Here is a 144179-nt window from a genome sequence, read left to right as displayed (position 1 = left end):
CTGTCAGATACTGTACTAAGCCAGCTCTCAGCAGGGAAACTACATGCAGACAACGATGTACAAACAAGATAAATACAGGATGAATTGGAGATTATCTCAGAGGGAAAACAAAAAGGTTAAAGAGACCTTAGAAAGGCTCCACCTTCCCTGCAGCCTGTTTTCTTAGAGAATTGAGATTAAGTTGCCTAGGGTCACATAACTAGGAGTAAACAGAAAAGCCATGAGCCAAATTTATACCTTCTGAAGTCAAACCCAACTGTTTCCACTCTGGGGCACCATACATATTTATTAAGTTGAAGAGGAGGATTTTTCTAGCAGGTCCCACATAGACTGGTTATTGTTAGGGCCAAACCTTCCTGGATTGCAGGGAGAGGGACCCTTCTTGCATACTATTAGTACTAGATAACTTTGACCATCCCCTTAAAGTCAATTGGTGGTTTTGTTCTTGACCAGATTCTTCTCTTAGAATTCCCTGGATCCATCCACCAATCTTAGTCTTATCCCAATAGCACTTCCAAGTCCAGCCTTGACCCTCTTGTCTTTATTAGTGAGGAAACTGAAGCAAATGGTACCAAAATAATGTACTTAAAGGCTTCCTGGTTAGTAAGGGGTAGAATTCTGGTTCTCAGTCCATACCTAATTTGTATCAAAATTCTTATTAATAATTACTATTAAAAGCTAATAACATTTTAAAAAGGTGAGCTATAATTCATTAAATAATTTATTAATTAGATATTTTTAATAGTGATATTTTAGTGAAAACAATGTGACTGAACAGCTTTATTTTTTTAAGTCTTAGTTTTAACATTTTGTGAGACAGTAATTCAAAGATTTGGCTCAAAGTTCAATTTATTCTAATCCTTGGTCTTAATGGCAGTCACAGTGAGTAAACAGACCTCACAAAGATTTCTTGATCCAAATGGAAAACGTATGGCGTTGTTGATGTTTACAAAATCATGATACACATTTTTCAGTCTCAACTACCAATTAGGCTAAAATTTTTGTTGAATTTTGACTAGTAAATTCTACCTTCTCTGGTGTGAGTTGTTCTTAGAACTAATCAAAAGTATTGTGTGTTTAGATTTTTAACAAATGAAGCCATTTAGTCCTTTGAAATGCTTCACTTGTGATGGAGACCTCAGTTAGCTGGCCAGTTAGATGGAGAAGCCCTCAGATCTTTAAGTTTAGGTTTTGAACCAATTCTTCTGTTTCACCTACCACTTTACCCTTCCCCCACACAAAGTTAGTACCTTCCTTGTGTGTGTATATATATGCATACATACATAAACACGTGTATATATGTATGTGTGTGTACGTGTATATTATATATATATGTATGAGAGACAGAAACAGAGAAGAAAAAGAGATGGGGATAGAGAGAAAGAGAGAGAGAGAGAGAAAAGAGAGAGAGAAAGAAATACCTTCTGTGTATATGAGGAGGGGGAGAGAGCAGCAATTAAGTGTGTGCATGCATATATGTATAGATCTATATCTATATATCTTCCTTTATTCTAAGAATTCATCATCAATATCTATCTATCTATCTACATATAGAGGATACCAACTTTATAGATATCCACAAAGGTGCAACCTTCGCTATAAACATGTATACATGTAGATATAGATGTAATTATATATACACTCATATAAAGTGAAATATTGTAGTAAATAAATTACACCAACCTTCCTCTCTCTTCCAAGTTATTGCTCTCTCTATAGAGAAGGCAGCAACTTTGCATTTATTTATTTGTTTAGCTAGCTTTCCATACAGTTATATTCTCTAGGTGTACTTATTATAGGGTTCCACAAAATCACAGGCCCTTCAAGTTTTAGTTGGAGCTGAAGATTTGTCTCATGTACTCTCTGTGACTGGTTGTGGAACCATCCAGGTTCTACCAAGGACTTTTTCCTCCTCCATTAATAGAATGGATAAGTCCATAATAAGAGAAGCCTTGGTGCACTCATTGCAAAGAGGAAAGAGGCAGAAGAGAAATGTGAGCTCTCGGGGTTGTTCTAAGAGGCACAGGAAGTGGTTGGGGAAGGAAAGAGACAAAGCACAGAAGGCTGCTCACAAGCTATTTTGGGGTAAGAAAACATCTGCTAGACTCGAAGTCAGTAACAGCCTCCAACAAGAAGAGAAAGAAAATGGCAACAGCAATTTCTTTGGGTGATGCTGGAGAGAGAAATCCTCTCTATCCCATAAGAGTCCACACTACATTTTAATTTGTAAAATAGAAAAATCAGTTAGCATCTGTTTTCTTGTGAGTTAAATGGATGCGTATGGAAATAATAGTATGAATGGGAAAAGTATGGATCTGAAATTTTATTAGGATAGAGAGATCTCTCTACAACCTTCGATTCAACCATAATTTATAGTCTGAGGAATCAAGAGGGGGAGAAAGAAGAGGATTATAAAAGAATTTAAAAGAAATTTTGGAAAGCATTTTTTAAAAAATGGGGGTTGGGAGGAGAAATCAAGGAAGACTCCCCCAGGACATTGTGGGGCAAACTTTTGGAAGAACATGGACAAGATTCACATAGAATGGGCAGACAAGAATAGGCTGTGTTCTATACATCTTCTCAGGGAACTCCCATTTGCTGCTGTCACAAAGCCATCTGAATATTTGGAAGAGAATTGTAACTAGCCATGCTTACATAAGACAAGGGTCATGAAGCACACATTCTCATGTTAAGTTTTTACAGTGATCTCAGTTGGAGAGGGAGGTCAGCCCTCAGGAGTGGAGACTCTGGGAACATGGGGAGTCTGTTGTTGGGACAGCCATTGCCATGAATTAGGTGGAACAGCAGGACCAGCAATCAGGTCGAAGGGGACATGATTTGGAGATATTGTGATTAAGGGAGAAATAAGCAAAACCCACTGGATAGCTTCTACTTTTATTTGTTGGTTTGTTTGTTTATTTTCACTAACTAGGTCCTAAATGCAAGTGCTCTCAGTGTCCCCTGGGACCAATTACTTGGCACAGTGGTTAGAACAACAAGCCTGGAGTCAGGAGGACCTGAGTTCAAATAGGACCTCAGACATATTACCTGAGTGACCCTGGCTAAGTCACTTAACTGTGATTGCTTATTTTAAAAAAATAATAAAAAGAAAGAAAAAAGAAAAAAAAAGAAGAGAAAAGAAAAGGAAGGGAAAGGAAAGAGAAGAGAAGAGAAGAGGAGAGGAGAGGAGAGGAGAGAAGAGAAGAGGAGAGGAAAGGAGAAGGGAAAGAAGAAGAAAAGAAAAAAAATTCAGCACTCTTCAGGAAAACCCAGCTTTCCACATCCTTGTTACAACTCCGTTGCTGTCTGATTTAGGATCACAAATCTCTCCAGCAGATTTAAGACTCACTGGAAGGTCATGGAAAGACCATTGTTAGGAAGCCAGAAGACAATAGCTCTGGAGCTGTAAGGCACCTCACCTCCAGCACATCCAGTCTAACATGCTCAAGTCAGATCCAGAAACTGAGGCTGGGGCTTGCTTGAGTTCACTTCAGAGCTCATGATGCAGGAGCATGGGCATTTTGATGGGGGTGAAAAATATTTGGGAGAAAAAACTTGCTTGGGTTTCATATTCTACCAGTGACGCTGACCACCAAGTAACTTTGGCCAAGACCCTGTAGCCTCTCAAGCCTCCATTTCCTCATTTGTAAAATGAAGAGTTTGGTTTAGATGGCCTCTGAAGTCCCATTTCTCTACTGAAATTTTTCAGTTAAACCCTGAGACAATAGAAATTCAGTTAGACCATAGTGCCCAAGTGGACATTAAGGTTTGGACCACAATCTCTGAAGGACCCTTCAGTTCTCAAGCCTAGAATTCAGCAAATGTTTTGTGCCCTCATGGACATAAATATCCATCAACCTTGGTCCAAGGCTAGTAGATTTTAGCCTTATTTGGGAATTCTTTGAGTGGGAAGGGCTGTCCTAAACTTTTATTAATTTTCCATTGTGTTGCCCCTTATAGAATCCTGGGACAATCAGGGAATGACGTCTACTCCCCAATAGGGCTAATTAAAGCAGAAATTTCCACTGGCCGCTTCCCAAGCCTATTTCTCTTGGAAAAACTGAGATTCTCTAATTGTTCAATTTGATTTGGGGACTGAGGGCCTAGATTCATGATGGGAATTATGACATTGAGGGAAAAAGCATCTGGCAGATGAAGTTTGGGCAACTAGGTAGTTTAGTGGATAGAGCGCCAGCTGGAGTCAGAGAAACTCCTTTTCCTAAAATCAAATCTAACTTCAGACTCTTACTAGCTGTGTGATCCTGTGTGACACTTAACTCTGCCTCAGTTTCCTCATCTGTAAAATAAGTTGGAGAAGGGAATGGCAAACCATTCTGGTATCTTTGCCCGGCAAACCTCCATGGGGACAAAGAATCAGATACAACTGAAAAATGACTGAACAACAACAGATGATATTTATCCTCAGACCCAGATGAGCCAGAATTACAAAAATCTGGGTTTGACATTTACACTTACTAGCTATGTGGACACAGGCAACTCTTTGGGGTGAAATGTGTAAAATGGAGATAACCATTACTATGGTATAGACTCCACGAGATAGATGGGAAGCTCAAATCAGTTAATTTTGGTAAAGTGCTTTGTAATCTTCTGAGTGCCATCTAAGTCATAGTTATTACTATTATTATTAATCCCAAAAGAAGTTCAGTCCCCACTGGGACAGTTTTGTACAGTGGAAATAACACTGGTTTGGGATTCAGGAAAACTGGATTCTTAGCTCAACCCTAACACGTATGAGCCAGATGATTATAAGCAAGTCTATAGCTAAATCCTGATTCACTGGGGATACAAATCCGAGGACGTGACCACATGAATTGAAATTTGCTCTATTCATAGTTGAAATTATGTAAAATATAATCATTGGTTTCAGTCCAATGGAAAGTGTGAATTCAAATAATGTGACCACTCTATAGGATTCCTTTTTCACACTAATAGGGATTTCACCTTCATTTAAAGAAAACTATATAGCAAATTGTCAAGAGCACTGTGTCTGAAGTCAGAAAGGGTTCAAATCTGACCCCAGATATCACTTGCTTTGTGATCCTGGACAAGTCATTTATTTGCTGACTGCCTTATTTTCCTCAAATGTAAAATGAGGAAAATAAAAGCACCTTTAACTCAGGGATCAAATGAGATTAAATCTGCAAAGTATCTGGCATAGAGTAGACACTTAATAAATGCTTTTCCCCTTCTTTAGTTGTTAAACAGCTACAATGTAAAGAAATTGCACTGCCAGGCTCACTTGTTCTGTGAGTGTCAGTTGGTGGGGATAGATGGCCCCTCTTTCCCCAAATGACAGCTGAAAGCAGGACCATTGGTCCCAGGGTTCTTGTGTTTATCAAGGATATTAGTTATCCTCACCTTACGGGCCAAGAAATTGAATCTCAGAAAGGCTTAATAACTTAATCAATGTCAAACAGGTAGTAAATACTGAGGACGAGATACAGACCCAAGTATTTCTGATTCTTAAGTACAGAATGGGTTCCCCTGTATCCCTCTTGTCCTTTGTAAGGTCTTTCCTGATTCTCCCTCTCTGAAGAGTTCTCTTCCTCCTCAAATTTTTAAGGAGCATTTTGTTTGATTATATAATTTACCCCTTCACTCTCTGCCTTGTATTAAACTCATTTGTGGACACATATTCTTCCCTTTCCCCTATATAGATTATAAACTTCTCAAGAGCAGGGATTATTTTTATCCTTTTTTTTTCATCTTGGAATCTTCAGTGTAGTATAGTCTTACAAATAGTTGGTGCAAAATAAATGTTTGCTGAATCAGACTGAGTGAAGGGGATAAGATATATGATTGATATAATCTTCTGAGTGGAAAAGAGCAATCATTGATTAAGTAAAGATTCATCAAGTGTCTTAAGCAAGGGGGGCAAAAATAAACACCAAACAGGCCCTGCCTTCAAAGACCTTACATTCTACTGAAAGGACTGGGAAGAGCACATTTCATATGTGAGGAATGACTTCTGCAAAAGTCTAGAGGTGGGAGTTTGAATCTTTTTAAGCTTTTATTTCAAATCCGGTGCTTTTCCCACAATTCCACAGCTGCCTTTATATTCTTAAGTTGGAAAACACTTTATTGATTATCTAGTCCAAGTCCATTTTCAATCTGGAGTCTGTGGATTTGGCTTTTAAATATAATTGATCTTCAAGATTTATCATTTTAACTTTAGCACACAAGTTTTTGGTCATTTTGTTGGTAACTTTAGTTTCACTTTCAGGATGGCAACCCTGCAGTGACTAAGCACAGTAGAGAAAAAAAATGCCCAATGCCCACAATTTTAGGGAACAGCTGTTATCCTACTGGTGCTCCATTGGTTTTGTTCACCTTACCATTATAAAAAACTTCCTGTGAATTCATTGCCCATTTCCCTTGTTTTCCTATAAAAGTCCAAGTTTTGTGCTTTAATTATGCCCTCAAAGTATAATGCAAATCCTTTGGGCTCCAAACCCAAGGGTGCAAAGTCAGGGATGAGCCTTGGTGAGAAAATAAAGGTGTTAAATAAACTTTGTGCTGGAATGACCGCAGCTCTGTTCTGTTTGGTGTTAACAAATTGATGATTTGTTATATCTGTAAAAAGGAGGAAAGTATTTCTAAAAAGTGTTCATGAATCAGCATCATGTTATTATTAAATAATATTATTATCATATTATCAGAATTACTGTTTTGTTATGAAGAATTGTATGTTGAAAAATCTATTTTCAACATTAGAGAAAGATTACATGTTTTGGTGGGGGTGGGAACCTCTGTATCATTTTCTTTGACTATTACTCCCATGAAAGCATTGTATTTTCACAACTAATTTCAATATAAATAATTTTCTTTGTGATCCTATGTGTTCTATGTTATACATTTAAAAAAGAGAAGGGGTTGATAGATCTCACCAGATTACCAAAGGATCCAAGGTACAAATTGAGTTCACTTATTTCATTTTACATGAGGAAACAGACCTAGACACTGTAAGTGATTTACCAGAGATCACATAGCAAGTTAACTATACACATATACATATATTCACATGTGTGCAATATGCACACACATAATATACACATTCCTGTGCATGCACGTACACATACTCTCTTGTACCTATGTACACATGCTATATACACATACACACATATATTATAAATGTATGTGTGTAGATAAGTAGATAGACACAATATATACACATAATATACTCATGTATGTATATAATGTACATATTCACATATACACATCCCTATACACATATGTACATACACAAACCTATATACACACACAGTACACAGTTATAAACATAAACATATAAGTTATATACATGTATTGTGTAGATAGGGACATACACACAATACACACACACATAATACACTCATATATGTACACAATGCAATATACATCTACACATCCATATACACACATATACACACACAAACCTATATACACATACAATGCACACTTATACAATAACATATGTGTATTATACATGTATTGTGTAGATGGGTAGATATACACAATATTTACACACATACTCATATATGTACACAATGCACATATACATATACACAATGCACACATCCCTATACACTCATGTACATACACAAACCTATATACCCACAATGCACACATATACACATAAATATATATGTATACATGTATGTGTGTGGATGCATACATATATACAAATACATGCAAGTGTAAGTAATCAAAATTGCCCAGCTTAAAACTTGGAAGAAGGACCCAAATCTAGGTTCCCTGGCTCTAAGAGGAGAGAACTTTGACTATACTGCACAGGCTTTCTGAATAAAATGAATCAGATAAATGCAGGAAAGGGCTGAACAGGCTAGAAATTCTTCTAGCTCTAACATTCTAGGACAGGTCCCCTGCATATAACATGGTCATTCCTACTTCCACCCTTTTGCCCATGCTGTTCCTCCTGCCTATGACATCCTTTCCTCTCTCCTCTCAATTTGTCAAAGCCTTCATGCCATAGGGAGCCAACATCAATGCTATTTGCTCCGTGAAGACTTCCAGGCTCTTCTTACTAGTCTTTACTACACATTAGTGCGAAATGAGCCAATTGGGCAAAGATTTAAAGCTACAAGAGACCTCAGGGAGCATTTAGTCCAGCTTCTCTATTTCACAGAGGAAGACTCCAAGGAGTCGCACAAGATAAGAGGTCAAGCCAGAATATGATCTCAAGTCCCCTCACGCCAGAGCTAAGTGACACTCCATTACTCCTCTTCTAAACTCCTTTCCACTGATGTGCTGGATTTGGAATCCTCTCTCTGCAGATACCTTATGCCTTCCCCGTGCCGTTATTCTCATCAGTCCAGCTTCAATTGTCTCCAGTCTCTTAATTCTAAATACTAGTGAGTCTGTGATGGATTTGTCTCCTCAACTAGACTGGAAGTGTCCTGGAGACAGGGCATCCTTCTTTTCCCCTACCACACGGACTAACATACAAAAGGCACTTAGCAAGCACTCATTGGTTGCTTTACCAGAAATATAATTTTTCTTTGCGCCCTCACTGATAAGCTCAAAGTCCTTTCTTTGGTTATTCACTGGGAGAACTCCCAGTGGCCTCCTCTCAAGTGAGGGCAGCCGTGGTTGTCACTCATTCATCTCAGAACCAACTAGAGAATCAATCTTGGTCCAGTTGCTAGGAAACCCCATCTTTGAAGTGGGAATTCAGGATCAATCTCCTCCCGCTTTAGAGAACAAGTATTTAAGTAAATGACTTCCTCAGAAATATTGATTCATTCCAAAGACATTTAAACAATATGGAAAATGACCGGATTTCGGTGTGTGAACCATGTCTATCCAGTAGTGTTTGAAAAGAATAACACCCTTACAAATATGTATTTACACAGAAAAGCCAGATTTTGTTTGGCCGGGTAAATAGCAGGCTTAAATACAGTCTAAAGTTCTATTTATATAATGAACTCTCATGGTCTGTTGCATAAATAATGTCTTCAGAACTGTGTAAATATGCATTTATGTGTAGTTGCCTTTGTGAACTTTCATAAGAATTTTGGTTTTATAATTACACCAAGGCTGGGTTTATATTGGTAAATAAAGCGTTGGGAAGAGAGGAACTTATTTCCTAGCAGAGCGGCATCTTAACCACAACATGTCCTTTATTTTTTTTTTTTTAATTTTGCTGAGAACACATTTTGAAAATGCTCAAGCTGTCTTAACAGCCTCAGAGTTTTGCAAATGGCTCCCTCCGCTAGCCGGCCACTGGCTTCCCAAGTGGTCCTGGACAATGGGAAAGCTCACGGCAGAGGAGGGATGCTCGCCAGCTTGTGAAAATTTTTCTGCAAGAACTTTTGGCTGCCTTAACTGCCTAAAGCAAATGTTTGTTTTCTGCGGCACTCCAATCAAATGCTTTTGTGTGAAAACACTTGCTAGGGAAACAAATGTTTGTTTTGGTAATCTCCATTTGGACAGTTGGAACATTCCCACTTAAGATATTGGTTCTCCGAGATAGATGTTTTCTTTGGAAAATGAGACTTCGGCTCAAGAATGTGACTTAAATCTAGCCAGCAAGGAAATGAGGTGAAGGCGGTCTCATCCATTCTCTGCACCCCCTCCTCTGAATTGCTACAACTAGTGAAAGGGGGAATTATTTTCCATTCTATCCTGTAATGTTGAGACTTAAAAACAAAATCTGAGAAGTTGAAAAATTGCATTTCTTCCTAGAAGTGTATGGGGCTCAAAATTGTCCAAAAGCAGCCCTGAGAGGTTATTTAATCTGATATGAATAATTAAATGCTCTTTTCTGATCGAACAGCCCATGTGTTGTGAATTACACTCTCAGTCAGGCTTAGTACAAACTGATCTCTGTTCGATAAAGATTCCTTCTTAGGAACCACTCTTGTCTGTCCAGGCTAATAGAAAAGAGGAATGATGTGGATAATGCAAAAGCTATGCTGGCCTGGGAAAGTTCTCACTGGGGGCAGCCAATTTTAGCATCCTTGTTATAGGAAAAATAAAGAACTGGAAGAAAACTCAGAGGCTAGGTACTTCATCGGCCATTTCTAGAGAAGGACAACTTAGACAAAGGGGAAGTGATGAGCTCAGCACCGGCTAATGAGTTAGGGGCAGAAATGGGGCAAAAACTTGGGTTTCTTGGATTCGGGGCCTGGATTCATCGAGACAACTATACTAGAGTTTCTAACCAACTTTGTCTCTTTTGCTTCACATCAAATGAAGAGGTGGGATGCAGGTGGGATGGAGACAGTAAAGGGGATAAATTTGAGCTCCACCATTTTATCATCAATGAGCCTGCATCTAGAAAAACAAAGTGTAATAGATATGTATCTAAGTCAGGCCTAAAGTCAGAAGGAAAAATAATAAAAGTGAAAAATTTTAAATAAATAAATTTGATAAATTTGACAAATAAATGTTCTTGTGGTATATTCATTGTCCAGTCTGTTATTTAAAAAGAAAAAAAAAAAAGCACTTTGTCTTTTTTAAAGGCTTTAGTACCCAGGAATATATTTGAATTTCCTACTGGTATGTTTGATTTTGACTTACTGCATTTTTTACCAGGCTCAGCCAATATTTTCATGTGTTAACACTCGTTATTAAACATAAGATTTTTGTGATGGATTTAATTTAATTTTCTTATTGTCCTTAGAAGCCACAGACACTATGACATCTTCAGCTATTGTAGCACTCCTTCCAGAATCTAGTGTTTTACTTGTTCTCATATTTACATTTTGTGTTCTTCAGAGGGTAATAACTTCTCCTTCAGGCTCAAAGGTATTCTTTGGGTACATATTTGTTCCCAAAACTATAGTTCATAAGCCCCCATCAGTGTATTTACCCTAAATAGCTAGTCGATAGATATAATTAGCTCAAAGCAAAAGCATTTCCTAAGATAGAATAATACAAAAAGAAGCAACAAATTATTTCCCCAAAAAATCTCTCTCATAAAAACTTGTAGTATTGATGGGAAGTAGGGGCACCCTGGGCATCAATTATATACAGAGTGCAAATGTGGCCAAGAAGACTTATTCCTCTAGTACAAAAAATTGCTGATGGCCTTTCTCTTTTCATGGAAGGAACTGCTTCCCCTTGAGAATGGACTCTCCACTTGGTGAGCTCTTCAGAGAGCTCCTTGTGCCTGCTTCTTTCCAGCTATTCTCTCTGTTGCCAAAGATCAAAGGCCATAATGCTTAAAACTGCTCCCCCCCCTTTCTCTCTCTCTCTCTCTCTCTCTCTCTCTCTCTCTCTCTCTCTCTCTCTGACTCTGTCTCTCTGTCTCTATCTTTCTCTGTCTCTGTGTGTGTGTGTGTGTGTCTCTGTCTCTGTCTCTCTCTCCCTCTCCCTCTCCCTTTTCTGTTTTTCTTTTTTTTTTCTGTCTGTGGTTCCTATAGGATACAGTAATTACATGAACAGCTTCACTATAAGATACCACGACTAATGGGGAGAAAGGAAGAGACAAAGGGGTAATTACACAAAGTTCTTTTAGGGCTGCTAAATCTGCTTTTCAGAGACATCAGATATGATGTCAATTTTCAGGCCTCCAATGACAAACAATTTGTCTAATTCTCATAGGGGAAACATCATCACACTTTGTAAGGGACCATAGGGCCCAGATACATCTTTGCACTTTCCATTTTACATATTAACACTTCTCTTTGTTACCTCTTCCCTTATGTCATTTCATCAATGAGGCTGGTGGGGGAGGGGATCTCCCAAACCGTGGACTCTACTTTGAAATTCAAAACCAAACCTATGTCAGATAAGGGTAGCTTTGTGTTTCACTGAAAATCAAGAGATTGGAAAATCAAGATGGAGGTTCAGTGTTTGGGGAAGGCACCAGATTTAGAGTAAAAAGCTTTGGGTCTGTGTTCTAGCTCTAGTACACTTAGCTTGTGTGACCCTAAGTACCAATCAACCCCTCTGGACCTTAGGTTCCTCTGTAAAAAGAAGGTGTCAGACAATGATTTTTAAGGTCCCTTCCTGAACATCTAATAATTTTATCTTTTTGGGCCTTGGTTTTCTTGTTTATAAAATGAAGTGAACTGGATGTCCTATATGCTTTCTCCTAGCTTGAAATTAATTTTCTCCTAGTCTAAATATTATTTATATTAAAAAACATGAGAGATTTTTTTCATATTAGTAGATCAGACAATATTTGAGGGTTTTTAAAAAATTTATCCTGCTAAGATCTGGGTTTTCGATGCCAAAGCGCATGTATCCAAACCTCTCTTTACTCCCCAACACACATTTATTCTGTCCACAAATTAGTTGAACTGGAAATGTCCAAACCATCCAGATGTAAATTACCAAAAGAAATATTTTCATGAATATGAGCAATGTTTTTCCTAATGGTGGCTTGACCCTGGCAAGTCTCAAACTCTACCTGATCCCATTATCATTTGGGAATGAAAAATCATTTCCCTTTCATGCAGGAAGAAATAAACTTTTAAGTAAATAAACAGATAAGTAAAAGCAAAAATATATATGAAGCAATGGGGGAAGGATGGGAATCTCTAAGGCCTAGAAAAATCAGAAAAAACATCATTTTAAGAATAGCGCCTACAAGAATAGCACTCATAAGTTGTGCCGTGGATGTCCTGAGTTTAAATCTAGCCTTAGACATTATGTGACCATGAGCAAATCACTTAACCTGTATTTGCCAAAGTTCCTCATCTGTAAAATGGGAACATACTGGAAAAGGAAATGGCCAATCACTCCAATACTTTTGCCAAGAAAGCCTCATGGACAACAACGTGGGATCGCATAAAGTCAAATATGAAAACATAAAGCTGCGTGACTGAACAACAACTTGCTTATAAATAAGTATGCTGAGCCAGGAACACAACTTACATGAAGATTCCAAAAATATAGGGGAAAACTATTTTGAAAGACAGCAGGATTCTGTTGCCATGATCAATCACTTCTTCAAAAGATTGATGATGATATATGACTCCTAGCTCTTGACAGAGAAGTGACAGACTTGAGATAAAAAATGAGATGTGCATTTTTCAGACATGGCCCACAGTCTGATTGGTTCTGTTTGAATGTGGACATATGTTATAATGAGGAGCTCTATTTGGGGGGCAAGTGAATTAATGGCTAAGGTTAGAGATTGAAAAAAAGAATTTAAAGAAAATGTTTTAAAAATACACTAAAGAAAATAAGAGACCATTTAAAAGATGACATGAACCGACAATTTTGTTACTACCATGCTAAATTTTGTGTGAATTTTAAAAGAATATTTCCATATCAAAAGGTCATTTTCCTTCTTTTTTTATTCTTCTTTGTATATTGAAATGTTCATTTTATAAATAATTGCCAACAATTTTATAAATTAAAAAAATAAACTGGGAATGTTAATTGTAGAAAAGATTTAAGTAGTTTGGAATCACTGTCTTCCAGGATTTACAGGATTTTCATGTTGAAATTTGCTTTGCTTTGTCCCAGAGGGGAAAATCAAAACTTGAGAACAATGGAGGGAAGGTCCATTTAAGTTTGGATCAGTACAAGGAAGACTTCCTAATCCTTAGGAATAGGAATGGAATGGACTGGTGATGGAATGGAATAGGATGGGAACAGCGATGATAAGGCAGTGAACTTCATTCCTGGAAGAGTTCAGGCAGAACTGTTAAGGATATTATAGAAAGCACTGGAGAGCATATTGAGCTCCAAGGAGCCTTCTCCCTGACTCCACAAAACCTTCTTTTATTGTTCTTTCCACTCTTGTTATGAACTCTTCCTTTTTAAATCACGTTATGTTTAATTATCTTTTTTTTATGCTGCATTAACAGAATGGGAGAGCCTTGAGTGCCATGAAAATGTAGTTCCATGCTTTGCACATAGTAGGTGCTTAATACATGCTTTTTTTTTTACACTGAATTACATTGAAGAAGCAAATTTTCTAAGCAAGATTAAATTCCTTGAGATTATTTTTCCCTGCATTTCTACTCCTTCTTACCTATTCTGAACCAACCAACAGAATAACTGCTGAGTGTCTTTTATGATTAGAGCACAGCGGAAGAATTGTGAATGGATAATTTTCAATTTTCACTCTTATAAAACCTTGTGTTCTAAATTTTTTTTCCTCCTTCCCCCACCTCTTTCCCTAAATGGCAAGTGATTCAATATATATTAAACATGTGCAATTCCTCTACACATATTTCCACAAATATCTTGGTGCACAAGAAAAATTAGATCAAAAATGAGAATAAAAACAAAATGCAAGCAAACAATAACAAAAAAGAGTGAAAATGCTATTTTGTGATCCACACTCAGTTCCCATAGTCTTCTCTCTGGGTGCAGATGGCTCTCTCCATCCCAAGATCATTGAAACTGGAATCAATCATCTCATTGTCGAAGACAGCCACGTCCATCATTGATCATCGTATAATCTTGTTGCTGTGTACGATGATCTCCTGGTTCTGCTCACTTCATTCAGCATCAGTTCATGTCTCTCCAAGCTTCTTTGAAATCCTCCTCCTGATCATTTCTTATAGAACAATAATATCCATAACATTCATATACCACAATTTATTCAGCCATTCTCCAATTGATGGGCATCCACTCAGTGTCCAATTTCTTGCCACTACAAAGAGGGCTGCCACAAACATTTTTGCACATGTGGGTCCCTTTCCCTCCTTTGTGATCTTTTTTTTTCAATCTTACATTTCTTAGTAGACATCCTTTATCCCAATTCTCTCATATCATTCTTTGTACTGTGTTACTACCACTCACGCTTATGATGGGCCTTTCCATTTCCCTTTGAGTGATCATTAACTTCTATTCTTTAGAGACTGTCATGTTGGGTGACTTACAGCCATACATCACCTGAAATCTACTGCTATAGGTAGAAAGATGAGTTTGTTTCAGGAAGAGGTTTGGGGGTTTCCTGAAAGAACGTTGCAATTCTTCAAAGGCAATCCAACCTGTCGTTGTTCAATTCTGGGTCCCTGCCTGTGTTCTTCTAATTTCTCTGTCCTGATGTCTTCGCATTGTATTTAAACTATTAACATTAAAATGTTATGTTGATGGGAAATAAGGCCTATGTTTTGGCAGTCACTGGTGCTCTCTTGGTCATCTATTTTGGTAATAATAAAGTCTGAGATTTTTCACACATTTTGCTAACTTTTCCTCCTTCAGGTACCTTGAAAATCAATCCCTTCATGCTTTCAAAATTGTTTTGCCTCCAGCAGATATACTCAGTCTAGTCCATCTGCTTTTCCCATCTTCCTTTTCTCCAGTGTCATTTTCCTTTACTCAAGAAGCATAACAGGGTCTGTGATGTTAAGAATGCAAATGGAATTCCACTGTGATAATTAATGAAAAGAATATTATGAAAATCTTTACAGATTCCTTTTCTATCTTTTGTCTAATTGTTTTCTTCCACTTTCATTCTTAAATACCCTTTTGATAACATAGCATATAGTTGGGTCTCTTGCCAAACTTTCTTTATTCTGTTTTTTTCCTTCCAAAGCTTCCGTTTTATGAGGTAATACTGTTTACAATTTACTGCACTCTTCCATGCGAGTTTGCAAATGAGTTTATATTCTAAATTGGCATTACATTGGCTGCCATATCTTTGTTTGACAAGCAGATCAAGTTTTGTTGACTAAGGAAACTTTTAGGGTCTTTTGGTTCTCTCATTAAGGCAATGGTTTATATCAGTTAAACTTCTGTTCAATGTGCTTTCTTCTGTCTATTTTCCATTTTCCAGAATCAATAATATGTTAAGTAGGACAGGTAGGGATTGTTTTAATTGCATGTCATATTCTTTTCTCATTTTTATTCTTTCTTTGTTTCATTTTATTCTTTCTTTTAGTTTCGTGCTAATCTGATCCCCGCCCTAACAGGTGGGTGGTCTGTCATAGTTTCCCATCTCAATAACAAGCCATTTCCTTTTTGTTCAACCATAATCTGCTTCATTTTTAAATGCTATTTGTGCTCATGATGTCTGGAAGCTCCAGATTCTTTTCTCAAAGTTTTAATGACATAAAGGCATAAGGTTTTTATGGGGTGTACAGATCTTTGGCGTCTCGCATTCCCTTCTCATCATAAACCATATTTTCCAGCATATTTTCACTATGCCAACCTTTGCATTAAAGTCACCATAGTATATATTGATTTAATTTGTATGGTTTTTATTGAATTTTTCATTGGATTTCACTACCTCTTCATCTTCCGCAACAGATGTTGGAGCAGAAGATGAAATTATTTTCATGTCAGTCCTTTTGTAAAAGTTCATCACGAGCACTGCAGTACGAGATGGTCCAAATGCCCTATGAAATGATGTTGCTGCTTGTTGCCTTTGGATGCAGGCTAAAACCAATTCTCTCCATCTGTTCACCTTTCCAAGGAGAACCTGTAAGCTCTCCTTCCACTGAACTGCCATTTTCCCCCCTCTAGTTGCATTTATAGCAAGAGTTTTGCTCACATTTAGAGCCCCCAAAGCTAAACTAATGTTTCCAAACTGTACGTGACCTTGGGAATCCTTAGCACCCTCTGCCCCCTTTTCTAAACCTTTGCTACTGTCAGTGCAGAAGGAGACGGGGACCATAGAGGAGCAAGGATCATTTTGTAGTCTTCTTTCTTTTACGAGTTGCCATGGCCATGGAATTACTAAACAACAGTCAGCATGCTGGCAATGAGCTAGCTTCTCCATACTTCACTAGGATGGGCCGCAGAAAACAGACAGTCTGTCTGCACCATATTTGAAGTCTTTCCAGCCTGGTAAAATCTGTCAGAGCTTGCTTTCCTCTGGTGTAGCCTTTGAGAGCTCTATAATATGAGAAAGCAGCAGAGGAGGACTTTGTGAGCAGAGTGACCCAATGTTCCATGGGGGCTGGACAGGTATATTAGCCAATGCCTGGGAAGTGAAGGCTCGGACATGACAGATATATTAGGACATGCCCTACAGCATCCTTGCAATTAGTAATTTACCCAGGGCTCAGACTAAATGATGATTCAGTGCCTCTGATCTCTGTTCTTTTGTAGAGTACTTTCTTCCTTTCTTTGTATAGCTAACTCTATTGGTTTTTGATCCCCTGTGCATCAAGTCTCAAAACTTACACACACACACACACACACACACACACACACACACACATATACACATGAAAAATATTACAGAGAGTTCCCCTAAATAGGCACAGTTTGAGGGATGGAGAAGAGGAAGATCTGATTTGAGAAGAGAATTAGAATAAGAGGAGAGACACAGAGAAGTAAGAAAGGAACAAAAATGGAGGAGATGAGCTGGAAAAGAATACATAAAATTGTCCCATTCTCTTCCTATCTCCTCCCAGCCTTCTAATCCTATATGAACAGAAGATTTAGAAAAGAAAATATCCTTCTAATCTAGAATCAGAGAACATCAGAATGAAAGGGGACTTTAGCAATCATTTAGACCAGGGCTTCTTAAACTTCTCCCACTCACAACCCTTTTTGCTTGATATATATATAGGTATATAAAGTATGCAATTTAAATATTTACTGATGAAAAAAACTATAAAGAAATTTTAAAACAATTCATTTGTATATACAGAATTTTTACCATTTGTTAAAGACTAAAGCAAATTTGCAAACAGAGATGGATGCGCTTGTTTATTTTTCCATAAAGAATTAAATCCTGGTCAAATATTTGATACCTTTTACTGTTGTCAAATTTCTCACAATCCCCACACTCATACGTGACCCCATATAGGGTCATGAATGGCAGTTTAAGAAGCTTTCATCTAGATCAATTCTGATGGATGTGGCTCTCTTCAACAGTGAGATGATTCAAACTAGTTCCAATTGTTCAGTATTGAAGAGAATCAGCTACACCCAGAGAGAGAACTATGGGAAATGACTATGGACCACAACATAGTATTTCTACTCTTTCTGTTATTTTTTGCTTGCATTTTTGTTTTCCTTCTCAGGTTTTTCTACCTTCTTTCTAGATCCAATTTTTCTTGTACAGTAAGACAACTGTATAAATATGTACATATATATTGCATTTAAAATATACTTTAACATACTTAACATGCATGGGACTGCCAGCCATATAGGGGAGGGGGTGGGGGGAAGGAGGGGAAAAGTTGGAACAGAAGTTTTGCAAGGGTCAGTGTTGAAAAATTACCCATGCATATGTTTTGTCAATAAAAAGCTATAATAAAAAAGAAGCTTTCATCTAGAGCAACTCCATTATTTAAAAGACGAAGCAGCTGGAGCTCAAGATGGAGAGATAGATGCATATCATTTCAGAGACAATGAGTGGCAGGGCCACTTTGAGAACCCAGATCTCTTGACTCTAATTCAGCCTCTTTGCCATTTAAAATGGGAAAGAGGGAAGCAGAGAAGGCACCCAGATTTCTACATTATGTTGTCAAATTTCAATAAAAGTTAAATGCAATGAAACTTCCCAGACACACTTTAGAGTTCAATTGATTTCAATTAAAATCAATCATCAACCATCATAACTGAATACTATGGGTAGAGACCTAGGAAAGAGCTGGATTGACTATTTGCTCAGTAGGGTTGTGCTGGTCAATTTCCTGTTGGCCTTTCTCTTTAGGAAACAGTCTTTATTTGGAAGCTTTAATGTGTCAAATATCACATTTTAAAAAACAATTAATTAATATTTATTGACCAACTTAAGTTCAGTTCCAAACCTTCTCTAACCAGCCCTCATTTGACTCATTTCTTACTTTTGTGCAGGTTTTTGTGCAGGACATTTATTTCTCCTTTGAATTCTTATGACACTCCTGTCTCCTGACTTGTTTGACCATTTCTTGGTATCCTTTGCTGGATGTCTCCTACCCTTAGATACTTCTGTCTCCTGATTCACTTGACCATTTCTCGGTCTCCTTTGCTGGATGTCTCCTACCTTAGATACTCCTGTCTCCTGACTTGTTTGACCATTTCTCGGTCTCCTTTGCCGGATGTCTCCTACCCTTAGATGTTCCCAAAGCTCTGACCTCTTTCCTCTCTCCTTCTCTCTTCTTTTAGCAAACTCCTAAGCTGGATGGATTCAATTATCATCTTTATGAGATGACTCCAGGCTCTCGTGGCCAAATGCCTGCCTGATATCATCTGACTCTCCCACTGGTTCTGAATCTAAGCATGTCTAAAACAAAACGGATTATTCCCCCACAAAATAAGAATCTTTTCCTATTCCAAACTGCCCTATTTCTGTTGAGAAATGCCATCCTTCTATTTATTCAGAATCATCCTCAAACTGACTTCTACTAACCCTGAGGCATTCTCCCCCCACCTCGTTTCTGGTCTGAAGGTGCGGATCTAGGAAGGAAAGAGTGAAATAGTGAGGACAGATGGCAACATGGTCGGGGTGTTTGGCTGGCTGGATCTGTCTGGTATTTAAAGCCTTTCACAAAATGTGTCTAACCGGTGGGATTGGTCCCACGTCATGGCCCCTTTCCATACTTTCTGTGTTCCAGACTAACTGGTGCATTTGTGGCTCTCCATACATAAGACTCCATCTCTCCACTTTATCTTTGCCTCATCTCTGACTTGTAGAATTCATCATTTCCTCATGGTGTCACCTCCTATAGGAATCCTCCAGGATTTCTCCAGCTTCCACATCATTGCTCTTATAATTTTATCTATTTCTTTGCCCTCTATGTATTGTAGATAAGCTTATCTTCATAAAAATTTCCCTCTCCCAATACAACATAAAGGGCTGGGACTATTTTGTTTTCATCCCTGTGTCCCCAGGACCAATAGTGAGGGGGTCAGTGTCAAAGTGATGAATACTATGAAGCACAAGATAATTCCCTGCCCTTGATGGACCATAGGATCTACTTGAATGAACTTCTTCTCATTCTTTTTTTCTGAGTCAATTGGGGTTAAGTTGTGATGACTGCGTTAGCACCCTGGATATCTTAGAATCATCCAGAGTCAGGATAAGCAAAAGTCCTTGTTCTTTATTCTTGTCTTTAGGGGTAGAAGTGAACAGGATGGATGCAGGACCTTCCTTCTCTTCCTCCATTGCCAAAGTGACCCTGGCTTGTCTTACTCCACCCCCTAATCTTTCCCACAATTCTCTGCATACACCAAAAGAACGAGCCAGCACAGAATAGTGGGAAGAGCCATTTTCCAAGCATATGCTAATAGAGTATTGTCCAATCGGTAGTTAACCTTAAGTGCTCGATTGTCCGACCTCAGTGCATCAACTCAGAGTTTCAGCCCTTTACATTAAGTGACTTGCCCAGGTCACACAGCTGGAAAGTGTTAAGTGATTTGAACTCAGGTCCTCTTGACTTCAGGGCTGGTGCTCTAACTACTACACCAACTAGCTGCCCTTGAATGAATTTCTTTTGAGTAACCCCACTTGTTTCTCTGTTTTATCCTCTCTTGGTAGAGAGTGAAATCAGGGACCTACCAGATCTTACTCCCTAACACTTTAGTCTCTTTCAAGAGACAGAAATTACAAAACCAAGTATTAAGAAATCTGGATTGTTTTGCACCATCTCCTACTAATTAGTGTAATCTGGGCAAGTTAAATTACACTTCCTCTCTTTTGGCCTTGGTTTACATAAAGTAATTAAACTAGATGACCTCTAAGGTTCCTTCCAACTCCAGTACACTCTGACTCTCTAACTTCCAAATATTGGCTTTCACTATGGCCAACAGAAAAGTTATCTGAAGGAGTACAAGTACTTAATTAAGACAGATTTGCTAATGGAATAATATTCTATTATCTATATTCTAATAATATTCTATTCACTAAAAGCTTTCACATTTATTTTCATTTTAAAAATTGATTTTATGAATTTTATATAAACTTATGGACATGCTGAATGAACAATTAGAGAAGTATGAATTGTAACTATATATAGGTTAGATAGGGTTAGGGTTAGAGTCAGATGCATTTAGGGTTAGAATTAGCACAAATTTCGGATTAGGGTGAGAAGTTGGGAGTAATTTCAAGTCTTTATGACAATTCACTATCTATTTTGATGAAAATATTTGTAATTAGTTTGTTCATTTGGGTTGTTTTTTTTTCTAGAACTAGTAAGGACAGAATAAAACATTTCCAATGGCTGGAAGAATAGACAATTGTGAGATAGTATTGTGCCCAAATAATGTGTTATAATATAGATCTTTTTCCTAATCCTCACAGCTGAGGTACCTTAGAACAATTTTCAGCTCAGGCTCCTTTTAGTTTGAGGCTTGGTGGGGATTCATGGGAAGAATACTGTGATTGGACTCGGGCATTTTGCATTGAACTCTTGTCTCTGACACTTTCTAGCTGTGACCCCAGCCACACATTTTAGTTCAGTTGCCTTGTCATCTGTCAAATAACAATTTCATTACCATTCTCACAGTGTACAAAGAAATGCTTTGTAAACCTTCAGGGATTGAAAAACATGTTTATAAGTATTATTATTTTTTTTAAGTCTCAGGTGTGGACATGAAATAGAACAAGATTTAAAGAAACACAAGTAGGTGGAAGCATATTACAAATTGTGACTTGCATATATGAAACGGCATATAAACCATCATCGGTGAACTACGAGCCCTTTGAGAACAGAGGTTATTTTTGGTTTTTTCTTTGTAGTTGCAGGATCTTGCAAAGTGCCTGGCAGTTTTCTTGTTGTTATTTTGATGAAGAATGTAGTGGTCCAGACTTGTGATTTAATTGATTTAGAGAATGTCCAGGGAGGAAATTCCCTCTACCAAGGTGGATCAGCAAATGTTCTGTCATTAATAGTTTTAAGAGTTGCCTGGAGGGGACTGTGGATTGAAATGGCTTGCCAGGATCATTCAGCTAGTATATAAATAATCAAATAATCCAATAATTCAAGGAAGCATTGTCTTTTGAACAGTTTTGAAAGTAAGCAAGTATTTCCAGAAGGCAGCTGGGTAGTCTGGTGGGTAGAGCTCAGAGTCTGGAGTCAGGACGACTGGAGATACTAATTGTGTGATCTTGGGCAAATAACTTAATCCTGTTTGCCTCAGTTTCCTCTATCTGTAAATGGGATGGAGAAGGATATAGTAAATCACTCCAGCACCTATACTAAGAAGATCCCAAATGGGGTCATTGAACGTTGGACATGATTGAAAGGACTGGACAACAAAAAGCATTGTTACCATTTACTAACAGAAAGGTGTTATGGGAAAGGCTTTGACATTAACAGGCTTATTTGTAAGGTTAGCTCCATTGAGAAGGATGTATTTTGCTTAGAGTTGACTTCAAAAACTTGTGCCTTCCCCAGGAAATCCTATCGGAAGCTCAATATCACTGAGATGGGTCCAGTTTCCTCAGCACCTTCAGTGGCTTCTTTACAGCTTTCTTTTGTATTGTCTTCCCCTGTTAGATTATAAACCCCTGGAGGACAGGGATTGTCTTTCTTATTTGCATTTTCAGCACCTAGCACAGTACCTGGCACACCATAGATATAATAAATGTTTATTGACTGACTCTCGGGGTCTTGGGTATGGTTACATCATTCCAAGGTTAAATTCCATGGGGAGGAAGCAGAAAACAAATTCAATTCAGCAAGTCTTTATTAAATGTCTACCTTGAAAAAAAGGGCCATGACACTAATCAGATGATGAGAGCTTGCACCAAAGGAGAATCTGTGTCATCAGGGAGAAAGGAAACTGTATGAGGGGTGTATGGGAAGTAATATTCCTAGAATATATAATATATTATGTATAATATATAATATGTATATGTAGTATATGTTATATATATATAATATATAATTATATAATAATATGTTAGACTGAACAGAGATATTATTGATTTATATTTTTATAGCTTCTCAAGAGCAGAAAGAACATGTGAATCCAGACCAATATGTAGATACAATACACAAAACAGTCCTGGAGGGGTCATAATGTTTGTAAATTGGCTAATGTTAGATTTTCTAGGGCTATAACATCAGGTAAGTGCCCTTTCCATTGTTGCTTCTAGGCAGATTTGAAAGAAAACCTATACACCTAAAGAACTGAGGTGTCAGTCCTGAAGAGTTGAGCTTAAAAAAATCGGTGTCACTCACAATAAGGTAATATTATATATAATTTAAACATAATTTAAGTTAAGAGGTAGTAACTCGCTCTCCTTTTCAGGCAAACACCTTCATCTCCAGCCCCTTCTAGGGTTATATAAATGTTAGTTACAGTGCACCTAATAAAGCACCTGAAGTAATCCCATTATTTAAATTTGTACTGCACACTTCCATTTCCATTAATCTGGAGCTAGTTACTGTATTTTACCTAATGATAAGTTCAAACAGTTCAAATTCAAATAATTTTGACCACTTCAAGGGATTTCTTATTTAACTTTATCTTTATACCTATTATTCCTAGTAAAAGAATTGGCATACAGTAGGTGTTTAATGCATGCTTATTAGATTGAGTCAAATGAAACTGGTGGAAAGAGCACTAGTTTTGGTATCAGTGAACCTAGACTCAATTGTTGGCTCCGTTTCCCCACCATAAAATGAAAGCATTGAGATACATAATCTCTGAAGTCCCTTCCATGGGAGGATTCTGGAAAGATGGCAGAGTAGATTAGAAAATTCCAAGTTCTCTAAATTTCCCCGGCAAATAGAACAAATTGCACCTCAGGGAGAACATAGACCAGTGGAAAACAAAGATTTGGGGCAGAACAGGGATCCTTTTGGGACAAATGAAGAAGGCCCAAAGGAAGATCCCAGGACTGGGGTTAATCCCAAGAGAAGTGTAAACAGCTCCAGATGAACTCCTCAGAAACACCAAGTGGGAGCCCTGAGGCTATCTGGGTTTGGCAGGAACCTTAGCCAGAAACACAGAAACTTTCAACTTCTGGGAGTGGAGGGGGTCTCAGTTCAGGAAGACTGGGGGAACCTTTGCTGATAGGAACACCCTGCCCAGCTGCACTACAAAAACTTGACCGTGGGTGAGAAGGAACCAGCACATGGGGAGTGCAGTAGCAGTGGGGCAGGGAGGCTGCGGGCACTTTCAGGAGGAAGGGCGGTCTTGGTTTGGGCTTCTAGGTCAGAAGGGAGGGATGAAGTCAGAGCTACCTTGCCCCTCTAGGATTAGAGGTACTTACATTAATAGTTCTCACTTTTTAAAAAATGAACAGGAAAAGAAGAAAAAACTCAACCATAGAAACTTACTATGGGAATAAGGAAGACCAGAGTTCATCTTCAGAAGAGGATGATGATTAAAAAAAGCCTCTTCCTCCCCAAAGAATAATGTTAAATGGCTACTTGCCCAGAAAGAATTTATAGAAGAACTAAAAGAATACTTTAAAAATCAAATACAAGATTGAGGAAAAACTCAAAAAAACAAAAAAACTAAACTAAGCTAAAATAAGAACCATCCAAGAAAAATAAGAAGATGATGAAAAAAAGTTAAACAATTAGAAAAGGCAATACAGAGTCTTAAGGAAGAAAAATAATTCTTCTTTGAAAATTAGAATTGGGTGAGACTATCAATATATATGTATATAACAAAATATGATAAACCCAAAGATTCCAGCTTCTGGGATAAGAACTCACTATTTGACAAAAATTGCTGGGAAAACTAGAAAATAGTATGGTAGAAACTAGGCACTGACTCACACTTAACACTCTATACCAAAATAAGGTTGAAATGGGTTCATGATTTAGACATAAAGAATGCTATTATAAGCAAATTAGAAAAATAAAGAATAGTTTACCTTTCAGAGCTGTGAAGAAGGAAGGAATTTGTGGCCAAAGAAGAAATGGAATACATTATGGAATGCAAAATGGATAACTTTGGTTATATTGTTAAAAAGTTTTTTTTTCCTTTTTTTTTCTTTCTTTCTTTCTTTCTTTCTTTCTTTCTTTCTTTCTTTTTTGCTGAGGCAATTGGAGTTAAGTGACTTGCCCAGGGTCACACAGCCAGGAAGTATTAAGTATCTGAGGCCAGATTTGAACTCAAGTCCTCCTGACTTCAGGGCTGGTGCTCTATTTACTACACCAACTAGCTATCCCAAACAAGTTTTTATACGAACAAAACCAAAGCAGACAAAATTAGAAGGGAAGCACTAAACTGGGAAATTTTTTTTTTTTTTACATTCAAGGATTCTAATAAAGGCCTCATTTCTAAAACATTTACAGAATTGACTCAAATTTATAAGAATTCAAGCTATTTTCCAGTTGCTAAATGGTCAAAGGATATGAACAATTTTCTGATAAAGAAATTGAAACTATTTATATTCATATAAAAATGCTCTAAATCACTATAGATCAAAGAAATGTACATTAAGACAACTCTGAGATACCACTACACACCTGTCAGATTGGCTAGAATGACAGGGAAAGATAATGCTGAATGTTGGAGGGGATGTGGGAAAACTGGGACATTGATACATTGTTGGTGGAATTGTGAACAGATCAACCATTCTGGAGAGCAATTTGGAACTATACTCAAAAAATTATCAAACTGTACATACCCTTTGACCCAGCAGTGTTTCTATTGGGCTTATATCCTAAAGAGATACTAAAGAAGGGAAAGGGACCCACATGTGCAAAGATGTTTGTGGCAGCCCTGTTTGTAGTAACCAGAAATTGGAAAATGAATGGATGCCCATCAATTGGAGAATAGATGAACAAGTTATATAATATGGATATTATGGGATATTATTGCTCTATAAGAAATGATCAGCAGGATCAGCCTGAAGAGAGTACATGAACTGATGCTAAATGAAGTGAGTAGAACCAAAAGAACATTGTACACAGCAACAGCAAGATTATACGATGGTCAATTCTGATGAACGTGGCTCTAACAATGAAGTGATTCAGGCCAATTCTAATAGACTTGTTATGTAGAGAGCCATCTGCACTCAGAGAGAGGACTATGGGGACTGAGCATTGATAATAATATAGCATTTTCACTCTTTTTGTTGTTGTCTTCTTGCTTTTTGGGTTCTTTCTCATTTTTTCCTTTTTGATCTGGTTTTTCTTATGCAGCAAGATAATCATGGAAATATGTATAGAAGAACTGCACATATTTACCACATATTGGATTACTTGCTGTCTAGGGGAGAGGGTGGGGGGAAGAGAGAGAAAAAATTTGGAACACAAGTTTTGCAAGGATGAATGTTGGAAATTATTCATGCACAAGTTTTGAAAATAAAAAGCTTTAATAATAAATAAAAAACAAAATACAGAGAATTTAAAAAATAAAACAGAATGTGAAACATAAGAAAAATAGCAGATTTGAAGAACAGATCAAGAAGAGAAAATAGAAGAAGAATTGGACTACCTGAAAGCTGTGACCAAAAAAAAAAAAAAAGAACCTTCATATAACAATGCAAGAAATAATCACATAAAATTGTTCTGACATGGTAGGACAAGAGGGGAAAGTAGAAATAGAAAAATTCCACCACGCTCCACCTAAAGAGATCCTACATGAAAAACGCATAGGAATATTATCACTAAATTTTGAAACCCTCAGATCAAAAAGAAAATTCTACAAGAAAAAGAAAAATTCAAATATGCTGAAGACAATTAGAATTATACAGAATTTATCAGCAGCTCCAATAAAAGGTCACACGTCCTGGAATAATATATATTAACAATCAAAAAAACTAGATCTGTGGCCAAAAATATCATATCCAGCAAAACTAACCATAATATTGAATGGAAAAAAAGGACATTCAACAAACTTGCAGATTTTTAGGACTTTATCTCAACCAAACCTGAACTCAATAGAAAATTTAACATATAAGAGCCACTTTCGAAGATTAATTTCAAGGGACTCAACAAGGAAAAACTGTTTATGTTTTTTACATGGAAAATGTTTAAGATTGACATCAGTGATTGGGCAGCTCAAAAGAAAGATTGGGGTAGAGCTGAATATTATCTGGCTCTAAAAAGCAAAACTGGCCAGGAAAAGGTAAAAATAGGAATTATGCTATATGAATGAGGGGCAGAGGAAGAACAGCCACAGAGGCATTGGATGGGGAAGGAGGGCTGGCAGTTCTGAAAGCCTACTCATATTGGGAATGGGTCAAATAGGGAACACCATGCATATGTATGTGCATATATCGTGGAAGATATAGCCCCTCCAAAATTTATAGAGATATAAATGAGAGGGGGAAGGAAATAGGATAAGATGGAGCATATAAGGGTGTGTAACTTTATGGCAGTGGAACAAAGCCTATAAATTAATGGGAAAGAAAGAGTGGTATAGGATAAGGTGGGCACAGAAAGGTGTTCGGATTAAGGGGAGTGGGATAAAGAGGGAGGGGAAAGGTTGGGGGAGAAGATAACAGAGGGGCTCATGGGAAGATTAAGGAATAGCAAGGCAAGTTAAGGACTAGAATGAAAGTGAATGAGTTAGCAGGGACGGGAACAAAGAGATAAACACAAATACTGTAACAAAGATAGGAATAGAATGCACTAGAAAAATAAAGGAAGGCTAGTAATCATTAATGTCAGACAAAGTCAAACTTGAAGATAAAACTGAGAGAAATCTACATTATTTGTCAGTCATATTAATATTGTTTTAGCTGTATGTCGACACCTGGGCAAATGCATATGTACACATACACATGTGTATATGCTAGCCATGTATCCTGGGGAAATTACTGAAATTGTTTGCCTCAGTTTCCCTCTCTGTAAAAAGGAGATAATAATAGCACTTACCTGCCAGGGGTAATATTTGTAAAGCGCTTTGTGAACCTTAAAGGGCTATGTAAATGCTAGCTATTGTAATTTTGCCCTGTAAAACTATTACTTCATTATGTATGCACACATATATGTGAGTGCATATTTTTATGTATATGTGTATATATGTATGTATATATGAATATATATATATGTGTGTGTGTGTACACACACACACACACACACACACACACACACTTGTGCTTAACTGTAGCTTTATTGGGGCAGGTAGGGAGAAAGGAATAACCTATAAGGAAGCAAAGAAAATATCAACAGTCATGAATATACAATCTCTTCTGCTATATATGTTTTCTTGAAATGGAAATTTAGGGCTAATTATTTTGAAACTTCCCGGCTATTCTGCTGGGCACATGACAATGTTTTGTTTTGTCTTTAAAATTTTCCTTTTCTTTCTTTTTCTATTTTGTTTTTTCTTAGTTTGTGTTATTTTAAATAAAAAATCAAGTCCCTTCTAGACATAAATACATGAAGTATACATGATCTTAGGGGCCTGAAGACCATGCCATATGGCAACCAGTTGAAATGGAGATTTGGGGCCTGCGTAAGAGAAGCCTTGGGCATCAGGCATGGGGAAGGTATATTAGCTTTCTCAGCCTGGAGGAACTAGATTTCATTATCGTGGTAACACCCAGAGGGAAGATCTAGGAGCAGCTTGATATGAGGATTTGATATAAAGAAAAACCTCCTAATGAACTGAAATGAGCTCGGCCTAGGCAGTGGTGGATTCTCACTAGAGGTCTTTAAAAGAGGCCGGGAAAACGTGGAACACAAGGTTTTGCCAGGGTGAGTGTTGAAAACTATCTTTGCATGTATTTGGAAAAATAAAAAGCTATAATTATAAAAAATAATAATAATAAACGAGGCCGGGACTGTGACATCGGTGGCAGACATATAGCTGCTCAGGTACCGTCTGTCTAGGTGGCTCCTGAGGTTTTAACTAATGTTGAGATTCTGTGATTCTGTGAAAAGGAAATAATCTGTTAAGTAAGTGCAGAAATACAGGAGAAATAAAAATGCCTCATGAGACCCAAGAGGGAAAGACACTGCACAGAATGGAGCCAAATATACTTTCCTATATGAAAACCTTTTCGCTAAAATAATGAGCTCGATTATTTATTTACTCTGTACTTTTTGCCTTTTGGACAACTACCTCAAGGTATGATTTAAAGTAAAATTTAAAGAAATATAAATACCTTGGTATTTTTGTAACTAACATAAATCATTTCTATTGCACCAAAATATGTTAAGAGAGAGAGCTCAGAGTAAGTAATATAGTTTCCAAAAGCCTTAGACCCTTGGGTGGAATCTTCCCAAGAGCCATCTGAAATGAGGCAGCTAGCTGGCTCGGTGGCTAGAGTGTTGGCTCTGTAATTGAGAAGACCTGAGTTCAAATTTAGCCTCCAACGCTGCCGTGTAGCCTGGGCAAATGACTGAAATTGTTTGCCTCAGTTTCCCTCTCTGTAAAAAAGGAAATAATAATAGCATTTACCTGCCAGGGGTAATATTTGTAAAGCGCTTTGTGAACCTTAAAAGGCTATGTAAATGTTAGCTATTGTAATTTTGCCCTGTAAAACCATTACTTCTTTTATGAGGAGACTCCAACCTTAGGAATGTACGCTTATAAAAGTATCTGCTTTTCCCAGAGGCAAAAGCTGCCTTTCCCCCTCCCTAGATACTTCGGAGGTCCGGTTAGTAGCTTCCTTCTTCCCCTTCCAATCTGGAGTTCCAGTCCAGGGCTAGGCAGTCAGGCAGACCAGTTCAGTGTCCTCCTGTCCTGCCTCTGAAGACTCCATTAAAAATGGCCTCCAGCTTAAAGGTAGGAGAGACTTCCATATTGTTCATTCGCTTCTCTGGTTGCTCTTATGAATCTCACGTTTTGACCATTTCTCTTAAGTCTAAAAAGAAAACCTTTCCTTCCAACTATCCTGTCTATACTCTCAACTCCTTCTAACTCAGAAAGAGATGGAGCAAAAGCTATATTCCAACTTTCCTCTGGGTACTTATTGCTTGTCTTTTCCAACGAGTATCATAGGTTCAGATCCAGAAAAGCTCTTTGATATATATATATATATATATATATATATATATATATATGTTATATATATTGTATAAACGTGTATATATATGGGTATATGTGTATTTGCACATGTGTAGACATACATCTAAAACAATATTAATGTCTGACATATAATGTAGATTTACATTATATTATATATAAGAATATATATATATATATATAATTCTACATAATACTTGAGAACTCTAATGTTCTCACTTTTGTCCTCATGAGGAAACTGGCTGAGAAAGCTTAAATGGCTTATTCCCAGTTCAATATAGCTAAGATCTGAGGCAGTTTGAGAACATCTGCTTGATTCTACCTGCTAAGTATCATCTTGAAGCTTGTTCGGTCATTTCAGTCCCGTCCAACTCTTTGTGATCCCATTTAGGATTTTCTTGGCAAAGATACTGGAATGGTTTTCTATTTCCTTCTCCAGCTCATTTTACAGATGAGGAAACTGAGGCAGCATTAAGTGATAAAGTCATACAGCTGGGAAGTCTGAAGCTATATTTGATCTCAGGAAGATGAGTCTTTTACGACTCTAAGCTTGGCACTCTTCTCCACTGAACCATTTAGCTGCTTCCCTCTCTCCCCGCCTCATCTTGCAGCAGCTATGTTCTATTTAATAAAGCCCATTCTAGATGATCTATCACTAACACATCATTGATTCTTTTGCAACATGGCTAATACGGAAATGTTTTGCATGACCGCACATGTATAATCTATAGCAAATTACTTGTCTTCTCAAGGAAGAGAGATGAGAGAGAAGGGAGAGAATTTGGAACTCAGAATTTTCAAAAACAAATGTTAACATTTTTTACATGTAATTGAGGAAAAAATGAAATCTTTTTTTTTTTTTTTTAATTTGCAGCGGGTGTTCCTCCAAGTCTTTCCCTTAAAAATGTCAGATAAGTGGGTACAATGTTCAAGGCCCCTTATTTTGGTAAGAGTGATCTCGTGAAGAGAAAATATTATCACAAACTCTCATGGCATTCATCGTTGGTATTTCAGTTACTCAACGAATCCACCCACAGAGACAGTGAACTTTGAATTAACTGCTTTGAAGAGCACGGTGAAGTAAATCTTGATAAAAATCAAAGGCTGAAGAAATCTTGTTTGACAGAAGGCACGAACAGAAATGCTCGAAGTGCATACGGCTCGGGGAGAAACACTCCTTCCCTGACAGACTAAATGAATAATAACAGTTCAAGCATCTTGAAATGCCGTACGATCAAAAGGCAGAGACTTTTTTTTTTTTTTTTAAACACAGCCTTTTAGTACCCTGGGAGATCTTGAGCCCGGCCCCGATGTTGGGCCTCTCAGAATGTCTGAACACGTTCTTGTGTCCGGCCTCCAGCTTCCGGTGGTGGGTGGAGAAAGGTTCCAGTATCATGTATAGGAGGAGGCAGGGAAAGCAGAGAAGGAGACCATTGGAGCGATGGAAAATGAGAATCCCGGAATCCACCTGGAGGAGTCTCTGTGACTCCCTAATGTTGCAAGGGATTGTGATTGCATGGGTAGATGGGCTCTCTCTCCAGAGAAGATTATGGGTCTCAAGTCCTCCATTCCTTGGCAGCCTTTGGGAGTGAGAGAGGGAGCAAGTATCATAATTTTGCAATTGAGAATGGCTGACATTTCCTAGCCATTGAGGGGTTTGCTGAGGGCTTCCCATAGAAGGTCCCATTAGGCCTCCCAACTAGATGGAGAGAGGTGCTATAGATGACAAATTGGAAAATCCAAATGGCCTTTTTAAGCTAAAGTCTTCATCAGGGCTTATGTTTGAAGAAAACCCATTCAGTGATTAAAGTTAGGTAAGGGAGAAATTGTGGGATCGGAATTCAGTCCTCTCCTGGCTCCTGACCCCTGGCTCTAACATTTTTCCTACCATGCAGCACTTAACTAGGCAGGTCCTTGGACAATAAAAATATGGTTCATTCCTGGGCTCATATTCAAGACTCTTCCTGTTTGGGAAGACCTGACACCGATGGAGGAGGGCCCGAAATCAGGAAGTTTCATCTTCCATGTTCAAATCTGGCCTTAAACTTCTTAGCTATGTGTGACTCTAGGCAAGTCACTTACCCCTTTACCTCAGTTTCCTCATCTGTAAAATAAGCCGGAGAAGGAAATGGCAAATCATTCCAGTATCTTTGCCAAGAAAATAAAAAAATATAAGCTGCCGGCATAGATTCAAGAACTCCTGATCAATTAAACACCATAAAGAGGCATTGGCAAGACTTTAATGGAGGCTGCCTTGCTTATTAAATAAATGGTACTTGATTTGTGGAGGGCTACAAAGCAAAGGAAATAATACAAGCAAAATGTTGTATTCCCCTTTGAGGACCCACACAAATAAGTTCACGCATTTGACAGGTTTGGAATATAGGGGGGAAAAACATTAGTGAGAGGCAAAAGTTTCTCCTCAGTGAGCCAGAAAAGTTTTCTGGGCAAGGAACATTTTCACTTTTTTTTTTTAATTTTCAGAGCTTAGAACAGTGCTTGGCACACAAGAAATAATAAATATTTATTGACAGACTTGATTGGGAGTCGTGAATTTATAGCTGTGAATTGACTTTCAGAAAAAGACACAGCTCTAGGAAGCAACAAGAGTGCTTTGTTTTTTTAAATTTAATTAGTTTCCTCATTGGAAAAATGGAAGCATTGTGCTAGAAATCTAAATTTATGGTCTTTATGGAAGAATAAGCTCATTTAAGAAACATCCCGATCAATATTATCTCAGTATAAGTACTGATTCAAGAAACAGCTAGGGGTTCCATAGAGTACCAAGCACTGGACCAGGAAGATTCGTCTGCTTGAGTTCAAATGTGGCCTCTGAACTTACTAGCTGTGTAACTCTGGGCAAGTCATTTAACCTTATTTACCTCAGTTTCCTCACCTATCAAATGATCTGGAGGAGGAAATCATTTTAGTATCTTGGCCAAGGAAACCCCAGCTGGGATGATGAAGCATCAGACATGACCGAACACCACTTGATCAGTCAGATCACAAACCATTTTTGTCCACCTCATGCAACTGCCCTCTATAAATTCACCCCTCAGTGTTCTAGGGGCCCTCCTTGGAGAGCTTTGCAAGCTGTCCACTCTTAGTCCTTTCTCTTTCTACATGACCGATCTTTCATTTTTTCCTGGTCATATGTTTGTGGGCAATATCTTTTCTACTGTTTCTATATTAATTCCTTCTCAACAGGTATTATAACCAGTTCACATACAACAAGATGCTTCTTTTCCACTGCCCTTTGGATAATCAATTTCTATTCTTGGGAGAATCTAGGCTTCCAAAGCATCCTAAATTGGCAGTGTTGAATGACTCCAATTAGCAGTGGCCACTGGCTCCCAAGATGCATTATGGCAAAATATGGTGCCTGGTCTTTCCAAGATCATCTTTACTTTAATAATCTTTTATTCAATACAATCAAAATGTGCTAATTGTCTAATGTTCCAAGATGCAAGAGTTGTTGCTCACTGCATCCAGGGCCATTTCCAGTTGTCCCGATTATATTTTACCACTGGATCCAGATAGTTCTGGAGGAGAAAGTGAAGCTCTCAAACTTTGCACAGCCCTACCTCACTTAAATCCAATTTACTTGCAAGTCCTTCCTAATGTCATGATCCTCTCTGAGAACAAAGGACAAAGAATATGGTGGGAATATATAATTGATTTCCTTGGTAAGGGAAATACTGGTGTGAAAAGTCTCTCCATCAATGCAAGTCTGCATCTCCTCAACAATTTAGTCTTTAAGAGAGTGGCTGAGAGCTGAGGAACGCTAAATGAATTGGTTAAAATGAAAGAGCTATTTATTAAGTAGCAGAAGCAGCATTTGAACATGTCAAGCCTCTGCCCATTAGACCTTGAGGACTTTCACTAGGGGAGCTATAAATATAGAAAATAAGATTGTCCCCGCCTTCAGGAAGTAGCCATATACGTCAATATGATATTGGATAGAATTGGGTAAGGAAGAAAGAAATTCAGACAGAAGAATGGAGGAGATGGGAGGAAGCAAAGATCAGTTTCAGCTTGGGGAATCAGATGTATATTGCTTTCTGGAAAGAAGGCATTTTGCAAAGAAACAAGATTTTCAGTTGTTGGAGATGCACAGAGTGTTTATGACTGAGGAATCTGGAGTTAACAGTAACAAGACTGGAGGGGGGGACCAGATAGAATTAATAGCTAATAGTCCAGTCTGCCTGAAATGGAGAATTTGCCATCTGTGTCTGTACAAGCTGAAAGCCGGCATATGACAAGAGTCTTTTTGACTATAAGGCTCACCTTCCACTTTGTCAGACGGCCCCATGGGAGAGAACTGAGCTCCGTCTGCTCTGTTCTGATCCAGATCTTCGGCTCTTCTTCCACCCTTGGTCGTTCCAGATTTTCTCTCTCATTCAACATGGCACTTAGAGGCCCTGTTTCACTCATTTTCCACACCATCTAACTCACAAGGTATTGTTGGTAACATACCAAATAGTGTATCTCTCTGTTGCCCACTGGATCATTTGTAATTCAGTAAGTTCTATTTTTTCCCTTTGTTAAAATTGCATGAAGAAACATATGGAACATATTTTGATTAAGAACCCTCAGTGATATATGGAGCCAGTAATGAATTTTCATTAGAGAGAGAACATGTACACATGACCACATACCCTTTATGACTACTTCTGAAAATGCAGTTTCTACAATATTAAGTTGGCAATATTTGGTTTGTGCTTTTGAAAAAACCCTATTTTTTATGATGAAAATTTACCCAACTTATTGACTTGCCTTCACTTTCTTTCAGATGCAGCTTCATTATTACCCTCTTACGCGAAAGCCTTTAGTAAATGTCTAGTAATTTTATATTTCTGCAACATATTTTATGTGTGTCTTCATTAGGATGTAAATTCAATGAGAAGAGGGGTCTTTTCATTCTTTGCCCACAGCAGGTGATGAATCACAATCTACTTTAGTGGTCTTAGTGCATCCTTCCTTCAGTTAGTAAATGTTTCTCCACGGAGAAAGCAAACTCATTCGCACAAGAAGCGACAGGTTTTTAGCATGGTGGTTATGCTATAGGTTTGGAAAATCAAGTATAGACTTAACATTAGTAATTGAGTTAGTGGCCACTTTATTGCTCTTTTCTCTTCCTATCCCCATCTCTTAAGTTGTTCCCTGGAAGTAAATTAGGTGCTAAGGGAGGTAGCATTCAAATAAGTGGTCTCTTAGTGGCAAGGAGAGACAGTTTCTCTCAAGTGTCTAATTTACTATCAGATTCCCATTGGGGAAATTCTCCATCACCAAGTTATGAGAAAGCTTTGAGTTGCTATTTCCTAGTCTGTGGATAGTACCGAGGATGAAAAGAGGAAGTCTAGAATTCAAGGAAAGGTTATATGTAAAGAGTGTAGGATGTTAAATACATCCAATTCTGCATCTGACAAACGTTAGCTCCATCCAGACAAGACCATAAGGATATTGGTTTTACAATTAGCACGAGCGCCTGGCCTGTCTGTCCATTTGACTGAACTCGGGTCGCTATACTGTTTATTATTGTCAGTGTTAACCCAAAGGGAAAGTTCTTTGAGAGAAGCAAAAAAAAATGTACTCATGAATTGGTTCTTTGAATTTATAGTTGCCATGAACACATGGCTTCTAGTTGCTTAAGGAAATATAAGTCCTTGGTATAAAAGATCCCTTTAATTCAGAAATTCACTTTAACATAGATTTTAAGACAGGAGGGACATACAGAATACAAATTATACTATTACTTCGCAAAAATAACATTCAACAATTTCATGTCAGTTGAAAAGATTTTTATTTTTTTAAATAAAAAACAACAAAGTAGGTACTTCCTAGTTGTTAAGGCTAAAAAGTATTAACTGCAAAGTTAGACCATCCAGAACAAACCTTTGCTTATGATTAGTACCCATAAAGCAATTAAAAGTAAATATGTAAACATTTAACTACGGCAATGCCTTTGAAATGTAAGCGTAAAAAGACATCGCCATCTACATTACGGTTTAAGACTAATGGAACGTTTAAGATGTACCAGGAAATTAAACTGTCATCAGTTAAAGTTTAATTAGTGTTTTAATATTTCACTCTTAAAAATACAATTTGTGTTTTGCTAAATTCCTACCATATCGAAAAAAATATTCTGGGCGCGATGGCATTTCTCTGCCAGTTCTATCTCTACTACCTCTGCTCTCCAACCCCCGCATTACAGGTGATTGCTTTCTAAAATGCCATTTCACATAAATTGTGCCACACTGCCCTATAATTCCATTTGGGGCTGAACTAATTAACTTCTCAGCAGGTGGCTGAGGTGCTTGAATCCATGCCTGAAGAAATACTTGACTGCTTATACAATACAAACATGTCTAAGTGACCTTACATGGGTTGTCTCTAAATCATCACAATTTCCATTTTTAATAGTACCAGGTAAAATACATTTAATAGAACCCTAAAGGGCAAAGATAAGGCATTTATAAATGGATTTCACTTTCCACATACATTTGAATCCACTTAAAAAAGGCGCTCTCCCAGGTCAGGGGGGTACTTGAGAAAGTTAAAATGGATTTTGCAAAACTCACCGGAGAATTGGCCTGTCTGATATTTTCTGCAAAGCTGTTTACCTTAGGAGGTGTAAATTATATGCTAACCAAATGCCTTCTAGATTTACATCTCTGTCCCCACTCTGTGATTCTATTATTTTTGTATTTAACCACACTGTGACTGTCGATGCTTAAAAATACACTAATGCTTATTATAGGGAATTCACATAGCAGGATATAAAAAGCAAATTTGCAACCAGTCATTTCAGAGCATCAGAATATCATCACAGAATTGCCATATATCTCTTAGCTCTCTGGAGTTCCACCAATTAGGTTATCATTAACAAGGCCGGGTTTAAGTTTCCAGTCAAAAAAGGCTTTGTTTCAAGTTTACGTCTGTCTACACAAAGAGACAATTTAAAAGAGCAAACAAGGAATTTGAAAGGACAGCCCATTAAAGCTGAGCCAGCTTTTTTTTTCATTTTTTCATTTTTTTTTTTTTTTTACAACTCAGCATACATTATTCTGTGTCATAAACTGCTAATATTTATTGGAAATGAGATAAAATGAACAGGTCCTTGATGAACTTCATCATGGATTTAACTCAGTCCCTTCAAAAAAAAATCTTTATGAAGAGAATAGAGAGAGGGATGGAAGCTTTTTGCATAACAACAATGTCTTTCAAGGGGTATGTATGTGAGAGACAAAGGGAAGACAAATCCTATTCCAGAAAACATTCAATTCATTGTGTTTGTCTAGGGGAAAAAATAGCATCTTTCTAGTCTATACCATTGGTAAATTTAAAATCTTGGAGATAAAAAAATATTTAGGATTAAAATAGAAAAATTACTTTGGGTTAGGAAATGCTTTAGTTGACTGACCAAAACTATCAATTGACAAATAAACTATTCTTAAAATAGGAAGATTTGGGGGAGCCATTAATGTAGTCCTATTCTAGCATTTTCTATGTTTTTGTACTATTTATATGTTATGTATATTACATATAATCTGTTTAGAGGCATATTTCCTTAGAAGTTGTTTCTAGGAAGCATATTACTTTATGGAGATATCTTTTCACTTTAACATCTAGAGTGATGACATTTATTAGGCCACGGTATAGCTATGAGACAGTGAAGTCCCTGTTCTATTACAACAGCTTTGGAAAGAAGTTTCATTAATTTATCCTAGATTTTTTTTTAAACTAACATAGATATCCTAATGGTAATTATGTAGTTGTCTACACCAGAGCATAATGGAAAAATGTACAACTTAAAATACTTTTTACTATACTCCAGGCTCTCATGTTACTTAATCTAATAAACTGTAAGCAAATAGGGCCCAGATCTCACCAAGAGCAAGAGAGGAAACTGCCTGGTTTTGTCTTTTTGGGGGCAATTTAACTCTTTCCAGACATTATGGTAACAATAATAAGTTATTTCCTTCAGTGCACAAATGTGTACTGGAGATACCTCAGAGTCAGTGAAACTTAAAGGGCAGACAATTTACTTGGGATTCAGAAGTAGTTTCAGATTACTCTAGGCTAAGTCTTTATTGCATCTCATGTTGGGTATTCTGCTTAATGATTATTCAGTTTGTATACATTTCTATTAAATTATCAATATAAATTTTCCTTTGTATACTATTTATATTCCATCTACACTTGCCCATTTAGGATCTATTCACATAATCTGTCTATGATCACTCTGCACACCTTAAAGTGCTATACAAATGAGAATTATTACTATTCCTTTTATTTACAAAAGAAGTTATGATCCAAGATGTACAATTAGATAGTCATTGTTGAATATGAACATGCTTCACTTGATTGCATATTTGTTAAAAAGCCTTTTCTTTTTTTCTCTTTCATGAAAGGGGACAGTGAGAGGCAGAGAAAAGATACTTATTAGCTGAAAAAATAAAATAAAAATTCTAAAATAAAGAGAACCTGTTATTCTTGGTCTCAGTCCATCAGTAAACAAGAGGTCATTAGGAGGACTGTTAAAGGGCTCCAATTCATCCATGTCCAATGGCATAGAAACAGATATCCAACTCTGAGACCTTCAAAGTCGTCCACTGAGGAGAGGTACGACTGGTGTGTAAATTATTTTTGTAGCCAGGAACTTTTAACTCACATCAAACTAAAATCTCTCCCTGCTGTAATTTACATGAGAAATGAGAAGGATGGAATTCAAAAGTTTCAAGAGAGGTTAGACATAAAGTGATTCCAACTATGAAAGAGAGAATGGCCCATTCCAGTGACACAAGCCATTTTGCCTCTGGCGTAGTCTAGATATACAATTAAGTAGAAACAGATGACACAAAATACTATCTAAAACAGTCCTATTTAAAAAAAAAAAGAATTATTTTACATGAATTATTTTACATTTTAATACCAGTATTTTCCTTTTTGACTTTCAATGTCATCTGTTAAAAGGGCAATCAAAACTGCAACTAATATAAACTTCTTTCACTAGAGAAAGGAAGTTAGTTTTATTTCTAGGATTTCACAAGCAGAATCTTCCATAAATTACCCTAGCTAGCCATTCAGATTTGCCTGCACGCTAAGGATCTTGTCTCTCCTTGTTCTTCCAGGGATTGGGAAATTCTCCCTCATTCTTTGTATACATCTTGACCACACACACACACACACACACACACACACATATAGTACATGTCCTGCTACCAACAAAATGGCATCACTCTACGTGTTCACCTATACACAAATTAGACATCTACATACATATATGTACATATATAAGCACACACATTCCAGACATAAATATTACATATGTGGCAATAGATATTATCGGGAAAAAAAAATAAAGGCTCCAATTAAATTAACAGAGACCCTTTTGGCCAAGTACTTATTCTACATTGTAATAATGCAGTCCTGATCCAAGATTTGGAGCTTTTAATAGCTTTAAAAAGATCCCCAGAGATTAGAGAACAGGGCAGTAATTTAATCCTTGTATTTTTATTTCCTTCTTCCAACAACATTTAGAATTCAGCAGGATTTGAGATGGTTAGTGTTGCTACTGACACCTTATGGAAAATGCTTTGTCTGGAAATTTGGATTAGATATTTTTAAGAACCAATCCTCTGTTCTAGCTTACAAGAAACATTATAACAAGAAAAGGATTTTTTGTTCCTTTTAAGGTGTTCATCTGTTCCTGCTGTTTATTCTTCTCCTTGAATTCATAATCCCATTTCTGTCACCATGATTAGTTGCTATGGAAATTACCACCTATGGAAATTATGTCACTGTTGTAAGAATCTGACTTTAGGTAGATAACAGAGACAACAGATTATAAACCTTTAACTAAGAAAGAAAGATCAGATTTAATATGAATGCTATTTATTTGTGTTTAATATGGAAAATTAATACCATACTCAACTTTTCTGAGAATTCCTAATCTGCCATCTCCTTTGAACACAGCTACTAATTAAATGTTAAAATGTTGGCCAAGCACTCAATTACAAACCAAAGTTTGAAAATCCAATGTTACACAATAGGAAATTAGCACTGGATAGAAAGCGTATTTCTTGTTCAATAATGCATAGAACATGTTGTCGTGTATCATTTCTATAGGCCAAAATTGGATGTATTTGACTTTCAGGGATTAATGGTAAAACATAGCTACGGGTCTCATCAAGGAAACAATTTTAAATAGTGCATTAAAAATTCCTTTTAAAGATGAAGAATTCAATCTGATTCCAGAATTTATCCCAAGAATTTAAAAGGTCAAGTCTATAAACTGGTGACTAATACTGAATTGGAGCCAGTGAAATGTCAGATGAAAATTCCAGAATATTAAAGAAACTTTCTTGGGTGGATTCGGCAATTTGTGGTTTGAATAAAACTTTTGAAATATGAATTAAAACAAACTTTGATTCCCATTAAAATTCACAGGATGAATATATGACACATATTTAATAACATAACTAGGAATTCTCTCCCCAACAACCCTCAATTTTTTCACTCTGTTTTCCCTGGGGGCAAAGTTTATACCCTGGTGTTGAGGTGGGAGCAAGTTAACTCTTCCAGACTGTAAGACTACATTTAGAATCTGACTCATTCATTCTATTATGGAAACTGAATGGAGACAGTTAAGCATGGAAAATGGTCCCCCCCCCCAAAAAAAAAAAAAAAAACTACAAAAAACAAAAAAAATTTTAAAAAAACCCCTATTTTCTTCCCTAACTATAATATTTAGTTACACTATTATAAACCATTGATGCAAATCACTATCTATTGCAATATGAATAATTACCACAGTCATTAAGTAGCAACACATCTCAATGACTCTGAAGGAACAAGTCCCAATGACAAATAGGAACCAACACCGGCTTTGGCTAAGCCATGTATTCATTAAGAGTTACATTTGGGATTGCAACAATTCAAAGACAATCTTGAAGAACCCGGAATTATTCTTGAAGAATGTCTTTGGTAGATTTCTGTCCTGGCCCTGGCCCCAGTTTGGCCTCTACATTGTACCTCAAGAGGCTGAGATCTCATCACCCTAAATTATCATCTCTACTGGGAAGCAGCAACAAGGCGCACTTGTAGCTTATATGAGGGATGGATCCAAAGAGGAGGCCCGAGAGTCAAAGTCCTTTTCCCAGTTCTCCTTGTCCAATTGGTCCGATGTCGCCGGTCCTTTCATGCTACATGGTGGCTTATCGGAAGGAGGCAGAGGTGCTCGCCTTTTTTTCCCTTTCCCATCATTAGTATTTAAAGGGTCTTTTACTGGAGACAACACAACCTTTTTTTGCAAGACTATTTGATGAGTCCCGTCAAAGAACGCCCCCCATCGGGAAGATGAGTCTTTTTCAATGAGGAACTGCCCATGAGTATCTTCAATTTTCTTCTTTATGATGTCAGTTAAACTCTCAAGTTTCACTGGGGAATCAATGCCTATAATGATTTTAAGGGGGGAAAAACTGGTGATAAAATTCCAAAGTTTCAATCATTTATTCATTTCCTAACATTAAGAGCTAGTAAGGATCTTAGATCAACACCTTAGACAAAGCTAAATCATTTTAGAATGTTTGTGATTAAATATCAAGTTTAAAAAAAAAAAGTTAAACTAAAACAATTCCATTTATATTGCCAAACATCTGAGCCATTGCTTCCTCATCTGCAAAAAGACAGGGTTGGATCAGAGATACTCTATGAAGATACTCTATGATCCCTTTCAGCTCAAGGTCTAAAAGGTGATAATTCTATATTTCTTAGTCAATACAATTCTCCTGCAAGAATTTGCTCACGGGAACAGCTAGGTGGTATAGTGGATAGAATACCAGCCCTGAAATCAGGAGGACCTGAGTTCAAATATGGCCTCAGACACAATACTTCCTGTTACCTGTGTGATCTGGGCAAGTCACTTAACCCCAATTGCCTCAGCCAAAATTTTTTTAAAAAAGAATTTGTTCAGAAGTGGTCTTACTCAAAGGCAAAGAATGCTGCCATGGAATATAATGCCCCAAATTAATACTGCTGCTTCTAAAGTTTTTTCTCCAATCTGGAAGTCTTTGTCATATAGGATATATATTTACATGTTAAATATATACATTTTATTATATATATTTTTAGAGAGTATATTTTTAAAATGGAGCTATGTAACATAAACACACATATAGATTTACATATATATATAGATTTACATATATATATATAGATTTACATATATACATCATTAACTCTAGATGGAAAACTACACTTCACATCCAAGTAAAGGTAAAGCTTTCTTTCCTTTTCAGCAGTTTGCATTGCAAAATTTCAGACTCTTGTGACTGAATAAACATTTGGCCCCTAGACTGCCACAGACTTTGCCAGAGGGGGAAAAGATCAGAGACACTCATCTCTATTCTCTTTGGTAAGGAAAGTGTCCTGAGCATAAATAGCTAGTTGAATATTTACTCTTAAATAAAATTGTACTTTCAAACATTCTGCCCAGCTTGAGGAGTATGAGTTTGGCTATATGGGGATGATGACAGATGAAAAGAGAATGTAGTTGTGATTTCCTATCTATTCACAATATGGCTGCAAAGTCACACAGTTCAGATCTTAAATACTCTTTAAAATATGGGAGATTGGAATATCAATGAGACTAGAAGTTTCAAACTTTTCCAAGTAACAAACACTGCAATTTTCTTTGGCCAAAGATGAAAGCTTTCCATGCATTAATATTCATTTTCCAAAACCACTTAAAAATGAATTTAATAAAAGAGAAAAAAAATTACAGTACATGACTATAATTTGGAATATTGTAAGCTTTCATTTTCAAAATTTTCATCAGCTACTCAGTTAATGTTTATTTCCCCTGTACCTTTATTCATACTGAAGCCTTAAAATTGTGTTTGATCTTAAGCATTCAAGCTATGAAAAATGTGTATTCATTAATTTTGTATTAATTCATATATTAAACATGAACTCCTTAGGATGTAATCATAGTCTTTTTTCATTCATTCTGACGGCCCCTAAAAAATTCAGCATTTTAATGTCAATAGAACAAGCTGTTTGAATACAGACAATGTTGTTTTTGTTACCCTGCAGCTTGGAAAAGACAAATCCCACTTACTCATATCATGGTAGACTGAGGTCGCCTCTTTTGTCAAGAACAAAGGTGGTTTCCGTGGTGACATAATCTCAATTTTCATAAGTTCTTCACAACAATGCTTCCATTGGCCTGAGAAAGAAAAGACAGACTAGGCTAAAATATAAATGCAAATCCATATATTTTATTTTTAACAGATGCCAGTAAATTTAATTTGATTTGTGAGTAAACCTGAAAAACATCACCTTTAAATAAACTTGCACAAAAACCCATAACTTTCTTTACTGTGGGTTAAAAAACCCACATCTTGATATAATAATAAAAAAATTTTAATAGCAAAAATAACAAAAAGTGTTTTGTTTTTTTTAAAGAGAAAAAAAATAAAAAGAAGAAAAGTTTCTTGTGCAGATATTAAGCTACACTTTAATAGGATGATAATTTTTACTTCTTCACTAAAAGGACAGTAATCAAGTAATCACTCCTTTGTGATTCCCACTCAAAGTTAAACTACAGCAATGTTAATTTACATAATAAATATAAGCATTCAGTGTTTCAGACAAAATCAAAAGTAAAAACTACCTGAAAGCTGAAACCGTGTTTTAAGGCACAATTTTAATTTGGGAGAACATAACTAAGAATTGCCAATTTAATAAACAATTGTTCTATTATCTAAAATGATGATTATTCTTTTGACAACCATCTAATGTCGGAAAATCGTTCTTTTTTCTTTAAGTGAAACCAGTTATTACTAAAATATTGGACAGATATCACACAATCTATTTCTAACTCAAGCAAATTTGTTTTAGGAGCGACATTTTAAAATGAGTAGGCATTGGAATCGGAAAACAATCTAATCTTGGAGAAAATTAAAGAGCTTGGGAAAGATGAACTGTTCTCTCAAAACTTTTATTTTAAAATCTAATCCTCAGACTGACTTCCCTTGGAGGGGCTTCTCTAACATACGTTCATTCATCTGTTCATTCCTTGGTTCCAGGACTTAGTGAGCACCTACTATGCACAGACAACATCCCTGCCCGTCACTGTACTCGCTACTAATTACCCAACTGGAAGACATATAGTCCTCGGGCATAAGGTTTATGCCCTCCACACGACCAGGAAAACGACTGTAGTACAAATGCCTGCAACTTTTTAAGACTGATTTATGGCCTACAGTTCCCTGCATTTTATTATGTTCTCAATATCCACGCTCATGATCCAGTCTGACTGGTTTTCCTGGCTTTAAGAAATTAAAGACATCTCATTTTCGGTCAAGTTATCTGCACAGTTTTCTGAGTTTTCCTCTAAAATACTAGCCGGTTAATTAATACAGTTATAACTTCTTAATCCATTCACCTCAAGTAAATAAGGAAAATAAAAAACCTTTCAGTATGTTTTATTACAGCCTGTTAAGTACGGTATATGGTAAAGATATGGAAACAAGCAAGACAGCAATTTATGAAAGGAATAAAATTCCAAGGATAAACCTTCAAGAGTGCTCTAAGCCAAGTTTAAATCTCTGGGGATCTGGGCCCGGTATTTTCCCCCTCTTTTAAATAAAGACATAAAAGCTAGCTGCTGCCCTCCCTCCCCTTCCCCCCTGCAAATCAACCTCTAGTCTAATGAGAAAATAATGAAACAGATTGTGGACAAGCCAAGCAGGATGTCTCTGCTGCCATTCTCGACAAATTCTCAAGTGCGGCGTTTTTACTGCGCCCGATTAGCTGAAGGAGTCTCATTGTTAAACTGCTGGCTGAATTTTGTAAAAGATACTAATCTTGTTCGAAATTGGAACATAATACCACCTTCCCCACTGTACCCTTCACAACAGCAAATTCTACTCAAGTCAGAGAAGCCTAGATTTAGGGGAAACGTTGAGCGGCTCCATCTTCGCCAGGGAAGGCAGGTCTCCTGGCAAGGAGACCCAACGGGTCCCTCCGGCTGCGGGTGGCTGCATCTTATGGCCATAAGAAATAGTCGGGACAAAGCGGGCCTGGCCAGACGCAGCCTGGCTGGCGGAGGGAGCGGCCGCCGCGGCCCTCATCCCTTGGCTGGCTGATGGGAGAGCGGGGGCCGCCAGGAAGGAAGGCCTGTCTCCACGCTGGGCAACTCTTCCTGGGCACGCCGGGGTCCTGCTCAGCCCCTGCCCCAACTTCCCCCTCCCCCAATCTCTGCTGCCTCTGCCGCCATCCACTCATGTCCTAGCCTCCAGAATCCCGCTTCTTGGCAGAGATCCCGGAGGGGCTTGCATTTCTTTCTTTCTCCGGCTCATTTTACAGATGAGGAACCTGAGGTAGCCAGGGCAAGGTGACTTCTCCAGGGTCCCACAGCCGGTAAGGGAATGAAGTCCCATTTAAATTTGCACTACGGCGCCCCCTAGCGGCGCTCCTGGGGTCACACAATCCTCAGCCTCTGGGAATGGCCAATAGTCCGGGTCCAAGATGGTGCTGGAGGAGGACAGCCGCAGGTTTTGGATCTGGGAAGCTGCAGAGCTTCCAGCGGCTCCGCTTCCTGTATTCCAGCCAAACAGCCTGACTATACCCCCAACTTCTCCCAGGAGTCTCCTCCTCTGCATTCTAACAGGCTGGATTTTCCCATGGGACTCCATTCTTCAACTGCCTGTTGAAATACTGTTTACCTCCTATTACAATGTATTTTGTTTTCAGGGGGAAGGCCTTTGCCCTGGAATCTCTGGATATTAAGATGTCGATTTAACTTTGGAAGTCTTATCAAATTCTTGGAAGAATTTCTGTGTCCTCATCTTCTACAACAGATGTTGGCACAAAAGTTTCTATTACTTCATGTTTTTTGGAAAATGCTCATCCTGCCCCCTGCAAGACAAGATAGCTCTATCTCCCATGAAATCTTTTTTTTTTTAAATTGCCTTGGGACATAGGCGATTACAACATCTTTATTTGCCCTTCTCAGAAGGATCTGTAAGAACTGTTTCCATTAAGCTGCAATCTCCTTGTTAATATTGATAGGATTCAGTTGCTCCAGCCACCCGACCGTCCAGTCACTGGAGAATGCCCCATTTGGAGCACCAAGCAGCATTAATGCTGCTCTCAGAACCCGGGATTAGAACGTCTCTCTCCCTTTCACAGAAAGGCCTGGTTTCTTCTGTTAACTTTATCTCATGATATGAGATGACCAAGGTATGGCCAAAGAGTTTCTGTAAGAACTGATTTCCTTTAAAAGAAGGTGAGTTCATAGCTTAACAAATATAACACTTATAAACATCACACACACACACACACGCACACACACACACACAGTGGCAACCTTATCATAACAGCAATTCTTTAGTAACTGGGGGAAAGGGAGAATGTAGGAAGGTAAAAAGATCAAAGATGATCAATTATAAATGCAGGTTTTTGATCATGGCTCCTAGGTATTATAATGTGTTACATCTTGTTTGCTTGAATCTCACTATAAAGTTGTTCTTGGATCCTTAGCCACAAGATGGTGGACTTTTCTGTCCAAGGCCAAGCCCACCAAATTTGCACTCACTACTTCCTCAAGGTCTGCAACATCTCCTCTCCTTGTCTCTCATCAAACCCTCTTTCTATTGGCTCCTTCCTTGCCTGCCACAAATGTGCCAAAGCCTCTTCTAGCTGAGATTCAAGCCACTTTCCCATGTCTACACCAATATTTTCACTTTTCACAGCTTCTGACCCTTTTGCAGTCTAGCTTTTCACCTCAGTCAGTTCCAGATGATGAAAGTCACCAATGAGCCCTCTCCACTGATGGCCTTCTCAGCCTCCTTCAAGCTTTTCATCCTGTTGACCAACTTCGGCTCCCAGATCCTGACTTGTTTCCTGGTTCCCTACGTGTGGGTTTGATGGCTCCTTTACTGCCCATTTACCACAGAACAACCTTGAACTCCAGATACTCCCTTCATTGCTGGGTCGTCCTCTCTCTATCCCCTCTTGGAGACTGTACCAGCTCCTACAGATGCAAGGATCACCATCTCTAGGCTGATGACTCCCAAGCCTGCATGTGTCTCTCCTGAGCTCTGCCTGGATGCCCACAGGCCCCTGAATTCTCCCAGGACCTCCCCCAGTCACAGGTTTCCTTCCACTATTCTTTTCATCCCACAGCTTGGATTATTACACTTGGCTACTGTCTCTTCCTCACCCACATAGCCAATCCATCAACAATCTCCCTCCACAATCTCTCCAAGATGATCCCTTCTCTCCACTCCCATGATCACCACCTCCTTCAGATTCTTATCCCCACCTGCATCCACTCCATTAGTCTTCCCATCTCAGCTTTCCCATCCATTCTCCAAACAGCTAATAAAGTAACTACCAACATATGGGTCTTACCAAGTCACTCTCCTATGATATATTTCAACAGCTCCCTTTGCCTCTCAAATTAGTTTTCATTGTTGCCCTAATCTGTCCCACCTACATTTCCAGCCTTTTAAATATATTACTTAACTACATTATCCAGTTTATCCAAACTGGTCTTTTTACTGTTCCTCACATGATGTTCCATCTCTCACCTCCATGCATTTGCACAGGTTGTCCTCCATGTATAGGCTATCATTCTACTACAGCTCTGCCCCTTAGCACTCCTTTGTTTTCTTCTAAAGTGTTCAACACACATCATCTCCACAAGGCCTTTCTTACTCTTTCCAGAAGGCCCTTTCTCCAACTTACTTCTCATTTATTTTGTACAGCTTTTGTACATATTTATTTGGATAGACTTCTTCAATAAAATCCACTCTTCATTACCTACCTGTATCCTCAATCCCTAGCACAATGCATGGTACACAGTAGGTAACAAATGGTTGTTCAATGGCTAATTAAAAGATCTTAGGATTTCTGAGAAGATATGGTCAATGAATCTTGAGAGGGAAGGAATAAGCATCTACTGAGTAACAATCATGTGCCAGGCACTGTAACAAATACTATTTGATCCTCACAACAATGCTGCAAGTAGTTATTACTATTACTATTAGTAATAATCCTCCTTCTTCTCCTCCTCCTCCCATATTGCAAACAAAGTGAAGCAGACTTGTCTAGTCATACAAGTAGCTTGGATTTTCCTGATTCCCTTACCTCCCCACCCAGAGCTCTGTATATCATGACACCCCCAAGGGGCAGTATTATATATACCTTTATATTATAAATATAGAACTATACCCCTAGAAAACCCCAAATGTTTACTTACTGAGGTCAAAAATATGCTGCCTGAAGGCGTCCATCCACTCCTGAAGCTCTTCCAGACTATCTGCTGCAAATGTCTCTGTGATGGCCTTATCATCTATAATGTTGATCACGAAGAAGCGATGGGCTTTTTTCTTGGGATCTTTATCCATCGCACGGATTCTGGTTTCCTAAAAGTTTGGATAAAACGCCAATTCAACAATTCATCCAAAGACTGGAGGCTTTTGGTACAGTTGCCTAGCACACAGCGATAAATCTGACATCAGTCCTGGCCTAAAAGGAGTTGTTCCTAGGACTGATTTTCAATATTCAAACTTCAAACATATAAAAAATTCGGGAATTTTCAAATGAGTAACAGTGACTCTTTATAGTGACTGAGATTAAAAGCTAGTCGCTATTTGAATCTCCCATGGAGTGAGGGGGATATGAGGGGGAGACTTTTATTTGCAGCTCTTAACTTGAGCAATGAAACAAGAACTGAATATGATAACTGTAATACAGAGTATACATTATCTCTATTTCCAAGAGTAATAAGATGGAAAAGAATCCGTCAAATGCTCCTCATTCTGACATTCGAGCCAGGAACTAGAAGTATCAGCTGAGGTAGGGAAAGGACAATAGAGTTTCTACTGTAGTGAGACATTGTGAGGGCTTCCTCATTAACATTTATTTTATATCTACCATTCATTTATAAAGCTCATAGCTAAAGGTCTATAAAGTGATATTACTCCCATAAAATGTTCAAATTCAATTTTTTGGTTGCAGGAAAGCATTAAAAAAAAAAAAAAAACCAGATCCAGGTCCCTGAAAAGGCAATCATCCTGTTGGGCTGGATTTGCCCACAGAAAGAAGACAGAAAAAAAGTCATAGTTTCACAAAAGATTAGACAAGGTGTTTCTGAATAGCAAGTGGGAAGAGGCTGGGGGAACACACCCTGCCCCATTTTAGGGGATAATAATGTAATTAGGCAGATTCACAAATGGTTAAGGAAGCAGACCTCAGACAGCAGTGATTTGAAAAGCCACACTTAGGGAGTCACAAGTGGGATGAAAGGGGGATGTGCCCCGTATGCTTTTCAATTAAAAAAAATTAGTGATATCTTCAGTTTTACATCACCTGCCCAAATTTCCCATTTCTTTTCCCCTGACTCCTCCCAGATAATCATTGAATAATTGAAAAAAAATTAAAACATAACCCTCCCTAAAAAAAAAATACTGATTAATATATATATTTTTTTAAATCTGATATGTGTTATGTTCTATAGCCTTGAATCCCTACCTCTGTCCTTCCCCACCTCTGCAAAGGAGGGGCAGGGATGCCTTCTACTTTTTCTTTGGTACTGGCTTCTTGAGCATTTTGCAGCATTTTCTCCACCAATCTCTCTAACTTCAAATGCCTTCCCCTCCCAATTTCTATTTTTCTTATATACAGCTCACTTTGTATTTTTTTATATCTTGTCTTCTCAGACTAAATTCCTTGAGAGCAGAAATTGATTTTTACCATGTTTTATGTCTCTAGTACATAGTAGGGACTAATCAACTGATTATTTTATGGTTTTGCTTCTCTCCATTCACTAAGTTGAAGTCATTGTGGGTAGAAGGGTATTTTGCTATGGTTATTTTACCTTGTCCTTCCACACTTCTGTGTTCCATCATAGATGTTTCTTCCTAAAATAGTTATATTCTTTTAATTTACATACTGCAATTCCTATATCCCTTTTCCTAATGAGCATCTACTTTGTTCCAAGTTTTTTGCTATTTCACAAAGTGATGCTATAAATACATTGGTATAATATAGGACCTTGGATTCTCAGTTTCAAAGGACATGTAGATTTCCGTCACTGTAGAATTCCAAATTGCTTTCCAAAGTGGTCAACTAATTCACTGCTCCAAGAAAATATCAGCATATCTTTATTTCTCCATATCCCCTCCAGCATTGACTAGCCCACCTTAGCTGGGTGTGAAACTCCAGAGCTATTGCATTGCATTTCTCTCTGAAGTTTTCTTTCAAGTTTCCTCCTACTAGGAAATGGCTTCTTGTTAGTTAGTTGTCTATAAATTTTTGGATATCAAACTCTTATCTAAGAATTTAATGCAAACATTTTCTTCCCCATTTGACTGAATCTCTTCTTTACCTAGATCTGTTTATTTCCTTTGTGCAGAAGCTTTAAAAAAAAACAACCTCTTTTTATTAAAATTATTTGTGTTATCTTTTATAATTGACTCCATCCCTTACCCGATTAGGAATATTCTTAACCATAACTGTGAAAGATATAGTATCTATTTGTCTTCTAATTTTTTTTTAATGTACAGTCTTAATATCCAGATCAGGAATGATTGTAAAAAATGGTTTAAGATGTTAGAATAACTTTGGTCAGATTGCTTTATAGTTAAATATTGGTCTTTATCAAATAGGGAGTTCTTTTCTAAATGTTTTTAGATTTACTATACATTTGGTGATTGTTTTCCATTATTTCCAATTCTCCATTGCTTACTCCCTATCATTGATTTGTTCTTTTGTAATTTAAAAGAATACCAAATGGTTGTGATGACTACCTGCTTTGTAATACAGTTTGAAATATGGAAGTGCTATTCATTTCCCCTTTTTTTCATTATTTCCTTTAATAGTCTGAATCTTTTGTTCCCTTAAACAAAATTTTTATGGGGCTTGATAGTTTGATAGTTTCTCTTGATAGAGAAGTTTGATAGTTTGACTGCCATAGCATTAAAACTGTAAATTAACTTTTTATTATATTGGCATGGCCTATCCATGAGCACTGAATATATTTTCAATCATTTATGTTCTTTATTTTCCTAAGGAGCTTTTCTATGTGTACAACTTTGCTTCTACTTTTTATCAATATTGCTGATAAAAGCCAATGTGGCAAGTCTTTTAAATTTCTGCAAGTCTGATGAGGACTGAAAGAACATCTTGGATAAGAGAATCAAGATTTATTTTTGTTCTTCTACAGGGCAATAATGCCTTGACTAATTTGTGAATTGGATTTAAGAGAGGTGGAGTTTACACTCTTCTCCAGAACCAAGATAAAACCAAAAATCCAACTGTGAAGGTGAGCAGGTTTTACTAAAACACAGCCAGGAAAAAGATTGGCTGGAATCAGTTTAAAATGCCAATTAAAGTAGTTTGTATTCTATCCTAGGGACAATAGGAATGCTGAAGGATGACAAAATCTGAAATGTGCTCTACTTGAACCCTAATTATTTCTCCCTTTTCCTGCAGAGTAAATAATTCTTTTTCATACCAGAAAAGAAAAAAAAAATTATCTACAATTCATATGGAAACTTTTTTAAAAATAAGAAATTATATAACAGATTAAGTTAGAAGTAAATATAAAACTAATGCAAGTAGGCTAAAAGAGAACAGACAGGTTTGTATCAAATCCATAATCAACAAATATTAAGGGCCTACTATATCTCATGGCAACCTGGGGACACAAAGCAGCAAAAGCAACCCCTGTCCTCAAGGGGCTGATAGGATATCAAGATCTGATAAGGTCCTGGGTAAAGATAAGTAAGAAATATGTGATAAAAAGCAATTTTCCCGTAGATATGGGGACAGGATATGGAGAAACAACACTCAAAAAAACTGTATTCACAACCAGATGAAAGAATGTTCCAAATCAATAAGAATAAGAGAAATACAAATGAATATAACTCCTAGTTTTATCTCATAGCCAGAAAACCAGTAAAGCTGACAAATGGAAACAATTAACCGAAGGAGGGGTGGCAAAAATAAAAGCACACTAATGCAGTGTCAACCACTCTGCAATGCAATTTGAGATAATGCAAATAAAGAGATTCCATTGTAAAGCATATACTTTACTCAGAGAAGTAAATGGAAGATCAAAAGAAAAGGGATTTAAATGAATACTACCAAACAGGTAAAGATCAATTCCAACATTAAATAGATAATGTGAAATAATTATTATACATATACATTATAATTATAAGGCAAAGAAACAATTTTTATAAAACAATTATGATGCTAATACCTAAACCAGAAAGAGCAAAAATGGAAATAAAATTAAAGATCAATTTCATTAACACATATGGATGCAAAATCCTAGCTAAAATGCTAGCTAGGAGATTACAACAATATATCAAAGATTATACCTTTTGATCATGTGGGATTTATACCAGAAATACAGAAATAGTTTAACATAAGGGAAAATTACATCAAAAATAAAAATAACAAAAATTATGATTATATGAAAAGATGCAGAAAAAGCTTTGACAAAATAACTTCAAAGCATAGGTATAAATGGATTTTTCCTTAAAATGATAAGAAGCATCTATTTAAAACCATCAGTAAGTATTATGGGAATATGGTAGAAGCCTTTCTAATAAGATCAGGAGTGAAACAAGGATGTCCATAATCACCAATATTGTTAATATGGGTGATATAATATAATAATTGGTTAATTGGTTAATATTGGTGATATAGTATTGTTCTTGAAATACTAGCTATAGCAATAAGACATGAAAAAGAAACCAAAGGCATCAAAATAAGCAATGAAGAAACCAAAGTTTCCCTGTGAAGATGATTTGATGGTATACTAGATATACTTGGAAAATCTAGCTGAAACAATTTTAGCAAAAGTAGCAGAATATAACATAAACCCACATAAATCATCACCATTTCTATATATCACCAACAAAACCCTTCAAGAAGAGATAGTAAAAGATATTCCATTTAAAATAACAATAGGCAGCATAAAATATATGTGCCAAGACAAACTCATGAACTAAACATATATAAAATATATTTTACACAAAAAAAGTCAGATTTAAATAATTGGAGAAATTATAATGATCATGGGTAGGTAGAGCCAATATAATAAAAATGGCAGTTTTACCTAAACTAACCTACTTACTGTCAAAAATTATTTTTTTGCTAGAAAAGAAATAAAACAATTTTGGAACAAAAAGTTAAAAACATCAAAGGAATTAGTGGGGGGAAAAGGGAAGAAGATCTAAATCCAATTATTTATAATAAAACAGTCATTCTCAAAACTATCTAGGTACTGGCTAAGAAAAAGAAAGTTGTTCTTTTTGATCTTTCTGTTTTACTTTTTGATCCTCTATTTTTGAGGATCAGTGGATGAACAATAAAATATTCTTTAGATTATACAAATATCCAGTTTAATGGGTGTAGGTTTCCCTGCTTATTGAATGGTAATGAGGCCAGTAAGATTTCTCCTAAAAAGATAAGCTCTGACAAAGAAAGGAGAGAATGGAATCAGCTTTCACCATTTTATGACAACATTTTAGTAAATAAGATGTATAAGGAAGGCTTCCAACACAACAGAATTTCACATCTGGGGGCAGAAGTGAAATTGATTAACTCAGAAGTGATCAAATGCAGAGTCTTTTTTAGAACCTTTTTTTTTTTTTTCTCCTTACTCACTGAAGGGAATCATATTTTACCTTGTTAAAAGGCACTACCAAAGTGGGTTCTATTTTAGCTTCAATTTCTTCTGGGCTGTAATAGCAGAAGAGTTGGCCGCTTCTCAACACAGAATAGAACCTTGTCCAGATAATTAGGCCTTCAACCGTTTGCTGAGGAAGAGATAATCAACAAATTAACAACTTTCTCAGTTTTGCTAATTTTAAGAAAATTTTGAAATTCTCCAAGTTTACACTGTTTTTATAATTTAAAACTAATAAGCAACTTCCTTTTTAATTCCCTGTGAAATAAATCAATTGCCTGAGATCAAAAAGCAAGTTAGCTTCAGGGAATTAAAGTCCCAAATTCACAAAGAATTTAGACTAAAGAAGAAATAAAAAAATACCACAGAGCTACTCCCCACACGAAATCATAATCAATACATTGTTCTAGGAGATCTTTCACCGGATGAAGCAAATCTATTAAAAATTAGTGTTTCAAACACAGTGGCAATCCATCAAATGACCCAGCAAAATTAGAAAAATAACTTTCAAAATCTTGTTTTTGCCACACTTTGCTGGGAATACTGAAAATGTCAACTACTCAGTAAGAATGCAAATTTTCTTTTCTTCTAATAATGGAATCTCTCTCGGAAAAAAGCTATTGATTCACTATAGTCCATAATGAATTATTTACTGGATGGAAATAACTATTTATGGTTATAAATAAATCAGTAGTAGGTGGCACAGAAGCAGATTTGGAAGCCCAGAGGCCTCAAGAGTGCCAAATCCCATCTCTGCCAGAAATTGCCGTATGTGAAAGATGTCAAGCATTTCCCCCTCCCCAAATCAGGACTCCACAAAAAAGGGGCCTTCTGTTACTGAACATCTAGCACAGCAAGAGCTGGGATGAGGAAAAATAGGGCAGATTTCCTTATGCAACAAGCAGACATCAGGCCTCCCTCTGGTCAAATCCTATCCCCTCTTCTTATAAACAAGCAAAGACACCAGTTTTTGACTGTGTGTCTTGGACCTTTTGGTCTGGTCAGGATAAAATTTATAAATTCATTAAATAAAATATATAGGATTAGTATGGAAAGAAGAATTGTATATGTATAACCTATATTAGATTGTTTGCTGCTTGGGAAGGGAGGAAAAATCTGAAACACAAAATCTTGCAAAAGTGGATGTTGAAAATTATCTTTACACATATTTGGAAAAATAAAATACTATTGAAAAAAATACATGGGATTACATAGGGAACCAATTATACTGAAATTGTTATCAAAAAAACTTTTAAGCCCATGGACCCAGGACACATACATGTGCATGCTTTGTGCACGCACACACACACACACACACACACATGTGCCCTGCATCCCTGACAATCACATGTCCCGGTACTTAAGAGGAGCAGAAATGGGTACTCTCTTGATACTGCTCATCCCTCTTCCCTTCTAAAAGTCTGGGGCAGCTGAGCACCTTCCAATCTCCCCTTCCCAAGCAGTAATCTCTTAGCTTCCACTGTGTTTTGGACTTTCCCCTTAGAAGCCCATCTCCAACAAAGATCTTCTCAGTTTATAATGAGTACATAAGCACACTAACATTGGTCTAATGATTGATCAAATTTAGACATAACACTTTAATAACCCCATAAAGTCTTATGTTCTACAATAGACTTTTCCCTATTGGAAGAAGGCCAGAAAGCAACATCAGTATATACAGATTTAATTGGGTATAATATTCTCTATTACTTCAAACAGACATTCACTGCTGCTACAGGATATGTAAAAGCATTCTAACCTGCTGATTAAGAAATCCTTTGAATGCATCTTCAGCCATGCAAGCTGGCTGAGCAACTAATCGGCAGCACATGTTGCCATACAAGGGAAGCCAAAATGATGACTCTTCTGTTTAAAAGAAAAAAAATCAGGAGGAGAAAAATCACAACCATTGTGCAATGATAGAAACTCATTTAAGTCAGTTACAAAATCCATTTTAATTTTGTGATATTTTATCTTTGTACAACAATAGATTTTAAAATTCATCTCTTAGCATTATAAGCTATTCGAATGTTTATTATACCAGTGCTGTCTGATGCTCACTCTACACAGAATACAAATGTCATGATCAGAAAGAAACAAATGCTTAGAATAGATCCAAGAGATCAGGATGAAGTTTGTGGGCTTGGCCAGTAGGGTTACAAGAAAGAAGTAGGATTAATAGCATTTATCCTGTATTTCTTCTGTTTAAATAAACAGAAGCCTTTTGATAGGTTACCTTTTTGTTTATGTTCCTAAAAAGTCAATAAAAAGGAGTATTGGTATGTCACATTTTAGTAGACGTATCCTAAGAAGTGTCTAGGAATAAATCAAATATCAAATACTATTTTTCTAACTGGTTTACGTTATGAAAATCAGTCACTTTTTTTAAAAGACTAGAGTAAAATATTAATTTTAAAAGAAAAACTGTTCATTGTTAGAATATTAGCAATATTCTAAATATGAATGCTCAGTAACCAGAATTCTTGTTTGGTTGGGTGGCTTGTAGGGTTTAAAGGAAAAAAGAATAATGACTTAGCTTAACCAAATGACTTAGCTTAACTAAACAGAACAGTCAATGGAAAAACCATGGTGCCTTTTGATCAAAGCTCTTTTCCAACATGACACAGCAGGATAAGCACACCACCACTTTTCATGGACTTCTGAGAGATTTAGTTTCTCAGCAGCTTGTGGAAACTGCTGCCAGGTTTGCAGAACAAATAGGAACCTCATACCCATCATTATGGAAAAAATGATTAAAAACAACTAAAGGCAATGCCAGTGGCATTGTGGAGAAACAAATAAACTTACTTCATTGCTGGTTCAAACAGGTTCAAATAAGTTACTAAGCATATGCTAATGTGAGACAATATGGTGGTTAAGAAGACCTAGGATAAAGTCTTTCCTTCTATCCCTCCTGGATGGGGGCAAGTTATTAAACCTCTCAGTGGCCCAGAAAGAAACTCTAAACATCTAATTAGAAGTGAGTTGACAGCGTGGACTGGTAACTTTCCATATTGGGTGTCCTTTATGTGGATGAAATCACAGGTTTTAATCAAAGACCTACATCTAACTTCTCAAAAAAAAAAATTATGTAGGACAATAGGGTTAGGCAACAGTGATTGAAAAAAAAAAAATTATCTTTACCCTTAAGATTCTATTGTCCTGGAATAACCTGGCATTATACAAAGTTACAAAAAGAATCATACCCTTTGAACTAATGATGCAATTTTGAGGAATATACTCCTGATTCAAATTTATAAGAATACATGCCATTCCCCAATTGATAAATGGTCAAAAGATATGACCAAACAATTGAAATAAAGTCATTTCTAGTAACATGAAAAAATGTTCTAAATCACTATTAGAGAAATGCAGATTAAAACACTAAGGTACCACTACATATCTCTCAGACTGAGAGGAGATGACAGGAAAAGAGAGTGAATATATTGGAGAAACCGAGACACAAATGTATTGCTGGTAGAGTTGTGAAATGATCCAACCAGTCTGGAGAACAATTTGGAACCATGCATATAGGGCTATCAAACTGTGCATACCCATATTCAGCCATGTCTCCACTGGGTCTATATCCTAAAAAGATCATAACGGAGGGGAAAAGACTCACATGTGTAAAAATGTTGAATATGTTATGGTACATGAAGGTAATGGAATATTATTGTTCTATACGAAATAATGAGCAGGCTGATTGCAAAAAAAGCCTAGAAAGGATAGAATTTCACTGTTTTTGTTGTTTTTGTTTACTCTTTTTTTCCTTTATCATATTTTTTTCCCTTTTGATCTGATTTTTCTTACACAGCATGAGGAATATACAAATATGTTTGCTGTCTAGGCAAGGGGTAGGAGAGAAGAGGGAGAAAAGTTTGGAATACAAGGTTTTGCAAAGGTGAATGTTGAAAATATTTGCATGTATTTAGAAAAATAAAATAGTATTTAAAATACACATGAAAAGAAAATACTCTAAAAGGATTATCAAAAATAGAATTATCAGTTTAAAGATTTTTCATAGAAGCACTGTCATTGTAAAAAATGGGAAATGATCCAAGTTCAGCAGCAGGGGAATATTTTTAAAACTACTAACCAAATAATCAGTAATAATTGATTAATTCCTTAATATGTGCCAGGCACTGAACTTGGTGACAGAAACTTTGCTTGGACTGGAAAGGGTGTTAAAAACTGATCGCAGGGAGAACAAACATGCTAAATCGTGACTTGTTTTATTTCTCTGCCAAGAAGAATCACTACTGCACTGGAAACAGAACACAAATGACTAAAATGGGGTTAAAGGCCAAGATAAGAAGAGAATGAGAGAGCATCCAGCTGCCCTGGATGAAGTCAATTCACTTGTCACAGATGAACTCTATGTTCAGATCCTGGGAGGACTGGCCAATGTGATGGCCAAGACAATGAGTGATGAAGGAGGGATCGTGGAGAACAGCAGAGGTGCCACAAGGCTGGCCCAATTTCCAGTCTGCAAACTGAAGCCCAGAAGCTTGACTTTTGGGAAAATTCCAAAAAAGCATCATTAAGGTGATAGCTGATCATTATCTAGAAAGAGAAGCCATAATTACAAAGAAAAGGCAAGATGGTTTCATCAAGAACAGATGAGATACTAATCTCATTTCCTTTTTTTGGACATGACTACAAGACTAGGAGATGAAGCAAATGCTGCGGATGCAACTTACCTAGATTTTAGCAAAGCTTTTTGTAAAGCTGCCATTATGATGAAGACACAGATATAGAAAAGATGATAATATTATCAGATGAACTCAGGAAATGTACAGAAATCAAGTAATTGTTCCACATCAACCTCCACGGCAGGAGGTCGCCAGTGCAGGGCTCTAGGTACCTGTGTCTGACCTTTTGTGGTTGAACATTTCTGCCAGTGACTTGCATAAAGGCATAGATGGCAGGCTTATCCAATTTGTAGAGGACACAAAAATGGGAGGAACTGCCAAAACGATGGTTCTGGATCCAAAAGGTTCTTGACAGGCTTGCCAGTGGACAACATTAGGGAGGAATTGAGATGAAGTTTTCTACAAGTGTAAGATGGGAGAGGAACAGTTGGGCAGTGAGAAGATCTGGGGGCTGATTAAACAACAAGCTTAATGAAGTCTTCAGGGATAGAGCAGCCAAAGAGTCTGAGGTAATGCTGGCCTGCAATGAGAGAAATAACTTCCAGGAAGAAGGAAGCAATGGACCCCTTGTCAGACCACACATGGCCATGTTCAGTTCTTGGCACCAAAGTTGAATGAGAACACAGATTAGAAACTAAAGAGTATCCAGAACAATTCCAAAAGACTCATAATGGAAAATGCTCTTCGCATCCAGAGAAAGAACGATAGAGTCTGAGTGCAGAGAAAAGCGTACTATTTTCCTTTTCTTCTTGGTTTTTCTTTCTCTTGGTCTTTCACGATATGACTAATGTGGAAATGTGTTTAATATGATTGTACATGTACAACTTCTATCAGATCATTTGCCATCTCAGGGAGGGGAGAAGGAGAAAAATTCTGAGCTCCAACTCTTATGAAAATGAATGTTGAAGACTGAAGCGAAAGAAGTGTGCATAGGAGGGCACAAAGGTTGACAAAGTGCCTCAAGTCCGTGATATAGAAAGACTGTTTGAAGGAACTGCGTCTGGCCTGGAGAAAAGTCTCCCAGGGAACATGCCGAGATTGGTTTTGGTTGGCCACAAAAGGCCAGTCAAGAATAACTGATGGTAGATGCAAAGGAGACCACATCCCTAACAATCTGAGCTAAACAACTAGAGGGCTTGAAGCAGAGGCTGGATGGCCACTGGGGGATATGTTAGATGGGGAATCTCATTCATGAGTGGGTTAGAGCTCCTAGATCCCCAGTTTTGTGATTCAATGATTCCAAGAAAAAGCCAAGAAATAGTGTCTGCTGTCAAGGAGCTTACATTCTAATGAATAGGATGGAACACTATATAAACATAAATGAGAAATAAAGCTAGAAAGACCTTTGGAAAATAATGCAAATCAACAAAAGAAAACAGAACAGGGCATACAATAATTGTACTTGCAAAAGAATGAAAATAAAGGAGAATGAATAGACAAAGAAGTCATTCTGATAAACTGAGAAGGAGTGAAGGGGTCAAGGTAATTGGACCATCCAACTGGAGCAACAATTCCCAGAAATGCCAGTGACATTAAAGGAGTTATGCACAATCATATGTGACATGGAGAATGCCTACTTTTAGATTCTGAGCTGCCATGGCCTTGAAGCCAAAAAGGTCTGGAATATAATCCAACCTAACTTCTCAGTGCCCTTAGCCAGTGCTGTCAAACCTCAACAGAGACAGGAGGCCACTAATCTGAACATAAGCATCCCTGCAGGGTGCAAAATGACTTAATTTTAAAATGTAATGTTAACTATGTTTTACTGTATTTTTAGTTATTTTGTTAAACATTCCCCAGTTACATTTTAATCTCCTTCAGGCTGCACTTGAGGGTTGTTAGCAGTTCTGTTCTAGGCAACTCTAGGCAAGTCTCTAAGACTGAAAGTTGTAGACAATGTGTCACTTGCATTGATAAGAGTCTGTTCACCGGGAATTGCTCCCATTACCAACCAATGAAATAACAGGTCTTGTCTGTATCCTTATCTAGTTTCCTACAAACACTGGACACCACATTTAATGGCTAAAACCGGTCCCCTTATAAGTTTAGAAGGAGTATTTTTATTCTTTATATACTTTAAAATACTTTGTTATTGTAAATTTATTAAGAATTTGCTAAAAGGTGACAGTTCAAAAAATCTTGAAATGTATCATGGCATATTTAAAATACAAAGAACAATACCCTTGATCCAGCAGTGTTTCTACTGGGTCTGTATCCCAAAGATATCATGAAAAAACAGACAAGGACCCCCTTTTGTGTTGGCAAAGAACTGGAAACTGAGTGGATGCCCATCAGTTGGAGAATGGCTGAATAAGTTTTGGTTTATGAATGTAATGGGATATTATTGTTCTGTAAGAAATGATCAGCAAGATGACTTCAGAAAGGCCTGGAGAGACCTGTGTGAACTGATAAATGAAGTGACTAGAACCAGGAGAACATTATACACAGCAACAAGAATATGTGATAATCAACTGGGATGGACTTGGAGCTTTTCAACAAAAAGCTTATGATGGAGAGAGCCACTGAATCCAGAGAGAGGACTATGGGTACTGAAGGTAGATCATCACTTACTATTTTCACCTTTTCTGTCGTTTGTTTGCTTTTTTTTAATTTTTTGTTCCTTTTTGATCTGATGTTTAACTTATATTGGATTATTTGCTGTTTGTTTAGGGAAGGAAGGGAGACAAATTTGGAACACAAAGGTGAATGTTGAAAATTATCTTTGCATGTGTTTTGAAAATAAAAAGTTGTTATTAAAAATAAAATACAAAGCACAAAACAGATCATTATTCTTTCTCATTATTAGTTATTTTAGACTTTTACTGAATTAACTGAACTGAACTTTGATAAATTCCCTGGAAGACAAAGGCATTTTCATTTTTTGACTTCATATTCCCAGTAATTATCATAGAAGGTCCTAAATAAATGGTTATTGAAAGAAATTGGTATTAAAAATGAACCTAGTCCTTTAGTGAGCTAAAATTTCCCCCCTTTATGCCACTGCTCCATTATCAAGCTAGAAAAACAAAAATGGTGACCATTCTCATTTATTTTCAAATTTGGGGACAACTGGTGGGTTCAACTCCATTAACTTGTACTTTATATTATCATAATATTGTATTTTATATTTTCCATACCAGATCCTAAAAAGTAAGGAATTTAAACATTAAATTAGATGAGCTCATGATAGTTCTGAATTTGAATGGGAAAGCAGTGCCTAAAAAAAAGATTCTGTTCCAGCGACAATTTCTCATTAGCACCTGAACATAAAGTATTGTTCTGATCAATGTATGGTCATTACATTTTAACCATTAAACTATTATTGTGTTGTTGATTTCTGTCTAATTCTTAAAATATGTTCAATTAAAAATGAAAAAAAAATCAAATTATTTTTCAAAAATCTTTTTTGTTTTTGTTTTTTAGTTTTATCTTCGATAGAAACCACCTAAGGGAAAGATCAAGGCTATCCAACATATGCTTTTGTAAGCCTCCTAAATTCCCATGCTCCTCTTCCCACTTCCAGTTTTCTCCAAACCAGAGTAGATATGAAAAGATGGACACTTCTTTCTACTCAGCTGCACCTGCCATCCTTCTTTTGATATTGCTCACAAGACCTCAAAAAGTACCAGGAATTGAAGATTTGACCTACTCTTACCCTCTTATTACATGAACACAGGTATTATCTGCTTCCTACCACCAGAGGGGGTGGGTGCCTCCATTTCAAGTCTATTAGCAAAGTGTCCAGATGCCCCCAAAGCTGCCCAGGGGAAGTGCAATGGGGGTGTCTCTTTCCTAAGACAGGAAATGGACCCATAACACTTTTCTCTTGGGTCACATTGTGATGGGAATATTTCAGATAAATACTCTCATTCCTTCCCATTCCATCCCTCAATTACTTTGTCTCTAGAAAAAGCAAAGAGTTTCTAGAAAAACTCAAATTTGAAAGCCACTTTGAGAGGTCATGTGAATAATACTTGTGAACACAAATCCACTGACAGATTGAAGAAAACAGATGCATCTTTGAAAGAAACATGTTATAATATGAGCATTATATTAGCTATCTGTGTGTTTTATGCAACTCAATAGACTTACCATTTCCAGTAATAGTAAGAGTGTGGGTCCTGAAGCTTTCATCGGCATTTTCCAAGGTCAGAGTAGTATGGGCTAGCAAACTGTACTTTACACCCCTAAAAAGTAAGAGAAATTCTAAATAAATATTTCAGAACAGCTCCTGATTTCAGAGAGAAAACATTTCAGTGCATGGGGATTATGTGAGAGGAAAGTGTCTGATCCCACATTAACAACCCAACAGTATGAGAGGCTTATTTCCCTTTCATGTTTTTAAGTAATGTTTTCAAATTATTTGAAAAATTCTCTATAAAAAGAGACAGATATGCAAACATAATCACACAGGTAGATATGTTTCTTTGGAACATTTACTCTAGACAACTTGATAGCTGGTTTTTTTCCCCTAAGGTTTAATTAGTTCAAAGATTTGGAGCTTTTCTCCATGGCACGAGATAGTAAGGTGAATTACTGAAATCCAATAGTGGTCCCTTGTTAGAAATTTTTAGGAATTACAGCAATTTCATCACATTATACGGAGCATATTCTCACATAAAATTAATGAGAAGCAAGTTAATTTTTCTGCTTTTTATTTGTAACAATTTTCAAAAATGATTAAGCTGTAATGGAGAAGAAGCTGGCATCAGCATCAAGAAGGCTTGGACCTAAATTGAACTGTCACATTCTGAATGTATGACCCTGGTCAAGTCACTGAACTGAAGTCTATGGTATACAGTAGGAGTCAAATTGCATCAGTGGATGCAATTTCCTCACTATTTTCCAAAAACATCTGATTTTTTTTTTTTTTTTAAGGAAAGTAACATTTGGAATTGCCTTTGGCTTAAAAATTAAAGGTATAAAACCAAACACAGCACAATTAATTGTCTCAAATGATAATCCAAGAATGGCCTAGTGCTGCTACAGAGTATTATAATAATGCTAGTGTTGAGGGGCCTTTAGAATTTGTATAAATGAGATGATTGAGGTCAGTTTCAATGGTAAATAAAGAGAGTCATCTGCACTCGGAGTATGGGAACTGGATATGGATAACCACATAACATTCTCATTTTTGTTGTTTGCTTGCATTTTGTTTTCTTTCTCATTCTACCTAAAAAATCTTTTGAATTTTTGATCTGATTTTTCTTGTGAGGCAATGCACAAACATGTATACATATTTTGGATTTAACATATTTTAACACGTTTAACATGTATTAGTCTACTTGCCATCTAGGGCAGGGGGTGGGGGGAAGGAAGGAGAAATTTGGAACGCAAGATTTTTGCAAGGATCAGTGTTGAAAAATTATCCATGCATATGCTTTGAAAATAAAAAGCTTTGATAAAATTTTTAAAAAAGAATATATGTGCTGTTGTGCATGTTTCTATGTTAGCTATATGCTGGAAGGTGATATAACAGGAGAGTCAGTAAAAGCTGAATGCAAATAAAACTGTCACAATAAGAACTGGTAAGTTTTTTTTTTTTAATTTTAGCTTTTTTATTGACAGAACACGCATGGCTAATTTTTACAACATTGTCCCTTGCACTCACTTCTATTCTGACTTTTCCCTTCCCTCCCTTCACCCCCTCCCCTAGATGGCAAGCAGTCTTATACATGTTAAACATGTTATAGTATATCCTAGATACAATATATGTGTGCAGATCTATATAGTTCTCTTGTTGCACAAGAAGAATCAGATTCAGAAGGTAAAAATAAGTAGGAAAGAAAAACAAAAATGCAAGTAGTCCACATTCATTTCTCAGTGTTCCTTCTCTGGGTGTAGCTGCTTCTGTCTATCATTGATCAATTGAAACTGAATTAAATCTTCTCTTTGTCTAAGATATCCACTTCCATCAGAATACATCAACATACTGTTGAAGTGTATAATGATCTCCTGGTTCTGCTCATTTTACTCAGCATCAAGAACTGATAAGTTCATGGATTATCTCTTCTTACACTAATGAAGTTCACAACTTCCATATTTAGTCAATGTTTTTTGAAAGTTATCAAGTCTCCCAGGTACATCTTTGCATAACATCCAGGTTCTGGCTGGCCACATGAGTCAGTAAGATTTGGTAGGAGCCCTAGTCCAATCTTTAAGAATTGAGAGTCCCCACCATGCCAGGGAGGCAGGAGAGGAGGTCATTGAAGGGGATGGAATTAAAGTAAATCTTTTGCCAAACTAAAATTAAAAACAAATTAAATGTCCACCAATTAGGGAATGGCTAAGCAAAATTTGTGAGTGAGCCATAAGATATGATGCTATGAAGAATTCAAAGAAGTCAAAGAAGACTTAGATGAACTGATGCAGAGAAAAGCAAATTGGGAATTAGTCAAACAATGACAATAGGAAAAAACCATGACCAAAATAACTGAAAGCTGCAATCACAATAACCAAGCTTATCCCCAAGGAAGAGACTTGAAATTACAGAAAATGTACTTGTTTTCTCTTTGCAGATGTAGGGAACCAGGGCTATGAAATGTTACAGTCACTCTCAAATGGATAGATAAGTTTTGTTGAATTATTTTTTTGTTCTTTTATGTTGTTCACTGTTAGAACGATGGCTCCATGAGTGAGACCAGGGACCACATCCCACAATTAATTTCAAGAAAAATCAGAGGACAAGAAAATCTTCTGAAATCTTTTAGAAATCTTGAACAACTCTTGCTATGTAATTTCTAATGTAAACATTCAGTCTTTATTTCTATTTCTTAATCTGAAAATCCCCAAAGGAGAAGGCATAGATATTAACATACCATTGGTGGAGCTTTGATTTTCTAGGAAACAATTTGGAATTATGTAAGAAAAGCCTCTAAACTGTTCGTATTCTTTGATCTACTGAGCTACTAAATATATTTCGAGGAGGGACTAAGGGAGAGACCGGAATATGCATTTATTAAGTGCTTCCTATGTACCAGGCAGTAGGCTAAGCATTTTACAAATATTTAATTCCTCAAGGAAATCAAAGACAAGAGAAAAGATCCAATATAAAACAAAATTGTTTAAGCAATACTTTTTTGTGGTAGATAAAAACTGGAAACAAAGTAAGTACCCATTATCTGGAAAATGGATGAATAAAATGTAGCTTATGAATTATTATAATCAAGATAAAGAACTTAGAGAAATACTGCAAGATTTATCTGAATGGATGTAGTTTGATATAAAAAACTACAAGAGCATTCTATCCAATGACTAAAATAATGTAAACAAAACCAGTAAGAGGAAACAGAACTATGATCGATTATAATAACCAATCTAGAGAACTGAGGAGGAAACACACAGAATCATAGGACGATAGAATTTGAAATCAGAAGGACCTAGCTCAAGTCGTTCTGGAAAAAACCCAACAAGCAGCAATCTAGCCTTTCCTTAGATAATCCAACCCACTTCCTGAAAGCTCTTCCTCACATTAAGTCTAAATATGCCTGGTCACTTTTTCCAGTTATTTCCCTGGAAATGATGTTGCCCACTACTTGAAGATAACCATCAATTCTCTCCTGAGTCTTCTATTTATAAACTAAACATCCCCAGCCCTTTTAACCAATCCTCATGGCATAAATGCAAAGCCTTTCATCCTCCTGGACAGTCTTTTCTGGACACTTACCATCTTATCAATGTCCTTCATATGATTTGCTTAGAAGTGAACATTCCAGATGTGACAGACTGAATGAGGTTGACAACAGAGGGCTTGTGATCTTGTAACTTCTCTTGATACAGAGAGCCCAAGATCACAAGTACCCTGGTGATTTACAGACCAAGTGCTATTGAACCATGTATATAAATTTAACATTTATAAAGTCAATTTCTTAATCCAAGCATTTGGCTTTACACTTCTCCTGTTAACTTTCATCTCACCAGGTCTACTTGGATCCAAACTCTGTCAATTATTATATTAACCATCATCCTTAGTTTTATGCTCTTCAAATTTAATGAGAATATTGTCTATGTCTTTAATAGCACAATGCCATGCACAGGTTCTTGAGTAAATTCCACTGTAGACATCTTTCTAAGCTGCCACTGAAGTAGTAACGACTACTCTCTGGGTCTGTCCATTCAACAGTTCCAAATCTGTCTACAACATTATCAATTAACCCACGTCTCCATTTTTGTCATGAGAATATGTGATATTTCAAACACTTGCTAAAATATAAGTAAATGCACCTCTCATCTACTTGTTTGGTAACTCTAGAAAAAAAAAGGAAAAGAATGAAGGGAGACAGGGAGAGAGGGAAGGAAAAAAGGAAGGAGAAAAGGAGGGAAGAGAAAAGAAGGAAGGAAACAGAAGGGAAGAAAGAAGAAAAAGAGAAGAGAAGGCTTGTTTTTGAAGTTGTGCCAGCTATTTTTTAGGTTGCCACTTATTTTTATTGAGACTTACTAAGAAGATCTTTAATAATATACTTTCACAAGAATTGAAGCTAAGTTCACTGATCTTTACTTTATAGATCCCATTCTGTTCCATTTTTTGAAAATTGAGACAAATGTTTGTCCTTTCCAAGGCCTTCAGTATATCTCCTTTAATACCATGATCCCTCAAATCAGACCATCACACTAGCCATCTCTCCCAATATTCAATCATGGACCTAAATGGCCTCTTACTATCTCCCATCTCGTGTTGTGTATCAATTACTGATTTAACCATTTCTCATGATTATTTAGGCTGCTCTGCTTTGAACGAAGCCCTCCAGCAAATGTCTGGACAACTGAAGTTGCCCATCATTACTACATCATGCCAGGGAACCAACTATGTCATCTGTTTCCTGAGCCCGTCATCTGATTTTTCTTTTTGTCCAGGTGATCTGTAATAGACTCTGATGACATAATTGCTTCCACATGTTGTCTCCCCAGCAGTTAATATCCAATCAAGTGCCCTCCAACACAACTTTTCGGTTCCTAGAATTCCTGATATAATCAGACCTACATAATCCACAATGCTCCTGTTTCTCTTTTTACCTGTCTTATTTCCTTTCTGTAAGGAACACTTTATAGAGCCACATTCTGGTCAAGGACCTTGTCCTCCCGGGTTCTGATACCCATTTCCTTTTGATGCTTGCCAAGATATCTGAGGCCCCAGGTTTTATCTTGAAATCCTTTTTTGGATTATCTCTTTTGAACATTTGGGTTTCCAATAGCTACTTTTCTTACACTTTTTTTCATTGGTCTCTAGACATGGTTTTCTCCCTTCTTTCTCTGGTCTTTTCTACCTAAAAAAATCTTTTGATTATATTTGCAATACATTCAGCATATGCATCCTTTTAAGACTTTATTGAGTGTACTCTTTCCTCCTCTTAGCAGAGAGGAGGCAGGACTATGAAAATAGAATTAAATTTTATTTAAAGGCTTTTCTTTGCTCAAGGGAATGTTCAGAGGAAAGTGAATGGTGTAAAAAAATTATTTTTTAAGAGAACGAGGCAAAAAAAAAACACAAGACACTTTAAAATAGCAGGAAAGAAAATATTTTCAATCTGTGTTATTGATTTTACTTAGAGATAAGAATCAGGATACCTTCATGCTTTAAAAGTATCTCTTTTTTTTTTTTGATCTTCACATAAGCCCTCTGGAATGAATACCAAATATTATCCCCATTTTACAGACAAGGAAACTGAATCACATAACCTATAGGTGTCAGAGGCAATATCTAAACTCACAACTCTTTTCCACTCTAACAACCATGCTGTTTCTTTATGTTAGTGCTTCATAATTCAATCACCTTCAGAAAGCTTCAGTGTTTTTCATAGCAGTGAAATATTTTAATAAAAGTCCACCTCACTTCCTCTGTGCCTCATCGTGGCCTGGAAGTGACCCAAGAGGTTTCCAAAGCTACATCAAGTAAAACTCTAAACGGTATCCCCACCTTGCCAAGGATGGAAAATGACCACAGGCCCAGCTGGGGTAGGAGACGATACTCCACAGGGAAGAATGATATCAATGAAAGCAGTGTCTACCTTGATGGTGTCACAGATGCTCCAAGGATTCAAGAAAGTGACTCACTTTACAAAATGACTTCATGTTTAGTTTTACCTAAAGCTACTTTTCCAGATTTAATCTTTTTATTAAAGGTATCAGGGACATTTTCTATTTAAGGAAATCTCTAAAGTGACTCATTTTGTAAAGGGATCATCTCCAAGTTGAGGTTTTCACTCTCTGATTACTTAAAATAAGAGATACTTAATGCACTTAGAGTGATTTGTTGAAATCAAACCCAAGTGACAAAAAAGATACCCTAAAAAGGTACCAAATCAGCAAGCAGCAAATTGAGGGGCTAAGAATCTAACTATATGTTACACAAGACCAAAGTCCTATGCTTTGTCAATAAAATGGAGAAATGAATCCAATCAGGAAGCATATTAAAAATTTACCCCTAAAAGTACCGTGTCTTCTTTCAAATAAAATAATGCATGTTGATATTTCAAGTTACCTCATTGTTCAAACATGACTAATTATAACAATTCTGCCAAAAATAACAATGACCTCACTTTAAAAATATTCTTGTCAGTATTCCCCTTTCTTTCTAAAACATTACATTCATTCCTTTTAGCCAACCTCAACATTTTTGAGTTCCCAAAAATTTAATCAGTGACTATTTTTCAAACCAAATAGGCTAATCAGCATGGCAATTTATTGTTCAGAAAATGTTGAGGAAAATAGAAGGGTACTTTAAAAGGCATGCTAAAGAAACACATCATGTTTCTAAAATTCACAGAATCCTCCAACAGAGAGCAAGGTGGGACTGCCAAGATTCTTTGGTCCTACACTGGCATTCTTCAGATGGGGAAACTGAGGAGGACCAGAAAGATGAAGATATGGCTAAATTGCTAAAGTGGCCTTGGCTCCAGGTGGGTCCACTGACTAGAGATTTACTGGTATTGTTTATGCCGATTCTGATTAATAAAAGATGACTCACGAGTTCCTTTTAAGGAAAGCCATCGCAGCAGCCGTCTATTTTCTACTTTTGATTCTGGTAATAGGATGGGCAGTTGAAAAAGTGTCAAGTGGAATAAATCCCAGACCTTCTAGGACACCATTTTTACACTTTAGATTTCCACATAAACCATTTTTAATGTCAGCAATCTACCTGCCATACTACAGGATATTATTGTAATGCTGATGTTCTCATTTTTAAAGGGGAGCAAGACAGAATTGTAGAATTATAAAAGCCTATGATTTTAGGGATAAAAAGGATATTAGATCACCTACTTCAATCCTTCTATTTTACAGAGGAAAATTAGGTTTAGAGACATTTTGACTTATACATTAATAGAAAGAACTAATTGGAACCTGGAGGTTTTACAGATGAGGCGAGGATATTCAGCCAGTTTAAGCCTATGCCAGCACCAGCACAGAGCTCCAGGTTCACAATCTTTCCACAAACTATACTGCCATTCTTTCCAATTGATCATGAATGGATCTGGACACACTCCTTCATTCAGGATGATCAATTAATGGACATTGCTTCTCAATATCTACTTCAAATTTCCAATATGTGAATTTTGCTATAATGCTACTTTCAGAGATCATAGCTCAGACACTACAAATTCTACTCTTCTAGAACCCTCCCAAGATATCTTGGGGTTTACTGGCTAGATTTCTTTTTCAATGAGCAGGCCTTAAACCAAAACTAATCTGATTCTCACTGGCCACCAAGAGGTCCTAAGCCAAGTCTCATTTGGTCATTATTTGGGTATTGAAGGACTCAAATTGAATGTAAATAACAATCATTTCTGCTTTGGCCAGAAACTTTGAGGTTCTTCTCCTCCCAGATTTATTTGTGATTTTTGTTTGTTTGTTTGGACTAGGTAAAAAAAGACATTCTTGCCTCAATTGCAAATTAGCCATAATCATCGAATGGCTATGGCCTCAGTCAAATTAAGACCCCATTGAAGACTTTCGCTTAAAAAAGGCCAAGCCCCCAGTTCATCCAGGGCCATCTCCTGTCATCCTGATCTCCATCTGGCCATTGGACCCAGATGGCTCTGGAGGGAAAAGTGAGGCAGGTGACCTTGCCCAGCCCTCCCTCCCTCCCTTCAATCCAATTCATTTGCATGTCATGACATCACCTCCCTAATGTCCTGGTCCTTTTCAAGAAGGAAGGTCAAACAATAACAACTCTTCCTGAACTATATACATAGCTGTTTCCATGTTTGCCTTCATCTGGGAAGGAGAGGACTTGTTTCTTTGACAGCTTTCTTATTCTATAGAAATAAAACCATCCTCACTAACAGATCAAGAATGGCAAACAGGCTGAGAGAGCCTCTGATACAGTCAAGCAGAAGCTTTGCTGTCGGTGCAACAGCCTGAGTGGGATCTCCCAGAGGGGGTGGTCATCTATTAAGTTAAGAAAACAGAAGAAAGGGGAAGCAGCATGAAGGTAGTATTTTTGAGATATAAATTTGGAGTCAGAGCCCAGATAGGCAATTTCCCTGGAATGGATGGCTGTCCGAGGGCAGCTCCCTCTAAGCCAAGCCTTCTCTACTCCAGTCCCAGACAAGTAAAACGACTCCCTCAGTCACAGAGTCTATCAGTAGCACAAGGCTCACTCTCAAAGGTTTTCAGTCTGATTGACAAAAAGAAATGACGCCTGCCAAGAATAATATATGCTTGGCTTTACCAATAAATTATTTAATTCAAGACATACTAGTCAATGATGCAACCCTCAAAAATCCCTCTCAAAATTCTCAAAAGGATATCACCAGACTGAAATAAAATATTGATTCTATTATTTGGTCATCTTTTGGCACAAAATGGATGTGAATTAAGATTTAGATTCTTCATTTCTAAACCCTCTGCTCAGTCTTTTAAATAATATTGCTTTGGGATTTGTTCAGAAAGTTTTGAAAGAACACTGGGGAATAAGATGGTGGAATACAGGCAGCAACTCATCTAAAATCTCCAACAATGCCCTCCAAACAATTTCAAAATGTTTCCTCAAATGAAATAAAATTTACAAAATAAAATATCTCCTCAAATAAAATTTGAGTGGCAGAGCCCACAAGAAGTCAGCCATAAGGGAACAGGGACTCTAGTTGTATATTCAAAGGCTAAGAGAAGTACTAGTACTTGTGGCATAGACTTGGAGAGCAGTAACCATACCTCTTCTAGGATAACATCATCTTGGAAGAACCAAACACTTACAGACTCCAGAACTAGCTCTGAAAACAGCAGCGTGAAAAAAGTTTGGAACAGTGCCTCCTTACCCATAAGTGAGCAAAGCCTGACTTTATTTTAGAGGTTCAAAGTCAAGAGGTAGGTAGTTAAGATGAACAAAAGAACTGCGCCATAAAAAGCTACTATGGGAGAAAGGAAGATCAAGACTCAGAAGATAACAATATGAAAGCATCTACAAGCAAAGTCTAAGAGAAAAATGTTAATTGGATCCATGTCCAACAAGAATTACTGGAAATAAAGTTGATAGTGCTGGAGATAAAATTGGTAGAAGCAAATTTGGGAAAAGAAATGAGAATTATGTAAAAAAAAATTTACAAAACCAGAATAGCTTGACAAAAGAGGCCTAAAAAATACTGAAAAAAATAACACTTAAAAAACAATTGACCTATGGTAAAAGAGGTACAAAAACTCAAAGAAAAAAATAATTCCTTAAAAATTAGAATTGAGCAAATGGAAGCTAATGACTTCAAAACACATCAAGAAACAATAAAATAAAACAAAGTTATAAAAGTAAAAAGGTGAAAGGAAAAAGGAAAAATCAGAAAAACATCAGAAAAACAACTGACCTGGAAAATATCTAAAGGATAGACAATTTAAATATTACTTCCTGGAAATTGACCAAAAAAAAAAAAAGCCTAGAAATCATATTTCAAAGTTATAAAGGAAAACTGCCCTGGCATCCTAGATCCAGAAGGTGAAACAGAAATTGAAAGAATTCACCCATCACTTCCTGCAAGATATCCCTCAAAAATTCCCAGAAATTCCAGATCAAAGGGAAAATATTGCAAGCATCCAGAAAGAAAAAATTCAAGTATCATGAAGCAGTCAGAATCACATAAGTTTTAGCAGCTTTCACTTTAAAGGGGTAGAAGGGATTGGAATATGATATTCCAGAGGGCAAAGTACCTAGAATTACAACCAAGAATGGTAACTATATTCTTCAGGGGGAAAAAATATGCATTTAATAAAATTAAATTCCTGTTGAAAAAAACAGAACTGAATAGAAAATTTGATTTCCAAATATAAGACTCAAAAGAAATTATATAAAGTAAACAGAAAAGAGAAAACAAGGAATTCAATAAAGTTAAACTTAATAATTAACACATATTAATTTAACTGTTAATATTTCACAATATTTAATGAGATTGAGAATTTTCAAGCATTCCTGATGAAAAGACCAGAGCTAAATAAAAAATCTGACATTCAAACAGAAGAACTGAGGTAAACATAAAAGATTATTATCCAAGGGATTCAATAACTATTCCTATATGGGAAGATGATACATAAAACTCCTAACAACTGCATTATTAGGGCAGTTAGGAGTCTACTTAAACTGAAGGCATGAATGTGCATCAATTAAGTTGGAATGATTTAAAAAATAGAAATGAGAGATGAACTGGAAGAGATAGTATGGGAAAAATTTGCCCATAAGGCAGAGCTATTATAGTAACTCTGAGAATGGATGTGTGTGGGGAGGTGAGGAAGTGGGGGGAGGAAGGTTTGGGAGTAACAGGTATCAGAATCAGAATCAATAGTGCTTCAGTTGGCAGAGATTCCAAACATGGCTACCATGTGAGGACCCTCTGTCCACTGGACCCTCTGTCCAGTGCCTTCCTTATCTCTACTTTCGCCTATACTTTAACTTTGCTTATCTAATAATAAACCTCTTTTATCAATCTAAAAAAAAAAATAGTGCTTCAGTTGAAGTTAAAAAAGGCAGGGACAAGTAATTCTGATTTCAAAGCAAAAGCAAAAACAGACCTAACTAAAAGAGATAAGGAAGGAAACTATACCTTGCTAAAAAGTTCCATAGACAATGAATTATTTAAAAATTTTATAGCAATTTTCTGATAAAAGTTTCATTTCTCAAATAAGGAACTGAGTCAAACTTATTAAAAAAAGAGCTATTTCCTAATTGATAGATGAAAGGATATGAACAAGCAGTTTTTACACAATGAAATCAAGCAATCAATAGTCATATGAAAAAAATCACTACTGATTGAGGGAAAATAGGTATATTAAACAATTGTTGGAATAGTGAACTGGTCCAGCTATTCTGTAGAACAACCCTAAATTTGCTGTATCCCAAAAAGATCAAAGAAAAAGGAAAATAAGACAACTCTATTGGTGAAGCTGTGAATTAACTCAACCATTTTGGAAAATAACTAAGGGGATGCTCACTAATTTGGAAGTGGTTGAACAAGTTGTGTGACTTATGACTGTGCTATAAGATATGTTAGCAGAAAGAGGAGCAGGATTCAGAAAAAAACATATGAAGATTTATGTGAACTGATGCAAAGAGAAGTGAGAATGTACACAGTAACAGCAATGCTGTTCTAATGATCAATTACCAAAGTCTTGACTGCTTTGATCAATGCAACGATCCAAGACTATTCCAAAGGACTAATGATGAAAAAAATGTCATTCACCAGAGAGAACTAATGAACTACAAGCACAGATTCAAGTATTTTCTTGCTTTTATTTGTGTAATATGACTAATATGGTAATGTTTTGTATGATTTGACATGTATAATTGATACTGCACTGTTTGCCTTTTCAGGGGGTGAAGGGGAAGTAGAAAGGAGGGAGATGATATGGAACTCAAAATTCAAAAACCATGTCAAAACAAACAGATTGATTTGTTTTCAAAATCAAGAACAACGGAGAAAGAGTAAGTACTCTAATCTCAGCTTCACCATGTGTAACTCTGAATACGTCTCCTCACTTCTTTGGATTACAGTTTCCTCATTTGTAAAATGCCTGCTGGAGTCCTTTACCTGAAAATACTAGCACATTTTAAAACCTTTAATATTTTTCTAATGATCTCCTTATTTTTTCGTATATTTTTCAATTGAATAAATTTCAACTTGAATTCAAATTTCAAATTCAATTGGCTTGCACCAATAAAGGTTATTAATACTTCTAAGCCTAAAATCATTTAACAAATGACTGTGGTTTTTATATAACAATAGAATCTGAAATGTTAAGAATTCACACCATGGGTGGTTAAAATGGATTTATCAATGACCTTTGTAACGGTATCACTCAACCGGACATCTAGCTCTCAGTGGTATAAAAATCTATAAATTCCCATCTCCTCGGTGGTGTAAAATAATGTGCTGGCGCTTGTTTTGTTTTTATCAAACCTACTACAATGCACACATACTCTCTGTCCCTTTCAGAATGTTCATCTGGGAGCTTAGACATATCTAGACAAGGACATTATTCCCAACCCTTTGGATAGAACTCTTTCAGCTTTGCTTTGAGAAGTGAAATGAGTAGAAGCAGGAAAACAATGTACATAGTAACAGCAATATTGTACCAGCATCAGCCATGAATGACTTAGGTACTCTCAGTAATACAATTATCCAAGACAATTCTGAAGGACTTATTTTCAATGAAAAATGCTACTCTCCTCCAGAGAAAGAATTGATGTCTGAATGCAGATTGAAGTATATGCTATTTAATTTTTTTTTATTTTTGGCTTTTTTTTGTCTGCATTTTCTTTTGTAACTTGGCTAAGTTTTTGATTTTCAAGACTGCACATGTATTATCTATATCAAACTACTTCCTTCTCAAAATGGGGAGGACTCAAATTATTTTCAAAAATTGTTTTTACATGTAATTGAAAAAAAAAGTAAAAGCTTCTCAAAGATTAAAAAAAACCAAACCCAACTCACTAAAGCCCTCCTAATCAAAAAAAATTAATTGCTCAAATCAAAAAAAAAAAAAAAAGAAAAAATTGCTTTGAGAGTTATGAAGGCATTTCCCAATGACAGTATGATGGAGCCGAAAGAACCATTTGGATTCAGAGAACCTGGCCTGAAACTGTGGTCCAAGAGGCAGTCACCCTTCCTGGGCACTAGGTTTTTCACCTGGTTGATTGAGAGCTAGAAGAGAACTGGAAGGCCATCCAATCCAACTTTTCATCTTACAGATGAGCAAATAGAGGCTGAGAGAATTGAAGCGGTTTTTCTGGGCTTATGCAGCTACTCAGGGTGTGAACTGGGACCTGAACCTAGGTTTTCCTGAAGTGCAGAAGCCCATGCATAGTGCACACGGCCCAGGGCGGGGGCTCACCACATTTCTGTGTGCTACCACAGAGCAGCGTTAATGAAAGAGATAGTTTTCTAAGTCCATGAGCACAGGGATGCTTAATGAGGGTTAGGAGTCCTAGTTTCTATGAGTCCGATACTGCTGCTTTCCATCATGCTGATTGACTTCCCTCTAAGACAGTCAAGCGCCCTCTACATTACATTTGGCACTAAGAGACAGGCTATTTCATTGTAGCTGTTCATTCAGAGAAAATTCATTAACCATTTTCAGAACTCATAATTTCAGGAACCCTAATGTCTTTAATTTATACCAAAAATATTGACTAATACCAAAATGTCATTGACATTAAACTCATCAAAAGCTTGGTCAATGCTTTGCCAATGAATTACATACCTGATAGCAACCATTTTCTGACTAACAAGGGAACATTTTCTTGAGTGACAGCCTGTTAAATTGGCTAACAGCATACCTTATAATAAGAAGGAAGCATAATGTACTTACTGCCTACTAGAAGCAGCAGGGTCCCCAACTATTAAGACAGATAGCATGTAAACACTTCAACACACAGATAACCCTTATGAGAAATACAGACAAAGATTCCCCAGCCAAGGCCTCTTCAATGAAAATAGGCAGCCTCTAGACTTCCTGACTTCAAAGGAGTACCCTGGCCAATTAATTATTGGGACAACTGTAGCTTCCTTTCTATATTTGGATTTTTTCCCCCCATTTGAAACACAATGTCTAGTAGACAGAGGTGGAAAAAAAGTGACATTATGTGACACAAATGTATACTTATATTCACATATACTAAAATAGCTATATTTAATTAAACTACTTACATTTTTGCTGGGTTGAAATAAAAGTCAGTTTCAAGGTCATCTTGCAGCATACAACTGACTTTTTTTGCTGTAGTTTTACTGAGAGACCTTCTCAGTCTCTTGGCAAGTGTTCTTGGTGCATTTGCTAGAGATGCTTCCTCAACACAGCAACTATAGACCTCTACCTTTATCTGGAAGTCTGGCCCCGCTTCATTACTAAAAACAAACACATACATAACTTTAGCCTTTTCAGTCAGTTTTTTACAAAATGGAAATGTAGACATGACATAAAAGGCTATTGATAAGAGCCAAGAAATTTCTCATTGATGTTTTTTTTTAACAGATACTCTAAATCAACATTTGAAATCAGCTTATGTTAATATATGCTAATGAGTTAGATTCTCAAAGTCTTTATTATTTAGTACCTTAATAACATGAGTTATTGAAATTTCTGGAGTTACCAAGGAATAGCTTATACAGTGAGTACCTTAGCTCAGAATAGATGCTTTTAAAAAAAATGTAAATGTAATTCATTTTCCCCACATTATTATTTCTCTTTGTCATTTCTATCATGGACATACTTTTAATGTATTTACATTAAATGGCTCATTTCCTGAAGTGACTTTATTGCTCCAAAACACTATTTTTATCAAATGATCTTATGTCAATATCACCCTCACAACGGCTCATTTGTAGGTTTTCCCCTAAAGCCTGCAATGTTGGCAAGATTCTGCATCCTCAGCCCAGCTTGCCCTTGGCCCCCAGCTACAATTCATATTTCATTATTTGGTTTAATTTGGGGTGCTCACAGGGTAGGTATAGATGTCCTAGAGAATGACATCATAAACCACAGAAGTATGTTGAAGCCAGTTTGGCCCATTCCAGATAGCCTTTTCCATGACACCAGCCTTTACAACAGAAAAATATAGTGTTTATAACCAACAAGAAAATGTACTTAGGACCTAAATAAGTGGATCATCAGCAGCAGATGCTGCCTGCAGATGGAAAAATGAAAAGCCTTAGAGACTTTAAAAATGCAGCTTTAGCCTTTTAAGATTTAAATGAACAATCTATAGTTTGGATAAACCCAAGAAATAACTTCCAGATATTTCTGTAGTTTATTATTTGGCAACTTTTAAACATACAGTATTCCTAGTAATGACTAACAAATGTCAATATTTAGAGGAAAAACAGAGATTCATAAATACTGAATTCTTATTAAAAGAAACAATTATCATAACAAAAAGCACATTCTAAAAAAGCATTTTAAACATTTGTCAGGGTTTATTTTTTAAACATTTAAAATATTTACCAGGATGATTTTTAGTTGTAAATTGTGCTTTTTTCTTTTTCAAAATAACTTTTAATTTGCTTCTTTTCCTGCAAAAGATTTTGACTTGAGTTTTCAGGGGGGGAAAAATTGGCTTAGTGGCTATTTCACCACACCAGCAAAATAGAATGAACCTCAGGCTAATTCTGGCTTTAAAAAGAATAAGAAATATCTATTAATGGAGATGAAAATAATCTCAGGTAACTTGAAAGAAGATACTTGCTCCTCAACTTTCAGGCTATTTTTAGAGAGTGTTTTTCAAGGACTGATCTATCCAGGTAATGTTTTCGGTATTCACAAATACAGCCTGGGTTACACCCATTTTTGCTACTGACTGGCAATAATGTGAGTCTTGTGGGTTTTGAATTCTGTGTGTAAAATAAAATACAGGAAGAGGATTAAAGAGGTATAAGCCCCACAATTTACCACCATAACACTTGATCTGTGGACCACATACACTGGGTCTTAAATACAGCAAAATTATGTGTAATGCACAAAACTCAGGCAAAATTTGGGTGTCCATCTTGCCTCTTTCAGTGATGATCTGTGATCATAAGGGGAATTCCCTTAACCTCTCTCAGCTTTAGTATATTAATCTGTAAAATGGGGATAATAAAAATCCCTACTCAGGTTAATGTGCCTATCATTTTAGAGAAATATGAGCTATTGTCATTCTCTGGCTCCACAAAGAACAGAGGAGATATCCAGGGGGACAAGAGCCCAGGACCTAGGTGCTGCCAATCCTTTAAGATTCTAGGAATAAACAGAAATCATATAATGGTGAGGGCCAAGAGGATCTAAAAGGGGTGGAGAAAGTCTTTTAGTCAACAATGATTTTAAAGCCTACCAAAAGAACTCTATCTGGTTCTATAGTCAGACAATAAACAACATTCAAACATCACTACAATTCTTCTTTTTTTTTAACTCTTTTGTAATGTTGGGGAAAAAAGTATCAACAGATAAGAAGTCACTAGATCAAGGGCTGTTGTCCCCATATTTCAGGATTACTGTGGAGGCAAGCCTACCTAATAATAGCCTCCTTGTTTGGGATTCAAGATGCAGCTTTCTTAGAGCACATATGATCTTATTTGGGGGTCCTTAACATGAATTCTTAATAGAAACTATCTTTAAAATCTTATTAAAAATAAAAAATATTTGATATGTTAATGATGATAATATTTAATATAATATGATATGATTTCCTTTGAAATCTTGTACATTTTATTTTAGGCATTTCAAACCATTATTCTGAGAAGGACTCCATAAGCTTCATCAGACTGAGTTCATGTAGAGGTGTGCTGGTAAATGTTTAACAGTCAATTTTGGGTGGGATGGGAAATGCTTATGATACCAGTTTAATCTGCATTGTTTCCATTTTCTTCATCCTTTTTCTATGTTTAAGCAATCAACAAAACAATAAATCAAGTTTTGAGTTGCAGCATTTGTCTAAATATAAATGCTCACCCAGAAAATATAACAACTGGTTCTCACAAGCTGGTCTGAGCTGGCTCTAGCACATCTTTAAGTGAGTCCATGACACAAAATAGTTAAGATATTCTGCTGTAATAGCAAATATTTTTATGATGTTCTAAAGTTTTAATTTAATTATGGGAAGAGATCTAGCAACCAAACCCTTATTAACTTTATAAAAGCTGATCCAATTCAATAAATCTTTAAACATTCATTGTTATGAATATGCTATTTCTACATAAAAGATTTTAACATTCAAATTTTTAAAAATTCTTTTAAATTAAATGTAGATGTGTTCTCTCTGTAGTAATGTTATTTTCAAATTCACTTAGTATGTGTTCTACTTGTAGAACACATTTGTACTGTAAGCAGTAGAAATAAAAATGTCTTCTTGCCTCCCAAATAATTCAAAATGTGAATTTTTGTGTCATGTATTACTATGCCTTTTTGAATAAGAGATTAGCCTGTCTTTAGTCTTGGAAGATGAGAAATACTTACAATATAGTTACATTTTCAAAACATAAGTCAGTGATTGTTTTATTGACAATCATCATGTTGGTATCAAAAATTTCAGTTCCCATCTTGAACAAACAAAAAATAGCATAGCGCTGTGATCCTAAAATAAATAAATAAACAATATTTTAGCAAAGTTGAATCACAATAAGCTTGTCCTTTAAGTATGACATTCAAAGGCAGTACCCCCCAAAGTTCTTATTTTCATAAACAACCCAATACAGACAAGTCCCCAATATATGTTTCAACTTAAAGCACATTTTCCATGGAGACTGTTAGAAGTGGCAGGTAGATATGGAGGAGTACTAATGTTGAGCCTTGACAAGGAGGCCTTATTGGGAATTCAGGGTAAGATCAGTTTGTTCTTGGCAGTTATTTCATAGCAAGTTCTCTATGGAAAAAAAGGAGATGGAGTAGAAATTTGATGATATTTCTAGAGAGTACCAGGGGTGTGAAAGATAAGGATGAGCAGTACAGATATCCTTCTTTCTCCCCAAGGCCAGGGCAGGTTCTAGAGCTAAGGAAAAAGTGGAAACAAGACTATAGTGAGGGACAAGTGTCAAAAATAGAGGGTGGATAAAGGACAATGAAAGAAATCTCAAATAGGAAAGAAGCTCCTATGGCCAATGGAGCATCTGTGTAAGGGATGAACACTTTAAGCAAGGGGAGGAGGATATGTAACCTAATTGGAGGCTGTCAGTATCGTACTTCACATTTTGTTGTTGCATTAGCCCAACAGTTCCACTTATACAGCAAAGTCTCATCTCTCTGGAGCTTAACTATTCTATAACTTCATCTAACAGGAACATAGCTGAAACCCAGACAAGTAAATAAGAGATCGCTAAACTGACAAGACTCATGTTACAAAGTCCATGAACGAATAAAATGCTCATGTATTTTAATCCCAGGAGAATCACTCTCCTGGCGCTCTTCTCACTTCAGACCTGTTTATGCTGATTTGGACATAATTTCAACAAGTTGAGTTATCTGGTTTCTAATCACACAGAGGAGATTTGATGTCGCCAACGAGAAGAGAGATTTTACTGTAATCATTGGAAAGATGATCTTCCACTCTGACACATGCTCCTTTCTAGAAGTGCCTATAACTAACTCCTTAAAGGAAATAATAGAAAACTAACCAAATTTCAGACATTCCATGCAAAATTAATCATGCTGAATATGATCCAGTTATTAAAGAAATATCAATCAGCAGAAAAATATGCTAATATAATATTGAAGAAAAATTGTACAGATAAAAGATCTTTGTTGGGTTTTTTTTTTTTCCTTCACAGGCTTTCTGAACCCACTGACAACAAAGGTGAATGTTATGTTGGATAACAGCTGGAAATGATTTGGGGTTAATCTCCGTGACCTTGGAAAGTACATGAATTTGTAAAAACCATCCAAGACGCTATGAAATGCTGAAAATCAGAGACTAAGATGCAGATTCTTTTGCCTACCCTGTGCTACATATTCTTAAATATTGGAATGAGTTATAAATAAGTAAAGAGGCAGTAAAGTATTTCTAGCTGCCAGTCCAATTATAAATATCAACTTTCTTCCCCTCACGACTTCTCTCCTATTTACTTTAACCATAACTATAGCTTTGCACATTTTCCCAGCAACAACCAAAAATATACCAGACATGCATAATCCTAATTGGAGAGAAGTTACAACCGAGAGACGGCATCAGTCTGTTAAATAATTCAGCAAAATTCTTTCAATTAATCAAATGATATCTGCATCTCATTGTAGAAAGACTGGCTTTCAATAATCCCACGTTTTGATTTAAATTAAGAAAATTTTTACACATACCTTCTTTATTACTGAAATGATCAGAGTCTTTCCACATTAATGGTATTCGAATATCTAGAGGGAGAAAAAGAAATGACTACGTGTAATAATTTTCTTCCAGACTTCATACCTTGAAGTAATCTTAGCCTGTGAATTCCATAATGGATACTGACTACTAATGCCAGAAGAAAGTTTATTATTTAAATGTTCCAGTATGAGCTAACATTTTGCTTTTTTTTTTTTTTAAAAAAGCGTTAAGTTAGAAATTTTAAATCTTACAGGCCTTTAATATTAATGAAAGATTGCTAAAAATAACATAACATCTCTTACTCAGGAAAGAACTATTATAAATTTACAATGTAACATTTTCATTTTGTGATATTCTACACTTAAAGAGTCGATCAGCTATGGGAAAACCTATTCGTTGAATTTCTATTTTGTGTAGGCATTAATAACAAATAAAAGGGCAGTAATATATGATTTCATAGAATCAAAAAATGTTAGAGCTAGAACAAACCTTTGAAATCACCTTGATCACTTTTTTTTTTTTTTTTTACAAACAAGGAAACTGAGAACCAGAGAGAAATTAAGTGACTTGTCCCTGAAATAATCTAAAATTAACACCCGATATTCTTGGACTCCTGAAAATCTCTGCATTTCCTTATATGATTTCATAGCTCTGCAGTGCTTAGAGGCTATGGATTTCAAGTCCTTCATTTCATAACTGGGAAGCAGAGGTCGCATGCCTTGTGCTAGGTCACATTTACACTAAGTAACAATATTTCTGACTCCCAATCCAGGAGTGACTTTGGTCTATCACCCTTCAGGTTATATCTACTAATACCCTCTGGCTCTCACTAGTACTCTAAATATTGATGAGAAAAACAATGGGCAAACTAATATGGCTGGAACAATGGAAATTTTCCAAAGCCATTCAGGAGAGACATTCAAAAAAGGGGGGGGAAATGCTGGCCTGCATATCAATCATATCAATCTTTTTAAAGCAGAACCTTTAAATTCCAGATACAGAGTCCAGAGACCCTTTGAATTATTTGGACAGTCCTCTCAATTTTCCACTTTGCTTGGGAAGAAGTAAACGTGCTTTACAGAGTCTATTAATAATTCTTCCTTGGTGTCTCCCTTCCTGCTCTCTGTAAGAATAATTACACAACATAGAGAACCACATGTGGACACTGAGTGGAGGAAGCTCATGGGCCTCCAGCTGAAGGAGGATATAGTATCATCCAACTGTGTCTACAACAAAGCCAGGCGGAGGGTGAGTTTCGGCTTGAAATACCTGGAGATTTTTGCCTAAATTATCTAGATAATTGCTTCAACCCTCTACTTCAATTTATTTCCTGAGAAACTGCCTAAAGCAGGTCTTTAATCCCTACTTAAAACTTTTTTCCCCTCTATCATCACTTACCAAGTTTACACATGAAATTTTCACACCTATTAATTATGTCAGTTTTAATTAGTTACAAATCTGTATGGATTTAAGCTAGATACATTTGTGAAGAGCTTCCCTTTTAGACCCCATGGGACCTTGACTGTTCAATTAGAACTTTATCAGTCTGTCATCATCATCTCCTCCCTATGTTGGCTTCATTTCTATTCTTTGATCTCCACTTAGTATTGGAATTGATATCTAAAAATCCACCAGAAAACAGGTGAAATGAACTAATTATTCGCACTAGGAATGGGTTTTTCATTTCTGTGAAAAGATTCCAGGGAAGAGTTTTCTAAATAAATAGTAAGCTCCTTTGGCTCAAATAAGTCATGATTCAAATTGTACACGTGTGATTTACAGACCTTTAGGAAACATATTTATTGCCATAAAGCAAGACACATCTGTTGAATGTCATCAATCTCTGAGGATATCTAATGGCTTTGGAGAAAAAAAAACCCAGCGATACAATTCCTATCCAACTGGAAGAGGCAGCCTTGCCAATCGTTATTGTCTGAAGAGAAAACAGAAGCCAAAATAGGGGAGCGAGTGGACAATAGATAGAACAATTTGGCATTTGACTTAAATTAGAAGGATAGATGCTTCAATTATCCATTTTATTTTGTTAATAATGCACAGCTGAGTAGAAGAACAGGGATAGGAATTCAAGATTTCCTGAACAATAATGAGATATGAAAAAAAGAAATTATGAAACCTTATAACAAAATAGTCACTTCATAATTTAAAATTCACAACATGCCCTATCCAATGTCAAAAAGTGATTAGTTGAAGGTGAAAATGATAATCAGTACTTCAGTACTCAGATCTGGAATTAAACCAATGATAATAAGGATTGTATACCTGGGGAAAACATGCTTCTACATTTTACCTATTTGAATTTTCAGGGGGAAAAATGTTTTTACTAACATGGAAATAAAAAAATAATAATAATAATAAAAACTTTGCTTCACAAAAGCCTAAAGAGTGATATCTTTAAAGTATCTGCAAGGAAAATCCAGGTCCAAAGCAAAATCTTTCATAGGGGATTTAGTGCAATGATAGACAATTTCTATTTGATTGTGATTAACCTAAATTAGTTATTTCAAAATGGTATTAATTCCACTGAGTCACTCAAGGTTCAATTAGTGATTTATTACCCTTGTACATTGTACATTGAAGGGTGCCATTTGGATAAAAGAATTAGCTTACATATCAAAGATATAAGATCTTTTTTGAAAATTCCCTTTTAAGGAAAATACAATATTTTGTTGATTAAATATTTATTGAATCCTTATTTGTGAGGCAGCATGATAGGTACCTACATAGAATACAAAAAAAAAAAAATAGTTTCTTCCCTGAAGAAGCTTCCTCTAATAGGAAGCTAAAGCATGTATTCAAACAATGACAATGAGGGGGGGGAAAATCTGCTAAAAGTGACAAGAACAATATGAAAAGGAAACTTATTTTGTCCTGCAGTAATCAGGACTTGACTAATAGGTTACAATTCAACCAAAGTAAATTTAATAAAGATATAAATAAAAAGCACAATTAACAGAACACAAAATGAGGATAATGGATATAAGGGTAATGACACAAAGGAAAAATCTCAGTATTTGTTAAAACAATGTAATGAAAGTTAAGATGCTAAAAAATTGCTTTAGCTACTAGGGAAGCAAACTAATGAAGGGAAAATACTCCTATTTGGGGTGCTTGAGAATATAACAAGAGATCAGTAGGAAAGTGAAACCTTCAAAATATTGATCATGTAGTAGGGTATTAAAAACCTCAAATGAAGAAATATTAAATGCATCTTTTAGCAACCAAGTATAATAAAAATTATATTCAATAAAGATCCTTTGAAGCAAAGATTAAAAATTAGACACTAAACAAATCAATAAATCAGTCACTGTAAATGAAGCTGTGACCTGGTCCAGCTATTCGGTAAAACATTCTGGAAATGTGCTGAATTATTAAACTGTGACCCAGTAATATCACTACTAGGTCTAATTCTCCCACCACATACCCAAAAGATAAAAATTGAGGAAAAGGATGCATATATACAAAAATATTTACAGTAGTTCTTTTTGTGATGGTAAAGAAACTGAGAGGGTAGCTTATCAGTTGGGCAATAAATAACAAATTATGATATAGGAATGTGATGGAATACTATCATGCTCTAAGAAATTAAGGGGATGGTTTCAGAGAAATCTTGTAAGATTTGTATGAACTTATACAAAGCGAAGTGAACAGAACCAAGACAACAATTCAAATAATAAAAATATTAAGACAAACAACTTTGGGGGCAGCTAAGTGGCACAGTGCATAGAGCATCAGCCCTGAAGTCAGGAGGAACAGTGACCTCAGACACTTAACACTTTCTGGCTGTGTAACCTTGAGTAAGTCACTTAACCCCAATTGCCTCAGGGGGGGAAAAGACAACTTTCGAAGACTAAGAATTACAATCAACACAATGACCAATAATAATCCTAGAGAACTAGTGGTTAAACATTCATATCCATAAAGATCCATCTCCAAATGAAGAGATGCAGATTGAAGCTTATTTCTTAATGGATGGGGTAGTGGAATTGGGAGGGGAATTCAAAACTAAAAATTAAAAAAAAAACTGAATTGAATTTTTAAAAACAAGAACTGAGATGCAATTGTACAATTCATGTTAATTCTACTTTTCCACGAATGAAAATGACCTTTGTAGTGGGAAGAATAAAAACAAAAATGCTTATAAGAGACTCAAATGGCAAAAAAGATGACAAGGCAAGGAAGATACCTCCCTCGCTGACCTGAAAAAGTTCCAGTCATTTCCATTATATCTACAGGCATTAAAAAAACTGATATGATTATTGGATAGCTAGTGGTGATCTCTAAGAAGTATCACTGGCTGGGAGATGGGCAGATGTTGCAATTTTTTTAAAAATAGATACCTTAAACTATGGTCAGAGAACCTGACATTTATTTCTGGTTAAAAATAAAATCCTAAAACAGAGATGAATCATGAACATTTCAAGGAGTAGATGATTGCTATAAACCAACCAGAATTCAATTAAAACAAGTTTCACCAGATAGGCAGACCAGGGAGAGGCCATGAACACATTTAAATTTTAGTAAAGCATTTTGACAGTGTCTCAGAAGATGGATGAAACTACAGTTAGGTAAGATTGGAACCAGCATAACATTGATAAGTGGACTAATAATTAATGGACCAATAACAATGGCCAACTGAAGAGAGGTTTCTGGGCAATGTCATAGAATGGTTCCATCCTTGGTCTTGTTCTCTAACACTTTTATAATGACTTAGATGAAGGTATAAATAATGATAATAAAATCTAAGGCAAGCACAATGCTGGAAAAGCCAGCTAATACACTGGCTGGTAGCATATAGATAAAAATGTCATCAAGCTAGAACAGTGGGCTACAGCTAACAGGATCAGAATCAGAAAATGATCAGAAAAATGAAGATCAAATGTTTCTGCCAAAACAGTTTCTAGTCTCTTTTAGTCTTTTCATTGTAGTAAGTGACTCATAATGATTAAACTTCCTTTGGAAATGGTTATTGTCTGTCTCAAAGTCTGTTCTTTTGTCCATTTCTTATTTTGTAAAGTTAACAGCTTGTTTAAATAGGTCAGGTAAGAGATACTTCAATTGTATTATCTTATTTTGTATTATTTTTTTTTCACAATTGATTTTGACCTTTGTTCTTTGTGAGCTGATCATACATTAAAAATCCAGAAATCTGAATAAAAAATTAAGTTATTTTTGTCTGCTAAAATTTTATTTGGTGCTTACCTAGTTCTATGCCACCTCTTTTCTCCAAAGTTTTCAATCATCTCTGAACAGTTAAGTGAGATGGACTTTTCTCATTGTTCTAGTCCCTCTGCCACATGTGGCAGCATAGACCATTCTCTCCTCTTGGATGCTGTATACAGAATTTTCATGACCCTACTTTCTCTAGATTCTCCTACCAGTCTTACCATTCCTTTTCATTCTTCTTTACTAGTTTATCATCCATCTCACATCTTCTAACATATAGGTTATCTTATCCTACTCTATTTCTCATGTCAGCTCACCTAGATTTCAATTGATAACCTCCAGATCTATAAATAGGTTATGCCTGAAACTCCAGTTTCCTATTTCCTAGTATACTAGCCAGTAGCCTAGTGGAAACATAAAAAGTATCTCCATAGACATCTTGAACTCAATATGTCCAAAGGTGAATTCATGATCTTTTGCCCCAAACCCACCCTTCCAACTTCCTTGTTCCAGTCTAGGGCCCCGCCATCCGTTCAGTCACTCAAATTCATGATTTCAGTTATGCCTGATTTCTTATTCTTGCACATCCCACACATCCCTACAGTTGCTAAATTCTGTTGCCTTTACCTCCACAACGCAGCTCAAATCATCCCCTATTCTCCAATTGACTGGTTTCTATGCCAGTCCAGGTTCTTGTCATCTCTCATCTAGACTATTTATTGCAAATACTTTTAGTCAGTTCCTCAAGTACTCTGTCCTTCCTCTAGTCTAACATGCATAGCTGCCAAACTGGTCATGTCACTGACCACTCAATCTGGAGCTCCAGGGGCTTCCTATTATTTCCAGGTTTAAATAGAAAGCTTCTGTTTGGCATTTGAAGCTCTTCCAAGCCTGTCCTTTGTAGCATTCTGCCTTTATTAAACAGTACTTTGATACAGCCAAGTTGGTGTTCTTACTGTTCCTTGTACATTGGCCTCTGTCCAGGTGGTACTCTTTGTTGGGATGTTTTCTTCCTCATCTCTGTCTTGCTTCCTTCAAGGCTCAGCTAGGGTATCACTGAAGCCTTTTCTGATGCCCTCCTCTTCCCAGTAGTAGCACTTTCTTTCCAGAATTATCCTGTTCCTATTTTATATACTCTTCTCTGCATATCTCTCCCAGATGGTGCAAGCATCAACAGGGCAGCCTCTAGCCCAGTACATAGGTACACAGTTGGTGCCAAACAAATGAAATACCTGCTCGTTCATTCTCAAAGCCAATATTCAAGATATGGAGGGGGAGGCTTTGGTACAGTGTACAGGCCTTCCAATTTGGGACCATCATTTCCTTTTGCACGCTTTTGTACTAAAACCACCAAATAAATCAAGTAGATGTTGATCTAATTGTTTTTTTAAATTTTATTTTTAATTTATGGAATAAAATGAGCACTCCCATAATATAGTTTCAAAAATGATTATATATGAAACTACAAATCTATGCTATTCCTTTTAAATATATTTAAGTTTAAATGTATTTAATTTTTTCCTTTTTTTTTTTCTCCCTGAGATGGCTACTATAAGACACATCTACACACACACACACACACACACACACACACACACACACACACACACACATATAGTTATTCTATACATATTTATCAGTTCTTACTCTGGATACAGATAGCATCTTTATGTCTTTAATGGTCAAAATGACTTAATTTGCTCAAAGTCATTCTTAAAACAATATCACTTTATTCTGTTCATTTTGCTCTTCATAATTTTGTGCAAGTCTTTCCATGTTTTTCTAAGATCTAAGCTCATAAGTTCTTATAGTACAGTATATTCCATCACATCATATACCACAACTTGTTCAGCCATTCCCCAATTGATGGGCACCCCTACTGTTTCCTGTTCTTTGCCACCACAAAGAGAGCTGCTATAAATATTTTAGAATGTAGATTCTTTTCCTTTTTCTCTAATCATCTTTGGAAAGAGACCTATAAATGGTATTGCTGGGTCAAAGGATATAGGCAGTTTATAACTCTGGGCATAATTCCAAATTGCTTTCTAAAATGATGGGATCAGTTCATAATTCCACCAACAGCGAATGAATGTCCCAATTTTTCCACACTCTAATATTTGTCACTCTTCTCGTCAATCATTTTAGCCAATCTGGTAGGTGTAAAATGGTATCTCAAGATTTTTTTCAATTTGTATTTCTCTGATAGTGATTTAGAGCATTTTTTTCATGTGACTATAGATAGCTTCCATTTCTTTATCTGAAAACTGCCTGTTCACATATTCTTTGACCATTTAGCAATTGGGAAATGACTTTACAAAGTTCTTTTAGATATTTGGGATGAGACTTCTGAAAATCTATTCCCTTCCCCCCAAATTTCTGCTTTTCTTCTGATCCTTATTTGCACAAAAACTCCTGAATTTAATGCAATTGAAATTATCTACTTTATACCTAACTTTGCTCTCTATCTCTTGTTTATTCATAAACTGTTTGCTTATCTATAAGTGATAAATATATTTCATGTTCTCCTAATTTTCCCATTTCATGTCTAGGTCATACATCTATTTTGACCTTATCACTTGGTAAATGGTATAAGATATGGGTCCATGCACAGCTTCGGCCACACTGCTTTCCAGTTTTCCCAATGATGTTGATCTCATTAGTAGAGTCTTAAGTTCATTCTTTGAACCAAATGTCAGTGCATAATAGACAATTATTTTCACAATGCTCTGCAAACGTATGTATTTGTTCTTACAATAAAACCAACTCCTTTATTTGCCTCTTTAAGAGAAACCTGTGAGTCACTCAAGCACTGAATGGCATTTGTAGACTGGTTTCAAGTCAAGTGAAAAGTTCAAGATTTTTATGACTCACTTCCTCTGGAAGTTTGTCTAATGATTGGTCACTGATAAAGATCTCCTAGGGATAGTCTAAAAATTGTGATTCTTATTTTTCTGTGCTCCAAAAGTGGAGGAGGGGAGGAGTGTACCAACATAGAACCATTTAAAATTTTTCTTATGGTTGTCAGGCCCAGCAATTCATCCCCAGGTGACCAGGCTAACTGGGAAGAGTCTCTCTGAATTTAACCAGGTTGGTCCTCAAAAACAACCACCTTTCCAGGCTTTCTGAGAGCAGTGTTAACACCTGCTCGACTTGGCACTTGCCCAACTAGGCCTAGGGTCACACCTTCATGCCACAATAAGGCATCTAAGTAGGAAAAACAGACTTGTCCTGAAATATAACAGGCTGCAATTCAGGATGATGACTTTTCTATGTCAGGGTAAGAAAACCTGAGCTCAAATTCTTCTTCCAAGGTGTGAGACTCCAGAGCAGTCACTTAATCTTTGAGACTCAGTTTTCTCTTTTGCAAAAAGGGGATGTTAATAGTATTTACCTTGCAGGGCTGTTGTGAGAATTCAGTGAAATACTATTTGTAAAACACATTGTAAACCTTAATGCACCTTCTATGGGCTAGCTACTGTTAGGATCCTTGGGGGTCTTTGGGCAGAGTCTTCTTCTCCCAGACCCTGAAGAAGGAGAACAGGATCCATGACAATCTACTAAACTGTGAAAACTGTCCTTCCTTCCAAGTCTGCCTGTAATTCTGTGACTTGGCAAGGAGGGTGGGTGGGCCATGCAAACAGGAATGGAAGGTAAGGCTATCAGAGGCCAGACTGGGAGACTAGGCAGGACTATGACCCAGGTAAAGCTCTCAGTTTTTGAATGGGGAGCAATGGGACAAAAAGAGGGTTTTAGAAGGTGGATCTGACAGCATTACAAAGAATTCAAAAGACACTGTCCACTTAGTAACTTATACTGGTATGACCAAGGTCATTAGACCTATGAATGAGTGCCCATGAATCACATACCTGATAATGCAACTTTTCCTTTACAAGCAGTCCGTTCTTTTTCAGAATCCACACATCTGTCACGAGAAAAGAGGAAATGAATTATTACACCACCTACTTATCAAATGAAATAGTTAACTGAAAAACAAAAATTCCATTAACTTTCCAAGTATGTAACTTACTACCAGGAAGTAACTAAGTCATTCTGACAGCTAGGGTACTCCCGTCATTGCCTCCTTATGCATCTCATACAGACAATTGTTTCACGTTGTTCCCCATAAACCTCTTGAGGGTAGGACCATGTTTTTGCCTTTCTTTATATCCTTAAGGCTTAGCATGGTGCTTGGTACATAGGAGGGACTTAACAAATGCTTGTTAATGATAGTTTCAAAATTTATGCATATCTGTATATATATGCATATGCATATACCCCTTTGTATCTGTATGTATAAATATGTATATAAATAGCATTATAGTTTAGCCCTTCCATCACAAAAAGATTAGAAGTGATAGTGCAGGTATCATTGTATATAATCTATGGAGATTATTGTATAATTGCATTGTTATATGTAATTGTATAATTACATTTTACTATATATTTTTTAACGTATTATATTCACAGATGAGGAAATTAAAACTCACAGTAATGTGACTTACTCCTGGCTACAAAGAAAGTAGCAAAGGCAAAATTCAAACTCTGATGTCCTGCTGCTTCATTGCATTATACTAAGCTGATCTGGTCAGCTATTTAGAAATGAATTGAAGAGATGATTTGTGAACATTCAGAAAGGGAGGCGATCATTAGAAGCCAACATTGCTTCACTTAGAACAAGCTGTACCAGATTAGTAAATAGATTGGGACAATTTAGACAAATTATGATAGAAATATATAATCATGCACACATCATTATGCAAGTATCTGTGTACATGTGTGTGTATGCTACATAGTTCTCCATATAAAGCACATACAAAAATAAACCAAAGACTACATAAAGACATGAAGAGATAGAAAAGCAAATGACTAATTTTGGTATATCAGGATAAACATTTAATCCCATCCCTGCATATCCCTGACATACCATATCCTAAAACCCTCCAATATTTTGTCTTATCTAACTCCTCTGCATTTTCAAATCTGTGGTGAAATGATAGATACACATTTTCAAAAAAAAAAAATCTTAGTCTTATCTGATTCTAAATAAAGATTTTTTTGGGGGAAAAAAATCAGGTCAGTGTTTGAAGTAGGGAAATCTCATTTATTTTCAACAGTTTAAAAATCATCCTTGACTTTTCCACAGGAATGCCATGAGAACTGTTGGCAATCCACAGTCCAGTTTACTTTATATCTCTAATTGAAACAATATATATTAATCTCCTGCTTTAATCACTCATTTCAAATGCTCAGCCACATACATGCATATAAAATATTTTAGTTCATTTTGAAACTTTTCTGGAATACTTGAGTTGATGAGTGACATGGGAGATTTTAAAAAGACATGGATCAAAGCCCTAGATGAACTAAAATCTACAGTGGTAGAGGAGTACACCCGAGCACTGAGACCCCAGGTTCACACATATGCAAACCCTCACTGAAATGAGGATATAAAATAATGAGACTAATTCTACAAGCCAGTCATCAGCCTCATCATTTTATTATCAAATCTCAGATAAAATACATTTTATAGTACATAAAAGGAAATTCATTTTCCTTTGAAATAGAATTACCATTCATAAATTCAAACTCCTATCTTTTCTGACATATAAATGAGATTTCTTTCAAATTTCTGTAATAATAAGCAATGAGCAATATAATCCATCAAAATATGAATTTCACTGGAGATAACGGGAAGGCCTAATAAGCCAGGTAATTTAAACAGCTAAGTAGATGCTATGGAAGGGTTTGTGAATTATTCTAAAGTTGAAATCCATTAAACCTAATTATGAATGGCACCTAGATGAATATGGTTTGCTCAAGTAGGTAAAGTTCAGAAGTGTTTGTTCCCTGAAGTAAACACTGGACATTATCTAGTCCAGGCTTCTCTTTCACTCCTCTTTCAATCTCTTCAGCGTCATGGCAGCAGAGTTTTCAATCCTACTTTCCACTCACATATATCCAAAATTTCAAATCATTTGTTGAGAACTATATACCTTGATGGGCATTAAATACACAATAAAATCTTGCAAGAGAAATTTCAAAGGCTATCACAAATGAATCATAAAATCATAGTTAGAAGGACCTTAAAATGTTGACTGATCTAACTCCCAGTTGAAGCACTGATTGTCCAATGAATGCTCTCCAGACTGAAGGTCAACAGTGCTGATATCATTAGACCAGAGAAAATGCTCAGTGTTTTACTGTATTATTCAGGCAAAAAACTGTAGCCCACCCAGCCCCCAAAGCTTCTACATGTTTATCCTAGAGTTCTAACCTCTGGAGACAAGAATAAATTGGCTCCACCCTTCCGTGTGATTAAAAACTCTCCAAAGATTGGACACATACAACCAAGTCCCCCACAAGTCTCCTCTCTAATTCCGTTACCTCCTCTATTAGTGGTTTTAAGTCCTTCCACCATCCTGACTGATCTTTTGGGCATACTCTAGTCTATCCTTGTCTTCCTAAAAATGTAATGCACAGAACTGAGTAAGAGAAACCAGATGGAGTCAGTGTGAGACAGCCCACTGGGAAATGGGCTCCTTACTCATCCAGGGGGGTAACCCTCCACGACCACAAACTAAGGAGGCACTTACTGGTTTGGCTGCCATGTCGCACTGCTGAACCACCTTGAAAGGTACAGTCCATTCAGTTCAATCCAATTGATAGGTAGAAAAGGCCCAATACTAGGTGCCTCTAATTATGAAGGTAAAAAATAGCAGCCTCTATCCTTAAGGAACTTCCAAAATCAGACAGGGATGAGCCACAAATACAAATTACAACATGAATAAGAATGTTAATAATTATACTACAAGTTAGTGAAGAACATTGAGCAAAAAGGCAAAGGGATTCCCCGAAGCTTTGCAGATCAAAAGACCTCATGCAAGGGGCGTACTTCACTGGGTTGGCCCTTGAGGGCAAAGGAGAATTTCAACAGGTAAGAGTTTTAAAGAATGAATTTCAGGCCTGGAAGGACGCAGAGGCAAGAGAAGACAAGATGAGCTCAGAAAATCTTTCTTAGAGTCATTTTCCTGAAGCAGCACTTAAAAGAAAATGTAATGAAATTGGTTGGACAGAGCATTGAATGCCAACTGAAGTAGGTTATTGATTATTTGGGCAGGCATTGGTGGTGTTCCTTATGGTCTGAGCCAGGTAATTCCATAAGGAAGACAGCAGAGCTTGGAGGAGTAGAGGAAGGAGACAAATAGCTGAGCACTTAGAAGGCTGTTAAAGAAATTTGATCAACTTAAAGACTATTCACAATGGTCCAGAGGGACCAATGATGAAGATAAGAACAGTGAGACATAAACCTTGAGTTTATTTGGTTTAATTATAGATGTTTGTTAGAAAGTTTTAAATTTTTCATTTTTTCACAAAGGGGTTGGAAGAGAGAAAATAAATACTTGTTAATTTAGAAAACAAAATAATTTAAAATACATAAATATCAGTACTATAAAGCAATTTTTAAAAAAGGCTTTCTTTATGTTATGCTAAATCTGCCTTTGCAGTCTCAACTCATTTATCCTGGTTCTACTCTCTAAGGGGGCAAGTCTAATCCTCTTTCCAAATCACACCTTCAAATACCTGAAAACTGTCTGTTCCTCTTCAACCACCATCCTTCCCCTCCCCTGAGAATATCTGTTCTCCAGTTCTCACATGGCACGCATCTCAATACATTTGTTTGTCAATGTTCTTTATGAATCATGTCCCCCAGAACAGAGCACAAACCTCAAAGGGAACTGAACAGAGCTGAAACAACAGAACCACCATCCCTCCCTTATTCTGGACAAGATCCTTGTCTCCATGAAGCCTAAATTCACATTCTTTTTGTTGTCGTTGTTATTTTGTTGTTGTTGTTGTTTGCTGAGGCAATTGGGGTTTCCCAGGGTCACCCAGCTAGGAAGTGTTAAGTGTCTGATACCAGATTTGAACATTCATTCTTTTAGGTGCCACAGCCCTTGGCCAATTCCTAATTCAAGCTTGAGGTCTACTAACACCTTTGATTCACCCTATAAGAACTTACTTTGAGAAGACTTGTAAAACTTTACATTTGTTTCTATCCAATTTCACCTTTTTAGATTGTAATCAGTATTCTCACCTCTTGAGATCTTTGAATTTTGATATAATAGCTTTCCTTGCTACCTTTTGTGTTATCTGCAAACTGAAAAGCAGGGATGGTGATCGCTGACACAATCCATTAGAGATTTCTCTCCAAGTTGATAGTAACCTCTAAATGGGTGTTTTGAATCCATTCATCCAAGAGATAATTTGTCCTATCTAGCCTGCATCTCTCCATCTCAAGAAGAGTATAAGACTATCAAATGCTTTGCAAAAATCTGAGTCTTGTGTCTATGACATTACCTTGTTTTTACCAATCTAGCAGTGTCTGATCAAGCTACAATGAATATTAGTCAATACTTACTTTCCTTTCTAAATGTTGACAAACCAAAAATATATGCCACAAATCAGTCAAACTTACTGGTCTCTAATTTGAAATGTCTTCCCCCTCCCCTCTTTTTTTTTTTTTTTTCAAAAATTGAATTAATTGAAATAATCATGTAAAAAAATAGACATGTAATTTTGGGTGATTAAAAAAATTAATATGATCAATTATGTTGACTCTTTCCCTAATGTTAAACCATCCCTGGTATAAATTCAATTTGGCCACAATGAGTTTTGGAGATCAATTGCTGTGACTTTACATTTTTATATAAAATCTGAATAAAAATTAATGATATTAATCTATGATTAAAAAGTTCTCCTTTGCTTTATTAGTACTCTTTTATAATAATAATAAAAAAAAGTCAGAGATATGTATGACACTAGCACTAAATTTTTCCATCAGAACCTAGATTTCTCCATCTGCTTTTGATTGTTCCTTAATAACTAACTAGCTATATTTCCTTTTCTAAGATTGGGTTATTTAAAATGTCTCTGATCTGTTAATTTGGCTATTTCATATTGTTTAAGGTATCCCTCCTTTTCCTGAGGGGAATGATTCTCAGTTTTGGTCATATATAATTGTACTGAACAGATTCTGATAATGCTTTTTTCTCTAGGTTTTGATAGTATTTTTATCTTGTTCATTTGCTATTGTTTTTAAACTTTCTGCCACATCTTTTTTGATTGGATTGACAAAACATTTTCCCTCTAATTTTTTTCTTCAAATCCATCTTTTGGCTTTCCCGAATTTCTTCAAATCCCACTTAAATCTCACTTTCTATAAGAAGCCTTTACTGATCCCAACTTAATGTTAGTCTTTCCTCTGTTATTTAGTTGCTTTATCTTCTTTGTGAATATTTAGTTGTTTACCTGTTGTTTTTTCCCATTAAACTGGGAGATTCCTGAGAACAAAGTCTTTTTGCTTGTATCCCAATAAGTTAGCACAGTGGCTGGCAAATAGCAGGCACTTAATAAATGTTTATTAACTGACTAATTTTTAATATCTTCTCTTTTGTGTTTATTTTTTACATAATTAAAAAAATAAAATTGTATTGATTTCTTTTAGAATGCCTGAATTTTCTCCACTGTCCATCCCAGAACTTCCCCATAACAATTTTTAAAGATTAAAAAAAACCAAACCAGTAAGATCAATACATTGAAAAAAAAACCACATAATTGTTTCTATGATTTGTTCTTTGACTCATTTAAAATTCCATTATCACGTCTCCACTTATGTCTTTTATTTACAATCCCTATTTTTGTTGTATTGTGTTCTATAAAGGATATATTTGGGTATTTCTGCCTTTTGACATTTATTTGCAATGCCTGTGTTCTACAGTAAATTTCTGTCAAAGTTCTGTGTGGTACTTAGGAATATGTATATTCTTTAATGTTGCCATTGAAAATATACCACAAGCTCTAATTTACCCATCAATTTGTTCATTTCTATATTTTCTCTTGCCACTTTGCTTCTAAGAAAAATAAAAACTCCTCTATCTTTTGAATTCTTTCACAATCTAAGCCAACTTACTTAGCTTTACGGTCAATCAGCCAATCAACATTAAAACCTTCTGCCACAACTATATTACTGTTTATTTACTTATAATTTAATTCACTTTCCCTTATGAATTTAGATGCTTTTGGAGAATAGAAAGTTAATATTGATATTTTCTTGTTTAGGGTTTCTTTTGAAATGATCACATTAAAGGCAAAAACAATGAAAACCACATGATTATCTAAACAGATAATGAAAAAGCCTTTGACACAGTATGATAGGTACTTATGTTTAAAACCTTATAAAATATAGCAATAAAGGGAAGGGTCTTTTTAAAATATTATAATTTTCTCTAAAACCAAAAGCAACCATCATGTAACAGAAATATACTAGCAACTTTTCCAATATTATATGAATAAAGCAAGGAAATCCATTATCCCCATTCTTATTTGATATAATTCTGGAGTTGCTTAATATAATATGACAAGAGAAAAATATTAAAGATATTAAAAGCATAAAGATAAGGTGGTAAAACTATCCCTATTGCTGATGACATGATGATATATTTAGAAAATTCCAGATCATGAGTAAGGTTATTCAGAAAATAGTTTCAGCCAAATTGCAGGCAACTAAATTTAAACCCTCACTAGAAAGTAGCATTTCTACATAACAAAATTCAAGAAACAATAACAAAGGAAAATTCCATTCTAAATAATTACAAAAACCAGCCTTAGTTATAAAATGCTACTTAAAGATAAAGAACTTAAAAAAATATGTATTAAGTATGTACTATGTATGTGTCAGGCACATGACACTTAGCATAGACACTATGCTAAATACATTACAATTATTATCTCATTGGATCCTCACCACAATCTTGCTGTTATTATCATTTCCATTTACAGACGAGGAAACTGAGGCAGAAAATTCAAGTGACTTGACCTGGGTCTGGGTCACACAGCTAAGAATTATGTGAGGTCTTTCTGATTCAGCCCAGTGTTACATATTTGTCTCCTGGCAGGGCAGGTGTATTTTTAAGCAAACAAGAGACAAGAGGCAATTACAAGAGATAAAAGCTGAAAAGATTCTATACAAACAAAATCAACGCACCTAGGATCAGAAAAGCAAGACGTTCCTGGTAAGCTAGATAATACAATGATGTTATGTCTTAGATCTGTAATCAGGAGGAATTGAGCTCAGGTCCTGCCTCAATTTATTAACCAATTACATGACTCCAAACAAATCATTTAATGTCTTTGAGCCTCAGTTTCCACATCTGTAAAATAGGAATGATTATAGCTATCTCCAAGGGCTGATGTAAAGATCAAATCAGATATTAAGTTCTTTGTAAATTTGTAGGTGCTACAAAAAGACTATCATTATTATTTCTGATATAAACAATTAACAGCTATAACTAAGACCAGAAGCCACCATTAAAAGAGTAGTCAAATTAAAAAAAAAAAAAAAAGAGTTCAAAAGAATCACCGTCATTAAGCACCACAGGTTCCAAATCACTAACAAAAGAAATGCAAATCAAAACAATCCTGAAGTGTGTGCTCACAGTATTGCAAACTGACAAAAGAAGCAATTTTGGAATTATGCAAATAAAATGAGTAATATACCCATCCCCTTTGGTCTGGAGATTTCCCTACTGATTACCCAAAGAAATCCACATATATACTAAAATAGAGCAATTTAGAGAATGGCACATGAATATATGGGAATAGAAATAGATGACAAAAGAAAAGTATGGAAAGACACAAACTGAGGCACAGGGAAGTCAGCAGAGCTACGAAAATCTCTTACACAAGTAACTTTGGTAATATAAATGGAAAGAACTACAAAATGATAAAAAAAAAATGAGGATTTGCAAAATTCCAAAGAATAAGCATAGCCCCAAAGATAAGACAACATTCACAACCTTTTTAGAGGTAGGAGGTCAACAGGTATAACAGATTGCATATACTGTCAGGCTTTTCCAATATACTGATAAGTTTATTTTTATTGTTATGAAAGATGGCTTTGGTGAGAGAGAAAAGGGAAGAGAAATCTTGTTGAAAATAAAAAGAGAAGGTAAGGAAAAGAAAGGGCAAGGGAAAAAAGTCAACATTTGCCTCTCTCCAGTCCTGTGGGACCTCTCTCCTATTCTCCAAGATTGTTCAAATTTTCCAGTCCAAAAAAAAATTTTTTTTAAAAGGTCAAAAAAGGAAGTGTTGGTCTAATACAATCTATGCTAGCTCTAAGTGATGACTGGGTCCCTTTTGAAGCATTCACAAACCACCTATTTAATAATCCATTCAAATTTTTTTTTCCAGGAATTGGCATCCATTGGATGAATCAATTTTCTTCTTCTGAAAACTGAGCCATCCATTTCCATGACTCCAATCCCAAGGAACATCTGCACTTTTCTATTACTCCACAAAAAATTAGATCATTCACGGCTGTTAAGCAATCCCTCTCAACACAATGTTACCATTCTGAGATGTGATGAGTCTAAGCAGAATAATTTAGGGTTTACAGAGGGGACATTTGATTATTGCTTGGACTATTTGGTGTTTAAATTCCTCCTTAAACTCCTGTTGATTAAGGTGATTTGGAGAAGATTAAAAAATTACAGGAGGAAAAAAAACCAGCTTATGGAAAAATTAGTTCTCTCTATAATTCTGTCTTACTTATGTAGCTATTTACAGAAATGTGAATTAGCTTAAATTGGATATTAATGTTTTACATATTGAGCAATTAAGCAGTACAGTGGGTTGAGAATTGGATGTGGAGTCGGGATAGGAACTCAAATTGAGCTTCAGACACATACTAGCTTTGTGACTCTGAGCAAGTCACCTAACCTGTCTGGAGACCCGAATGGGAATAGCAGCATCTCATCTCCTGGGTTTCTTATGAGGATCAAAGAAGATACTATTTTGGAAAGCCCTTTGGAAACCTTCAAGTGCTACATTAACGTCTGCTATTAACATGTGCATGAACGTAAATCCAAAACTCCAGTGGATTCTGAGACTAAGAATTAAAATATTACTTCTGATATAGGAGCTGATGATTAAGCAAACATCTGCTTTATAAGTCTCTTGTTACTCTCAATAAAGAAATCTATACTTAACAGAGTCAATTGGTGAATAGACAAGAAGTCTGGCCCCAAGGAAAAAAACACCCTTTAATAGGGTTCTTCACTCTTGGAACTGCAGTTTTCAACTGATCTTGTGCTGAATCTTAAGTGGACTTTTTTTTTTTTTTTTAAATATAGAAAAATGTTTATCTAAGATTGAATGTAGGTCCTGTTCTACTTGCAGTGATGGGAAATGACCACCAGAGGGCGCCAATTAGCCATTTTCTTTCAAAATGTATTTTTAAATTGAGTAAATAGATTTTTGTATTTTATAGTCTTCCAGGTGCAGATTTAACACAGTATCACTTTGCAAAAAGTAATAATCTACAGTACAAACCAACCCAACAATGAAAGAGCCCTATATGTTTTCATAAAGAAGCCCTGAAAGGATGGTAAATAGCTGCCTTTTAGGCAGGTTATATAATCTTTTCAGCTTTGGGAATTTTAATGAGAATTTTAAATTATGGGATAGAGTAGATGTGAGGAATCCAAATGGATCACACACAGCTCTTTGGACAAGTTTTTATTTCACCTCTTGACCCTAAACAGAGGAGCTTGTTTGTTTTTTAAATGTATTTTATTGACAGTTTTCATCTTTACCCATCAATCATTCCCCCAGTGTCAAGCTCCTTTGTGACAAAGAAAAAGAGTGAAGCAAATCCATCCAATTTGGAGAAGACTGAGCCCTTTTTTCACCAGAAACCAAACCATCAAAGCTTGAAGGACACAATTAGATCCACATGCTCCCCTTGGGCCATCTCGGTTTGGACCGAGCAGCTCCGGCCCCCTAACCAAGGCGCCCTGGATGCTGGACGAGCATATTGTATGAACAGGCCACCGGGAAGGCCAGGACCAAGTCAAGCTTGTAATGGAGGCTAATCCAACCTATTTCTGAACAAAAAGGCAGCTTGCCCCTTACTAGATGCTAGAGGGATGGAGAGGGATGAGGGCTGTGGCTGGGATTCAGTTTATAGCAGGAGCTCCCAGAGCAGAAAGCCCTCTCTCTCCATCCATGCAGGCTGGCAGCCTGTTTATAGTTGCCAGTCTTAGAGTAAGGGGTCTCTGTCTTTTTTGTGGGTCATGGACTCCTTACTCCTTTGGCAGTCTGGGGAAATCTATGCACCCTTTCTCAGAATAATAAAATTAGTTATGGAGGATTACAAAGGAAACTATTAAAATGAATTAGCTATCAGGATATATATGTATATTTTTAAATCCCAAATTTATGGATTCTCTGAATTTTCCAGTCTAGGGAAATCTAATTCTTGTCTTTGCCTGGGAGCAGCTAGGTGCTGCAGTGGATAGCTCTCCAGTCCTAGAGTCTGGAGGACCTGAATTCAAATACCACTTTAGACATTTACTCACTGTGTAACTCCAGGCAAGTCACTTAACACAAACTGCTTCCAAAAAATAATTAATAAAAGAACTGCCTAAAGCACTGAGTTTGGGTGACTGACCCAGAGCCATATAGAGGCTATATGTGCTACCCTGCTTCTCATTATATGACGTCATGCAAATAACTAATCAAAGTAGCTTTTATACAAACATTCCCAAAATATTATTTCATATGATCTCTATGACTCTAAGACAGTGAGAGTAAGAGATAGGGAAACTGAGGGAAAAGAAAAAAAAATCACATGGCCTATGGGAGTTCACATGATTAAATGCTCTTCCTTTTAGTCAAAGCACAGAAGCTTGGATATCACCTGACAAGCCAATTAGATATCCTGTTATTACCCCCAAAACAAAGTCCATTTAATCAGGGAGACCCTGGGAACAGGCTCCAAGCCCATTTCCAACTGTGAATCACAACACCTCTGGGGATCTAGTCTAAGTTCCTCTTATGACCAATGAAGAGACCAAGGATCCAGGGCCTTAGAGTTTTTCTGATGACCAAGGGGCAACCTTGATACTGAGCCTCAGTGAATCTCCTGACTGTAAGCTTGTGCTCATGTTGTTACCCAGGCCTGGGAAGCGAGATCTTCTCCCCTCATTGCTTTCAGCCCTTTTAAGGCCTTAGATAACTCTAGCTTCTAGAGAGGAGGACATTCATCTTGCCCATCAGCTGCAAACAATGTGAATTCTGGTACAATCACCGAATCAGAGGGCTGAGATCATGTCATGATGTAATTTATTTTGGATTCTCTCTACAGTTAAATTAGTTGACAGCTGACTATACATAATCTTATTTGTATATGGTAGAACAACTTAACCAGCTTGGAATAACTTGGTACATAACACATATCCTATATACAAATTTCAAGAAACATCTGACTGCCTACCTAAGAGAAATAATGCAATTTTCACATTAACATCATTCTTCCCTATCTTTGTGACACTATCTCTCTAACCCTCATTATTATTTGATAGCAATGACTGCTTTTCTCCACATTACATACTGGGAGTTCCTAAATTTTCTTTGGCTTTGACCCCTCCCCCTTCCTAGCAAATTGGTGAAGTCTTTGGATCTTTCTAAAATTAAAGTTAAAAATAAATAAAATAAAATCCATGGGGATACAAAGGTTAGTAAAAATAAATGCCCCACTTAAGTTCACAGGCTCCTTGAAATCTTTAAACAGATCCATGGAAATTTGTGAACACTGGGTTAGGAAGCCCCATCCTAGGCACTCAAAATAACTCAGTGATCTATCTAGCATGAAGCAGGGATGAGAAAATCAAGGAAAACCAAGGAAATCACATCAATTCAGAATGGAAATTTAAATCAGGAATGGACAGATAACCGATTGTGGTTGTATTTTAATGTTTTATTTAATTTTTGGTTGGTCACTGTTTCAGTTCTCTGCCACTCTCCTTTCTATATCTAAAGGCAGTTAGAGGGGAAAAAGGTAACCTTCCCAACAGCATTCAGTAGGGAGTTGGGAAATCACATGTGTTCTCAGCTCAGCAATCATTTTTCCCTTTTCCCTTGCCTTTGTTACATAACAGACATCAGTGCTAGGACCAGCCTTATGTAACATTTTTATAAATGAATAATTTTAGAGCAGAGGTAACAGTGGATTATGAAACAGCCCCTCCCTACCTCCCTGTGCCTGCAGATTGAAAGAGCATCAGACAGAGAGGGTTCAAGACAACATCGTCAAGCAGCAATGGGATGATGTCCCATTTTGGATATTGAAATCTTCCTCTCAGAGAAAAGCATTGGGCGATGCAGCACAACAGGCTAATGATAAGGAATCAGTGGGAAAGCAGACTATCTTTTTTTATTGAGACTGATGAGCCTGAGCAAGTCAACCTTTGTGGGGCTCAGTTTCCTTTTTTATTTTGAACTGGATCATCTTTATAGCCCCTTCCTGCTCCAAGGTGCTATGAAATTATTTTGCTTACCCATTGCAATTGCCATAGCTGTCTGCTTCTCAGGAAAACTTCCTCACCATTAAAGCTCTCCAGTCTCCCCAGAAGGAAATGATCTCATCCTCTCTACCTCCCAGGATAAAAGTCAGGAACACGCTTAGTAACCCCGAAAGAGCTCTAGATCCCTTTCTTTAGCATTTATCTTTAAAACAGTATTGGGTGCTTTGACATTTCTACTTGAATCTAAATTAGGCAGTTTTCATTCAAATGTTTAAGTTCATTCACAGCTATAAATTATACAAGGAAGAGCAAACCTGAATCTGTAACTCACCGTTTTTCAGGTCCAATCCGCTCTCTCAGTTTCTCCAGTTCTTCTGTATAAGCCATTATCCGAGCATTGCAGACCATCAGATTTTTAACTGCATGTAAGAGCTGATCTTTTTGAGTACTCAGGGAAAGGAGTTTGCATATTCCCTTTTGCATCCGGATTTCAAAGTCAAGCTTTCCTTGAATGCTGCCATCCTAAAGCAAAGCAAATTAATGGTTAAAAGAGTGAGGAATAAAAAGAACACTTGTTATTGTTATGTTATGAAGAGAGGGGAAGGAAAGGAAAGGAAAAGGGAAAGGATTTTATATTTGTACTCCCCAGCATAAGGAACTATACTTGGTGTAGTTCATAGACTTATGGAATTGAAATACTCTAATTCCACATATTTAATATGAGAATGTAAAAAGCTGATCTGCATTTCCACTCTAGGGGACTCTTTAAGCTATTGTCCTTGGGGAGGTAAGGGAAGGGGAGTTGTCAATATTCAAAGTTTATCCCAACATTTCTCTTTACTTTAAAAGTAAAATCTTCCCTCTGGACACAGTTAACAGATAAATGAAATGATCTGAATAAAAAGGATGCACAAAAAAAAAACTTTTTAAACTGCTTTTTATCTTAAAATTGACCAGGAAATATGAATTATATTATTCATTTAGAAATTCACATTTTAAGGAAATAAGCAGCCCTCTACAAGAAAAGGAAACTGTTTAAGACCAGGAAAGAAAAACTTCACTGGTTTTTTTTAACTTCACTATCTAAATGAAATACATTAATCACATGTCAAAGAAATGATTTAATTATGGTGTCCTTTGGGTGTAATTATATACACTGCAAAGCACTTTGCTGTTATGGTAAGGTAAGCCTGAGCTAAATAAATAGGTCATATAAATGCAGATGCCTTTATATCTATTTAAATTATCTCAGATCTTTTTTTCTTTCTAAATAATATGTACCAACTTTCCAAGTCATCCTTCTTTAAAACAACTAGTAAACAATTTAGGTTTATCCTATTTAGCTTAAGTGTAAGTCACTTAATACTGCTGTGCCTCAGTTTCCCCCCCATATATAATGGGCACCGAGTGCCTCATGATGGGAAACAAATGTCCCCGAAACTGTAAACAAATGCTTGGTCATGGTCACCCCTGTTTTGAAGGAACCCAAAGCAAGCTGTTTTGGAAACCAGAATGTTCATGATGTCACAGGGAGTTGGGATGAGCAGCCTGACCCTTCCCCAGGACAGGTCAGTAGCCACCGGGTCCTACGTTGGGGCCCAAAGCTCCCCAGGCCCTGCCAGAAACAGGAAGGGAGCGGAATGTGACAGTTAGCAAATGAGTTTAAATGCCACCGCCGTTTACTACCTAGGCGACCGCTGACAAGTCAGTGAATGCTCCGACATTTGTTCTATGGGCAGTGCGCCCAGGACGGATTCGGAAGCTTCTGTGTGATGCAGCCTGTTGCCATCGGGTAACCTATCGTTACTGCCGTTTCCAGGAAACGCTCAATGTCGGCGAGAGGCTGGAAGGAGCCAGGCGTTCTTCCTCCATCCAAGCGCCCTGAAATCTGTCCCTGCCCCGGGCTGGAAGGCCTGGATTGACGCTCTGCGATCTAAAGTCTTGGTCCCTCCCTGAGTGGGCTGTCTCCTCAATTTCCATGTCACTTTCAAAAGCTGTCCTACCTTGCAGGCGCCACCAGATGGCGACAGCCACATTGAGGAAAGCAGCCTTTAACTCCCCAACAGTGTCCAGGCCCATGAAGAAGGGCCAGGTTCTTGGCCAGGGGCCCCCTCTGACCCCTCCCAACCCCCGCTGCAGATCTTTACCTGAAGCTGTCTGGGGAAAAGGCTGAAACAGCTCCAGAGGCACCTCCCACTTCTCTGGGCAGTGCTCGTGAGCTCATCTGATCCTCTGGCCAGCCTGAGGATTATTAGCTCCATTTTACAGATGAAGAAATGGAGGCAAGCAGGAATCAAGTGACACAGCTACTAAGTGTCCAAGGCAGGATTTGAATTCAGATCTTCCTGACTCCACATCCAGAATTGTAGGAACAATATAGAGGGGGAGTGCAGGAGTGCACCCAACTAATAAGAAATGGCCCTTTCATTAGGAAGTCTAAGCTTAGGTGACAAAGTCAAATGGAGCTAGAGATCAAGGACCAGAAAGTGTGTGAGCCGTTGAATTCATTCAAAGTCAATACAAACCACTTCTTTACTTAAATGAAGTCAATAAATAAGTCGTTCTTCACAAATAGAAATCATGAGTAAACACATAATAATGATACCTTTCTACTATTACTATATGCTGGGTACTGGCTCTTCACGAATATTACATTTGATCTTCACAATAACTTTGGAAGGCAAGTACTCTTATAATCCCACTCTGCAGATGAGGAAACTGAGGCAAATGGAAGCTAAGTGGCTCGCCAGAGTCACACAGCTAGTAAGTATCTTTAGGTCAGATTTGGTAAGTAAGAAAGAGGGAGACAGAAAGGGTGGAAGGGGAGGGGAGGAGAGGAAGAGGGAGGAGGGAGAGGCAGTAAAGTCTCCTGGACCTGAAATTTAATTCTGGCTAACGCAGACAAATGAAGATGGGCTCCGTAATCTTTGAGAAGCCAAAGGGCCGATGAACAGTAAGCGTGCTGGTAATCAGGCCCAAGGTTGTGCTAATTCTTGACCGAGTCCAAATCCCAGAGGGAGTGCTCAGTAAATGGTGTTTGCCAGTCTCATGGAGGGGAGGAAGGGTTAGAGAAAGGAGCCACTGCTAGCCTCTGGTTCATCTCCTGCCCCATGCTCTCCTCACCCCTGCCCAGCCTCCTCTGCTCAGTTGCCAAAGGGATCTTCCTAAAGCACAAGCCTGACAGTGTTACTCCTGTCCCTACTTGGTAAATTGCACTGGCTCCCTTGTACCTCAAGATACCAGCCTTTTGTGATCCAGACTTTACTGCCCTTCTGACCCGTTCCCCTGCTCCATGTCCACTCCTGCATCTCCACCCAGGGCTGGCTTCCTTTAAGACTCAGCTGATCACAAGGAATATGGAAACGTTTAGAAACAGATCCTCTCTTTAGCAAGGCTAGACTTAGGCTACTTAAAGTCAAACAGAGCAGGAGATCAAGGACCAGAAAGTGTGAGAGCCTCTGAATGCACTCAGTCATTTCAACCCACTTCTCTTTTTAAAGGAGATCAATCAGCAAGGTAGTGGGTAAGAACTGCATGTGTTTAACTTATCAATATAGGTTAAACTTTGCTTGTGGACTAGAGGGAGGGAGGGAGAAAAATTTGGAACACACGGTTTTGTAAAGGTGAATGTTGAAAACATATTTGCATATCTTTGAAAAATCAAAAGCTATTATAAAAAATAAAATAAACAATTAAAAAAAACTCAGCTGAAATCCCAGCCTGCTTCGACAGATCCCCTGCTTTCCCTCTGAGATGACCTTCTATTTCCACTACATAGGCTTTGTATGTGCAGCACTCTATGGGACATAGAATGTAAGTTCCTTGAGGGCAGGGACTATGGTTTTTGTCTTTATTCTTTTTTTCAGTGCTTAGTGTGGTGTCTAGCATGCAGTAGGTGCTTAATAAATGCCATAGCCTGACTAGCTCTGGTAGTCACAAACTTTGGTTCTTTGAGAGTCCTTCACACAAAGAGGAAGGATGAAGGGCCCAGAGACAGAGGCAGCCTTGGTTGCCATGGGTGCAGAAGCTGAGGATGCTGGGAGGAGCGGCCTGTGGCTGCTGAGCTGCCTTCAAACTGCCATAAGGAGGAGTCTGGCCAAGGCAGTGAAGCAGCAGGGGAAGCCTGGCTGTCCCGCTCCTCATTCAGGGCTGCAAGGGACCTGGAATCCAAGTGGGACAGAGAACCCAAGTTGGGACGGATCTGGGACAGCAGGACTTCCTCTTGCTTCCGTGATCCCTAGTTGTCCTTGAAATGCCTCACGTCAGTGTCAGGCCCTGTACACGCTGGGGAAGGGGGGAAGCTAAGGAAGGCTATCTCCATGGAGGGTGGGACTAGAACCTGACATGTATATGGCTACAACATCATGAGCTCATCTGAGCCCCACATCATTCCCATATTACAGAGGAGATGACTGAGGCACAAGTCCCAAGTCATAAGACTAGCAAATGGCAGTTTGTATAATAAAGATCCCACACCATCACCTAATCTTCCTGAGGCCTCCTAAGTTAAATGACTTCACACAGGGGCAAACCTCGAACCCGGGTCCCTGTGGCTCCAGAGTTGGAACCCAAGTTTTCTGACATGGTTCTCCAATGTGCAAAGCCCACTCACTTCCTATGAATTATTCCCGAGTATCTTGGTAAAGTCAAAGTTATTTTGCATTTTACATTTACAAAAATAAAGTCAATCCCTTTACCCAAAGGGGTGGATGAAGGAAGGACCCTCCACACACTGGGGGAGGGGAGGATCTGCCCAGAGCTAACCCCATCCACGGCCTCGAAAGCACTGCAGGAAGTATCATACTAAATGTCCAAATAAATTAACTCCCCTGACACTGGGAAATGGGCATTATAGCGACCGGGGATCAGAGGGGGTACGGTGTGCAAGACAGGACTTAGAGCTGAGGCAAATCAATTAACTTCTGTGTCTCAATTTCCTCATCCATAAAATGGGGGTTAAATGGGGCATCTACCTCAAGGAACTGTCGTAAAGATAAAAAATTAAAATACACCAAGAGTCTTGTAATCCTTAAAATGCCATGCAAATGCTGGCCATTATTATGTCTATAGTTTGATGATATAAATGGCATTTTGTTTGTACCTCCCTCAATTAGGCTCAAGCAACAAGGCACAGTGGAGGGCAGCTAAATGTCACAAGGGATGGAGAGTGACAGTGCGGGGTCAGGAAGCAGCGAGATTGATCTTCCAGAATTCTAATCCAGCCTCAGACACTTCCTAGCTGTGTGACCTTGGATGAGTCACTTTAGCCTGCTTGCCTCAGTTTTCTCATCTGTAAAATGAGCTGGAGAAGGAAATGGCAAAACCATTCCAGGATCTCTGCCATGAGGACCACGAAAGGAGTAAGGCAGAATGAAAAATGGCCCTACAACCTATAACCACAAGGTTCTGCAAGTGCTGGTAGACAACACCCGGTGAGGTTACAAAATCTTTCGTTACCAGTTTTCGTTACCAGGATGAATTTATGCATGGAAATATGGAAAGTAAACTGAGTCACAGAAAACCAAATCAGAAGACTTGATTGAAATTCCAGCTATCTGGAGCAGCTAGGTGGCGCAGTGGATAAAGCACAAGGCCTGAAGTCAGGGGAACTGAGTTCAAATATAACCTCAGACACTTAACACTTCCTGGCTGTGTGACCCTGGGCAAGTCACTTAACTCCAATTGCCTCAGGAGGCCTGGGGGGAGAAAATTTCAGCTATTTCTTGCTCTAAATCTCAACAAGCAGTGGGATCCCAGTGACCACAATAGTAGTTATTGAGCTAGCTCAGAGAATGAAGAATATAGTCCGTGAAATAGGAGCCTTTGATTAAATTTCAGCTCTGATGTTTACTACTCACATGAATGACATCAATTATTAATTTAATCACTGTCTCAGTTTTTCTATCTGTAAAATGGGAATAAAACTATGTCCTTATGGACCTCCTAACAATAGCAAAGAAAGTGCTTTGTAAACTTTAAAGCATTAGAGAAATGGGACTTATGAGGTATAACTTACTCCCCAGTTTCTGAAGCAATGGGCCAAAATAATCTTTAGAAATCACTGCCTGAATAATGAGCAAGGACAGGCCCCACTGGACAATCTGGTCCAGCATCACTCTCTGGCACACGCCGCACAAGGAGGATGTTAGGATACCTGTCATAAATAAAAATAACAACCCCACCTTGAATTTGAATGGCATCTTTATAGTTTAGAAAAACTAAACACTATCTCCAGTCATCTTCAAAACAACCCAGTGAGGAAACATGGAAGCCCTTGGTGAGATTCTGTTTTTGGTGGGTTAAGATGGCTATATACCACTCCCAAAATTATTCAGGATGAATAATCCAAGGCACTACAGCATTTCAGATACCACTGGAAAAAAGACTGAAGTCTTATCATCAATTTATTAAGCACCTACTATATGCCAGACATTGAAGATACAATACAATGAATGAACCAATCTCTCCTTGCAAAGCTTTTATAATCCACCGAGAAAAACCAAAACATGTATGAGAGGAGAATACTAGAGTTAGAAATGAAAATACAGGTGAGAATCCACTTTAAAAAGCAACAGTTAAAAGTGCTAGAGGCAACAAAATAAAGTTTTAGTTCTGAGCATAGATTTATGTATGGAAATGTGGAAAGTAAACCAAGTCACAGACAATGATGATGTCAGAAGACTTGAATGAATTTCCAGCTGCCCCTTGCTCTATCAGGGGTCCTCAAACTTTTTAAATAGGGGGCCAGTTCACTGTCCCTCAGACTGTTGGAGGGCGGGACTATAGTTTTGTGGGCCTTTAAATAAAGAAACTTCACAGCCCTGGGTGAGAGGGATAAATGTCCTCAGCTGCCACATTTGGCCCATGGACCATAGTTTGAGGACCCCTGCTCTAAATCATCTCAGCAAGCAATGGGCTCCCAGTGACCACAATGGTGGTCATCGAGCTAGTTCACTTGACAGGAGTTCCCCCAAGCAATGTCTCTTGCCCAAAGTCACACATGGAATGAGGGGCAGACCTGGATGGAATGTGAACCCCAACCTGAGGATCAAGGGCCTTTCCTTCTCTAAAATTATGCTAGTCAACAGAATGAAGACACAGGATTGGTGACCTCCATCAGGATTCCAATGAAGTGAATCACAGGCTTATAGAAAAGACCTGTTGGAAGGTCCTGCTGGAAAGAACGTTGGAAGTAGGAGACTAATGCTCTTGGAGAAAAAAAGAGTCTTGATTTGCCCAGGTTCACCCAGGTAAAAGTAAGAAAAAGCCAGAAGTTGAACTTGGGCTCTGTTATATTATTCTGTCTTTCTCTGAACCTGTTTATAAAATGGGGGCATTGATATTTTTACCATCAGCACAAAGCTGAGATCTATGGCAAGTATTCTGTAAACCTTAAAACATCAGAGAAATCATTTTGAGGAAAACTTCTAGGTGTACAAAATACTAGGTGTCCCCAAAATCTTAGCGCTCTTTTAAGCTATTAAAGGTTTTAATAGATTAAGCAACTCTAATTGAATCTACTTCCATCCATCCTATTCAGGGAAAAAAAAAAAAGTTTTTCCTTGTTCAGTGACATTGTTTGAACTGTTTACATGCTATTGTTGTTTGTCTTTTGTTCTCAAAGAGGAACATGACTTTAGGAAGGTGATACCATGACATGTAAATGAATTAATTTAAGTGAAGGTTGGGCAAGGTTACCTGCCTCACCTTCCCCTTCAGACTCATTTGGATCCAGTGGCGAGGTCTAGATCAGAATGACTGGAAAAGGCTCTGGATGTAAAGTCTGTAATAGCTCTTAATTTGAGGTAACACCCAACCAATGATTAAGACTAAGTACAAATTGAGGCAGAGGATGGCTTCTTTTAACCTAGTCCAAAAAAAAAAAAAAAAATCAATCTGGAAAGGGAAGATGGTCAGGTTTCTGACCAAAACAGAAACAACTGCTATTTACATTCACTCAGAGCCAATCAGGGCCTAAACAATGGCCAAGTGGGGTTGGCCTGGGACCCACTGCTCACCAATCATTGAGAGCCAGAGTGATTTGGATTTAAGGCAGGGTCCTTAAGAAAGAAATCTGACTGGTAAACTCCAAAGTATCTTAGAAGGGTTCCAACAAAAACATTCTTTGGGCAGAGTACCCGCAGGTAAGAGTATAGATAAGAGTAAGATATCCTATGTGGACAGAGGAAAGGGAAGGGAATGAAGGGAAAAAAAGGAAGAGGAAGGGAGGAAGGAAAGGAAAGAAAAGGAAGGAAAGGAAAGGAAAAAAGGAAGGAAGGCAGCAAGGAAGGAAGGAGCTGTGCTCACATGCTACATAAAAGGAGTGTAATTCTAATAGTAAGAGTCCCAATTTCCAATTTGGGGCTTTCTCTACAATTACATAAGGATGGGCCTTTTCTCTATCTCCTCTTCCAATGGATATATTGGCTGGATAAAGACCCTTTCCCTCACCAACTTCCTTTTGCTAAGGTCCCTTGGGTTAATTTCAACTGACTTTTTCACAAACTCCATTAACAGTGAGTTTCCCATAATCTTCATCAATAGGCAGCTTTTCTTCAGTGAGCCAGGGGATGGGGATGGGATAGAGGAACCCAAATCATTTTTCCCTTAGTTTTCAGAGAAATATTCCAGATGTAGCGGAGTAGTAGAAAGGGCAACTTGCAGTCAGTCTGGAGAATTCCCAGGACTGTGTGTCCATCACCTAAGTCCCTTAGTCAGTCTGAGGATAACACTAGCTCATCTGGGGTTGAAGAAGGACAAATGCTTGTAGATCTTAGGGTGCTCTAGTATTAGCTGAATTTACATTTTATTAGATTTATATTGTCCTATTTATTCCATTTGAGGTTCCCCCACCAAGGTCTTTCCAACGGCTGCTAAAAGAGGGAAGGGATCAGGGAGACAGTTTGCCCAAGAGATCCAAGAACCCCCAAAGCGGACCAGGGAACTGGGTCCGAATCCCCCCATGACCCAAGGACCCTCACTCTCACCGTAAGTCACCCGGAGGTGAGCTCTGAGTCAGCCCAGCGACCCCCTCCAGGGCTACCTTTAGTCTCACTCCCGAGGAGGGGGGACAGCTCCGGAGCCTAGCCCAAGACTTGGCAGTGGGGCTGGAACTGACCTTGCATTAAGAGCCTCTTGCTCGAGGTGTCCCCAAAGTCTTAATGCAGCCCTAGGCTGACGACTCCCACAAGTTTGAGAAGCAATAACGACAGTCAAGCTAACAATAACGGCGGGCAGAGGCTCGGTCTGCCTGCACAGACCGCTCCAACTCGGCCACTTACTCTCTTCTGGGGGGGTTCCTCGGCCTGCGACCACCGCTGCCTGGGTCTCAGTTTCCCGATCTGTAAAATGGGAGGGTGTCAGACCCAATGGCCCCTTCCGGGCTCCTCTCCACCCCGGCCTCAGTTTCCCCCCCTCTCTCCCTGGCTCTGTGGAGATTCCGCGCTGGTGCAGCCCCTCACGTAACACGGAGGAAAGCGAGGCCGGGGCCGGGCCCCCGCGCGGGGACAAAGGGGACAAAGAGGCCGCCCTCACCTGCTGCTGTGCGACGCTCCCCGCCGGCCCCTGCGGCGCCTCCATGGCCCCGGCTCCGCGTCCGTACTCCGCACTGGCCCTCACTGCTTCGGTCCCCAAGGTCCCTCGGTCCGTCCGCCCCGGCCCGGGTCCGTCCCCGTTCCCCACCGCCAGCTGACCCTCCGACAGCGATTTGAAAATCCCGCCCCCTGGCTCCGGGCCCGGCCACTGCGCGGGGGGAGGGGGAGGAGGCCAACCGCTGGGTCGTACTAAGTCAGGAGGGGAGGAGGCGTGGGCGGTTCTGCGCGTGCGCAGCCCTGGCGGAGGCGGGGCCGAACGCAGCGAGCCGTTCTCTGGGCTCTCGTGGAGCAAAGGAAGGGGCGGGACCGAGGCTGCGGTGGGGGCGGGGCCCGATGGACCGCTCCTCCCTTCTAGAGAAAGTATCCGCCCTTTGCACCTGCCCCAGCCTGGTATTTCGGCAGGTTTCGGTGCTCCACCCCTTCCCGGGAGCGAAGGCTTCCCACCCGGCGCTGCTGCTCACTCTTAGGTGCCTCCTAGTCAAAGGCCGTCCTAGAGTCATTACTGCCCTTTCTAAAGATAAGGAAACTGAGAAGAAGGGACTCGCCCAGAGTTTCTCCCAACTCAGAGCCGGGACTTGGAGGAGGTTTTTTCCGGCCCCAAGAGGCAGGTTCTTTTCCACTCTGCCCGGGGGACTCACAGGAGACCTTTAGGATAACGAATCATCGAATCATAGCGTTTAGGACAGAGGGGACCTGCGAGATCGTCCAGCCCGTGAATTACAGACGCCCAGAGCTGGAAGGGAGCCCGGAAGCTCACTGACCAGTCCCCTCCCCCCAAGCCTCAGATAAACACTCAGACCCAGGCTCCCCCTGAATCCGGCTGGTGACAGACAGCATCCTCTTGTCACAAAAAAGTTCCAACACCTAAGGTTTCTCCGCCACACCTTGAGGCTTTTAGATCATTCCTCACAACAACTCTGAGGAGTGGGCAGTGCCCGCATTCTCACTGAGATGGGAGAGAGATGGGAGACAGGGAGATGTATATCTTTGCGCACGGCCCATGTGAGGGTTTGGTTTGCTTGACTGTTCACTCGTCAGAAAATAAGGGGTTTTTTGTTGTTTTTGTTTTTTTAAAAAGTAGTGTTTGGAGGTAAATGATGAGGTCTAGAAACAAGAGTGGGAAAGAAAAGAGTCTCTGGAATGTTAAGAACACACAGAAAAGGTAACAAAAGGCAATTTGGAAAAATACACAAATAAAGAATGAAGCTTTTCTAATGAGTTGAATTATGTGCTTTTTAAAAGTGGACAAACTGTAATGAAAATTCATGGTGTCTTTTCCAGTTATTCATTACATACAGAAATGAAAGTGTACCTTGGATTTTGCCAAGAATAGGATAGGGAGGGGGATAGACCAATGATTTCACTGATATAGGGATGTAACGGGAGTGGGTGGTCTTCTGCCAATGCAGACTGGTATCTTCTGTGCCATTTAGGCTCTTTAAAAAGTGGCCTGGAACACTGTGGGGCTAAAGGAATAGAATAATAAAAAGTAAAAGGATTAAAACAAAACAAAACAAAAAGTAAGCAGAACGAGGGTCCACGATTTCAGCAGGAGATTCACACCAATACAGATCCATCTAAGTTTATGAAAGATATGTCTAAGAGAACTGTCCAACATCATCTAGTGAATACTATAGATTTGTGCCTGGTACAAGAGCCTAGGTGCTGTCCTAGGTGCTGGGGATACAAATTAAAAACAAAACAAAAAAGCAAGACAAAACCTCCTGCTCTAAAAAGCCTGTGTCCTACTCAGGAAAGAGGATGCATAGATTACAGTATATATACTCAGTAACTTAGGATGTTAGCAGAACCATTAGGAGCTTGGAAGATGAAGAAAGGTTTCATACGGGAGGTGGCTCTTGCCCTGAGCTTCAAAGGAAGTTAGAGGCAAAGGTGAGAATGAAGTACAACCTGTGCAAAGACACTCAGATGATAACGATGATGATGATGTGTGTGTATGTGTGAAATGTCATATGTCAAGAAGGCAAATGGGACTGTACTGACACGTAAGTGAAACAGACCAATGTGAAACAAATTTGGAATGTGGATTGGAGCCAGGATTGCAAATGGAAGAGTTTATGTTGAATCCTAGAGGTAACCAAGAGTCACTGGAGCTTGGAGAATAAGGATGTGTTGTATGTAAAGGGCTGAAACTCTTGAGTGAATGCACTGAGGTCGGGCAACTGAGCCCTTAAGGCTAATTACCGATTGGACAATACTCTATAAGCATAGTCTTGGAAAATGGCCCTTCCCACTGTTCTGTGCTGGCTCGATAATTGGTGTATACAGAGAATTGTAGCAGGAACTAGGGGGTGGAGTAGACTAGTCAGAGTCACTTCTGGGCAGGAGATGAAGAGGAAGGTCGCGGAGATTCTGTGCCCATTCAATTGAGTTCTACCTCTAAAGACCAAGAATAAAGACCAAGGACTTTTGCTTATCCTGACTCTGGCTGATTCTAAGATATCCAGGGTGCTAACGCTGTCATCATAGTTGTACTCCTTACCTCACAGGGACTTTGAAAGGATCAAATGAGGTGATGTATAAAGCACTTTGCAAACTATAACTATCTATAAGCCTGGACAGGAATCAAGGAATCAAAGTTTCAGATAGAGAATCTTCACCCAAAGTTATACAATCAGTGTGAAAAAAAAAAAAAACAGAGACACAATTCAAACTAATATCCCCTACCTCTAAAACTATGGCATTCTCCATGATACCATTTTGCCTCCCATTACCTTGGGTCTTTGAGAGTAGCTACGAATAAAAGATTTATCCCCATCAATCAACCTAGTCTTATAAATTGAGCTAGACTGGTCCTCGCATAAAGTCTACACCATGCACTAAAAGCTTACACTTAGAATAACAAATAGCTTTTAAGAGCCTGCTATGCTCTGGGTACTGCAATCTGAATTTGGATCCGAATCCTGTCTTAGTTAGTAGCTCTGTGACCTCTCCGGGTCTTTCTCCTTATGTAAAATGGAGATAACTATCTCCATTGTTGTTATGATGATCCAATGAAATAAGATACTAAAGTGCAGTATAAATTTGAATTTTTTTCCTTGTTTGGTTAGGGTTCTGCTGATTAGTCTTCAAATAACCTAGAGCACTATCCAAGTCAATAAAGTGAACTTGAGTAGAGTCCAGATTTTGTAAAAAATATGGGTGTATCAAAATATGGGCACCAATTTTTGGCTCAGAAAAATATGTTTTAAGATTCTAGTTTAAGAACTGATTTTTTTTTTTGGCTGAGGCAGTTAGGGTTAAATAACTTGCCCAGGATTACACAGTTAGGAAGTGTTACGTGTCTGAGACCAGATTTGAACTCAGTCCTCCTGACTTCATGGCTGGTGTGCTATCCACTGCACCATCTAGCTGTCCCTTAAAAGCTGATTTTAGATTAGATTAGATTACAACTTCTAATGCAACAGGCCTTGAGAGAAGTTACTGGATTAAGGTTGAAGAAGTGTAAGGAATAAGGTTTCCCACATGGAGCAGGAATTATGTGCTTATAAAAATCATCAAATGTCAGACAAAGCAGGACCCCAAAAAAAGTGCAACTCAGGTGCAACAACCCCAACCCCATACTCAGCTTGATGGCACATTTCCTTATTAATTCCATATCCAGGTTCAAACATAGTCTCAGAGATATCCTACAGAAGCAGAACTGCCCCAAATTACAGAATCTCTTTCTCTAATCAGCTTGTGTCCCTCGCCTTGGACTGGGATTGGGCAGAGCTCTGATTTTCCCTTATCTTGAAATCCTGGAATTCAAAGGTTTCATTTTAAAAATCATTGTTAATGGTAATTTATTAGTCATATTGATATCATAGAAAGCCTAGATGCACAACCAAACAAGTAGAACATGCTGTTACATGATGAAGTAAAAACTGACTTTTTTTTTCTTTTCCTCCCTACAAGTTAAATGGGAAAATAGGATGAAATGATTGAGTTAACAAACTATAGTGAAGCAAAGATAGGCTAGGGGGAAGACCAAGGGACTAGATTTTATTGTCTGTTCTTCATTTCCAGTCTTCTGGTCCAGTCTCTCACTCTTCCCTCCTCTTTCACTTTATCTTGGCTGCATCTTATTCCCATTTCTTCCTCTGATGTGCTTAGTATCTTGCTTTTGACTTCAAAAGTGATGGCCTTTGCATTTCTCTGTCTTTGAAAAAAAAATAAGATCAAGAGTCCTTCCCAAACTCCTTCCTAGGCTTAGTAGGAAAAAAGTATTGAATTGGATGCAGCCTCACTTCTTCTGGGACAATGAGATTAACCCAAAGCCCCACATTTGGAAAACTTGGAAAACTTGAGGCAATGTATGTGTTTCCCCAAACCACATTTCAGGCTACCATGTCTCTGTGGCAACATTTATGGGAAAGAGTAGGGTTACATAGGTAATAAGTGGCAAAAAGTCCATTTTTTTTTTCTGTGTGACTCTTAATTGCTACTCTTACATATTTGTCAATTGACATCCATAGAAGGTTCTTTGGACCTTATGGCCCATTAGCTATCCCTCGGTTAGCTCTCCCACTTACCACATCTATACATTTATGCATTTTTCATTCATAAGTTCTTTGGTGATATCCATTGGCTAGGTTCCGTTTTTAGTTCTTCCACTTATTAGATGAGTGATGTTGGGAAGGAAATCACTTTTGTTCTCTGAGCTTTGGTTTCTACATCTCCAAAATGAGTCAGTTAAGCTATTTGCCCTTGTAATTCTAAAGGAACACATTATTCTCCCCGCCTATGGTCTAGCCAATAAGCCTACTTGTACCTCTACGTAAGTCATCTCCTATATATATGATTTTTAAAACACAGAGTAAGTTTCAAGTAACTGAGTAGCTTCTAGATATAAGAACAATAACAACTGAGGAACTTGGGAGAAGTCTTGCAGGAAGTAGCTTTTAAGCTAAACTTTTATGAAAACTACAATTTTTAATAGGCAAAGTACTATGGACATGGATGGCAATCAATCAATCAATAAGCATTAATTAACTTCTAGTAAGTGCTGGAGAAACATAAAGAGCTAAAAGACAGCCTTCATGGAGTTTACAATCTAATTAAGGAAGACTATACACAATAGAAAAGGAAGGGGAATACCCAGCAGGGTGGGAAATAAAGAAATATCAATCCTGTTCCTGGTTCAAAGGAAGGCAGCTCCACCTTCCAATCAAAGAGCCCAAAGTACTGATGAGGTTAAGAGTAATAAGGCTGATGGATTTTACAGGATGATGAAATTTCCCAAGGCTGATGTTACTAGGGGCATGATAGAGAAAGAAAAGTCCAGAAAGAGTGCAGCTAAGTGGAAAATAGGAAGCCTTCACCTGGAGGAGCTGTAAATGTGCAACAGAGAAGCTTGTATTTTATTTCAGACATAATAGGGAACTGTAGAATCCTCTCAATCAAAGGAATGAGAAAATATTACTCACATTTATTATTTACTTTCAAGGTTGCAATTATTTCCATTTGTAATATCTCACTCTCCCTATAATAGCAGTATGAGATAGGTGCTATCATTATCCCTATTTTTCAGATGGGGAAACTGAGGCAGGGACATAAATCGATTTGCTTAAAATCATACAACTAGTATCAGAGGCAGATTCAAACCAAGGTCTTTTTTAGCTTTAAATCTGGAAATCAATTCATTGTATATCACTTGAGTGTCAAACCATGGCATAGAACTGCGAATTTGGCACCTGTGTGACATCAGTGAGCCTGGTTGATACCTACATAGTTTCACATTTCATAATTTTGAAGGGAAAATGTTATGAACATCAACATTTCACCCAGAAATCCTATTCTCACTGGATTCTGCAGAACACAGCTTGAAAGCTGATTCAGGAGCAGGGACCTGATTTGGGGAGGCTCAGGTTCCCTGCCTAAAGCCACATCAAAGGTTTGGAACTGGGAGCAAAAAGAACTGGGTTTAATTCTCTCTTTGCCCTTTGCAACATGCATGACTTTGACAAATTACCTGAGGTCTTTGTGACTCAGTTTCCTGATTTGTAAAATGTGGACTTAGATTGGAGAAGTTTCATGTGAGGTTTCTTCAAGCTTTAAATTTATTTTTCTACCCTGGAGTTCCAGTATGTTGACTTCTTTCCCAGGTCCCTCCCACTTTGCTCTTAGCAGTTACAGTCTTCTTTCTTCTCATTATAACACATGGAAACAAGCCAGAGGTTAAAGATTTCACTTAGAGTCCTTTGATGATTTGAGCAACTCACCTCTTTAGCAATATCTTTTTCCATATGCACATACAACACCCAGAAAGTGGGTGGGACTTGTGGCTTTTTTTTTTTTTTTTTAACCTTGCAACCCTTTGAGAAATAAAGCTTGGGCATCTCTTCTCTCTTTTACTCAATTTGTGTTTCTGTCTGTCTCTGTTGCTTTTGCTGAGACTTCCACCTCTTTCTTCCCTACTCCCTTTTCTCTGTCTGTCTTTGCTTCTGTCTGCTCTCTCTGTTTTTCTCTCTCCCTCCTCTGTTTCCTGCACTTTCACTTTAAATTTTCTGCTAGGTTTTGTTTTTCTAAATAAGGAAGGCTTATTATAAAACAGAACTTTATCATTAGAGACCACCTAGTCTCATCCACGGATATACTATAATCCCCTCTACAATATTGTCAAGTGTTTTTTTTTTTGTTTGTTTGTTTTTGAAAACCTTTTTCTTGAAAACCTCCAGTGAAGGAGAAATTATTACTATCCATAGTCTACTCCATTCTTCTTTCTTTTTCTTCCTTTCTTCCTTCCTTCCTTCCTTCCTTCCTTCCTTCCTTCCTTCCTTCCTTCCTTCCTTCCTTCCTTCCTTCCTTCCTTCCTTCTTTCCTTCCTTCCTTCCTTCCTTCCTTCCTTCCTTCCTTTCTCTTTTTTCTTTCTTCCTTTCTCTCTCTCTCTCTTTCTTTTCTTTTCTTTTTTTTGGCAAGAAAATGGGTTAAGTGGCTTGCCTAGGGTCACATAGCTAGTAAACATTAAGTGTCTGAGGTAGAATTTGAATGCAAATCCTCCTGAATCCAGGGCCAGTACTCTATCCACCACAACATCCAGCTCATCCCAATTTTTCAATATCACTAATTTTTTTTTAACTAAAGCTTCCCATTTTTCAAAACACATACATGGACCATTCTTCAACATTAGTCCCTGCAAAATCTTGTGCTCCAATTCTTCCCCTCTCCCCTGTCCCCTCCCCTAGACAGCAAGCAATCCAAGATGTCAAACATGTAAAATATATATGTTAAATCCAATATAGGCATACATATTTATACAATTATCCTGCCACACAACAGAAATCAAATCAAAACAGGAAAAAAATGAGAAACAAAATAAAATGCAAGCAGACAACAACAAAGAGAGTGAAAATTCGATGTTATAAACCACACTCAGTTCCCCGACTCCTCTCTCTGGGTTTAGATGGCTCTCTTCATCACAAGATTATTGGAACTGGTCTGGATCATCTCATTGTTGAGGAGAGCCACGTCCATCAGACTTGATCATCGTATAGTCTTGTTGCTGCTGTGTATAATGATCTCCTCGTTCTGCTTACTTCACTTAGCGTCAGTTCTTGTAAGTCTCTCCAAGCCTCTTTGTATTCATCCTGTTGGTCATTTCTTATAAAACAATAATATTCCATAGCATTCATATACCACAATTTATTCAACCATTCCCCTAAATGATGGGCATCCACTCAGTTTCCACTTTCTTACCACTATAAAAAGGGCTGCCACAAACATTTCTGCACATGTGGGTCCCTTTCCTTTCTTTAAGATCTCTTTGGGATACAAGCCCAGTAGTAACACTCGTGGGTCAAAGGGTACGCACAGTTTGATAGCCCTTTGGGCATAGTTCTAAATTGCTCTTCAGAAAGGCTGGATCTTGTTCACAGTTCTACAAACAATGTTTCATTGTCCCAGTTTTCCTGCATCCCCTCCAACATTCATCATTATCGTTTCCTGTCATCTTATCCAATCTGAGAGGTGTGTAGTAATTCCACTAATTCTTAAAGAAGATATTACTCTGGATCTGAAGTCAGAAAGATTCATCTCCCTCAGTTCAAAGCTGGTCTTAGATACTTAATTAGCTGAGTGACACTGAGCAAGTCACTTAACTCTATTTGTCTTAGCTTCCCAAATTCCCCAAATGGGATCGGGAACAGTCAGAGAGCACTGAATAACAACTCTAATTTTATTTATTTCTAAATAAATATCAAAATAAAACATTTATTTAATTTATTTATAATAAATAAAATTATTATTTATTAAAAAATTAAGTTAACAAATTAAATATGAATAAATATTTTAAAATAAAATATTTAAAAATAAAAAATGACTTTTTATTTTCAAAAAATATGCAAAGATAGTTTTCAACATACACCCCTGCAAAACTTTGTGCTCCAAACTCCTCTCCCTCTCCTCCCTCTACCACCTCCCTTAGACAGCAAACAATCCAATATGTGTTAAACATGTACAATTCTTCTATATGTATTTCCACATTTACCATGCTGCATAAGAAAAATCAGATCAAAAAGGAGAAAAAATGAGAAGGAAAACAAAAAGTAAATAAACAAAAACAAAAAAGGTGAAAATACTATGTTGTGATCCACAACAACACCAATTTTAAAAAAGTTTTCCCTTTACATCAAAGCCTACATAAGTTACTTGACAACTTCCCATTTTTTCCTCCCTCTGGGCCAAACAGGACAAATCTGATCTTTCTCCAAATTACCTTTTAAAATTTGGTAATAGCTATTATGTGTTCAGGTGTTGTTCGATGACTCTTCAAAAGTTCATTTAGGTTTTCTTGGTAAAGATGCTGCCCTCAGATATAATGGGTCTGCTTTTATTTTAGACTAAATGCTCCCAATTTCTTCAATCAGTTCTCATATGGAATATATGATTGTTTTACTCTTTGTATTTGTACACATCTTTCTGACCTTCTCTTCCCAAGAGTTTAACATAGTGGCTGCTAAAGAGCATATGCTGATAAATATTTATGGACTTAATAACTGATGTATAAATTCAGATCCATCAATAATTCCACAAAAGCAAAGAGATATATCTCCTAAAAATTCATCAAAATAGTTGGGCTAAAGCACCATGTGAAGAAATAAAGATAATAATGATGAAGATACTGCTAGTGTTTATATAGTACTTGAAGTTTTGCAAAGTAGTTTACATATATTATCTCATTTGATGCTCACAAGAATCCTGGTAGCTAAGTGCTATTATTATCACAATTTTACAGGTGAGGAAATTGAGGCACACAGGGATTGCCCAAGGCCACATAGCTTGTAAGAAACTGTGGCAGAATTTGAATTCAGGTTTTCCTGATTCCAAGACCAGGCTTTTATCTACCGTTCCAGCTAGTTACAATTGTCATTCTTATTCATTGGACTTATCTACTCCACAAGTTTGTGAGAAAAGGGCCTTGGAAGCCTTCAAGTCGTACATTTATGTAAGTTATTAATGATCGGGAGGAGGAATCCATTTCTGTCTCAGTTACCTGGGCTAGCACTACAGTGTTGCAGTATTTATTTTTCTCCTACATTTAAAACATATAATCATCCTCTGAAGTTGATGCAGAATCCAGCCAGGGCCAGCCTGCTAAATAAATCTTTCCCTAAAGACAAGAATCATTGTGGCTTCTTTTCTCCCTTTATTCTATATCCTTTCCTTTTCCCAGAAGGAAGGGAAGAGGAAAAAGAAATCAAGTCAACATTTTTGCATCAATTTTTATCCATTCCCAAGACTTTTGATCGTTCGTATTTGTGAGAGTATGTGCCTCACCAGCAATGAATAATTATGAAAATTTAAACCATTCAACTTAGATCTATATATAATCCAGAAACCAATAGAGCAAGGGATTTCCCTGATCATTTTGATTACACACACACACACACACACACACACAGAGAGAGAGAGAGAGAGAGAGAGAGAGAGAGAGAGAGAGAGAGAGATTTAAAAGTGCATTAATCTGGGAAGAGTGTAACCAAAGTGGGAGATTCATAGCAGTCAATTTGCACCTTAAAAAGTTGCTGAATGTTAAATGTGGAAATATGTTTAGAAGAATTCCAGATATTTAATTTATATTGGATTATTTGCTGTCTAAGGGAGGGTGAGGGTCAAGGTAGGGAGGAAAATTTGGAACACAAGATTTTGCATATATTGCAAACTATCTTTTTATGTATTTTGACAAATAAAAAACTATTATTATTTAATAAAAAAGAAAAGAAAAAGAAAAAGTTGCTGAAATCTCTGGGACTCAGGTTTAGAACCTTAAAAAGAGTTTTAGAGATCAGGTTTGAAATATAATTACTTTGAATAGGAAACTGTACCTGGGAGCTAGGAGGTAGATATATATAAAGCCAGGATTTATAATCTGGGGATTAGAGATTCTCAAGGAGTCTCTGAGTAGATTTCAAGGGTCCATGGTGGTTAGAAAATGCATTTTTGTTTTCACTAACCTTGAAGAGAAATATTACATTTCCTTCAATTATTTAAAAACATTGTTCTGAGAGAGGGTCCATGGATTTCCTTAGATAGGCAAAGATATCCAAGATAACAAAAAAAAGTTAAGGATCTCTGATCTAGGAGAGTGATATGCATAAGGTTTTCTCTTAACCTAACATGTCAAGATCATACTAGCTACATAGGAGAACTCTTGAAGGCGTCTTTTTGGCCAGAGTAACCATATGCTGGATTGATAGAATGGTTTAAGGAAAACAATTTAATTTACAGGTGACCAACTTTTACGATCGAAGTTTTATCTGTGCTCGTCTGGATGTGGAAACCCAATTCTCCCCCAACTCCCAGGCCAGCATCCATTGCATTGGGTCTTTGGGATAAGCTATTCAGTTTTTCAGCTTAGCATGGAGAGTCCTTCCTGGGGAGGCTCCTGCCTGCCTGTCCAGACTTATTTCCCATGATTCTTCTAGAACCACTCTCCATCCAGGACAAACTGACCCACTTGAGTTGTACTGGGTGCCTGAGTTTCCATCTCCTCCTCTCTTTAGAGGTTGTTACTCATCCCCGGAGAAAACCCTTTCCTCATACCCCCCTTTAAAGGCTTCGCTTTCTCCAGGCTCTGCTCCCAGGGCTCCTCCCGCCAAAACCTCTCTGATGCCCTTCCCTCTCCCAGCCTTGAATTGGCCTGCATATGCTTGTGTCTGTTTGCCCCACAGGACACGATTTCCTGAGGGGCAGAGATGTCACTACTGTGTGTGCATCCCCAGAACTTAGCTCAGTGCTGTGCACTTGGAAGTGGACAACAGAAGAAGAAATGTAGTCTGGAAGCATCTGGCCCCAGACCTCATTGTAATGGCCAGGAAATAAGACCGTAGATCATTTCCCCAGAGTAGTAAGGGGCAAGGATGGAATTCAAAACAGGTCCTGTGAGTCGAAAACTAGCTCTTACCTGTGGGTCTTACCACAGTGCTGGCCTGACTGATAAACTGTCTGGGCTTCAACTTGCCCATTTCTAAAATGACTGGGTTAGAATAACTTGCCTCTAAGTTCCCTTTCAGTTTTAAATCTCATTCTAAGATCCTAGGAATATTTTCTTCTTGGAAATATGGTTTTATCTACATGAGCTCTCTCTCTCTTTCTCTTTCCTCTCTCTCTCTTTCTTTCCTTTCTCTCTCTCTCTCTCTCTCTCTCTCTCTCTCTCTCTCTCTCTCTCTCTCTCTCTCCGTCTCTGTCTCTCTGTATTTCTCTGCCCTTATATCTCTTTCTCTGTCTCTCTTTCTCTCTGTCTCTCTCTCTCTTTCTCTCTCTCTCTCTCTCTCTCTCTCTCTCTCTCTCTCTTTCTCTGTCACTCTCTGTCTCTCTTTCTCTCTCTGTCTCTCTCTCTCCCCTCTCCGTCTCTGTCTCTCTGTATCTCTCTGCCTCTGTCTCTCTATCTCTCTCTTTGTGTCTCTGTCTCTGTCTTTCTCTCTGTCTGTCTGTCTCTCTCCCCCAAACTAGATTCTAATTCCTATGTAATATGGTTGACAATTACCTGGGCAAAAAAGCTATATTACCTTGTGGCCAGCCTGGAGATGGTCTTTAGTATAGTCTAAGGTTAAACTGTACTCAAAGTAGTTCCAGTTTAGTAAGATTTGCCAAATTTTGCCATCCATGGGCATAATCTTTGAGTTGCCTAGAGTCATTGCCATGTTACACTTTGGGAAGTCTATCTGTAAATCTGATTTTTAAGTCATTGTAAAAACTCTTTTGAAGAAAACAAATTTTATTTTAACCCAAAGCTTGTGATAAATCACATACTAGTAATCTCTTAATCGATACTTAGAAATTTTACTTCTGATGATATAAGAGGAGGAGAGGTTAGATTGAATTAGGGAGAGGCTGATTATACAAGTGGAAAGCTCCAATGTTCCAGAAAGACTCGTGTAGACTTCAGCAAGTTTATAGCATAACAGAGAAAGAAAATCCGGGTTCTGAGTCAGGATGGGGTTGGGGAGGCAAGTCCTAGAGTCTGGCCAATAATCGTTCCCTACCTGGGGTCCCAATTGTTGGAAATGGCTCATAAAATCTGAAATAATAAATGTTTTTTGGTGATATCAGCAGTAGCCTCTCTAGTGAACTCCAGTTGATTTGGTTTCCTGTATCTAATCTTGTCCACCAGACCCTGGGGAAATTATGGTGAGTCTACAAATAGAATCATATAACAATTAAATGAAAAGCTGAATATATTTAGCTTGTCAAAGAGATGATATATTATTCTATCTCACATGTTCACTTAATGAATTGAGAGGGAGTATGGTGATGGAGGGCTGGATTTGGAAATCCCGGGTTTGAATTCTTCCTTTTAACAGAACAAATCATTTGATCTCTCCCGGTCTCAGTTTCCTTATCTGGCAAATGGCCCTAACCAAACCTATGTTATTTACTTCACAAAGTAGCACAAACATCTGCCAACCTTAAACTTAAGTCACTTTACGTAAGTGTGATTTCTGCTCCCTGGACCAGATATCTACCTTGTAAAGAATGAATAATGACATCTTTCTCCCTCAGAATTATCTTTCAGTCTGCCTGAAGATGAAAATAGGGAAACAGTTACAGTCCTTGTCAAAGCGGGCTGGCGTCTTGAATAATATCTGCCTGGCTGTTTGACAACTCTCTATTTCTCAGAGAAGAGGAGACAAATGACAGTTGAAACTCTGTGTCAGCCAGTGCAGAGTAGCATCAGAGCCCAACACAGAGAAGAAGGTTGTTTCTGGTGTCATCATTTGCTGGGATCTCGATGGCAAGATTAAGGGACAGGGAAGCTGTCTTAATTCATCCTCTGAAGTTCTCTGTTCAGCAGAACCATCTCAGTAGTGATGGTAATGATTGATGGATGATGGCAATTGAAATTCTGAGGCTCCATCCTCTCTGCAAATTGTTTGAACTGATTCCACGTTTCTTACCTTTTCTAGTTTACAATAGTCTCCCTGCCTCAAGTCACTTGAACCCATCCTTCATACAGCTGTTAAAATGAAGGTCCTTTAGCTCTTTTCAACAATGAGATGATTTAAGGTAATTCTGATAGACCTGTAATGGAAAAAGCCATCCACATCTAGAGAGAGAACTATGGAGACTGAATGTGGATCAAAGCTTAGTATTTTCACCTTTTTATTGTTGTTGGCTTGCTTGTTTGCTTGCTTTTTCCCTTTCTCATATCTTTTTTTCCTTTTGATCTAATTTTTCTTGCATAGCATGATGAATATGAAAATGTGTTTAAAAGAATTGTATATATTTAACCTATATTGGATTGCTTGTTGTCTAGGGAGGGAGGGAAAAGAAAGGAGTGAGAAAAATTTGGAACACAAGGTTTTGCAAGGGTGAATGTTGAAAACTATTTTTTCATGTATTTGGAAAAATAAAAACTTGTTATTTAAAAAAAAAGAATAACAACAACAATAAAATCATCAAAAAACAAAATGAAGGTCCATCTGACTATGTTGTTACTCAAGATGTTCTGGGGGCTGCCTAATACTTTTGTAACCAAATACAAACTGCTCTGTCATGGCCCTTCATAACCCTAACTTGCCTTTCTATCTTTCCCACATGCTATAGTTCAGCTAAATCGACTTACTTTTTTAAATTTACCATTTCCATACATTTACATTAGCCATCTCCATTTCTAGAATACACTACTTCTTCTAGCTCTTAATATCATCACTTTCCCTCAAGACAGTTTGAGCACTACCTTCTACACAAAACCTTTCCTAATGCCCTCCCTGGTGCATCTCCCTGCCATCACTTTTGGGTTAAGAATTTTTGATATAGACTCGTTCTGTTAGACTAAGCTCAATATCCAGTTGAAAGAGACCTAGAGGTCATTTAGTCCATCTCCCTTCAGATGAGGAAGATGAGACCCAGAAAGGTCAAAATAACCTATTTGTTGGTGAGCCACTTCAAGATTATCTGATTCCACATCTAGCTCACTAAACACTATACAACACTGACTCTTTGAAGTAAGATAAGATTTTAATTATTATTATTTAATTATTATAAATATTTCATTATATTATGGATGCATAATTACAAAATAACTTTATAACCTGGCTTTATGATATTTTAATATGATTATATTTTACTTATTTTATGTTATATTTTATTTAATATAATATTTTAATTAATAGCTGTGAATTGGTTGGTAATATCTTAATTATCCTTATTTTTTCTATAATTTTTAAATGGCAATTCACAGTATTGGGAAAGATTTTCCTAAGGCCCATTATTACCCAAATGTCTGTCCATAATTTTCATAGATTTAATGACATAATGACATAGACTATGCAATAGTGTTCAAAAAACTCTTGCAGAGGTTGGCTTTTTTCCCCTCCCATCTGTAAAGCCAGAAATGCTGTTCGGGAAGCATAGATAGCAAAAAAAGGAAAAAAGATGGGGTCATCCCAGGCAGGCAGGCCTGCTGTGATTTTTGTCTTTTTTGTCTGCCCTGCACAATCATCAGGATTTATATGAGATCCATAAATCAAGGAGGAACCCTGTGGCTGTGATAATGGCAATGTCCTTTAAATAAGATGCTGCCCTTACTAACCCCATGACAGCATCGTGGCACAGATATACTGACTTTGCAACAAACATACTCACTCATTGATTGAAAAGGAAAATTTCCCCTCGCAACAGCAGTATTTTGTCCCTTCAAGAAGGATGTGACATGTAACCCAATAAATAAATTACAAAGAAATGCAAAGTTTGATTTTCCCTTTTACATTGTGATCTGGAAAATCCACATAAAATTTGTTGACCCTCCCTTCATACAAAGAAGTATGGGTTTTTTATTGTTCTTTTATGTTTATTTATTTTTCTTTATTATTTTATTTTTCTTCTTATGTTATTTACAGTACTTTATTGTAAAATATGAATCAAACATTTGGTCACAGGCTTGGGGTCATTTGTTACCTGTGTATCATCTGTGGTTTCCATAAAACTCCCCCTAAGTTTCCATTTAACTTTTTATGCCAATCTGCAATCTATTGAAACTACAATAGGAAAAGTCATGATGTGGAAGGGATAACCATAAAAAATATCAAGAACAGAAGTATGATCAACTGAGGTAGGGGAAATAAGGGGAAGTCTCATCTAGAAGATGGCACTGAACTGGGCTTTAGAGGAGACTAGGTAGTTTAAGGGGCAGCTAGATGGTGCTAGGCTTGGAGTCAGGAAGAAAGTTCAAATTCAGCCTCAGATACTTCTTAGCTGCATGAACCTGAGCAAGTCACTAAATCCTGTTCACTTCAGCTTCCTCATCCATCAATTGAACTTGAGAAGAAAATAGCAAATCACTCCAATATCTTTGCCAAGAAAACTTCAAAAGGAGTCATGAAGAGTTTGCACAATGGAAAGGACTGAACACAAACTAAAAAGAGAGTCCAAGGGGTAGAGGTGAGGAAGAAGGGAATTCTAGAGTTGTGAGACCACCTGAGCAAAGGCAGGGGAAGGAATGCCTTATATAGGGAGTACCTTGAAGGCCATTATGGCTCGAAAGTGAGGGAGGAAGATGACTAAAAATTGACTGGCAAGTTGAATGGATGGAGGAGTTTAAAGATCAGTCTGAAGAGTTTAGCTTGTATCTTATAGACAAAAAGAGCCACTGAAGAGTTTTGAGTGGCATAGAGGTGCAATCTATATTTTTGGGAGATGGCTTTGGTGACTGGGAAGAATTCAAGGATGGAAAGTGGGGAGACAAAGTCTGGAGACTGATTAAGAGCAGCAGGGATAGTCCAGGCGTGAAATCCTGAGGGCCTGAGCTGGTGTGGCTGCTGAGTGGATGGAGACAAGGGAGCAGATCCAAATCAGATGGTGGAATCCAAATCAAATATGGAAGTAAGAGAGAAGGAAGCATCAAGGATGAAGCAAATGTTAGAAATAAGAGAATAATTTGCATCAGTGGAAATTGGGAATTTGAAATGAATAATTGATCATTGCAGGCAGGCAGCCTGATTTTTGTATTTTTGTCTACCTTGCATATCTTCAGAGTATCATGCAAACCCCAATAGACATTTCCCTTTTCCATCAAGATTAATGGGGTGTTCTAGATTTATTCCCAAGGTGCTTTCCTGCTCTAAATATAGGATTTTATGATCCTTCCAAATAGACTTATAGATACCCTGAGTAATGATGATGATGATTATATTAGCTGGCATTCCTATATAGCTTGTTTGCATAGCACTTACAATGGGGGAATAGATGCTATTTTTCACAAATGAAGGAAACTGAGGTACAAATAAGTTAAGTGACTTACCAGGGTCACATAGATAGTGTGTTGCTGAGGCAGGATTTGAATCCAGGTCTTCTTGAATTCCAGATGATTTGTCTTCTCCATCCATTTTGCTACCTAGGTGCCTCTTATAATAATTCTAGGATATTATATGTTCAATTAAACTAAAATAAATTTTATTAAACTAAGATTCCAAATGCTAAATAGTTACTAAGGGTCAACTGGAACAAATTTCTATGGACGCATAAACACCGAATTAAGAGATTTAAATCAAAACTATCAAAATCCTTGAAAAAATACCAGACACTAGGAAATAAATAGAATCATAGCCCATCAGCGGAGAGGGACTTCAAAGATCCAGTTGGCCAACTCCTTCCTTATACAGATGAGCCAAAGGGGACTCAGAATGGGATATGGGTATGTCTGTGGTTTCACATAGAACCCTCCATGAGAGGGAGAGAATTTTAATTCAGGTCTTGAGATTTCAAAAGCAGCTCTTTGTACACTGACTCCCCAAAACATCAAATCAGATACAAGTAATCCATAATACCTTATTTAGGATTCACATTTATCATTAGATCAGTAAATTTATTCATTTTGGGATATTAACAAGATGTCTTTCATGATCATTAGAATAAATTATGTCAACTATTCCATAAAATTATTGAGCTATTTTCATTATTAATGACTATATTCAACTGTCTAGCAAGACTAACCAGTCAAAATTAATTAATGATCAATTAGGACAGATTATTGTACTTGGCTCTCATTTGCTTTCTTACTCATCAACTTACTTTTTTTCTAAACCAAGTCAATGTAAAATGAGGCCTAATACTTTTAAACTTCTATTTTTTTAGATTTTTATTTTCAAAATATATGCATAGATAGTTTACAATATTTAATCTTGTAAAACCTTGTGTTCCAAATTTTTCTCCCTCCTTTTCCCCCACTCCTTGTCTTAGATAGCAAATAATCCAATATATGTTAAACATGTGTAATTCTTCTTTGCATATTTCTACAATTATCAAGCTGAACAATAAAAATCAGATCAAAAAGGAAAAAAAATGAGACAGAAAACAAAAAGCAAACAACAAAAAAGATGAAAATGCCATGTTATGGTCCACATTCAGTTCCCATAAGTCCTCTTTCTGAGTGCAGATGACTCTCTTCCTCACAAGTCTATTGGAATTGCCTTGATTCATCTCATTGCTGAAAAGAGCGACATCCATCAGAATTGATCATTGTATAATCTTTTGCTGCTGTGTACAATGTTCTCTTGATTCTACTTACTTCACTTAGCATCAGTTCATGTAAGTTTTTCCAGGCCTTTCTGAAATCATCTGCCAATTATTTTTTATAAAACAATAATATTCCATAACATTCATATACCACGACTTATTCAGTCATTCTCCAACTGATGGGCATCCATCAGTTTCCAACTTCTTGCCACTACAAAAAGGGCTGCTACATATGGGTCTTTTCCCTTGTTATGATCTCTTTGCAATACAGAACACATAGAGACACTGCTGGATCAAAGGGTATGCACAGTTTGATAGCACTTTGGACATGATTCCATATTCTCCAGAATGATTGTATCAATTCACAACTTTACCCACAATGTATTAATGTCCAATTTTCCCATACCCCTTCCCATATTTATCTTTTCCTGTCATTTTAGCCCCTCTGAGGGGTGTATAGTGGTACCTCAGAGTTGTCTTAACTTGCATTTCTCTGATTTGTAGATTTAGAGCATTTTTGCATATGACTAGAATTGGTTTTAATTTTTTCATCTGATAATTATTCATCTCCTTTGACCATTTCTCAATTGGAGGATGGCTTCAATTCTTATAAATTTGAGGCAATTCTCCATATATTTTAGAAATGAAGCTTTTGTCCTTGGATATAAATCATTTCCCCCCAGTTTTCTGTTTTCCTTCTAACAAACTTCTATTTTCAAACAACACATACAGAGATTAAACTCTCACACAACATACCAGACTGTGCTTTTTGTAGGTCACTGATTGATCAGCATGGAATGGAAATATATATAGCATTTAGTACCTTCCCCATTAGAGACCCCTATTAACAAATGCTTCATGAATCCGTGGATGAATGAATAAACGACTTTCCCTTGATTCTGGTACTATATTTAGAATGGGAATGTTTTTTAGTGATGTTGCTTGGGTACACTGCCAAAGAGAAACTGCCAATACTAGAAAGAACACTGAGCTGGCTTACAGTTGACCAAAAAAGCCATCACAAATCCCTCTTTTGACAAGAAGTGTATCTTCACGGGATTGTGTCCAGCATAGCGAGCACAATGCAAAGATGCAAAGGATGACTGTAACCTGTTGTGACTATTGGCATAAAACCCAAAAGAATAAAAAAAGTCATGAAGGCAGCTGGAACCAGGAAGCAATTTTGGACCTTTCCTCAAAGCAGGTGAGCTGATGTTGGCCCAATGGCCGGCCTGTAATGTTTAGCTGCCCTGCCAATAAAGGCATCCTTCTTCCTCACTCTAAAGACTCTGAATCCACATCTTTTTTGAAGTCATAAAATAAGACTTTCAATCCCACTTCTGAAGTCTGCTATTTCCATGCATGACTTTGGGCAAATTACTCTACTTAAAATCCTTTTATTTCATGTACCTCATCTGTAACCGAAGGACTTGGAAGAATTGGCCTCTGAGACCAAATCTAAGATCCCATTCCTGAAGATGAATGGATCCCAGAAAGAGATGAAATACAGAAAAATGTTAGTGGAAGGAGGGAAAGAAAAGATAAAAATACATTTGGAACTTGAATATTCACAAATGGTAAACATATTTGTTGTTGTAGTTCAGTTGTTTCAGTCATAACTGACTTCATTGAGGGGTTTGCTGCAGACATACTGTGAAGGTTTGCCATTTCTATGTCCAGATCATTTTATAGATGAGGAAACTGAGGAAAACAAGGGGAAATTACTTGCCCAGCATCACCAGCAAGTAAGTGTCTGAGGCTGGATTTGAACTTGTGAAGATGAATCTTCCTGATCTAGGCCCAGTGCGCCAACCATTATACCACCATTTAGGCATAACATACTTTATGATATATTCTAGTCCTCAGGAAGAGAGGATTTGGGCATCTCGAGCCACTGTGTTCTCTATAGTTACACCTTGACCCCCAAGGTCATCTATGGATTCCAGTTGTGCCCTTGTCCCCTAGACTATGATGAGAGCACATGTTTCCTGCCTCCTTCCAAGTCTGATTCTACCTCTTCCACTATCTCCCTCCCAACTCCATTCTCCAGCCCCTTGGTTATTTCCACTTAAATCACCCAACTTTCCATTCTGAGTTAAACTTGCTAGGGAGTAAGCAGATCTCTTTGTATCACTGGACTGGGTAATGTTTCAGTCAAGTCCCAGAAATAGATCACACCAAGCAAGTTCAATTTAAGAAGGCAGGGCAGTATATAAAATGTCTTAGGAAAAATAACTTCTTCAAATGTGGTCAAAATAAAATATGAGTGAGTTTTGGCATTTAAAGGGAAAAGCATTTGTTATCTGGAAATTCACTCTTGGGAACTGGTATTCCTAATTCCTCATTCCAGGCATTGCCTAATAAATGAGGCCTTAGTGTCTTATATGTTTGTGTAATGCTTTTGGCATGTTTCATTTTACTGTGTTATCACAATCCACTTATTATCATCCTCATTGCCAGATGGAGACAGGTAAGTAAAACCTAATTATGTATATGAAGGAGGAGGAGGAGGAGGAGGAGAAAGATGAAGAGGAAGAAGAAAAGGAGAATGAGCAGGAGAAGGAGGAGTAACAAACGGAAAAGGGGGAAGAGGAGGAGGAGAAGAAGAAATAGAAGAAGAAAAAGAAAAGAAGAAGAAGAAAAAGAAGAAGAAGAAGGAAGAGAGGAGGAGGAAGATGAGGAGGAAGAAGAAAAGGAGGAGGAGGAGGAAAAGATGGAGGAGGAGGTTATTTGGCAAAAGTTAGCATTATATCTTATCACTATTGAAAGAACTACAGAAGATCCCCACTCCATTGAGTAGACCATCTATGGTAGATTTATAGTAGGACATGGTCAAGAGCATCACGAGATGGACAAAAATGAATGGGTTCTGTTCTGTATTGCCAAAGAGACTACAGGTTTAGAACTAGAAGTGGATTCTTAAATTGAAACTCTTGGATCATTATGGGGTCCATAACCTTGGATGGGAAAAAAAAATCTTTGTTCTCCTTTACATCTGGCTAAAATTTAGAATTTCCTTCATTTATGAATGTTGGCAACAAAGCAGATTCATGTTAGCAGTGACTGTGACTTTGTTAGTGATCGAGAGAACATATATGATCATTATATGATCGTCTGACATTAGAGTTCCTGTAGAAATTTCATTTATACTCTTCACTACTTGGAAATGGCTGTAGTTACCAGACCAGTCTCTAAAGTGCACATGGTTGCAGTCCGCAGCCTGTATTTCAATATAAATTGGTTTTGGTTTTCTCTGTAATTTGAGTCCCATCTTATGCATTTTGGTGCTGCCAAAGGAGTCCGTGCAAGATGTCATAAACAGTTTACAACTCCCAGATCTAGAGCAAACACCTTCACTTTAAAAATAAAGGAAATGAAGCCCATAAAAGTTATCACACAGATAGCAGAGAAGGGGTCAAATCTAGGGCCTCTGACTCCCCATCTAACATTCTTTGAACCTCACTACAACCCCAGAGGTTGTGTATCATTTGAAGTTTACAGTGCCTTGAGTATTGGGCTCGATACCAGGAAGAATGAGAAACTAGTTGTGTGACTCTAGGAAAGTCACAAAACCTCAGTTTCTTTGTTTATCTGGAGAAGGAAATGAGAAACCAGTCTAGTGTGTCTGCCCAAAAAATCACCCAGATGAGGTCACAGAGTTGGACACAACTGAAATGACTGAAAAATTACTTCATTATTATTTTGTCCATCTTACAGATGAAGAAACTGAAATCAACAGTGACTAGTTTAAGGTTACAAAATAAGTTTTTAGAAGAGACGGTGTCTCTCAATTCTCCTAGGCACACATTGGAGCCAGCTCTTGCCCCTCTCAAGGAGAGCCCATTGTAAAATTTTCAATGTAAGCCTTTATACAGCTTAGAAATTGGCAATCACAACAAATCAGCACTTGATTTATTGTTTCATTGATTATTTAGATTTAAGAGAATTATGAAGAAAATGCTAATAAATATTAATAATAATGAAGATTAAACTTAAAATATGTTGAAAGTATATTTTTTCAGAGTCAGTTGCTAACATTTAGCAACATAACCTTGATTCCATTAAACAAAATTTCCAGAATCATCTGTCCATAATTTAATTCAGCAAGCATTAATTGTCTACATAATATGAAATGGAGGTCTGCCAATTAGCTGGCCAAGTTCATCTATTTTGGGGTCAAAAATATTTGGCAAACAGGACAAAATGATTTGCCTAGAGTCACACAGCTAGAAAGCTTCTAGGGCCAAATACGAACTCAGGAAGATAAATTTTCCGAATTTTAGGCCCAGAGTTCTACATCCACTGGGTCACCCAGCTGCCCTTCAATAAGCATTTACTAAGTCCCAGTTTCCTCCCTCCCTTCCTTCTCTTTCTCTTCCTCCCTTTACCTTCCCTCTCTCCGTGTCCATCTAGGGTATCATATCCTTATCTGTGGGTTTTCTGCCCAAAGGAATACAAATTTTGATCATTGAAACCTAGCAAGATATCTTGGAGTTTACCAGCTAGATTTCTTTCTTAAGGATTGTACCTTACACCCAGATCACTCTGGCTCTCATTGAGAGGGCAATTAAAAGGTCCAGACCAAACCCCACTTGGTCATTGGATCCTGATTGGTTCAGAGTAAACGTAAATTGCAATTATTTCTGTTTTGATCAGAAACCCTGATGATTGGGCGTCGCCTTAGTCAAACTGAGACTTGGGAAAGACCTTAACTTTCCAAAGCCAAGGTCTCTCACTGCATCCATCTCCAGTGTGGCTACTGAATTCAGATGGCTCTGGAGGAGAAAGTGAGGCAGGTGACTTTGCTCAGTGCCCTCTCATTTAAATCCAATTCACTGGCAAGTCATAGCATCGACCTCCCTGAAGTCATGGTCCTCTTTGATAATGAAGGACAAACAACAACAACCCTTTACCCCATCCCCACCCCTGGAAGAATGAATGCCATGATGTAAATGGAAAGAACAACAATAAGAGTGATGCAATTAAAACTGTGAAATTATAATAACTAGGTTTGGCTCCTGAGAAGAGATAACAAATAGCCATCTCCTCCTACCTTTCTCCTAATGGTGGAAGACCATGGGTGGGGAACTTTGTATTTAAAATCAGATACTGAATGATATATTTCTTTCATTAAAAGAAATGGCTCTTTAGGAAGGAGTAAAGAAGGAATGCACTAGAAAATATAGGTGCTATTAAGACAAAAGATCAAAATAAAACTTTATTTTAAAGATAAATATATGTTTGGTTGCTCATTCATTCATTCTACTGGTTTTTGAGAAAGCTGAACTTGACATTATTGACAATTGGGAACAAAAATTAAGGCTATATGTGCTTCTTTAGGGAACCACTTGCGTAATTAACAACTGGTATCAATTAAACTACAAAGAATTAAATTCACTGACATATGGACAGTGCTTGATGCTAACATCTTTTTGAAGAGATGTATCTAAATATTTTGATCATCCTAAAATGTAAAACCTTAATTAACTGCATTAAATCAAGTTTGATTAGGTTAAGCACATAATTGAAAATATGGCAAGGGCTGAATAAAAGCCCTGAGTGATTTTAGAAAGAGTATAAAACTGCAACTGGGACCAACACTCACTTTTGTTCTCCAGTTGAATTATGTTTTTTACTATTTCACTGAACTATTGATGCCCTCGTGGAAGTTTGCTATTCACCATAAAATCAGGAATTCTGGGACAGAGCCCAGCCTTTATCCCCCTCCTGCTAATGTAGCCCAGCTGCTGTAGGACAGTGGCCATCCATTCTGTTATGCATAAAGAAAATGATTTATTTTGCCCCTCATGTTCTGCAAATCTTTTAGCAGGTCATTCCTTAAAAGGCAGTTCATAGACTAACGAATAAAATTCTTTCAATAAACACAGGAATATTTCTTTCATTAAATTTCCAGTACAAATTTCTACTTCAAACCACACGTAAATTAAAGATCCCTCCTAATTCTCTGAATATTTTTCTCTCAAAGCAACAGAACTCTAACTAGGGTGGGTCAACTGAGACTTTATCCAAGAATACTGAAATTTAATGGAATTTGATGACACAAGCCCTTCAGCAGTTAGAAACAACAGAGGCAAGAGCACTTATTTAAAAAAAAAAATGAGTAGTTAAAAAAAAAAACCTCAGGTGATGAATTTCCTTCTCTGCCTTAAACTCCAAGTTACCTGGAGTTAGCAGGTACCGGGGTGACCCAGATCCCCTCCTCGAAAAGAACTTCCGAAAGCATCCAGATTTTTTCCATATAGAACTTTGAGGTTCAGGAAAAAAATTTAATTTTAATCTTATGACATAACTGAGGTTTTCTTTTTGGGAACAGAGCATGCTACCATAGGAACAACAACAACAATACAACAATAACAATTCATTGTTCTATAATACTTTAAAATTAACAAAGCATTTTATGTACATTGTTGTGTTTGATCTGATCTCTTACCAACAATGCTATAAAGTAGGTGCTATAAGTATTATTGTTCCTATTTTATAGATGAGAAAATTGAGCCTTTGTTCTCCAAGACTATAATAACCCAAAGTCACATAACTAACAAGGGTCAGAGGTTGGATTTCACAGTCACAGAATTTGAAAGTAGACAGGGATCTCAGCAATCATTGGATCCAATTCATACATGAAATGGATCCCCACTATAACATATCCAGGTTTTCTTGATCCCAAGTCTGCCACTCTAGACATATTACATGGTTGTAATCCATGTTACAAATTACACGGGTCTCCATGTTCCATGGATCCAATTTACATGGGTGAAGAAAGTCTGTGGTTCAGACTTCAGAAATAGGTTGAACGGCATAGAAAGTGATCCAGGAGACATAAATAAAATTTACACATCATGAGAAGGTATGGAAGTGTTTTGATTTATACCATTAGAGGGAATTGTTGAGGTTCAAAAGGGATCCCAAAAACTTGGGGGTCACAGACTGGTGTCGTGAAGTGTCTCAAAAGAATTTGCAGACTTGAACTTATCTCCAAGGCAAAGAGCAAAGTTTGCTGTAATTGTAATGCCAGTTAAAGCGGGCTAAGTTCTGAAAGAACTTAATAAAGCACTGGGAGCAAGGAGACACATTTATCCTGTTCTTCAGGTCCCCAATATGCTAATTTTATGACCAGAGGTAGAACTGAGGAGTGGTCTCAGAAGTTTGGTGATCACTGACAAGCATTATATATATATATAAAAGATATATATAAGATATATATCTTACAGTTAGCAATGTTTGTAGGAAGACCAGAAGATTTTAGAATTATTGACAGATTGTTAGAAGAAGGTCAGGGAACCCCAGGATTATTGTTAAATTTCCCCTAGAAGCTGTACCCTATCAGAATGACCACAATAATCAAGAGACAAAGTGATATAGGAGGTAGTGTGCCAGACCAGGAGCCAGGAAGACATAGATTGGAATCTTGCCTTGGGAACTATTAGTCAAGTGACTATAAGCAAGTCAATTAACTTCTGAAATCCTCAGTTTTCTTAACTGCAAAATGAAGACAACCATACTTATAGGATCTACTTCTCAGGACGATTGTGATCTTCCTGTGAGATGATACAGGTAATACAATAAATGATCATAGATCCCATGAAGAAAGAATTTATAATAACATAAGCAAAATTCATTGATTTTCCCTAATTCTTCTTCCATAACTAGTTTTCCTCCCACCCCTGGCCAAACATATATTTCACTAATGGCAGATTTTACTCATCTTTGACATTATTTCTCATTTGTGATAGTTTCAATCTGCTCCTTCCTAACATGTAGCACTCCACTGTGTTTTGAGGCATTTTCTACTTTGGAGACTGCAGTTCCCATGATATGGAGTTATATAAGATAACCAGAAGATTAGTATAAAAAAGATGGCCCTTCCTTTCAGAAAGAAGCTTGGGGGCATCCATAAAAAACCACATAGGAAAATAACCAGAAAAAAAATTTAAAGCCTGTTAGCTGCAGCATCTGAAGAAGATGCAATGAATAATTATGTGAAACTATCCTCTTTGAGGTTTAATAGACTTAGTGGTCTGTGTTCTTAATATATTCAAGAAATTATCCCCCAATAAAGGGTGTGCTTCTGTTTTTCTTGAAGAAATTAGAGTGTAAATAACAGAGAGTATAGGGATAGTCTGTCTCTTTGCATGTGTTAATTTCATGGACAGAAATTGATGGGGAAATTACTTTAAAAATGGGATGAATATTAACTGTGTGACATATCAATTTGCAAATATTCATTATGACAAATAACAAGAGGAATAGAATGCCTTGTTTATTTAAATGTTCAGAAAACTCATTTAGAAGAGTAATGGTCTTTCTCCAGAATGTGACATGTCAAACTAGTAGAAAGCAAAGCCTGCCCAGTTATATAAGACTGTTTCTGAACCCAAAAGATTTAACTTTCACACATGGATCCTGGTCAGTCAGCCGATCAGTCCATCAACAAACATTTATGGAGTGTGCCAGATGTGTTTAATCTAAATCCTTCAGAATCATAGTTGGTCACTGAAGTGCTCATAGTCCTTAGTCTTTCAAGATTGTTTGTCTTTAGGATGTTGCTTTGTGTAACTTGTTCTCCTGGTTCTACTTATTCATCACATACAGGTCTATCTCATTTTTACTGTACCTATATATTTAGTATTCCATTCCATTCACATAGCATACTTTGTTCAGCCATTCCACAGTTGGTACTCCCCCTTTTAATTTTTAAACTTTTACTATAAAAAGAATGGCTATGAATATTTTTGCATATATGGGTTCATTTCCCCTTTGATCTTTTTTGGGGAAAGATCAAGTTTAGGAGTATGCACCGTTTCTGAAGATAGTTCCAAATTGCTTTCCAGAATGGCTGGATCAGTTCATAGCCTTGCTAAACTGCATTCATGTTCTTGTTTTTCCCATAGCCCTTTCAATATTAACCATTTTTAGGTCAATTTGGTCCATCAGATGTAGAGTCTCAGAATTGCTTACATTTGAATTTTTCTGACTTTTAGTGATTTGAAGGATTTTTCACAAAGCTATTGGTAATGTGTCCTACTTCCTCTGAAAATTGCCTAGTCATATCTTTGGATTATTGATTATCTGGGAAATGCTTCTTATTTTTATTCTTATTCATATAAATTTGAGTCAGTTGCTTACATGTCTTGAAAATGAGAACTTAGAAAAATTTTCTATAGAGATTTTTTTAGCTACTTACCTATTTCCCTTCTAATTTTAGTTGCATTGGTTTTGTTTGTGCAAAACTTTTAAATTTTGTATAAGCAAAATAATTTATTTTCAACATCTGCAATCCTTTCTATTCTTTTTTCTGGTCATCCCTATTCACAGATCTGAAAAGTATTTCTTTCTTGGTCTTTTAATTTATTTATGATTTAACCCTTTATGTAGAAGTTATAGGCCCATTTAAAGCTTACCTTGATATAAGGTCTGAATGTTGCTCTATACTTAATTTCTTCCAGACTATTTTCTGATTTTCCCAGAACTTTTTGTTAAATAATGAATTTTAACTTGAATAGTTGGGATCTTGGGATTTATCAAAAGCTAGGCTACTGTGGACTTTGTTTCTGATTATTATGTACCTAATCCATTCCAAGGAGTAAGTTCTCTTTTAAATATCACCAAATAGTTTTAATTATCATTTTACATATAGTTTATAGTATAGTTTGAGATTTGGTACTACTAGATTATTTTCCTTCTGCCTTTTTTCATTATTTTCCTTGAAATTCTTGACATTTTTGTCCTCCAGATGAATTTTTTTCAGCTCCATAAAGAAATTCTCTGGTAGTTTGTTTGGTACAGTTACAAATAAGTAAATTTATTTAGGTGGCATTGTCATTTTTATTATGAAGCTATTTTATCAGGAAATTCAACTTGCCTAGAGACATTTGTTGTTGTTTTAGGGACACTGGGATTTGTTTTTAAAGTTTGATAGAATTCAGAAAAAATCACAGTCTTCTAAACTAAAGACTATTTAGATAAAGGGGCCCCTGTTCCATTCTTCACAAAAGAAAAGATATTTCTTAGAGGCATTGGAAGGAAGAGTAACCCTTTGTTTTCCCCAAGGCATGATCTAGAGAAAATTTCCCAAGTAGTCTTATAATAGCCTATTTGGCAACTCATGCATCAAAACAGAGGGGAATATTACCACCTTCTTTCATATGCATAGAATTTTCCCAAAAAATGACATTTTGAAAAATGCCATGAGCAATACAAAGAATGCTAGATATAGAGCTCAATTAAATTAAAATCCAACAAAAACTTATTAAAAGAATCCTAGTGGCCCTGAGAAGCAGTATCTTTCATAGTTGCAAAGGAGCAGAGGCTCTTGTTGGCTAAAGACCTGAGTGACCAAGAGAGCAGTGGTTATACCTCTTCCCAGACCGCATCATCTTGGAAGCACTGAAAACTTCCAAATTTTTAGAATTAGCTCTGAAAACAGCAGTACAAAAATGCATAAAGTTTGAGATAGATACCTCCTTTCCCCAGGAACAGGGTCAAACTTTTGTTCACTCATTTCAGTTACGTCCAACTCTTCACGATCCCATTTGTGTTTTCTTGGCAGTGACACTAGAGTGATTTGCCAATTCCTTCTCCAGCATATTTTACAGATAAAGAAACTGAGGTAAAGAGGGTTAAGTGACTTAACCATGTTATATAGCTAGTAAACATCTGAGCACAGATTAGAAATCATGAAGATAATAAGTCTTCCTGATTCCAGACCTGGTGTTTTTTGATTCTAGACACTGCTATGCTATCTAGCTATCTGAGCTCAACTTTGACATAAAATGAATGTCAAAGTCAAGAAGCAGATTGAAAGAATGAGCAAACAACCACAAAAAGAACCTGACCATGAAAAAGTTATTATGGTGAAAGGGAAGATCAAGACATAACTTGAAAGAAGAAAGATCAAAAAAGGTACAAGCAAAGCCTCAAAAGAAAAAAAAAAGAGTTAATTGGACACAAGCACAACAAGAATTTCTGGAAGAGCTGAAAAGTTATTTTAAAACTGAAGAGTAGTTGGGAAATCATCATTGATTAGAGAAATACAAATTAAAACAACTCTGAGGTACCACACCTATGAAATTGGCTAATATGACCGAAAAAGAAAATGATAAATGTTGGAGGAAATGTGGGAAAATTGAGACACTCATGCATTGTTAGTGGAGTTGTGAACCGATTCATTCTGGGGAGCAATTTGAAACTATACTCAAATAACTAATAACTAAAAAACAAAACAAAACATGCATAACATGTTGACCCAGCAATTTTGCTACTAAGTCTTCATCCCAAAGATATTTTTAAAAATGGGGAAATAAATGAATGTAATGCAAGAAAATCATAGTGAGATAGTTAACAGCTTGGTAAAATGAGGCAGAAAAATCCTGTGAGTAAAATATCTTAAAAAGCAAAATTGGTCAAATTGTAAAAGAGGGCACAAAAGTGTACTGATGAAAATAATTCCTTAAAAAGCAGAATTTGCCAAATTGGCAAATGCCAAATTAACTGAGGAAAATAATTTCTTAAAAATTAGGCTTGGACAAGTGAAAGCTAATGACTCCATGAGGCACCAAGAAACAATAAAACAAAGTCAAAAGAATGGGGGGTGGGAGGGGAGATATGTGAACTATCTCATAATAAAAACAACTGATCTGGAAAATAGATCATGAAGAAATAATTTAAGAATTATTGCATTATCTAAAAGCCATAATCAAGAAAAAAGTTTAAAAATCATGTTTCAAGAAATGATAAGTGGAACTGATCTGATATCCCAACCAGGAAATAAAATAAGTATTGAAAAAATCCACCAATCACTTCCTTGGAAAAAATCCTAAAAAATATTAAAATGAAAACTCCCAAAGCTTTCAGGTCAAAGAGAAAATATTATCAATAGCCAGAAAAGGATTCATTCAAATGTCATGGAGCCAGTCAGGTAAATCACAAAAGATTTAGCAACTTTCATATCAAACACAGGAAGGGCTTGAGCAAAGAAATTAGGTTCACAACCAAAAATCACTTTTCCAGCAAAACTGAATATAATTTTTCAGGGGAAAAATATAATTTTATTCAATATAATTCAATTGATAATTTTCAAGCATTTCTGATGCTTGAAACTAAAAAATCTGCCTTAAGAGATTTAAGAGAAGCATAAAAAAGTAAACAGGAAAGAGAAATCATAAGGGACTTAATAAAATCAAACTGTTTATCTTCATATATGGGAAGATGATACATATAATACTTAAGAACTTTGCTATTGTTAGAGAAGTTAAAAAGATAATATGTAGGCAGAGAGCATGGGGATGAATCAGTTATATAGGGATGATCTTTAAAAAAAAAAGATGGATGAGAAAGATGGATATGAGAAAGGGGAAAAGAGAAGAAGAATGGGAAAAATTATGTCACATAAAAGAGGAACACAAAGAAGAGCTTTTATGATGGAGGGGAAAATTGAGTTAAAGGCTAACATTTGAACCTTATTCTTCTTAACTGATTTTAAGAACGAAGAATACATATATACATACACACACACATACACATACTCAATTTAGTATCTTACCCAACAAGGAAATAGAATGGGTAAGAGAGGATGACAAAAGATATGGTAGATTAAACTAGGTAGTGTCAGAAGCAAAATAGAGTTCTTAGGAAGAGCAGTGAAAAAAGAGAGAGAAAAAGATAAACATAGCTGTGAACATGAATGAGATCAAGTCGATCATAAATGGAAGTAGATAGCATTATAAGTCAAAACGTGTCTTTTTTTTTTTTAAACAAGCAATGCACTTGAAACAGAGAGACACATGTAGAATTAAAATAAAGGACTGGAACAGAATCTATTATCCTTCAGCTGAAGTAAAAAAAAAAAAAATGAATAAGGGAAACAACTATGTTCTCAAATAAAAGTAAAAAAAAAAAAAAACTGTTGTTCAGCTGTGTCTAACTCTTGGTGATCCTGAGGATCATACTGTCCATGAAGTTTTCCTGGCAACATATGGAGTGATTTGCCATTTCCCTCTGTAGTAGATTAAGGGAACCAGGGAGTAACCTGCCCAGGATCACACAGCTGTAAATGTCTGAGGTCAGGTCTTCCTGACTCCAGGCCTGACATTCTATTCACTGATTCACATAGCTGCCTAAAGTAAAAACAGAACTAATTAAAAGAGAGAAATTGGGAAACCACATGTTGCTAAAAGATATGCTAGACAATAAAGTAATATCAATACTAAGCATATAGCACCAAATGGCATAGTATATGAAGTCTTAAAGGAAAAGTTAAATGAGTTACTGGTAAAAATAGAGACAAAACTATATTAATGGGATATCTCAACTTGTCCTTCTCAAAGCTAGATAAATATAATAAAGTTATTTGATATAATAAAACAATAATACAGAAATTAAGGAGATAAATAGATTTTTAGAAAAGTTAGAATGATAACAGAAAGGAATATACCTTTTTTTCTCAGCTATATGTGGTGCTTTCAACATTACCTCAACTTAACTCAAGTGAACTATTTCTCTTATGTCAATAAAATGCTCATTACAGAAATGCTTCCTTGATAAGTAAGCACTTAAAAAATAAATTCTTGAAATAATTAAAGAGAGAACTCTTAAGCAGATTACATTAACATAGCAAAGAAGTAGATAAATCTTCTTGAACTAGTCTTCTGACAACAACACGACAAAAATTTGTTATTATACCTTTTGGTTTATACTTTTAAATTCTTCTGTTCTTGTATCCACCTTGGCCCACCCCACATAAATAATAAAATTTATTTC

At 37.2% G+C, this 144179-nt stretch overlaps 1 protein-coding gene across 1 annotated transcript; it reads right to left on the bottom strand.

Annotated features, from left to right (window-relative positions):
• Positions 1-35479: 35479 nt before the first annotated feature.
• On the bottom strand, positions 35480-104931 carry RTKN2 (rhotekin 2). Its single transcript, XM_051973864.1, has 13 exons — positions 104660-104931; positions 104443-104467; positions 103184-103374; positions 90355-90410; positions 81298-81351; positions 79468-79585; positions 76191-76385; positions 62164-62258; positions 55179-55285; positions 53418-53549; positions 47975-48140; positions 42824-42931; positions 35480-41157 (listed from the first exon to the last, which is right to left on the bottom strand). Exons 1-13 carry the CDS (start codon positions 104929-104931, stop codon positions 40811-40813), a joined length of 1866 nt encoding a protein of 621 aa, XP_051829824.1. The 3' UTR covers positions 35480-40810.
• Between the last annotated feature and the right edge of the window lie 39248 nt (positions 104932-144179).

This window comes from Antechinus flavipes, chromosome 2, assembly GCF_016432865.1.
Source record: "Antechinus flavipes isolate AdamAnt ecotype Samford, QLD, Australia chromosome 2, AdamAnt_v2, whole genome shotgun sequence".
In the NCBI taxonomy this organism is placed as follows: Eukaryota; Metazoa; Chordata; class Mammalia; order Dasyuromorphia; family Dasyuridae; genus Antechinus; species Antechinus flavipes.
Note: the sequence above shows the minus strand (reverse complement) of the source record. Positions and strands in the feature narration are given on the sequence as shown.

Coding starts and splice junctions, on each gene's coding strand:
- RTKN2 (XM_051973864.1), bottom strand. CDS start 104,931: ATGGGCCTGGACACTGTTGGGGAGTTAAAGGCTGCTTTCCTCAATGTG. Junction 79,586..81,297: donor TCATTTCAGTAATAAAGAAG/GTATGTGTAAAA, acceptor TATTTATTTTAG/GATCACAGCGCTATGCTATT. Junction 62,259..76,190: donor TATTTCAACCCAGCAAAAAT/GTAAGTAGTTTA, acceptor CTTACTTTTTAG/GGGTGTAAAGTACAGTTTGC.